Source organism: Eublepharis macularius, chromosome 15 (genome assembly GCF_028583425.1).
Source record: "Eublepharis macularius isolate TG4126 chromosome 15, MPM_Emac_v1.0, whole genome shotgun sequence".
Classification (NCBI taxonomy): Eukaryota; Metazoa; Chordata; class Lepidosauria; order Squamata; family Eublepharidae; genus Eublepharis; species Eublepharis macularius.
In genome coordinates this window covers 37,393,222-37,530,794 of record NC_072804.1, presented here as the reverse complement: position 1 = coordinate 37,530,794, position 137,573 = coordinate 37,393,222, and the positions used below count along the sequence as shown (strand labels likewise).

General features: G+C 47.2%; 4 protein-coding genes across 8 annotated transcripts; 2 read left to right on the top strand and 2 right to left on the bottom strand.

Moving 5' to 3' along the window:
- Window positions 1-7,056: 7,056 nt before the first annotated feature.
- On the bottom strand, window positions 7,057-20,068 carry S100PBP (S100P binding protein). Of its 3 annotated transcripts, none has more exons than XM_054999919.1 (5): window positions 20,034-20,068; window positions 14,595-15,634; window positions 12,065-12,162; window positions 8,684-8,774; window positions 7,057-7,477 (listed from the first exon to the last, which is right to left on the bottom strand). In XM_054999919.1, the coding sequence occupies exons 2-5, from the start codon at window positions 15,515-15,517 to the stop codon at window positions 7,342-7,344; spliced, it is 1,248 nt and encodes a 415-aa protein (XP_054855894.1). In that variant the 5' UTR covers window positions 15,518-15,634; window positions 20,034-20,068; the 3' UTR covers window positions 7,057-7,341. The 3 variants fall into 3 exon arrangements, with proteins under 3 accessions (XP_054855894.1, XP_054855895.1, XP_054855893.1); XM_054999920.1 differs by having other exon boundaries at window positions 14,595-15,441; window positions 20,034-20,051; XM_054999918.1 differs by lacking the exon at window positions 20,034-20,068 and having other exon boundaries at window positions 14,595-19,095.
- Window positions 20,069-20,150: 82 nt separating this feature from the next.
- Window positions 20,151-39,662, top strand: YARS1 (tyrosyl-tRNA synthetase 1). Its single transcript, XM_054999611.1, has 14 exons — window positions 20,151-20,231; window positions 21,043-21,139; window positions 26,300-26,446; window positions 27,507-27,682; window positions 28,836-28,965; window positions 29,486-29,566; window positions 29,991-30,083; window positions 33,012-33,147; window positions 33,574-33,659; window positions 34,467-34,602; window positions 35,400-35,497; window positions 35,650-35,843; window positions 36,093-36,234; window positions 37,976-39,662. Exons 2-14 carry the CDS (start codon window positions 21,083-21,085, stop codon window positions 38,084-38,086), a joined length of 1,587 nt encoding a protein of 528 aa, XP_054855586.1. The 5' UTR covers window positions 20,151-20,231; window positions 21,043-21,082; the 3' UTR covers window positions 38,087-39,662.
- Window positions 39,663-45,153: 5,491 nt separating this feature from the next.
- KIAA1522 (KIAA1522 ortholog) lies at window positions 45,154-107,558 on the bottom strand. 3 transcript variants are annotated; one of them, XM_054999594.1, is made up of 6 exons: window positions 106,934-107,558; window positions 53,876-54,031; window positions 52,944-52,999; window positions 50,954-51,074; window positions 50,446-50,562; window positions 45,154-49,237 (listed from the first exon to the last, which is right to left on the bottom strand). In XM_054999594.1, exons 1-6 carry the CDS (start codon window positions 107,175-107,177, stop codon window positions 46,032-46,034), a joined length of 3,900 nt encoding a protein of 1,299 aa, XP_054855569.1. In that variant the 5' UTR covers window positions 107,178-107,558; the 3' UTR covers window positions 45,154-46,031. The 3 variants fall into 3 exon arrangements, with proteins under 3 accessions (XP_054855569.1, XP_054855571.1, XP_054855570.1); XM_054999596.1 differs by lacking the exon at window positions 106,934-107,558 and adding an exon at window positions 97,135-97,160; XM_054999595.1 differs by lacking the exon at window positions 106,934-107,558 and adding an exon at window positions 60,684-60,750.
- Window positions 107,331-115,117, top strand: LOC129342918 (uncharacterized). The gene is made up of 2 exons (XM_054998878.1): window positions 107,331-107,828; window positions 114,816-115,117. Exons 1-2 carry the CDS (start codon window positions 107,331-107,333, stop codon window positions 115,098-115,100), a joined length of 783 nt encoding a protein of 260 aa, XP_054854853.1. The 3' UTR covers window positions 115,101-115,117.
- The last annotated feature ends 22,456 nt before the right edge of the window (window positions 115,118-137,573 follow it).

Genomic DNA, 137,573 nt, shown 5'->3' with positions numbered 1-137,573 from the left:
GAGGTGCAACCAGCCACAAAATGGCTGCTACAGCTTACCTTCAGTCATACAGTGAAGATCTTTGTGTTGTGGAAGCAATTTCTGCCAAAGCAATGTTTTTAATCAGAAGCCATGCTTTGCAAAAACCCCACCTGGATCCAAACACTTGGCACACAACAGAAATGGTGTTGGCAGGCACAATGGTTGGGGACCCCTGTTCTAAGCAATTGCAAGTTTCCTATTATCCTCCCAAGTTTAGTGTATTGTATTTCACTGCCTCCCACCCTACTTGTTAATCAACAGAGAATGCAACAACACAAAGCCCAACTCTGTGGCACAGTGAGGTCTGACAGCTCCCAGAGAAAAGAATCAAAGCACCAGTTCTTTAGGGCTTTTTTTCAGCGGGAACACAGCGGAACAGAGTTCTGGCACCTCTTGAAAATGGTCACATGGCCGGTGGCCCTGCCCCGATCTCCAGACAGAGGGGAGTTTAGATTGCCCTCTGCGCTGGCAATCTAAACTCGCTTCTGTCTGGAGATCAGGGGCGGGGCCACCAGCCATGTGACCATTTTCACCCAGGGCGATTTAAACTTTTAAAAACTCCCCCCCCTTGTTCCAGCTGACCCAAATTGATGTCATTGTGCAGTCCTCTTTTCCCAGAAAAAAAGCCCTGCTCTTGAGATGTCAGAGCCACATTTGCAGGATAAATCTGTATTGGTTCTGTATGACTTTAATGGTCATGGCTTCTCCTAAAGAATCCTGGGAACTGTAGTTTTGTAAGGTCAGAAGAATGATAAAAACCAGACAGTAGCCTTGCTTGATCAAACCAAAAATCCAAATAGACCAATGTCTTGTTTCCCAGCTGTCTCTGGAAGCTAGGGTTGCCAACCTCCAGGTAGGGCCTGGAATGAAAACTGACTACAGAGATCAGTTCCCCTGGAGAAAAATGAAGGCTTTGGAGGATGGACTCTCTGGCGTTATCCCCTCTTGAGGTTCCACCCAGCTAGCTGCATGGCTGAGTGAAGATTTGAACCTGCATTTCCCACATTGGAACCCAACATTCAAGCTGCTCTGCCACAGTTGTCCACAGATTTGCATGTGAGAAACCCATCACATTTCAGATTGAAGTGCTGTTTTATAACTCCGCCCCCCTCCACAGAGATGGATTGGGTGGAGTGTCTGCATTGCATCTTCTTCCTACTAAAAAGAGTCTAAGACATGCCCCAGTGCTTGGTTACTGTTCCTTTCTTACTGCCATAGATACTGCAACCACCACATTTCTATTTTTGACCTTCTCCCTTTCCCTTTGGTAGAGGCTAGAGAGGCTGAAAGCTTATCCTCTCTGTAGGTGGCTGTGCTTTGGCAGGCTCACATGGCAGAGGTAGAGGCCCAACTGGGAAAAACATGGAATTTTGTTGTGCTCCATTATCATTAGTTCATATCGCTCCAGCATGCTATTGCATCCCCAGTGGGAAGGATTGCTAATTGCAGGGTCTAGTGCCAAGATGGATTGATCCAAGCAAGGTTCATAGAACAAACCTTCCGCTGGGCATGGCTGGGAACAAGCTGCTGAAAGGTCAGGGTTCAGGGCTCACTTGGCTACCTCCAGTGCTTTTGGGGTCATCAATATTTGCCAGAGGCAGGCTTGAAAACAACAAGCATAGCACCAGGGAGAAGAGAATGAGCTGTGAGCCAGACAAAGGTGTGCCATTTGTGTTTAGGGCCCCCTGCTTGTGTGCAAGAAGACCAAAAAAGAGAAATTTTCATGCCTAAATATCTGCACGTCAGGACCAGGGACAGAAAGAAGGGGGCAGATGACTTATCTCAGCCACAAACTCAGCGGGTGGCCTTATGCAAACCACTCATTCCTAGCCCATTCTCCCATCTGGGAGCTTCTAGTACTCACCTACCATACAGAACTGTTGCGAGGACAGCAGAAGTAATGGACGTGATATGCTTTGAGATTTGCAAATTGCTGCATAAATGCTCAGTATTATTCTTGGATGTTGCCATGACGAAACCACAAGCTCCCCCATTATGTAGTCATACAACAGCGTTTTTTCCTGCTTCCTCACCCTTGGCCCATCATCCCACCTCACCGTATTTTAGCTGGGGAAGAGCCATGTCTGTATACAAAGAGCCTGTTCCTGGCTCTGTGATTGTGCTGACCTGCTTGTTCAAACAAGTGTTGCTGCACAGATGGCTAAAACAGCACTTCAAGTATTCGATGTGCATGAAATCCTGTTCTGGCCAGGGCCCTCGCTCAAGTTGCAGATGAGATGCCTGTGTGTGATAATGTTGCATGACTCTAATTCACAGTGCACACCTGGTTGCCCCAGAAGCAAGCAAGACATTTCCTAATCTCATTCCTCTTTGATTCTTACTAGAAAGGAGACTGGAAGCAAATTTGCTGCTTGAAGAGATAAAGGTTCTTTTCTGTGATAACTTAGGGCCAAGCTACAAGGCGAAAATGACACTTGAACGGCAAGTGAACAGGCTCACATGTATTCCTCCCTGTTCGCTTGCCCTTCACTCGATCACTACATGTAGCTTGGCCCTTAGAGCAATACACTGTGGTTTTTATATTTACAATGAAGCTCCTTGGCATGTAACTCCAGCAGACTTGCCAAGGTTGGTTGCCCTTGAACTGGCCTGTCAGGGCATTTTTGGAAAAGGAAGGGGCTTTCTTATCCAGATTTCTAAGGTTCATAAAAGAATCAGAACTTCTTTTATCTGGAAATTGGATTATTCTGGACCCATCCCAAGTCCACTAATCTGCCCCACATTCCAAATTTACACTCATTGGAAATCTAACACACATACAGATACATCACCTGACTTAGAATTCTTGGGACTATACAGTTTCAGACAGAAGGAATTCCTATACTGAAGTCGGCATCCCAACTCTTTAAATCTAGCATTGCTGATTGAAACCCAGAGATTAACAAGGATACCACAGATACTTCTGTAGGCAAGCTTATAAACACCCAGGAGATGATAATCGGATCCGTTTTCCTGCTGAACAACTCTGTAACTGTGCAATAGCTGTAGTGGTGGTGTTTTGTTTTCTTGCCTTTTGAGGAGGGCTTCTGCATCTGTGCAGTAGGCAAGGTAATTCTGCCCAGCAGGACCATGGATGGTCATGTTGGGGAATTAAATGATGGGGGGGGGCGCTACATCACCCATACAGCTGCAAGATACACATACACAAGAACTGATGACAGATTTAAATGCAATAGTAAGCGTTTTTTTAAAAAAAAAACAGCTTGTTTCTAATTGCTGATTTGCTCACTGTTTGTTTATATGATTGTCTACCAAGCAGCAAACAGTGACAACACGTCTATGTGGGAGGGAAAGAAGAGGAAGTCAATTGGGCTGAGGATGTGCGTGTGTGAAAACGCTGTCATTTGCACTGTACTGTACCTTTGGTGGTGAAAAGTGCCATCAAGTCACAGCTGACATATGGCATCCCCTGCTGGGATTTTTGAGGCAAGGTCAGCCTTGGCTAATACTTGGATGGGGCACCACCACGGAAGTCCAGGGGCACTATGTAGAGGCAGGCAATGGCAAGCCACCTCTGTTCAACACTTTCCTTGAAAACTCTATGGGGTCAACATAAGTCAGCTGCGACTTGACAGCACAAAAGAAAGGAAGCATGAAACAACTCATTGAAATATCTACACTATTTAGTGGATGAGGCAACAACCTTAGATCAAATTCACATGTGCCACATTTTATAACCCCCGGTAAACCAGTAAGGGGTTTTAAAAACAATTCTATATGTTAAAAAAGGCAGTTCTAAACAGATTTGCACTGAGCTTCTCAATTGAGTTGACAGCCTGCAGGAAGGCTGATTTATACTTTCATTTCAGCCTTCTAACACTTTGCAACACAAGTGTGATTTCCGTCTAATACAGCTAATTGCTGGCAGACAATTTGACTCATGCAGTTGAACAAGGGCCTCCCACCCCACAACGTACTGTTATTTTAATGGACAATTTAAGGAAGTAAATAGCTCTGAACTGCGAGACTCCCACACCATTTCCTCCCCAGCAAGGCATTGTGTGCAAAGTCAGTGACACAAGGGGGCAGTATGGAGAACAAAACCACAGCTCAGCAAGGCTCCCTTCCCTTCACACCTTGAAATTATGCTACATCCTGTACTTTGAAAAGCCTATGATTCCCCCCACAAAAAACATTTGCCCTCCCTGGAAATTCTCTTGTACAAGCCTCATTACGGCCCCGCTTTTGTGCATAGAATTCTACTGGCAGGAGACCCCTATTTGCAGCGGCTTGAGTGACAGACTAGAAGCTGGGCTAACCAGGTGCGATTCTCTGCTTTGCCAAGGAAGCTTGCTGGATGACCTTGGGCCAGTTGCATACTCTCAACCTATCTCACACAGTTATGAGGAAAAAATGGAGGAGAGTATGATATAAGCAGTTTTGGGTCCCCAATGGAGAAAAGCAGAGTATGAATGAAGTAAAATAAAAATAAATAAATAACAGCTGGCTGAATCGACAGGGCTTCATTTTCCAGCTTTGCTGCCATTAGCGACATCCAACACCTGCCTCATCTCTCTGACTACATGTTCCTCCCACTCTCCTACTCTTTTTTGAAAAGCACTTTTCTTTTGTATGAGCTCAATGACACCTGAGCTGAACAGATCTTCCACTAGACTCAAGTGTTATGCTGTCTGTAGACGAAGACTTATCAAGGAAACACACACAGAGAAAAACCAGCTCTTAATAGCTGTATTCATCCTGCATCTTCAAGGTCTCTGTGTTCAACCACACAGCTCCCAGCTGCAGTTAAAGATCTCAAGCAGCAGGTATGCAGCAGAAATATAACCAAGTGCCATTTCCTAATAGCAAAGCACCGCACAGCAAGAGACATTGACAGAAAGATCAGCGAGGTCAGTGGCCTACAGGGTCAGGCTTTTCTCTCTCATAGAGCCAGAAGTACAGAGGAGGCCTGATTTCCTCTCTCTGTTCCCAAGGAGGCTGGTACCAAATCTGTTTCCAAACAGGGACTCAACACATTTGAAGTCATCACAGACAGCAGGTGTTGAGGGGGGTGGAATACACACACAACAGAAGATGAAGTGCTTCCTATCTAGCCCCTGGATTCTTCTAGACTCCTCCTGCACAAATTTCTTGAGGATTCAAAGCATTCCGTTTCCCACACTCCCCCTTAACATTGGAAAGCACAATAGGAGTGAAGTCAGCAGGCGGCCTCAGGAGAGAGCAACACTCCCTTCGGCCTTGGCAGCGGTGGGGGGGGGGGCAAAGGAACCAGCCCTGTAATGCTTTGTGAGTGGCAGCAACGGGAATCCTTACTTGTATATTGCAACAAATGTTATGGGCACCTGAAAAGCCAGTTATAGATACAAGCAAGCAAGGCTTTTGACTGTGCTTTATAGCTCTGAATTGTGCTCGCTCAGGCATTCCCCGTCAAACCACCAGGAAGGCTCCCAAATGCTCATAGCAGGTTCTTCACAGTTCTCTTAGCTTATGTCTTTTCTGTGTATTTTCGTACAAATAATTTTAAAATCAGCTTCATTAGAGGAAGAGAGGCGGCCAGGAATCCATCAGACTTTAAATCCAAATGTAGTGCTTGTATAAGTTTCGATGCACTTTCTATTGTTGTATCTTTCTTTTTAAATAAAATCTTTACTTTAAAAAAAAAGGAACCCATCAGACTTCTAGGACTGCCTGGCCTATTATGCTGGTTCCACCTCAGAGACTTGGCAGCCAAAGACAGACCTCCAAGGGAAGCTTTAAGGTTAGCAAAGCCACTACCACTTCCCTCCGCCATCTGTACATCTTTTACCATTTGGGGCCACAGCTGAGTCATGAATCATCTGCTTGGTCTGCAGGAAGTCCCAGGTTCAGTCTCCGGCATCTTCAACGAAAATAATCAGCTAGTGGGTGAAGCTTCTTCCCGAGGCTGTAACTGCTATTTGTCAGAGTAGGCAATACGTATTTTGATAGACCAAAGGCCTGACTCCTTTGTTCGCCTTCATGGGTTGGATCCAGGCAACATTTTCCACTAAAGTAAGGCACTTCTGTCAGCACTGCTTTCCTGCTTCCCTACCGCCCACTGCGGTCCACTGATCTCCTCAGAGCGTGGTTCCTGGGAGATAGGGGGCCCTCAGAAATGGCACAAAGGGCAAATTGGGAGTCAGCTGCAGGAAGCAGGAACGGGTGGAAGTGACAGAAAATTCAGAGGAAAATTTAGTTTGGATCTATCCCCATATGCTCAGGATGGCTCTCCCTGACAGAATCAGCAGCTATGAATCAACCTGCGTACACAGACTTTGTCAGAAGCTTTGGAGCTTCTAGGTTCTGGATCAATTACAAAAGAAGGGACATTTCAACAAGGTTGGCTAACGGCATAACAGCGTGAAACATCTAATAGGTTGTCTTCAAGAGTCACACTATCAATTCCTTACCAAGGATTAAGACATCTTTCAAGAGAGCCTGAAAACTGTGCTGGTGAACTGAAAGTCTCACAGAAGTTGGCGGGGGGGGGGGGGGGAGAACAGGGAGAATGAAACGGGAATCATTTTGCATTCATGTAGCAGGTTATACAGCTCCTGAATAAGGAAGTTCCACTCACAGCTCTCCTGGTAAACAGTCATTGATTGATCTACCGTCCCTTATAAATCTGGCCATTTTTTAAAAGCGACCTTCTAGAAACTACTGCTGCATAATAAATTCTGCCTCTCAGATTCATGTTTCTTTTGAAATACTTCCATTTCTTCTGAGCCACCTTCCAAATCTGTTGCTTAAAATGTGTCCATGTTCTAGTGACTAAGAGTAGAAAATAGATGCTGTCTACAGGATTATGCACCCATCACTCAGCTTCTCTTAACTTGAGGACATGGGGGTGAAGATATGAACTGCCTCTACTGCAAATCACTGTGCTTGAGATCTTTAGCGTTTTCCTAGGATGGCTGCTCCTCTGAGGGAGGACTTTGTTTAACACTGGGCATGCCGGCTAAACCACAGCAGAAATGCAATGAACCTGGCTGTGCAGGCCAAGAGGAGAAGGAAAAGAAAGAAAACAGGCATCAATACATTTAAAAGGTACAAATATTTATAAAATATCAGAATGTACTATATCAGGCAGATTGGTGAAAATGGCAGAACTCCAACAAGCAAACAAAACATGAAGGCTGCGGAAGTTAATAGAAAAGGTGAACATTTCTAGCAAAAACAATGACATGCAAAACTGGCCATAAATTACCAAAAAATAATAACATATAATTTAAAAAAAACAGTAGACAGAATTGTCATCAGTTAAACAGCTTTTAAAGTGCAGATCATCCCACCACTTAGATGTCAGCGGCAACTCAGCTTCTAAAAGCTTGGGACAGGGCTACGTTGGAACTTGTCAGGAATGTCTTTAAACCGAAGGAAATGACGCTGGTTCCGGTTCACCCACTGCTTGAGGGTGCACTTCTGGATCTCTCTGTTAGCTCGCTGCGCATAATTCCTGAATTGGGAGGTGGGAGAGAAGCAGGAGAGGAAGGGAGAGAAGCTCTAATGCAAACTGTAAAGCACACACAAGCAGGTAAAAAGATGAAAGCTGGGCAAACACCTGATCCAGCGTTGTGCTGCCAGCAGCAATGGAAACCCAGGAGGAAAGTTTCCTTCCTCTATTTGCCCCCTACATCTTGCAAAAGGCAGTTCCAGTTAGTTATCCCTGCTAACAGACAGCGCTATCTTCTGTGGATGTGATTAATCTTGTTTTAAAGCCATGCAAGCTTCATGTAGTAGAAGTTAATCATCCATTGCTACTGGCCATCATAAATTATTACATTAACCAATAGATTTACTTCTATTAGACTCCAGGACAACACCTGAAACCTGCAACAAGTTATTTTAATCTTTTGCTTGTGTCTCTTTCTGCACTGGGCAGGTTTCCTCTGTGAGGGGCCCAGAGCTATTTGCATGTCACCAAATATCCCTGGTCATCAAGGGAAGAATTTCTGGACTCTGTTCACTGCTCATTTTAAAGCTGTTCAAGTTGACTGGCAACCACCCCATTCCTAGCTTTGCCTCAGGGTATTACTGAGAAGAGCAAACATCAAAACATGCTACAAGTAACAATGTGTGGGGGGAAGGAGTTGATCCAAACAGCCCGTCTCCCCCTCCTTCAAGCCCTATGCCAAAAGCTGTATAAGACTCTTTCAAGCATTACTAGCTGAGACTCAAGGAAGAAGAGCTATTGGAAAACCCTAGAAACTTCTGCTTCCAAGGTAGAAAAGCACTCTTCCAAACAGGTGTGAAAACTCCCCAATTTGCACCCTATTTGTCCTAATCTAAACATGAGACTGGTGAGGTGAAGCATTTCCCCCTGTAACACTGCACAGGCTTAGGACCTGGCTTTAGCTAGACCACAACCCCTGCAAAAGAACTACACAGGCTTTGTTTGCCAGTCAGAGATCCATGGCCCTTGAGGATATTGTGCTGGCAGGCTGAGCAAATGAGAGGCCTTTTGTGTGGTTTACAGAACCATCAAAAGAGGCTCCAGAGCCTGGGCAAAGTCACTTAGACAGCTCTTTTCCTCACCAGCCTCACATCTGGCATTTCCCCCTCAATTACGCGCAATTAAGGAAGTAAAAAATTTCTTAGGCAGGCTGATGCAAGCATTTCCTTTGCTGCAAGGCCTCCGATCCAGGACAGGGGGACATCGTACCTCACGGTCAAGTCTGTTGGGTGCCTAGGCTGCCAGGGGCGATATTCAAAAGCGACCTTCCTCATCAAGGCGTGCAACTCATTCACTTCACCTGCAATTTGACAGAGCAAGAGATTAACCAAGAGATACCATGACCCAGTGTCCACACCTCCATGCCTTCTGCCTCTTCTACACTAGTTCCTCCCTAGCCTACCCCTGCTACCTGCCAGCAGTGAATGCTTGGCACCAGCCACATTCTGGAACACAGGAAGTTAAAACAAGCCATGGCCCTGTTGGGCTAGACTGGTCAACTAAGTTCACAGGTTAGTAAGAAACTACTGTAAGCTACAGCAGAAGTTTTTTACATTTGTGCATTCAATTTCCCTTTTTGTTATTTCTGGAATAGGAGCCTCAAGACTGGAAAGAGTCACTGCAACTGAAGAGCATGTTTATATGCATGAAACTTGAAGGAGGGGAGAGAGGTACAGCTTTTCAAGGATATGTCTAGGCAGCATGGCAAAGTACAGAAGAAGCAGATATAGGAGGAAAGAAGGGATGGAGGAGGAAGGCTGGCAGATAAGCCTGAACTAAAGGAGCCAGAAACTGTATGAGGGAGGATGCCTTTCCCAAGGCTATGAAGGTCCCAAGTAAAAATGCATACATTGCCAAATAGGCACTGGAAATGTTTTTAATAGTCCTCAGCATGCCCTGCCTAAGTGATCAGTGAGACCTTCAGACTTGAAATATGCCTCCAGCACTGCCCTCCAATGCATCTCATCTACAATGACAGCTTAACTGGCCTCCATTACCAGGAAGCAAATTAATCAATGCCATTTTGTAAACTTGGCCAATGCAGGTTGTTCTGTACCAAGCCTGCACAGCCATTTAAAAAGGAGCCATTCAAAGTCCTTGGGATTACAACGTGTGCAACTTGGAGCAGCAATGGTTGCTTGAACAGCAGGCTGCAGAAGCAGTATTTGAAATGCCCAATTATGCCACTAATGACCAGCAAAAGCTGATTTCCTGAACAGAAGCTCTGGCAGAGGAAAGATATTCACCCAGTCAAACCCTTCTCTTCTTTTGAGCAAAGATGCTCTGACATCTTGCTGCCTAAAGGCTGGTACAAAAGAGATGGATTATCCACTGTGTCCTATTCAGAGATACCAGGAATGGTAATTAAGCTGCCCACCTGAAGCCAGAATGTTAAAATGGCATTTCCAAATTCACAGGCATTTTAAAACCAACACAACCCACTTAAGGCAGAGCCACCTACAATACAAAGCGCAGGCTCTCAGAGGACAGCTGGAAAATCCATTACGATTTCTGGCTCCAGAGACCCAGTAAGGAGTTGCAACACACACATGCAAGTTTGCAGAGATATCCAAGTATTTCTGTAAGCCAAGATATAGACACACACACACACCAGTGGCATTTAGGCTTTGGTTGTTTTCTCTGGTATGTTCAAAGCCATCTATTAGCCAAAAGCAGGGAAGATTTGACCACAAACACACACCAGAAAGTGAGATCACACACTTATGCGAAACCCAGCCAATACACACAGGAAGAGCTGCCCCTCTAAGCTTGCCCATCTTTCCAACACATTTGCACTGTGAACCATGCAGGACAGCAAGAATGGTTCTCTGGCTTTTTGTATAAATCAGTCTCCTGTTTATCACACCTGTGCCCTGGTATTTGCCTTAGGCAAGGTTAGCCATTTTGAGACTACTTGGAAATATTTATTCCTGGCCATTATAAAGGCTTGTTAAACAGTATATGGAACAAGGTGGAAGCTGGTGGGCTGCCATAGCATAAATGCTCTTAAGACTGAACAGCAGGCAAAGTGGTCTTCTAACAACCCAAACCACTGAAGTTATCAAGGCCCTCATTATCTACTGGGACTGGCAGCAGCAGCTGCTCTCCAAGGTCTCAGGCAGAGGCCATTCCCAGCTGTTACTGGCTAGGATTCTTCTACAAAGGAGATGCAATGGACACCCCCCCCCTCTAGGTTCCAAGGTAATCCTTGAAGCCACTGGAAAGCTATCACACACAGATCCTCTCCCACTTTCCTTTCTCCACATCTGACCAAATGCTACATTTTTGAGATAACAGACATCTGTGCTGTGAGCAAACATCTTATATATTCTAGATAAAACATTGAGGACCTGCCAAGGCTCTGAATATACACCCCACATATTTGAAAGGAACAGTAGAAAAAGAAAAACAGAACCCTAATTAGATTTCCACTCCTACCAATGTTACATACTTCAGCTGAAATGCTGGAAGTACACATGGAAACAGATTGTATGCAAGAACGTAACCGTTTCTCTTCAACTTGCTTCTTCATCTGCCTAAGACAGGGCAGGCAACCTGTGGCACACCTGCCCACAGTGCCATATCAGAACCATTTTGCTTGGGTCCCACAGATAGAGCTTCACCCAACCAGCAGTGCCAGTGGAATGACAGAAGCCAATAGGTGCACTTTATGCCCGCCATTGCCTCCTAGACCAGTACAGTCACAAGCTGAGTCCAGGGTGAATCCCTGAGATGCTGGCAGTACGGCTGGAGCTTAGCTTGCTCCAAGCACAACCCCCATCCTCTGTGCCCTGCCCCTTTTGCCAACACACCAACATCTTCAAAGGTAGACGGTGAATTTTTTAGGCACTTGGTTCAAAAAGGTTGCCCACTCCTAGTAAAAGACACAAAAACTAGAAAATAAACCATCTTTAGGAGGAACAATCGTCTTCTTTGAATTCTGGGAAGATTCAGAAAGGACCAAAAGGGCAGCTAGCACTCTGTTCAAAGAAGAATCGCGTCCCACCAATCTACCCACTTTCCCACAACTAACTCTCATAATGTACAGCGTGTGTCTCATGAGCAAATATCTGCCATTTTCAATGCAGGAGCTGTAATCAAACAGTGCATTAAAAAAAGAAATCCAAACAATATGTTTGAAAGCACTGGTGCAGCAGCTAGAGTGCAGAATCTTGGAGACCTGAGTTCAAATCCCTCCTTGGCCCCAAAAACCTACCAAGTGATTTTGGATAGTCACCATTTATCGATGTCACAGGGTTGATGTGAGATTGAGGTCACTCTCCAGAAATCACCCTGAGCTCTTTAAAGGAAAGGTGAACTCTAAATGTAACAAATAAAGGATTCTTCTTCAGTCAGTCTACCTACCTTTTTGAATTCATGGATGGCTTTTACTAGCCATCCTTTGGCTTTTGCATTTGTTTACCCTATGGCATTGTTTATAGAAATGTCCTTGACACTGTATGGAAATGCCCTTGATACTGATTGTACTAATCTCACACTATGTAATCCACCTGGAGTCTCAGTGGGAAAGGCAGACTACAAATGACATACATACATACATACATACATACATTTTAGCCCCTGGCTTACCTATGAGATGCTTATCACGTTGAGCGTGGGCAAGCACACTTTCAATGTATTTTTCCTTGCTCAACTGGAGTTCTTCTTCCGGGATCGATATCCAATTACTAATGGGGAAGAAAGGTGACAAGTCATCCTTACCTAGCAGGTGGTGTGAGAAAAAGCAAATTACAGATAAGAATCGACAAAAAGGCCACAGCCTTACCATTGTTTGTGGTGCTCTGGAATTAATTCCCAGTTTGGGAGTTGGTACTTCCAAGTTTTAGAAGACCAACCGTCTCCCACATTTTTACTCACTAAAGCTGAATCAGAGCATAGAAAGCTTGATGAAAATTTGTTGCACAATGACCCTTTGAAATGTTGGCAGGGATGAGGGCATTTACCACTCCCTTTCAGACTCTAAAGTTCACGGGTTCAAGGTTTTCCCCTCTCTATAAGTGCACAAACTTTTTCTCTCTCAGTGTGTAAGATAGTGAGAATGTATTGTCGAAGGCTTTCACGGCCGGAGAACGATGGTTGTTGGGGGTTTTCCGGGCTGTATTGCCGTGGTCTTGGCATTGTAGTTCCTGACGTTTCGCCAGCAGCTGTGGCTGGCATCTTCAGAGGTGTAGCACCAAAAGACAGAGATCTCTCAGTCACTGAGAGATCTCTGTCTTTTGGTGCTACACCTCTGAAGATGCCAGCCACAGCTGCTGGCAAAACGTCAGGAACTACAATGCCAAGACCACGGCAATACAGCCCGGAAAACCCCCAACAACCATAGTGAGAATGTATAAACAGAAGCTGTTCATATGTCATCTACCATTAAACGGCCAGTGTCCTCCAGATCATTTCAAGCCCTGGTTGACAGCCCAGTTGGGGCACCAGTTACAAATCTAGCTCCAAATCTGTAAACTTCTGGCTGAATGGGCCAATCAAACCCTGGAGTGTGCTTTAGAGCATCCCAATGAGTGACATTCCCCCTTCGGCAGTGTAAGTTTACAACCACACATCAACTAGAACATCTAAGGCTGCTTCCACATAGACAATGTGCTATGCCCTGGCTTTCAAACTCCAACACAGTTTTTCAGAGCATCCCTACAATATCCTTCTCCCATGCCCCTCCTGTCGTTTCCCCTCCTTTGCGCCAATGTTTCTGGAAACACCAGAGTCAAATATTGCAGTGTGGACGGGAAGGACGGGAAGTTATGGATTTCTACACCTCCCCATGCACATCCAGTTCCACTTGCCACCCTACTGCTGTTCACAAGTCTTCTTGCATTTTTTTAAAAAAATCTGGAATAAATATAGTAAAGATATAGTAAATATATACAGTGATACGCCTAAACCTGATTTTTTAAAAGCCTCACAAAAAAATCCTTTGGTAGCACCAGGAGGTGGGGCACAGTGGGTATGATAGGATGGGCAGGAAAACTGGAGAATCACCCAGAGTAGATGTTCAGTTACCACTATGAATGCAGAGGCATTACTTAGCAGTGAGAACTGAGGGGAGGGGGAATCGTCCCCTTATGGAATCAGACAAAATGCCAATGTGGACTTTTGCTCTAGATGGACGCAGCTGAGACCAGACTCCCTTCAGAGAGATGAAATGCAGTACCTAAAGGGTATAGAAGGTATATGGAGACAAGTGTCTGAGAGGCTTCCCTAAGGCTGCCTAGTGTCAGCAAAGCTGTGCTGTCAGGACTTGGCAAGTATAAAAGGCACTCCACCGCCAAAGGGGGCAGCAGGGTCCTCGCATCTGAGGCAAGAGGTGGCTAAGACTCTTGGAAGAGGGGGCTGGCAGTGGCTGCAGAGTACTGAGTGCTGTCAGCACTAGTACAGCAAACTTGCCATGTTCCTTAGGGGCTTTACTGCCTACATTTGGGGATGGGTAAAGACGGAGCCTTTTTATAAGTGGACCCTTGGAAATCTGGCCAGAGGGAAAATCCTGTGTGAGGGGGAAAATACCAACAGCCCCCACCCCAATTATAAGGGCAGAGAATAGCACTTGAAGCAGACAAATACTTCTAACCTGCAGAAGGGAAATCCCCATACATTTGGCACAGGGCCAGAGATGAGGTAAACTATCCCTTCACCCAACTTGTCCAAAGCTTGGATAATCATCAAGCTATAGCCTAGGGCAGAGCTTTCTGAAACCTCTCAAAGAGCAAGACAACCTTGAGCAGAATTCAGAAAAATCTAAACAGAGCTCAGTCAAGGAGAGAGCCTGTCAGGCTGTTTCTGAGTCACACAGAAGAAGGGCCCTCCTGCCCACTCAGACACGGAAGACCCAATTCAGTAATCAGTCGTGTGATTGCTACCATCTAGTGGAAGGCACAGAGATGCAAAGCACAGCAAAACAGGCCATTTCCGGTTTTAAACAAAGAGAGAGAGATTCAGAAAAGACCAAAATAACAAGATCAACCCCAAGATTCGTCTGTGCAATTGCTAGCAGCGTGCCATGAGCAGAGAGCAAGAGAAAACAAGGTGCAGCCCACCAGACCACAAATTCTTTAAGAAATCAAGCCAAGCTACATAAAATAGTGAAAGGCATTCTGACCTCCTGGAATCAGCAGGGATGGAGTTTCTGGACTCTTCAAGGCCGGGCTCTTCGGGCTCTTCAGGGCCGGGCTCTTCTACGCAACTCTCATTTTGAGCAGCTATAGGATGTTCTGGTACAAACTCTGTGGCAGAGGCTGATTCTCCCTGAGTCTCACAGGATACGTTGCTGGCACTCTCTCCTCCTACCTTACCTTGTTCTACTAAAGCCTGTCCCTCAGAGGGCCCATCAGTTGCCACAGTAGCACATTTACGCTTAGCCATTAACTCACCCCCAACTAGTGACACCTCTCCTACCATCTGAGTTGCTTCCTTAGCCACTGTCCCAGATATACTATTCCCTTTCTTTAGACTAAAGCCACCTGCCTCACTTGGCATAGCATCTTGAAGCCCAAGCCCATTTGAACTCAAACGGAGTCCTATTTGATTCTGAGAATCTATACTCGTGTTGCTTCCTTTCTCTGGATTCACCAGGCTAGTGCTGTGGGGAAGCCCTCTGCTAGGGGGGACTGAAAGGCCAGTTGGAGGTAAAGGCTCTGGACTCACGTCTACATTGCATAATACATTGCCTGAATTGGTCTCCGGATCATCTGCCAAAGCCACATCGTCCTCTTCAGGGGTACCATGGTAGGGGGAGTCAGGGGGCTCCCACTCGGCTCTTTCCAGCAAAGAGTCATCCAGGTCACTGTCATCACCTGCTTCTCCGCTGCTTGGACAGAAAGGAACTGCAGAAGCCAGGCATGACTCTGGGGATGGGGAGGGTGAACTGCACCGCTGTTTCTTAAAATCTGGTTGCAGGGCTTGCTCCCCCTCTTGCAAATCTTCTAAGGGCCTCTTGCTCCTAGAAACTAAATCATTTAGAATAGTGACTTTAAGTTTATGACAGAACCTAAAATTGCAGGAGCGGAAATACTTGCTTGCCATGGTGATTATTCCCTCATGTCCGCACTTTTTAAATGACCCTCTGCTACTCTCCAGACTAAAAGGAGTTAAGAGATCCTACACTCAACTTTTACTTCTGCCAAAGGGGCTTTCAATGGCCTGCAAAAGAAAGCAGAAAAAGCTAGCTGAAGAAGTCTGGACACTAAGCTGTCTTCCCACTCTTTGTTACTGTCACCGGCGCATCTAAGAAACCCATCTTACCACTTGAGTCTTTTTTCCTCCAAAAACTGCAGTTAACTGGAAGGGAAATCTATTAGACTTGTCTCCAAGTAAACACAGTGAAGAAGGGCATACAAATCAGAAAAAGCTGCCTACAAAAATCCCTCAAACCCAAGCATTTGTTACATGAAGAGTGTGACCCATTCCAAACCTTGAACTTCAGGAATTTAAGCTACAACAGCCAGCATAACTAAGGAGTTTGTCTGAATCTCACACCTGCCATAGCAGAGGTTCTGTGTTCCACATCCAACATAACAAAAAGTCATGTAGCACATTAACAGATTTACTATGGCAGATGTTTTTGTGAGGCACAAACTCTTGCCCCAGGTTCTCACTCTTCCACTCTAAAGCAGGAGTACCAGTAATTTACCAGCTTCTTTACCAGCTCAATAAAAATTGCTAAAGCACTTTGCAAAATTTAGGTAGCAGTCTTAAGCACACTTCCTGGGAAATAAGCCTCACCAAGTAAAGAGAGTGTAAGTGTTGGAAAAATGACAAACAACAACAGAAAGCAGCCAGGGAGATGTTTACATAGTCCATTTCCCTGCATCTCAGAGAATGGGAAGTATGCCATTTTTCTTAATGCTGCTATTTATCAACAAAACATCAAAGTCCATAGAAATACACTTGCAATATTCTTTTGCACTTATGACAAGCTACTCTCAGACTTAAAAACATTTTTTTCCAGAGGAAAGATGTTTGCATAGCTCATCTGTTTATGCAGATGCAAGTAACAGACCCAATCTTACATGACATAACCACCAGATTTTGCAGAATCACAAAGCTCCAATTAGAATTTTTAAAAATCTAAATTTATTCGCCCTTTTCTCCAATACCTTCACAAATTTGGGGAATCAGGTGTACGCCTGATACTCAGATAATCTTTTTATTCTTGGTTCTGTCAGCCGGTAAGATTGAAGAGACACCTTTTAGGCACACCCTTAAGATTTCTACTGGCCTGATAATATAACAGCGTCAAAGATGCTAGCTGCACTAGGGTGGTGCTGACTGTACACAGAAGAAAATCAGTCCATAGGATGAACAATTCTTCTATATATTCTTTTAGATCAAGCAAGAACTACAACAGCAGTCCAATGTGTCAGAAAAATGCCACTAACCCAACAAGATAAGGTAAAGCATTATTCAAATACTATCTGCCCTAATACCTAGAAGAGGATAAATTGGGCTTAGATGTTAATTACTACCAAATTTCACAGTCTAACACTCCTTCCTATACCCAGTACATGAATATCACTAATGTTTAGAAAACCTTGGGGAAGCCTCCCCCCCCCTTGGGAAGATGCAGGGTGGGGGAGACTGTAAGGAAGTAACCCTACATTTACTGTGTAATCTGTGGGTTTTAAAAATTAGAAATAAACCTCACAAAATTCAGTAAGATTACTTCTGAACAACTCATTTTCCTGGTACTTGCACCTACGCTACTGGGGGATGTTCATTCTACTAGCCTTTTGAATTGGTTGTCTGCCTATTCCCCACCACATTCGGAATTCCCTTTTGTAAAAAAAAGCACAGAATAATACAGAGCTAATGTCACCCTAAAACAAAGTGCTATCTTATTTCACCCACTTCTGTGGATTTCAGAAAATGCCAACTTTGAAGTAGCACTGACCTATTCCTTAGGCATAGAGGTTTAACTCATGTGGTTGCTTACTGCAAGAAAACTTGGTTCAAAAAGTGCTAAATAGGTTATTCTATATCTGTGGAATAAGCTAAATATGTGGGCCAGAGAATTTTTCAGGGCTTTATTCTTCAATGGAACATTTTCCATTGATTATTTTCATAAAGTTGATAATTAACAAACGGACGCAGAAGTAGGCATGTGCAGCAGCTTCAAAGTTGTAATTAAAAATTAAGTTACGTGTTTACCTTATTGGGTCTGCAAGGCAAACCAAAGCCAGAATTCTTACTTGTACCTCTCACTAACCTGATATGGAACTAACGGTATTGGGAAAATTCCTGGTTTGAATTATTCCAGAAAACCCATGTGTCCAGAATCAACACAGCACCTACTCTGCAGAGCAGCATGAAGTAAGCTTAAAAGAAAAGGAGATCCTGCTAGCATGAAAAGCAAGAACAATGCAGCAAACAAGAAAAAGTTCTCTCTGCCTCATGATTCGTCATGTCTGCTTCACTAACTTCAGAGCGTGGAAACTTTTCACTCCTTCAGCCCTGCTCCTTAGGTTGGTGGATGGGTGCATATGCACCCACAATCAGCTGCAGATTTTGCATGCAGCTGAGACTATGCGCACACAGGAAACAAGTCTGATGAGTGGTTTCAGCTATGCCTAGAAGGATAGAAAAACAATACCAGGGTTATTTTCCACCTCTTAGATTTTAATTTGGGTTCAAAACCCTTATGGCCATAATAAGCAAGAACAGCAGGGTTTGAAAAGAGATACGTGTTTAATGTGCCTTCTTTGGTGGGCATAACTGCCAAGTTCTTGCTTCAAATGCCGGAAGACTCTTGCTTTTCCTGGGGCATCCTTCATGCCTTATGTTGTGCTACATCCTGCAAGGAATAGGCTTCTATTTGGCCTATTCACCCAGAGAAGCAAACACATGACTGACTTCCACTCTCTTGGAATACATGCACTACAATGAAAGGCCAGAGGGACCCCCATCTTTTCCCCTATAGGGCACGTTTTTTTTCTCAGACATGGGGGACAGCAGCACACCAAGAACCTCCACCAGAAGTCTAAGGGGACATTAAGATATACCTGTCTACCCTAATCTTGCAGTGACTGCAAATGATTGGGCAGGAGGGTGGGGGAGAAAGAGGGAGTCTGTCTGATTCCTCTTAGTTCGAATGCCTGCTTCTCTCCTCACTTTCCACACGATTCAGCAGCTGGAATGTTCTTATATGCCAACTGTGGAGGGGGGGAGGTCAACTCCTCCTCCAACCCCTTCCATCATTTAGTTGCTGGTGCCAAGCTACCCCATTCCCCCTCTCAGACGCTCTCAGGTAGAGGTGTGAAATCCCAGGGGAGAAAACTTTTTTTCCTTCAAAGACTTTTGGGGAAATGTTGAAATAACAACCCTATAAAATATTTACTCTTTTAGAATGAGTGAAACTCTTCTTAAGGCAAGGTTTTTCACACTCAAAGTGTACAGCTCTGAAAAAGTCTTGAGTTTTTCAGTTCTTCCAATTTAAAAAAACTCATGCTGTAGAACATTTTCAAGATTTCCCTCCCTTAAATATAAACAACTTTGGCAACAATTAATATGCCACAAAGTGTTTAATGGGACTACATTACTAAACAGTTACATGTTTTCAATATTACAGTTTAATATCAGCACATGCTGGGAGTCCAACTTATGACTCTAAGTGTCCAAAATAATACATTTTCTTTTGTTTACTACATGACTTATTTTCTATTTTCAGTGTTTATTTTTTTCCTTCCTCTCAGCTGGCAAAATTAAAGATACACATGCTACAATTATACAGTAGTTTGCAATTATTTCTCAAGTATTCTGTATACTTGCAATTTTTCTTATAGAAAACAAAGATATTTAGACTTTAAAGTCCAAAAATATGTAAAAAGAGTACAAATTTCCATGCTAAAGTTAAAAATCATGCATTTTATAGTAAATCAGCAAAAATAAGTTTTGGTATAACAAGAAAATAAGCTTAGTATATATTTGCATATTCCAATTTCTGCTTTTTCAAAACTAAACAACCAGAAAAAAAGAGCTTCCTGCCCAATTCAAAACATTTAGAAATCATACATTTCTACTAAACAGTGTTCTGTGAAGGGCACCTCCCCCAGGCGACAGCTAGGATCTGGCAGGCCTAGGCTTGCATCGCCACAGTAGAGTGTAGCGGTTAGAGTGTTAGACCAGGATCTAGGAGCCCCAGGTTCGAATCATCTTTCTACCATGGGTCAGTCACACTCTCTCAGCCCAACCTACCTCACAGGGTTGTTGTGGGATAAAGTGGGAGAGGAACGACGCATGATGCTTTAGGTCCCCCTCTAGGGGAAAGGCGGAATATAATTATACAAAATAAATAATAAAAAATTTTAAAAGAGCCGGTGGAAGCAGAGTCCCTGCTTGGGGGGCGGGAGAACCGTTGAGCAGCCCCAAACACTCACTGACACGCCCCCCCTTGTATAGACCTGAATTCTCCCCGCCCACGAGAGGAGCCTCCAGCACCACCAACGAGCGAGCCGCAGCTGTCTATTTAGCCTCAGGCCGCGGCTGTCCGTTTTCCTTCTCCCCCTTTCCCAAAAGAATCCCCTCCCGCCCCCTCTCCACTCACCAGCCGCCGCCATTTTGGCTCCCGGCTGAGCTGGGGGAGGTGTCTGAGGGCGGTCGGCCAGGCCAGGCCACGCCCCCTTCGGATACCGATCGAGGCTCTCGGCGCTCGATTAGGTAGGCGAGAAGCAGGTGTCGCCGCTTGGCTGGGCAGCAGAGCGCCGAGACGGAGGAAGCTGATGCAACCCCGCCAAGCCGGTCGGTAAGTAGAGGGCGAGGCGGCGGGGAGCGCCCCCAACCTCGAAGGGGGAGAGGAGGGGGCTGAGTGGAAAGGGGCTCCGCGTTTCGGCTCCTCGGGATCCCCTTTCCCCTGCCATGGCCTAGCCTGGCCTATGGGATGCTGCTAAGAGGCTGCTTCGTCTGTGGGAGAAAGGGAAGGCCTTGTGGGGGGGGGGGGCGGCCTAGCAGCCCTCCCTCCACTTCCTCAGAAGGAGCCCTGAGGGAGTCTCTCCCGCTCTGATTTAAGGGGGGAGGTTGAGTGAGTCTCCGGGTGCAGGGGGGCTCTGGCAATCCACATTCCTTTACTTACCCTCAAGCTGCGTATCGGGGGTGTTGTTATTATTACAACTGTGCCTATATACTGCTCTTCTAGACAGATTAGTGCCCCACTCAGAACTGTGAAAAAGGTCAGTGCTATTATTATCCCCACAATACAGCTGGCACTGTGAGGAGTGGCTTACCCAAAGCCACCTGCTGAGATCTTGGCCGGAGTGGGATTCGAACCTGCAGAGTGCTGATTTGTATCCCAGCCACTTTCGCACTATTCTACAGCAGCATATGTGCTGCTGATGCTGTAGCTGGGATCCTCGTCTGCTGCTTCCCCTTATACAGACCCAATGAAAGTATAATAGAAAAGCCAATCCTTGACCATGTTCCTTTGGGCTCCTATTGTGCCCCTCATGGCCCTAATATTTCATGAGGGTTGGCCTGGGGTGGGGAAGAGAGTCTGGGCCTTTTTTGCTCTATGAAGTTGGCTGTTCTTTGTGACCAGTGCCTAATTGGTTCCTTTTCAGTCCCCTGGCTCTTGTGGGTTGGTGAGCACCTGCTGGCACCATGGGGCTTGAGCTGACACCACAGGAGAAGTATCATCTGATCACCCGGAATTTGCAGGTACTTTGGCCAGAAGGGCTAAATGGAAGGCTGATGTATGTTCCATAGGCAACATAGTGGTGCTGAAGCAGTCTGGTTCATTTTATACATTACAAAGCCAACATGTCTCCCACATGAACTTCCAACAGAGATGTTCTGGAAGTTGCCCACTGAGAATTTAATTCCCAACAACTTATAGGGAGAGCCTCTCCATCTATGCTGTTTTCCTGACCAGTAAAGGCCTTGGGGAGCTGCTCTTTGTCCATTGGGAGAACTTACCTGTGTGATGGTTTCATGTAAGTTTCAGCAGTAAGGTAAATAGCAACCCACCCCGGGCAGTTTCAGGTTGAGTAAATAATGCTTGGGGAGGGAGGGGGTGTTCAATCCCTTTTCTCCACATGTCTCATTCAGATTCCAGACTAGGCCATTGGGTGCCTGAGAACTGAGTTCCCAGCACAGATGTTTAGCTGAAGATCTGATCCAAAGGCTTTGTAGTAGTTACATATCTGTGATGAGCACTCTGAAATGTGTGACTCATCCCTGTTTGTGTACTCCTGCACCCCAGAATAAACCACTGTCCACCTAAGATCCATGTTTATCAATGAGACACTATTCCCTGCATTAGATGTTCTAGCATCATGTCTGGCTTGATGCTTCCTTTTCAGATCTAAAGCATTTATTAAGACTAATGAACATTCTGTACGATAGCCATGTTAGTCTGCTTTGGCACCAGCAAAACAAAAAAGGAAGTCTTAAAGACTAACAGACGTCGTAATAGAAGTTTTCATTGGCTAGTGCCTGCTTTATCAGAAGACTTAAGTGACACTTAAGTCCACTTCTAAAGCATATGCAAAATGTGTGGGATTAAAGGGCCTTGAAATGCAAGAACTACATCCTGTGATAAGCACAATGACAGTTTACAACTGAAGTAATTGGCAATAAAGCAACCTTCCTGGTTTTGCTGTGCTGTTTTCTTATTTGTCATGGGAGAAAGAAGCTTGGTCCCAATTGACTGCATTCATTTAGCGCTCAATCAAACCTACTGATGAGTTCTAGTTCAGCAATTTCACGCATGAGCCTCTTCTTAAAATTCCTTTGAAAAACTATGGTTTTCAAGTCAGCAGGAGATAGCCCTGAGAATCTGAAATATCCCCCACTGATTTCTGAATGCTGCCATTTTGATGTCAAATTTTTGTCTATCTACTTCTAATTACTGCTGAATGGTTGATTAACTGCAAGCTTTTATGATTCCAAAGTGAATGCTTTTTCTTTGGTGCATCTTAAAATCTGTTCTGAGCCCAGTTGCATCTAATCTAAGCAATTCTGTAGTGTTCTCAATTCTTAAAAGACTCAAACTGCAGGCCTGTGGGTTTTCCATTATGCCCACTTTTCTTTCCCATCTCCCCAAATTTTGTACTGAGCATGTGGGGAACTCAAAAGCTTGCTCAGTATTTTGTCATTTGGCTATCAAAAGTACTGCACTGCTGTTATCTCATATACAGGTTGGTTGCATACAGAGTTGTTCACAACAGGCATGCATCTGGCTTGCTTGCTGTTCTTGTTCTCTCCCTCCTGTCATACACGATGTTTGCTTGAAAGTTGATTTCAGAAGCCTTCTGTCAGATTCCAATTTGCCATGCCTCCTGAAGGTGAGCACCTGGACAAATTGGAATTTGTCTCTTCCACGCAAAGAAAAAAACTCTAGCAACCCAGATGCTCACACTTAAATGACATAGCAAATTGGAATTTGAAGGCTTCCAAAGCCAAGAAGGCTTCAGTCTTGCTTCAGATAAGGAGAGGAAGGGGTGTGCAAACACACCAGCAAGTCACACTCATCCTTGTCAATAGCAAATAGATGTCTGTACACAGCTGCCTTAGAAATGTCACAAGGCAACTAGCAGATTTTCAGTGCAATCATAAAAAGACCTACCCCCGTCTAAGTCCAAATTGCACTGTTTGTGTTGGAATCGGAGTCTTATTATGGATGACTCTTGTCTGGTTAGTCAGAATATAGTCATGCCCTTGAAAAGTGATAGGCTGCATCCAACATCATTGAATATTGTGCTGTCATTGCACTGTATCAGTCATTCATATGTGGTTTGTCTGTGTTGTCTAGCCCATCCAGCTAGAAATGCTTGCCGTAGTGTAGCGGCAGTGGAGAATCCATTGATGTGTGGATGCAGCTATTGACTTCTAGTTAAATTCCCATAACAGAGCATTAATCTCCTGGCAAAACGTACCCCCGACAATGTAGCTAGTGTTTTGTGAGTATAATACACGAGTGAACACTGCATCCACTGTACCTTTAATGAACACCACGCTCTAACATCTTTAACACTAACTTAAAGAACATAACACCAATTGTTAATTCTACATATAATTATAGAAAAGAGCAAGAGTCCAGTAGCACCTATAAGACTAACAAAATTTGTGATAGGGAATGAGCTTTCGTGAGTCAGAAGTGAGCTGTGGCTCACAAAAGCTCATTCCCTACCACAAATTTTATTAGTGTTATAGGTGCTGCTGGACTCTTGCTCTTTTCTACTGCTACAGAGAGTCTAAAACGGCTACATATTATTATAACGTAAAGAGAGTCCATTTACTCCTTACCAGCTGTAGGTATACCAGAGATGGAGTTTTGTTAATTAAGAAGCTGTTTTTTTTAGTTCAGAGCTGCCATATTTATGTTTTCCAAAGATTACTTTGTACTGAATTTAATCTCTTTGACCCCCTACTATATTTCTCATTCAGGTTCACATCCTTCACTAATCATTTATCTTATAACTTTCATACAAGATTATTTTACACAGATAAATCAAGTCATGTATATAATTAATACATTTTTGCTACTCTTGTATCAAAATGATGATTTCAGATTTCACATACCTGTAAATATCTGTTGGCTGCTAGGCAATAAAACATTCCTTTGACCAATATCTTCTTTTCCGTCCTTGCCTGAGCCCTTCTCACTATTTTTCCAGATGCTTCTTCCATCTGGACTGAACTTGTAACTAAATGTTCAGTATATCTATTGGTATAAACCAGACCATCTCTGAACTATGTCAAGGCTATACGAATCTGAGGCTCCTTCATTCTTTGTTCAGCATTTCTAAGTATTTACTGAAACCTACCTTTCCCAACTTTCGGCCTGTGGAATTGCTCCGGTTGTCGTGACCAGCCAGAACCAGCAATTGCTCTCCATGACTTTTAGCTCAATCTGTGATGATCTGTTCTGTCCAAGTCATTTGTGTAATTAGTATTTTCCTCTGGCTTGGGAAAGTGTCTGAGAGGTGGAAGAACTGGGTTGCTTATCTTGCTCCTGCCCTTGAAAATGTTAGGATGGTGTTTTTCTGTTAGAAGTGAGATTATTCCTTGTGGCTGTTGTCCTTGAGCGACTTGCCTTTGATAACATTTCACAGGGCTTTATTTTATTAGTAGTTTGTTCTCATGTAATCCCCAGCCCTCTTGTCACCTCATGTTTAGTGTTTCCAGTTTAAATTGTATTTATTTCACTTCATTTACATACCATCTGTCTCTTCCATGTGGACCCAAAGTGGGTCCATCATTCTCCTCTCCACCATTTCCCCCCTCACAACAACCCTATGAGGTAGGTTAGGCTGAGAGTGCATGATGGGCCCAAGGTCACCCAATGAGCTTCTGTGGCAGGGTGGGGAATTGAACCTGGGTCTCCCAGATCCTAGTCTGCCACTCTAGCCACTAGGAAATGGGAAAAGCAGTCTGAACAGTTTTAGAAAGATATGCTAAGCCAAATGAGGGCTTTTTGGTAAATGATAATAGACTAGCAATATGGCCCATAGTGTGGAAAAATGCAGCGAGCTTTAGAAAACTGATTTGGCACGCCCCCGCTGCAGGGCCTTGGGAGGACTGCACTGCTACGCTGGGCCTCCCAGCCATCTCCACGGCCCCTCAGAGGCAGGTGTAGGGTGGCCAGGTCCCCTTACCCCTTTGGGCCAAATTGGGCTGCTACAGAGTGCGGGAGGGCTGCCAGGGTGGTGCCATTTGCCCTAGAGTGCTCCTGCGCTCCACAGTGGGCCAAATCGGACCCATTTCAGGCCAAATCGGGCCGCTGTGGAGCCTGGGAGTGCTGCTTGGGTGGCGCAACAGGCCCTGGAGCACTCCTGTTCTCTGCAGTTGGCTGAATCAGGCTGCTGTGGAGCCTGGGAGCGCTATTGGGGCAGTGAAACAGGCCCTGGAGTGCTCCTGTGCTCCATAGCAGCATGATTCGGCCTGAAACGAGCCTGATTCAGGTAGTGGCTCACTGAGACTCAGCTCAGGCAGCAGCCTGGGAACGCTGCTGGGGCAGCACAATGGGCCTTGGCGCTCTCCTGCGGTCTGCAGCAGGCCAAATTGGGCCCTATTCCAGCCACTATGGAGCCCGGGAGTGCTGCAGGGGCAGCACAATGGTCCCTGAAGTGCTCCTATGTTCCATAGTGGCCTGATTTGGCCCAGAATGGGCGTGATTCAGGCCATTGCGGAGCCTGGGAGTGCTGCTGGGGCGCAGCACAAAGGGCCCTGGAGTGCTCCTGCACTCCACAGCGGGCCGATTCAACCCCAATTTAGGCCGCTGCAGAGCTCAGGAGCGCTGTCAGGGCAGCGCAAGGAGCTGTGGAGTGCTTCTGCGCTCCACAGTGGCCCAGTTCTGCCCCAGTTTGGCCCAAATCAGGCCACTGCAGAGCCTGGGTGTGCTCCACAGCAGGTGTGCTCTGCAGCAGGTATTTGAACAGGTATTCAAATAGGAATAAACAGAGGGATCCCTCTCTTGGTACTGGAAGGTTTAGAGACTCAGCTCAAGGCCACTGACCTTTTCTTTGCTAAAAACCAGCTTCTGTTTTTTATTCCTATTTGAATACCTGTTCAGAGACAGGAAATGCCTCTGTGAGACATCACTGTACAAGTTTGTCTGCTGTGATTATTCATTGAGAGTGATTAAAAAATCCAGACCTACATGATAGTGAATTACCCGCTTCCTTAGGAAGCTAGATGGGGCAGTAAATTGCGCAGCCTTGGCCTCCCAGAAAACTTTAATGGCACACAACTTGAGAGTTAGTGTGGATGCAAGCCTTACTCAACACGTTCTTCAAATATTTTCATATTCAGGACACCTACTTCATCAGGTATTGCCCTTGACTGCAAAGATGCTGAATTTGTCTCTTTTTGCAGGAGGTTCTTGGAGAGGATAAGCTGAAGGCCATCTTGAAGGAGCGTGAGCTGAAGATCTATTGGGGCACAGCCACAACGGGGAAGCCTCACATAGCTTACTTTGTGCCTATGTCCAAGATTGCAGACTTTCTCAAAGCTGGATGTGAGGTAGGGATGGGCTTAGGTCTTAGATTTGGCTCCTTGGTTTTTGACAAGTAGCAGAATGATAGGAGGTCTTGCAGCATTTCAGAATCCTGAGTTCAGTGCTTCTTTGCACTCCATGATACAGTGCGTAATTGCAGCATCTACACTCATTCACCAGGATTCCTGCCAGTTGAGATGCAGTCACCCAGTGCCAAGGAATGGAGGTGGTGCTTGCTGTCCCAGTGTGTTTTGTTCCTCAGAAGTAAACGGAAAGGGTGTGCAACTGGGGACATAGTGGTTTGGGGGACAGACCTACAAGTATATTTATTTGGAAGGGTCTTGGGTGTTAGGCTGTCTGTATCTCATACCTGGATGAACATTGATGAAACAAAGATTGTGTTATGTCCTGAGGGAGAAATGGAGAATTCTGGCTGTGAGGCCAGGTACATTGTGGGTGCTGTCTTAGGCACACATTGCTTGGAAATATGAAGCCATTAGGGACTGACTTCCAGTAAATGTGGTTTCAGATGAGGTATGTGATCTCTTTTTCCTCCTTTATTCCCATCGTGCTCCTGAGTGTTTATTCACATGCCGTTGCTGTCATTAAGGTGTACAGACGTTGGATGTAAATGCCTTTTGGCCTCTTAAGAGCCTCTTGGAGGAAGGGACAGAGTCAGAACTTCTGAGGCAGAGGTTCTCAAATGTTTTGAAGCAGGGCTCCACTTCTAAATTTGTTCTTTTTCAGGACCCACTTGCAAAGTAATTCTGTGCTGTTTTCACCCCTCCCCAGTGTAAAATGCAGTCAACACAAAACAAGTTTAATTGTGAAACATGTAAAATAAAATATACAAGATTAGAGAGAACCAGGCTGTATTTGAGGGTCATTATAATGTGGAGACTCCCAAGTTAGCCGTAGATGCCCCACACGCCAGAACCGCCTCTTCCAGCTCATACTATTCCTCCTCCTTCCTCCCTCCTTGCCTCCTCACCCACCTGCAAAAAGTGATCTTTGGTTCCCAGTCCATAGTTTGGGAACTACAGAGCTCCTGGACCACAAACTCATGCATGCTGATCTCAACCCTAGGTGACGATCCTATTTGCTGATCTCCATGCCTACCTGGACAACATGAAGGCCCCCTGGGAGCTTCTGGAGCTGCGTACCCAGTATTATGAGAGCGTGATCAAGGCTATGCTGGAGAGCATTGGAGTGCCTCTCGAGAAGCTCCGATTCGTCCGTGGGACTGACTATCAGCTCAGCAAGTTAGTCTGATTTGCGAGGACGATGGTGGGTGGGAGACTTCAAGAAATAATGCTTTCTTTAGCACAGTGAAATGCCAGAAAAAGGTCCTGTCCCTTTAGCAGGTGTGTTATTTAAGCAGTCCCTGTTTTTTACCTCCCTAACATCAAAAGCTTATCCTGCTCATTTCTACACATTAAGCCTTTGTTAAAGGGGTAGGATGCTTTTTTCTAGGCCTGTTGGCAACCCTAGGCAGTGTTCATCCGAGAGATCTACAGGCAGCATTTAAATTTATATCATCTTACAGTCCAGTGTCTTGAGCATGAACCCATGTCTGACATGGGTTGGACTAGATGACCCTAGAGGTACCTTTCAACCCTATGATTCTATGATTACATTAACAAGACTCATGTGCTCCTGACTCCCCTTGAGAAAACAGGAAAACCTAATGCTGAGGTCTACTGGTCAAACCATGGCTTAACCATTGTCCTGGGCCAGTGAGTTTCCTAAGGCAACTGAGTAAGCTATGTGACTGTCCTTGAATTTGAACGTGGGTTTCCCACATCTCAGTGCAATGCTCTACCCATTAGACTGAGTTATCTTTTAGCTTAATGCAGAGTCTGGGAAGATTTAATGAGGCGTCACTCCTTTTCAGCAATATGGTGGTAGGAATGGAAATTAAACAAGAGATCCTTGCAAGACTTTGCTCAGCTCATTCCCATAATTGCAAGGTAGTTAGATGTCAGCTTTCAGCTTTGGCCCAGGCAGCTGCTATCTGCTCTTCTGATTGGATGCTGCAATGTGCAGCTGTGGATAGAAAGTTACCCAGGTACAGGAAGTTGTTCTGGGCCAACCCCAAACTTCATTGTAGGAAACTTGCCCACGTAGACTGCACGTCCCAAGATGGTCCTGCAGGCATCCAGCCTGCCATAGGTTTGGGGGATTAGCACAGGCTGTGGTCATTGGCTTCAACAGCCTGGAATGGCACACCCATTTACATGGGGGGGGGGGGTTGTTGGTTGTGCCATAAGTGAGCACAGATTTACCAGGCTTTGAAGGCCATGTGATACTTAGGGAAGGCAGTGGCACATCTGTAAAAGCTTTACTCTCTGATGTGCCGTTGGCTAGGCTTCGCGCTTCCGCTTCCTCCACCACATCCCTGTTTTTCTTGCTCAGGGAGTACACGCTGGATGTTTACCGTCTGTCCTCTGTTGTCACCCAGCATGATGCTAAGAAAGCAGGTGCAGAGGTGGTGAAGCAAGTGGAGCATCCGCTACTAAGTGGCCTCCTCTATCCAGGCCTGCAGGTAGGTCAGGGAGTGGGGGAGCAGGGGAGAAAAGCTTTTTCACTCCGAGACTATATCTAGGAGTGGATGTCCTAGAAACCACAAGGCAGTGTGTGGGTTGAGGCAGTTCATGGAATTCTTCCCCTGGAGGAAAAAAAGAAACACAAGGGGAAAATATTTGGCAGATACAACCAAACGCACAGAGTGCTTGTGGCAAGTATTCCTTTGTGTACTTGGGGTGACAGAGGAAGAACTAGTGTTTGCTTCATTTGGCCTTGAACCTTTGGGATGAAGGCAACATAAAAAGTCTAACTAGAAAATCAATATGTGTGAACCAGAAGGCATTTGATGAAATGAAGTGTGCAGTGAGCCGACAGTGAATGAAAGGAGTATCTGTTTTCTTCATAGTTAACCTCTGGAACTTGCTGCCATGAGACAAGGGGGCAGCTGGGGGTAAAATTTGGGTTTATAGATAAGCATTTCTCTATCTGAAATCAGTTGGTATATAGAAAATAGGCCTTCAATATGTGTATCTCTGCAGGCACTGGACGAAGAGTACTTGAAAGTTGACGCACAGTTTGGAGGAGTGGACCAGAGAAAAATTTTCACCTTTGCGGAAAAGGTTGGCACCGAGGCTCAGCTGCTCTGTGCAGCTGTTCTTTTGACCTGTCCTTGCCAGCTAATCACGGCTCAGTGTCTTTTGGCTGTCTGTTCTGGCCCAGGGTTGGCTCAAGCCATCCTGATCCTCAAGGCTGAAAATCCAAAAGGCAGCTTGCCCTCCCTCTTTCTTCTTCCCACCTCTGATTCAATTGGGGCAGTCCTGCTGGGAAAGACGTTCTGGGCAAGCCCCCGTTGAAATGAATGGGTGCTGAGCAAGATCGGGTTAGGGGAGCCCCGTGTGAGAGAGATGACTTTTGAGATGGGGGGTACTCTGCAGGCAGTTGCTTCCCCTTCTATTGAAGAGGGTCCCTTCCCTCTATGTGAGCTTCTGTGCCCATATCTAGCAGCCCCTAACCTTGCTTGTGTTATGCTGCCCTCTTCTTTAGTGCCTTCCTTCCCTGAGCTATGCCAAACGCATCCATCTGATGAATCCCATGGTGCCCGGGCTGACTGGCAGCAAGATGAGCTCTTCAGAGGAGGTTGGTTCCTAAACTTGGCTGTTGGTTGTGGCAGCCAAATCCTGCAGGGAAGAAATCTTAAAACGGGGTGGGTGCTGGGTTGAATTCTCTAAGGCTGGGAAACCCAGGTAGCATTTAAATAAAAATGCCGCCACCATGACTATACTGGCAATTTTGAGAATCATACAGTGCTTGGGATTGCATGGGGAGGGGGAGTGGTAGAAGAGAGGACTGTCCTCTCTGAACTCTCTCACACACCCCAGGGCTAGCTGGGTGCCATCTTGCCCTGCTACTCCCCCAAGCCCCTGCAGACACTATCCCTACCACTTCAACCCAGGGCGAGTAACACTGGGCTACCTTTTCTGAGCTGGGGAGCCATGAACAGGTGCGAGGTGGAGGTTATTTGCTGGTTGCCCTGAGGGTTTTGGTAGCCTGCCTAGAACAGTGGCCCTTGCTGCGTCAGTTGTTCTGACTGCTGACTGAACCATACTTAGTGGTCTGGGGCAAAAGTAAGTCTAATTAAGTTACAAGAGGGCAGATCTGGGGCAAACTTTAGGGCACACTTCCTTACAATAGGAGCAGTTTGACAGTGGAACCCGTTTACTGGTATGTGTGTGAAAGGGAGACTGTCCTTCACTAAAGAGTTTTGAAACTGAGGCTGGATAGCCATCTCTCAGGGATGCTCTAGCTTTGGATTTCCTGCCCTGAGCAGGGCGAGGCTGGGGCTAGATGGCTTAAAAAGAACCCCCTTTTCACTCTGATTCTCCTGATTCCATATTGCTGTGTCTATTGACTGATTTGTTTTAAAATCCATTAAAATGTGCCTACCTGCATACATTGTATCCGGATAAAACAATTACCCTGGGGGTAAAAGCGTACTTTACTTATAGATGATGCATGATATGCAGTTGGCAGCAACACAGAAGAGGCATTCTCTTCTTTCTTTCTTTTTAAAAGTTTTTATTTAATTATGCACATTAATAGTTACAATATTGAGAGTAAGTCATTAAACACTGATAACTAAGAAATTTTCTGTTACATATTAATAATAATTAACATGCCCTTATAACCATGAATTTTCTTACAAATGAGTATTTCAACTTGGATTTCAATTAAAGGTCGATATACTAAATGATAACTTAAATCTTAACCTTATTATAGAGGATTTATATCATAAACATAGACACTTGAACTACTTTGATAATAGATTATTAATAAAAATACTGTTTAAGGAAGATATTTTCAATATATATAATAATGGTTAAATAAGTATTATTATGAAGTCAAACCTTTTACCCATTGATTACAGATATGAATAGAAGAACCAACAACTATAATGTATACTCATTATTGTAACCCTTATAAACCTTGCTAAAGTAACCCCCTCCCCCCTCCCTCTATCCTCTCTTACGTTACTAAATAGAGCTATTTAAATTGGATTAATTAAGTTGCTTAATAACAGTTCTCTATAGCCCAAGAGTAACCTCCTATAGACTATTTGGCCTACTACTACCAACTTGGAGAACTGTAAAGGAGGCCCTGTCTGTGAGCTCCGTTCCCTCCCCACCATGCCTCTAATATGATATTAAATATATGCATTTTACAGTCATAACATTTTACAGGATATTTTAGTTTGCTATCAGCTTGGATTTTAACATTTCAGTCTGTTTTTTCTTTCTTGTTAAATGTGTCTCGCTTGGGTCTTGTTTTCCTTAAAGGGTGAAAACGGATTGAGCATTTTTCTTTTCTGTGACACTCTTTCTCTGATTGAAAAAGTCTCAGTGCCAAGATCTTGCAATAATGTCTTTCCAGCTTCCCGATCTAAAACTTGTTGGATTGTCTCTTGTATTTTGATTTGAAGATGTGTATAATTAGTCCATTTATATTTTATTTGGGCTTTTCTCAATGCTTCTGTTGTAGATCTGAGTTCTTTTCTTTAATATTGTGGATGGCAAGTCTGTAAGTATTTGAATATTTGTCCCTTTGTAGGGGATTGATCCTTTATTTCTTGCTGTTTCTAGTATTTTGCTCCTTGTCTTCCAGTCTGGGCTTGTGGCTAATATGTCTCTTGGTTTATTATACTTTGGATTATTTTGTGAGCCCAGGCAAAAAGCCTTGGTGATTATAGGAGTTGCTTCCTTTTCAAGTTGTAAATGCTGTGACAGCCATGATCCTAAAAAGGGTAGATCTGCATTATCAGATATCTTCTCATCAAAATTTCTGAATTTAAGATTAGATTGTTTTGTCTGGATTTCCAATTGTTATAGTCTTTCTTGTAACTGTTTATTTTCTTGTTGTAAAATGGCTATTTCAGATCGCAGCGAATTGCTTAATATAAGGGCACGATTAGTCTTTTGTGCTACTTTGTCTATAGCCGATTTTATTTCAGCAAGTTGTTCCTCAAAGGGTTGAAAAATAGTTGAGACTTTATTCATAATTTTTTGCTCCAGTTGAGCAAGCATTCTGGCTAGTATCAGGTCTGCTGAGCTAGATAAGTTGGGTAGTTTATTCTTACCCTTGCTGTTTTCAGCAGCCATTTTGGATGTTGCACTTTCCTGAAGCTTTTTTGAAGTGTTTGCCTTCGTTTTTTCCTTCTCAAGGTTTTGTTTGTTCATATTTCTTTATTCACTTTTAAGTTCTGTTATGACGTTTTATTTTGAGGCTTTAGGGTGGGGAGGGACGGAGCTAACTTTCCATGCTTCCTTCTCCCCTGGAGCCGGAGCCACGCCCCCAGGCATTCTCTTCTTCAAGGGACTGGATGGGGGGACTGCCTCTTCTAAGATGGTGAACTTGTGATTGCTAAAATTGCAAGACGTAGTTCTGACTCCTTCAAGTCCTACGGTTTCTCCGCCTCTTAAACGCTGGTGGGCCACCCACCATCCAGAACAAATCTGCATCCTGTGGCCCATTCCAGGAGAATTCCATCCCATTCCTTCTTCTCTTTTCTAGGAGTCCAAGATAGATCTGCTGGATCGTAAGGAGGATGTGAAGAAGAAGCTGAAGAAAGCTTTTTGTGAGCCAGGGAATGTGGAAAACAATGGCGTCTTGTCCTTCATCAAGCACGTGCTTTTCCCACTTAGATCAGGTGATGGATCTCCAGGAGGCAAAAGTAGGGGTGGAACGGGAAGCGATGAGAAGAGTCTGGATTTGTGGACCTTGATATGCTTAAAACAGGTGCTCTTTCACCTGGAGGCCCATCTCTCAATGATTACTGAGATATGGGGCCCTTTTTTGTCTTCCTGCATTCCCTCCCCCCAGGTATTTGTATTCGAGTTCTTTCTGCTAGCCGTGGGGAGGAACAAGGAGGGGTGTTTGAAGGCTGTTCCTGGAAGCCCTCAGTGGCCTCATCCCTGCTACCTGACACTCACCTGATGCTGTGTACATGTTTTAAAGTGTTTTTTCAGCAGAGAGAGAAGCTTGCTTTAAAAAAAAAAAGTTGAGATTTTGTGAATTGTTGGATACTATATGTGTTTTAATATGGATCTCGTCTCTTTTTCTTTGCCACCCACAGAGTTTGTAATCCTGAGAGATGAGAAGTGGGGAGGAAACAAAACCTACATCAGCTATGGGGAGCTAGAGAAGGACTTTGCTGATGAGGTGATGTCCTGGGATTGGTGGTAGAGGCAGCTGCTCTGCTATCAGCTTGCATCTGGGGAGGGGTCCAATCTTTGCTGGATTGGGTGGCTGCGGGGCCAGGAGCAGGGAGGAGCAGAAAGGTTCCCCTGCCTTTCCCTGTTGGCCAGGTGGGTGAGGGCGGGGGTGGAGGGTGGGAGTGGGGACTGGCAACCCTACCTGAGGCCTCAGGGAGGCCCAGCATGGGCCTTGGTTGCTCCCCCGTGCTGGGCCTTCCTGCCTCCCGCAGCAGCCTGCTTGAGTGTGAGCGCGCCTGCGGGTTGGGGGGGGGAGATTAAAAGGTGAGTTGTCGGCAATATGACTCGCCTTTTATATAGTAGTAGAAGAAGATAGCATCATCAGTGTCCATGCAGAATGCAAGGAAATGGGTCCCTGGCCTGAAGACCTTACGATCTAAAATATGCTCAAAGGAAGATGAGGGAGTGAGAAAGGGAAAAATATGCCTTGACTGAGCTTCTTTTAACGATATTTATCTTAACAGCCCCCTTCCACAGGGCTGCCATTCTGGGGAAGGCTCATTAATATGATGGCAGCCCTGATGGTATATGACCCTCATTCATTTCTTTGGCATGTATCATGCAGAAAATTGCTACAGGAACTCACAGTTCAAAGGTGGTTTATATAAAACAAACGGCCATTGGTTTGTTGATCTTAGTAACTGGGAACTGATGAAAGGACATTGAAAATCCAGTGTCCTGTGTGGGAGGAGGAAGGAAATGAGTAAGGAGGAGGAGAGACTAACTAGTTCTCTGTTTCCCTTCCCTGCAACAGGTTGTCCACCCTGGAGACTTGAAGACCTCGGTTGAAGTGGCCCTGAACAAGCTCCTGGACCCCATCAGGGAAAAGTTCAGCAGTGCCCCAATGAAAAAACTGGCCAGCTCCGCATACCCTGATCCCTCCAAAGCTAGTAAGGGCAAAAATACAATTGCAGGTTCCTCCTGCACTGCAGCCTCTTTGGTTGGGAGCAGGAAGCCCTCCCCAAGGCTGCATTCTTCCAGCCGTCTCTTCTTCCCCAGCCATCGAGGAAGTCATGTGTTGAAACACATGATCCCAGAAGTTGATGTGTCAGGATTTGAAGGGGGTTGCTGAACTGCTCACATGGTGTGGCTCACTCCTAGATGCTACCTGGATAGACCTTGCCAAGGGTCCTACCTGCATGGCCAGGTGCCTCTCGCACCCTGAAGAGCTGCCATGTTCTTGCAGTCCTCTCTCTTGGAGGCTGCCCAGTTGTAGCTGGAAGTTTTGAGTCCTTTCTCTAGAGAAAGTGATCAGGTTCTGCTTTTGTAGTTTTACTTCCTATTCTGAAATCCAGTTCTGGGTGCCATTCCAGCCAGACACTATTTTCAAGGATCTGGGTCACTTGCTTCCCCTTCATCTCCCACATTCCCACATTTTAGGGAAAGAGAATTCTTTGTTCCTCACCTCTGTGTGCCTTCCTTTGTTTGTATTCCAGCTTGCCTCTTTTTCCACTTCTGTTTCCTGCCCCCACTCAGCCCCGTCCTTTCTGATCTTGTGTCTATCACCTCCTGTAGTCCCTAGCCTGATACTTTCTGTTCTTATGTTGATCATCTTCTGCAATTCCCAGGTGGTCTCCCACCCAGGTCGCTTCCAAACCTTGAACCTTCAGAACTCTGTTCAAGGCTTCTTCCCTTCTTAGCCATACAACCCCCCTAACAGCTGCTCCCCTTCTTTCCCTGTACACAGAGTCTGTTGTCAAGGGCCCTGCAAAGAACTCTGATCCTGAGGAGGTGGTGCCTTCCCGGGTGGACCTGCGCGTGGGCAAAGTGCTCTCTGTGGAGAAGGTACGTGTGCAGCCACCACTTCGCTCTTCTACCTTGTAAAAATTTCTGGGGTCTTTCTTTGAGCAAACATGGAACTGAAGCAAGTTTGCAATGTTCAGATGTTGCCCTCTGCCCAGTCTCTCTTGCTTGATCTGCTGTTCCCCTGTCCTCAGCATCCTGACGCAGATGCCCTGTATGTAGAGAAGATTGACGTAGGGGAGCCTGAACCGCGGACTGTGGTCAGCGGCCTGGTGGAATTCGTGCCCAGAGAAGAGCTGCAGGACAGGCTGGTGGTGGTGCTGTGTAACTTGAAGCCCCAGAAGATGAGAGGCGTGGAATCCCAGGCCATGCTGCTCTGCGCATGCAGGTGCGCCAAAGAAATGGGGTGGGGTAGAGTGGGGGGAGGACTTATACAGAGAGTGGAAAATAGCAGAACTGTAAATGGACCGGGGGGGACAGCAGATGCTATCTCTGTACACCCCCCGCCCCCAAAACTGCCTTCCTGGCTGGTTCCTTCACTCTACCTATTAGGCAAGTTTGGGTGGTAGGTGAGAAGTGGTGGTGAAACTGGTTCCCCTTTGACCATTCCTGCATCGCTTTTCTTTCTCCTCCTCAGCAATGGGGTGCCTTCCCATATAGAGCCCCTAGATCCCCCAGTGGGCTCCTGCCCTGGGGAGCGTGTGTTTGTGGAGGGCTATGAGAATGGCCAGCCGGATGATGAGCTAAAGCCCAAGAAGAAGGTCTTTGAGAAGCTACAGGTAAGGAGGTCTCTGGGTTTGGACACCTGAGCAGCCAGTGCCTGGTAGGCTTCTGCAGGCCAGGCTATTTCTTGGTGGTTGTTATTGACCGGGGTAATCCTAAGCAATTCTTGTGTAGCATTCACTGTACGGCAGAAGAAAGGATCTTCAGGGTGTGTGGACAGGGACTGCAAAAGTTGGGAATCAAAGTTCAGTCGAGCATTCTGTTGGGAACTCTGCTTCTGGGGAATCCCATGTGATTTTTTTGGTTGTTTTCTAAAACTCATTGACATGAACTTTTACCCCTTGGCAAGATTCTACCTTGAAATCACGATTTAGACACAGTCTTGCAAATTGAGAACAACCACATGGAGATCGATTGTAGTTGTTATAGAGAAGTAAATTCATTCAGACTGCATTTCTGGGGGGAAGTTCACCACAGGATGACAAAATCCAGGTTGTGCATGACAGAAAGGAAGAAACTGCATAAAGCAAAATATGATCTGTGTATGGTTCAAATCCCCCTCTCCTCCTATTTCAGGCACTGAAAACAGTCACACCAACAGGCAGGAGCGGAGCTTGACCCTTTTACTGAATTTGGGCTGAGAGCTCTGCTTTCACCAAGGCCCTGACTCTCCAACCCCTGGGTTCGTCTTTGGGGTATACTCACATCTTAGTCAGTAAATCCAGACACCGCTTGAATAAAATATATTTTTATTTGGTTTTAGAGAGTATTGCAAAGCATGAAAGCACTCAAACAAATTGGCAACAGATATAAAACAGATAACCTTACTGTTGCTAAACTAAAATCTTTCTATCTAAAACTTGAAGAGCTGACTCACTTAAGCTTCTCTGGTTGGCGTCCAATAGCTGTTCATCTTACCTATCTGGTGGCAAGTAGGCCCTCTCTATGCTGAGTTGGTGCAGCATGGAGGCTGGCGAAGGCAAAGAATAAAGAATGGTAGGTCTCTTACATGTACTCAGAAGTCATCTTTTCTTAACCTCAGAACATCACCTGGCGACATGGGAGCCAATCAGGACAAAACAACTAATTGACATTACTGTCATGAGAACAGTCAGAAAGGATAGGTAGAACTTTTCTGAAACTGGTTGCAGATGTTATTGATTTGCCAAGCCAGCATGTTTCAGCGAGGCCAGGGGCCTGCAAACACTTACTACATTGACCTACACTGAACCAGTGTTCGGCCATCATTGTTGGAATCCTGTGTTACGTCCAGCTTCCCTACAACATGTGGGAGCCCTCCTCCCTGCCTATTACCTAAGCAAGGAGCTACAGCTTCCAGTATGAAAAGCACAAATCTACCATTTGTGCTAGAAGCCCAGCTGACCTACTCTCACATTCTCAGACAAGCATACCAAAAAAAAGGGAAAGAATTTTCAGTCTGTGGAAAAGAAGGGCTCATAGTCTGTTCCCTGAAATAGAAGAATAAAATGGCGCACATTTTGTATAATGGGCTTGATTTGAAGGGGAAAACTACAAAGCACTGTTTTCTTGGAGCTGAGCCTTGGTGCGAGGTTTGGAGCACCAAATGGAGACAGTCTTGCATGGGGCTCTTCTTTGCTGTTTTTAAATCCTTTCTTCCAAAATTAGGCCAGGAGGTAGTTCCGGTGACACAGTTAAAGTCAAGGCTCCCCTTGCCCACCCTGGGTGCCTGGGATTGAAACATGATAAGGGGAAACTGGTTCTTGGCCATTTGCTTGTTCCCTAATTGTTATTTCTTCTCTCCCCCCACAAACTCAGGCTGACTTCCAGATCTCTAAGGACTGCACAGCCCAATGGAAGGGGAAGAACTTCATGACCAAACTGGGGAACATTTCATGCAAAACCTTGACGTGTGGCAGCATCCGCTAAGACTCTCCGGCTTCTCCATTCATGTGTTCCCTGCCTCCTGCTGTCCATCGACCACTGTGTCCATTGAATGATCAAGTTACTGTCCATCCATCACCCTCAGCTCTTTCCTGGTGTTCCCAATCCAGGGGAACTTTGCCAAGCCACGTTAGAACTATGGAAATTTACACCTTTGTGGACAGAAACCGGGGAGGGGGTGGGGTGCATAGAGAGAACCCTGTTAAACATATGTATGCCTGAGAAAGATGCTGTTGCTTTATTTTCTGGACTGAAGGAACAAAGGGAAATACCCTCCTTTAAAATATGCTAGGAATGGTTTGGGGCAGGGGGAGTGGAGAAGGAAGGAGGGGAAAACTGTGTGCCCTTGAGTGAGAAAGCCGCAGCTGGAGAGGAGCTGTGTGGTCATCTGTGTTCATTTGTGCTTCAGCCAGGCTATCAAACATCCACTCCCTCTCTCTTTAAACTGCTGCTTCTGCCCAGCTTGGACACAGGCAGGCAAATTAGGGACAGATAAATCTCCCTTTAGCAATGGTTAGAATTCTCCATGATAAAATGCCAAATTCTAAGTAATTTATTATTAACATCAAATCAAATGCCATGCTGCAACCTCTTGTATTTTAGTGGAGCCAAGCTTGGTTTAATAGGGCTTGTTGCCTTCTGGCTTAAGTAGTTTCCAAGAGAGTGGGTAGACCTTTCTATTCGGACCAACCCAAAATATCTTCCAAAACAGTGAGCAGTCTTCTGAATTTGCAGAACTCTTAGGTTCAGAACAAAGGGAAGAGAGCAGGGAGAGGAAAAAATGGTGTTTCTGGATATGGCAAAGAAGTTTGCAGTTCATAGGTCTTGAAGTGGAATGCAGAATGTGCTGTAAAATTATGCCCTGTAATGTAACCGTGGTGGGGACCTGATCTGGATCAGTGCCACGATGCTGGGGAATGGAAAGTTAATTACTCCCTCCTTGTGCTGGAAATGATTTGTCTCCCCCCCCCCCCAATACCCAGGCAGGCTGATTTAAGCACCCCAGTAGGAAAAGATAAGTCTGCCTTCTCATTGGGGAAATGGCACTGGCATTTGAGGCAGGGAGTACCCTTCTCTGTGGCTATGGTCCTTGTCCAGATCTTTCTCCCATCCACTCCTACCCCACTTTTTAAAGTCTGGATTCTCCATGTGGTGTTCATTATAGAAGCATGGTATTACCTGTTGTGCGGACTGCAAGTTTCAACAAGTACTCTAGAGGATGGCAGAAAAGCAGCTTCCACCACCCTGAGTCCCATTTAAAGATCATCCTCCTATGAGTTGAAGAATTCCTCTCCGACCGCTAAATTCAGGTATTCCCAAAAGAGATAAAATTGGCAGGTAGCCATCTTGAGTGTTGCTTGTTCAGACACAGGAAAATGTCTTCCCAAAGTGAAAAGTGCTTGTAATTATTTCTATAAATGTGGTCCCATAGCAAACGAGACAAACATTAAAACACTGACGTTAACAAAGCCGTTTGGGTGACTGTATCTTACAAGAAGACCTAACACAAGATGGCTTGACTCATGACTCAATAAAAGAAGACATGCCCACCAGGTTGCAAGATCTGAGCAAGTCTATTAATTATAGGATGTTTTGGAGGCCTCTCATTCATGGGGTCACCATTGGTCAGAGGTGACTTAATGGGACACAACACTCACTGGGCATCTTCATTTTTCAAGATCATCATCAGTATAAGTTTCATCATCATCCTTGGAGGCTTTTATTTTTTAAAAAAGACTCCAACAACAACAACAAATCCATACATTACAGATAAAATCTGTTGGTGGTTGGGAAAGCACGTGTTTGGCTGCTCTTGACACGGTTGGTAACCTCTCTTAGAATATCTCTCGACAACTATGGGAGGGAGAAACGAGCCTGAGACCATTCTGCATTGAGACTCAACCCTTGTTTGCTAGAGGGGGGAGTGGCTCCTTGGGACAGGCAGGGCTTTCTGTGACTCCAGCCCCCCCCCCATTTGCAGTCTGTCTTTTCCTCCTGTGCCCTCTTATCCTCACCCCCCACTCCCAAAGAAACATGATGCCACAGTCAAGCAGAAAAAGAGACAGCAAGCAGTCTTTAATCATTCATCTTTATAAAGATACTTTTTAAAATTGAGTTTGCCATCCTGTTACTCCTCCCTTTCTCAAAGGTAGTTTTTTTTCCTGTTTTACAATCATGGAAATCAAAGCAAAGGACCCCAGGATTTTCCAAAAGTATATAAATCTGTCATCTAATGTTCCTAGAGAACAGAAAACAAAGGCGCAAAGGGGGTCGGGGGGGAAGGGGAATCAGAGGTGTTTGGTCTCACTTCTAAATGCTTTTATACAGCCCCAAGAGTGTGCCCAAGGCTCTGTTCTGTTCTGTCTCTACTGCCTTCAAAATGGAACCTGGTCTAGAAGAGAAATGGCCTGGCTGGAGGAAAAACCCCTCTTCTGCATGTGACATTCCCATAGCTGCTCTGGCCTCTACCCGGTGGGCTCCTGTCTGACAGCAGGCGACCAAGAATACCTCTTCCTAGGAAAGGGCCCCTGGCAGGGCTTGTATCCTTAGGCACACTTGGTAAGACAGCAGCATCAGCAGCACCAGGGAGAGTTGGAATGCTGAGTTTTTTGGTAGGGCTGCAATCCTAAATTGCGTTTTAAGAGTCTGCCTTTTTCTAGGCACTAGAAGAGAGGGCAGTTTTAAAAACTGGCTGGCTAGTGGGGGAGAGGGAAGGGCCTGAGCAATCTTCCCCAGGCCGACTGCCACTAAATAGTACCAAAAAACAGCAACTTCTGGGGCATTTATCTTTACCCTTTAGAGCAGCGGTCCTCAAACTGTGTTGGGGTACTTGCGGGGTTCCCCAGAAGCTTTTGGGAGATGCCTCTAGGGAAACTTGGGAATCTTAGCCCTGTTTTAAGAAGAGTCCTTCAAAAGGTGTCTCATTGTTACCTCCTGTCTTCAGGAAAAGTTCAAATGTGGACCCCAAATAAGCAATCCTTCCTTCTGCCAGACATTTCAGCCTCGGAGGCAGCAACAGAACTGGATGCATGAAAGCCAGCAGAGGAAGGAAAGGAAGGATTCTGTGCCATTTCATAGCATTATCTGTTCTCTTCCCCCTCTCACCCCCCCCATGGCGCTACCCCAATTTGTGCTATAACTGAAGCCATGTGCCCAAGTTATAGTGAACACCTATACCTCCTGCATGTACATGTGTATATCTGTTTCTAAGAAACAGCCAATTTAGAAATGAAACCAGGGACCAGAACCTGGATAAATGTGCAGTTTCAATCACATGTTCAGCTGTCCACACGTTGAATGAAACAGAATAATTACTCAATGCGCATGTAAAGAAAAATCAAGTGTACACTGTACATGGGTTGTACACGTGTTCAGTGCGACTTGGGAACAGGACTCGTTTTGTATTAGGTTCAGGTAACATCCCCAAATCAGCTGCTTATGATGGGGCCAGATCTGCAAAAAGGCATCTCGTGTGTGCTCTACGTGGCACAGCATAATGCTCCACTCGAATGCCTAACTAGCAGGGCCCTCAAGAGGCAAGCATCTGCAAGTCTGTATGATGTAAGCACAAAGGATCGGGGCCAAAGCAACATCCAGCAACATCAACAGTTCTCCATCACAGCCATTCTTGCTGAGTTAGTCTTACTTTGAAAAGTGCTTTCATTTCGTACAATTCTACGTGCCCAATGGCAGTCTGTCTTCCCCCACCCTCTGCCAGCTGATGATGCAAACCCCAAAGAGAAAAGGAGGCATTCCTCTGGGAAACACGCCTGCAACTTTAACTTTGCCAGTCTCTCTGCCCGAAGGTCACGGAGGAGGGAAAGGTAAGTTTTCTTCTGTTGAAAAACCCTCCAAGGGGAAGTGAAGAAGGGTCACACCAGCAAACCGAGCCAAAAAAGGTCCACTCGAGGCTCTAGCTCTCCAGACGGGCAGGGGCAGCCAAGAAGGGAATTGTGCTAAAGCAGTAAATAAAGCTGTATGATTGAAGAAAGTGAAACCAACACAACTTTTGCATAAATATCAAGGCCATCAGAGGCTAAGGCTGTTTTTTCTTCCTTGCTGCCACGTCCGGGATCCTCCTCCGGCCTGCTTGGGTCCCTGAGATTTGGTTTGTGTTTTGTTTTTAACTCCTGTATCTTGGGGGGCAGGGGGGGGGGCGGGAGCGATGCAGGCTCTTCCCTTATGCCATCTCCTGAACGCCTGCAAGAAGAAAAGGCAAGTCAGTGCGGCTACCTGGTCAGGCATTGGGGGTTGAGACCTGACTTCAAATTCCACTCTACTGAATGGCCTTCCCAAAGTCACCACATCTCACTCTGTTTTGCATGCTCGAAATAATAACACATCCTGCCTCCAGACCAGCCACAATTCTGTTCCATAGCTAAATTGAAGAGATCGGCAAAATGGATTCAAATGCTGAAAATCTCCACCAGAATCACAGTAAACAGAGCCCTAGGAGTAGGGAGTTCCTTTCCCCTATAACTGATAACAGCGCTTCAGGGCTTGATTGAAATGCCCCCCTCAGTGTGGCTATACTGCAAACAGAGCCCACCCAACAGGGTACAGGTTCCCCTCTGCTCCAAAAGCAGCCTATCCCCGGGGGGGGGGGAGGTATTTTGAGCTACAGCAGGGAGGGAGAGGTGAGGCAATCCTGCTCCGCTGATGGAAATGCCTTCTGTCAGCAGAGATTTACCACAGGATTGAAACCGCTGTGCTATTGTAATAATTCACCTCCTGGATTTTCCAATAGTATCCTCTTTAGTGTGAGTGAAAAGGAGTTAAACGTTTGCCTGATGAGGCAGTCCTGCTTTCTGCTGCTGCTGGAGCCATTTTCCTCCTCTGTTTAACAACAACCACCAAAAAAAATCCAACAACAAGTGCTCTCATTTTGTTTTGGCCTCCCAGTGACACCACACAGCCAATGCAATTTGGCTATCAGACAGCGGCAGAAAAAAAGTCATCAGCAGTCGCAGAAAACAGCACAGAGAGGCTAAAGACAGTGACAAAAAAGGGGGAAAGGGAGCTTCTACAAACAATTTTCACACCCGCCTCTCTCATCCCATCTTCCATGCTAAAAAAAAGTTCCACACCAAGCTTTTGGCTAAGCCCTGCTCTAGTTACCCAAGGAGGGAAGAATCTTTCCTGTCAAAACATTCTGTGAAGGAGAAAGGGGGAAAAAAGAAAAGAGAGCAGTAGGAGGACAGTTGGATCCACAGAGTCCAACGCCATGAATTGTTCTTCACGATGAATCATTGTGAGCATCTCCATCTTCTCCCTGTAACCAGGTTACATCTCCATGTAACCAGGGCTTTTTTTTCTGGGAAAAGAGATGGTGGAACTCAGAGGTGGAACTCAAGACCACACAATGACGTCACTTTGGGTCAGCTGGAACAAGGGGGGAGTTTTTTAAAGTTTAAATCGCCCTCAGTGAAAATGGTCACAGGGCTGGTGGCTTCGCCCCCTGATCTCCAGACAGAAGGGAGTTTAGATTGCCCTCCTTGCTGTCTGGAGATCAGGGGGCGGGGCCACCGGCCATGTGACCATTTTTAAGAGGTGCCGGAACTCCGTTCCCCCGCGTTCCCGCTGGAAAAAAGCCCTGCATGTAATATTCTTGAGGGACGGATGAGGTCCTTTTTGTAGTAACGCTCCCATGGTGCTTCCCCTATACAGTCTGCTGGAAGCAGCCTTATAGCTGAAGCACCTCACAAGAATTCATGGGGCACTGGCAGCCTCTGTGCCCCCAGCCCCACAACTGAAGCTAACCTTCCCCCACACCTCAGCTACAGAAGAGTAAAATGGAGAAGAGAGCACCCGTTCTTGACCTTTTTATGAATGCCCTTCTGCAAAATATTCTGCTAATAATCATGAAGTAATGAAAGTACAAATAATAACAATCCTTAAAACCAGTCTGTTTCAGTGTGATGGAGGAAACAGTGAGGTAATTTTTGAAAAACTGTAAGCTTATTTCCATTTCATTTTAATGCGCTCTCAATGGCATTTTGCTAGTCCACCCATGTGTGGATTGTGTTGTAATTTCGTTCAAAAGTCAGGGGAGGAAATGCTACAGGCCAGGTCTTTGAAATGATGGGAGTTTTCTTATTCTGCAGTATTATATGCAGCAAAATGGAAAACCGATATTTGTCCTGATGTGTCAGAGTGGGGAGATAAGATTTATGAATACGCATCAATGGCTAAATTCACTACTTATCTACATAATAGACTGATAGCCGAATTTTGGGAAAAATGGAAATATTTCTTTACTTAGGTAGAAATTAATGTTAAGGTATTTTAGTATAAACATAAGATGATAAAATACGTGGAATAAAGGGGGGGGGAGAAATAGATATCATAGTTTGTATAAGTAAAACTAACCAAGGAGAGGGAAGGAGAGCTGTTACATAATTCTTTAGTTATGGCAAATTTTGAATGTATTTTTTACTACTCCAATCTACTTTCAAATGCAGTGCTGTACAACTCTTAAACTAATTTCAAATGTATTGTTTATATAAGATTGTATAAGTCTCAACTTAATCTCTAATGTAGTGTTCGTTTAACCTTTTACTATGCACTTTCTTTTTAAAAAGAAAGAAATGATGGGAGAACAATTCTGAAACCACTGGAGGGCAAAAGTCTTGCAGCGATGGAGTCTCCGTCATAACTGAGTACAGTTGGAGATGATTCTCTGCAGTTTAATTCTTTTCAACATGCAACAGCTGTAACCTAAAAACAGCAGTTCCAAGTGACGGGCTGGCACAGCATCTATGGTGGCATGAAAAGGTATTAGGAGCATGTCCTGCAAGATCTGTTTTCCTCTGCTCAATAATCAGGGCTTTTTTTCAGCAGGAACATGGTGGAATGGAGTTCCGGAACCTCTTGAAAATGGTCACGTGGCTGGTGGCCCCGCCCCCTGATCTCCAGGCAGAGGGGAGTTTAGATTGCCCTCTGCGCTGCTCGGAGATCAGGGGGCGGGGCCACCAGCCATGTGACCATTTTCTCCGAGGGCAACCCACTGAGTTCCATCACCTCTTTTCCCAGAAAAAAAGCCCTGTCAATAATAATTTAAAAATTGTGACACCAAGCCTACTGAAGAGATCTGGTGCGCTCAAAACCTTGCCACAATGTTGTGTGTCCATTTGTTTGGCCCTAATAAAAAGTTATGATCTGATTTTGGATTTTGTGTGGGCCAATGTGGCTGGTTATAGCTTTTCTGAACAAACTACTGCCATTCCAGAGGAAATGGTGAGTGTGGAAGCGACCAAGAACTTGCTCAAAGGGAACCTTTGGGTGGCATCTGAATGGGAGAACAAAGACTCATGTGAAAGGGCCAGTCTGGAGATACGGAGCTGCAAGGGGGAAAGAGTGCAGGCAGAGCAGCCTTTGGTGGGGGAAACCTCTGAGATTACTGGAAAATTGACGACTGAGGAATAAAGGGCTTGATGAGGAGCATACTGAGAAAGGACAGAAGGCAAAGGGGAAAAGCAACGCGGCAGCAGAGATGTCTGAATGGAAAAATGGCCAGTTTAAAGTGAAGACGCAGAGAGGGAGGCCAATGAGGGAAATGGAGATACCTGAGCCTTTACATCCCGGCCAGAAGTGGGAGGGGTGTTGAAGGAAGGACAACAGCATGCAAAGGTACAATGCAGCTTAATTACATGGGCGGGGTGCTGCAAAAAAAGGGCATTTGGATGCAAAGGTACAATGGTACCATGCAGCTTGATTAGAGCAAAAATTAGCATCTGTCGTGAGATAAGAATCTTTATGTTTCTATTCAGCCTTGCGGGGCTCCATTGTTCTGAATTTGTGAACGGACTCAAGTTCAGCAATCTCACATTGTAGTCTTCCCTTGAAACACCTGTCTGAGGACTGAGAAACAGGAGAGATACAGGAGGCTAGTTCAACAGGAAGGGAAAAGGACTCCTCTCCCAGGTAAAGACTACAGGATTTTCCTCCGGGTAGAGCTCCCAGGACTTGGGGCCACCCTCTCCCCACCCTGCCCAGCCCCCTTACCTTGTGCTGGGGGGCTCTGCAGAAGCATGTCCGCCCTTGCAGGAGGGCTTTTTCTGCCAGCTTCCATGGGAGAGGCCTGGTTCCCAGTCCCTGCACTCTTAGTCCTGTCTCCAACTGCTGACGGGGAGGAGCTCAACTCCTCTGCTCCTAGTGGCTTTGGACTCTGGGGTGATGGCAGGTGCCCTGGTCCAAGTGAAGGCTTCTTGGCTATGGGAGGGGGGATCTTTTGGGTCTTCTTCTGGGCCTGGGGCTTTCCTGAGCCCTGTGGGTCGAGCCCCGAGGCTGCTGTAGGCCGTAGGCTGGAGACGTTCATCAATTCGGCAACGAGATTCTTCTTGAGGTTGGCTTGGGCCTCCGGAGATGATGGGGTCTCAATCACTAATTTTTTGGAGCTCTTCGCAAAGATGAAACTGGCTGTAGAGGCTGGGGATTTGTGGAGGGGGGACAACTGGCCGTCTTTTGCCTCGCCAGGGGAAGCCGTCGCTGCTGTGGAGGATGCTGGCAGGGTCAGCCGATTCCTGGCTTTCCTCTCTGCTATTTCAAAGCCAGGAGCAGTCCTGGAAGACAGAGTGGAGGCCTTCAAGCGCACGGCATCGTGCAGCGGGTTTGAAGATGATGCTTCTCTGGAAGCTGGCGGGGGACCTTTCAAGGACAGCGACTTGCGGATAGGCTTCTGGGGGGCGACCTGCGCCGGCTTGCCACTGGCCCCTGGGCCTGTCCCGTTGTGTTCCGCGGCCAGCTGAGCTGCAGCTGGGCTTACAGCAGGAGCTTGGGTGTCCATGTTGATTGAGCGTAGGCGTACCATCTGCAACAGAGAAGGGGTGACAATGGGCAGGCTAGCATCCTCCTTTGGCATGGCATTGCTCTTACTGCGAGAGGCAGGTTCCTTCTTGAGATCGGGGCGAGAACCTCCAGCCGGCTTCTTAAGGCTTGGCTGGGTTTGGAGGCTGGAGGGCTGGGATGCGGCCAAAGCCTTTCTGTGGTTGTGCTGAGGCCCAGATGCTTCCCCCGCAGCGGGGAGCTTTGGAGGCGGAGGGGGCTCCTGTTTGGAGGCTGGCAGCGGTGCACCGTCTGGGACTCTCTGCTGCTGGATCTTGGAAGAGACCATGGTGGAGAAGGAGGGTGAAGGGGTAGATTCTTCGCCCTTTTCGGCAGACGGTGCTCTTTGGTTGGCAGGCAGCTCCACCACAGGAGCCTCCGGGGCTTCGGCGGAGGGTGTTTCCGCTGCAACCGGTTGTGCTTCTGGCAGAGGCAGTGAGGAGAAGCAGGCCTCATCTGGGGGCGGGAAGTCTGCCATGGAAAGATCGTGCTCATCTGGCACCGGCGGAGGTGGCGGTGGCCACAGTGCATCCTGAGGAGAATCCGGCTCAGTCTCTGAGGCGCCAGGCACTTCAGGGCTCACCTCGGCCTTCTTCGCTGGGGGCGGTGGTGGGTGGTAAGCAGGAGGAGGAGATGGAGGAGGGGATCCATTGTTGGGTTTGGAAGGAACAGGGAGCGCTGTGTCGGCCTTGCTAGCAGAGGGAGAAGCCCGAGGTGGGCTACTGGCAGTGTTTGGCTCAGCCTGTTGAGGCTTGGAGGGCGGCGGGGAGAAGGGAGCCGGGACCTTAGGGTGAGGGGGAATAACAAACCTGTCCATCTTATTCAGAGCAGGAGCAGTGCCGGAGGGGGGCATCTCAGCGGGGGCTGGATCCGAGGCAGAGGAGGATAAGGACGTCAGGGAGGATGAGACAGAGAGCCCGGGGGACTGCAGAGAACAGACCCTCTCTGGTTTCTTTGGTTGTGGCCTCTTGCTTCTGGGAGACGAGGCATGGGAGAGGAGGCCCTTAGTGTGGAGGGTAGGGGTGCCGCTCTGACTGGAATACCCGCTGGAGGGCGACATGGTGCGGCCAAAGCGGTCTGGGGATCCTTGCTTGGAGGGGAGGTTCTGCTGCCCATCTGCAGGAAGGGGGCCACTGTGAGAGAGGTCTGCAGAGAAGGCAAGACTGTCAGAACGGAGGCTGCTGGTCTCACTCTGTGAGGAAGGGGAGAAGACGTCATCCTCCCCAGCCAAACCGTGGCTCCCTAGCCGCGCCACAGCCCACCCCTCGCTGCTCTCTCGCTGGGGCCTGCGCTCCGGCTTGGGGGGCAGGCCCATCGCCTTGGGTGCCCCACTAGCCTCCAGCTCCTGGGCCTTCTGGTGCAGGGAGTAAGTCCTCCGTGGTGGCGCGGGAGGCTTCTTCATTTTCCTGAGGGAGACGCTGCGAGAGCTGGAGCGGTCGCTGCGCACGCTGGTGGTATCTGAGCCGTCTGCCATGCTGCCGGTGCTGTAGGCAGGCGAAGCCCGGCCGCTGCTCCCTGGAGGCCGTACTCCCAGGAGGTTGGGTGAGGCAGGGGCTGCCTTAATGTAACTGGAGCTGGCTCCACTTACGGCACTGTAGGCGCTGAGCTGGTCGAGATCGGGCCTGGCTGCTGTCCGGGCCTGCCTGTCTTGCCCTGCCTCACTTTGCCGGCTGTTGGTGCCCCCATGGGAAGAAATGGTGGAAGTGTTGGAGACAATCGTCTCAGTGGACTGGGAATGGCTCCAGTTGTCACTGGAGGAGGAGTGCTCGCGGCTGCGGGGGACAGAGGAGAAGCGCCCCAGTGAGTGGACCGAGGCCGGGCTTGCTGTTGCCAGGCTGCAGCGGCTGAGCGTGCGCACCCTGTGGCGGGAAAGTGCAATGACATCCACCATGGGAGGCAAGATGGCGTTGGGAATGATCTTGGACATGTAGGTGCCTTGAGGGGAGATGGACATGACGGGCCGCAGCAGCTCAGGGGAGCCAGGTTGCGTGGTCACCCAGGGAACTGCCAGTGACTTGGGCCTGGCTAAAGGGGACAGTTTGGCTGCCGTCTTCCGCCCCAGCAGCGAGTCATCATAGTAGATGCGCTCGATGTGGCGCTGGAGGGCACAGTCCGACGTTGCCTCTAGCTCCAGGGCCTGGAGGGAGACACGGGCACCACCCTCAGGGACGGCGGTGGGCTGTAACTTTCCATCCACAGTGGGAATGTGAATGGTGTCATTGGGCACCTCAGCTCTGTTTACCGGCGGCTGGGGACTGGTTCTGACGGCAATGCTGCCAGGACGTTTCTTTGAGTCATATCCATTGCTCAGACCTGGGGTGGAGAGAGAGGGCAACAGAATAAGAAAACAAACCTGCTTCCTTTGTTTGAGAAACAGCAGATTTTTAAAAAGAAAATGAGTTGAAGCAGAATTTAAACCCAAAACTCTCAAGTCTCCCAAGAAACGGGTGATCCAGCAAATCTCTCCTCTCTCTCTCCAGCTTGTGAGAGCTGGGCTGTGAGCAGTTCTGGGGCCAAGTTTCACAAACATTTTCATGCTCCCTCAAACGATTGTAAGCACATTTAAGAGAGATGGGTACAGAATACATTCGTCTTCAATAAAGCCAGGCCAACTTACAGAATCTCAGCGGGAACATCCCCTCCACTCACCAATTCTTAAGCGGAGGCTGGCTTGGCTTGAGTTCCTCCCCACAACAATGTGATGACAACACACAGCTACTGAGCTACACTGGGCAATATGACTACATCAGATTCCTTATAGGATCCCTGATTGGCTGGGATCGCTGGAGGAAGAGAACGGGCAGGACAGCAGCAGCTGTCACAAGGGAGAGCTGAGAATCACAGGACACAATAGTGACAGAAAAGTTATTGTTTGGGATTTTCATCCCCTCCAAAGCCCCTTGAAAATATTTAAGGGTAGCATGACAGGCATTGCTTCACCTGGGAGCTTTCAGACATGCAGCAAACCTGGGGCAAGTTGGCTGATCAAAGCTGGAGGCAGCCTAACCTCAAGCAGATTGTTTTTACTGCATTGCAGACATCTTTTGTAACATCTCTTCAGAGATGTTAAGTTTCCACCAAAGCCATCAGGGCGAGTCACAAAAATAAAGATGCTGTAGTTCTGAAGAATAAACCAGCCCAGTTTATTCATTCAGAATATTTTTTTTATGTCACCTCTCCAGGGAACCTACCCCAGGTGGCTTCCGAAAGAAAGCATACAATATTAAAATGTGTTAATTAAGACACAATGCGTCTCTAGGCCAGCATGCAGAATGCAAGAAGGAAAGGAGTCACATGCTCTTTCCCTCCTCAAATGTTCCTCCAGAAATGTTTTCCAACCCTAATATGAGCAGTCAGAGCATATGGCAAAGTCACTTTGTAAATCAACCAGCTGGATTAAAATGGGCACATAGTTCATACAGGCTTATCCAATTTCCATTTTTCATTCTGACTGCAGATTCCAAAGAACACCACCATGATTTTGTCCCCTCCCGCCTCTTCTTGCCTGATGCAGGACTTACCCAGCTCTTTCTGCACATGTTGGGGCAGACCCAGAACTGTCGTCCTCCGCTCTCTCCTTCTCTTCTCGCCCTTCATTGAGGATTTGGGGAACGAATCGTGTGGCCGGAAAGTGGAGCCTGGAAGGCAGGAAGGAACTGAATTAAAGCCGGTTGGAGCAACGGGTAGTTTATGTTCAACCCTGTAGGCTTTGCTATGGGAAACTGAACCAAGAAACGTGCCTGGAAAAGGGAATTTAGAGCCAGGGCTGGAGTGGGAGAAGATCTTGGATAGTGGCTCTGATGACTCCCAAAGGAGGCTTCCCACTCCCACATCTAAGTACAGGGATATATACCTGCTGCTCGAATTTGTATCTGGCCCTTTCGCCAAGATCCTAAGCTCCACAATTTGCTGCCATTTCCGTATTCCGTATTCCAGCTCCCCCGCTCACCCACACTATTCCATCTCCCATGGGAGAAACCACACCTCCAACCTCCATCCTTGCCCCAAGCTTCCTGCATATGGTGGTACCTTTCCGCTGTATCATCTCCGAACGGATGGACAGGGCATCCTCTGAGGAGTTCTCTGTCACGCACGATGGAGTCTTGCTTCGGATCGAGAGCTCATCCCCCTCTGTGGATGAGCGGGAAGACTGTGTTGTGTCGAAAGGGAAAGACGAGAATGGAAAATATGATTCCACCCATGGTCCTCAAAAAAATGGCCAAACCTTGCTGATTATTTGAAACCTTCTGCAGTGGTTTGAAGACAATACAAGGTCTAGCCAGGTGGACAATCTAGCAAGAACTCTTCCAATGGGAAAATAAGCCCTGCCCTACTTACCACAAGGATTCTGCCAGCCAGTTCCCCCTACCCCATAAACACTGGGGACAGGTGCAGAAAGAAATACCTTGTCTGACCACTAGATGGGGCTGCCTGTCAATCACACTTGGTAAAACCTTACAAAAACAAGTACTCCTTTTGCCTTGGTTTCAAAGGCTCAATATTCCTTTTGGATCACAAAGAGAGCTGAGGTGTGGGTGAAATATATTAGAAGTTAGCTTCATAAATTTGTAAAAAATATTTGTTGGGCCTCAATCCAGGTGAATGGGCATGGTCTTAAACCTGGAAACTTGGCCTCTTCGTCTGAGAAAAGACAATAATGAAGGGAAAGCACTTTGCATATGCCCAGAGACTGCAACACGTTTGTTGATACTCAAAGAATGTGAGAAGGCTGGCAAGGCAGTGAAATGGCTAATGCCAGCAATTAAACGGCAGGATTCCCCTCAGCTCTCAGGGCGTAAATGCCACAATTCCTTACAAGTCCAGAATCCAGCTCCTCAAGTATTTCCACTTTCATTATTGTAAAAACAAACAACAAAGCTTCTAGCTCTTATGAAGATACAAGAGAAAGTCTGTGAGTGATATCTAGTGAAATCTGAGAAGTCAGAATAGTTGCTGGTTAAGATGCTTGGGGGGAGATGGGTGGGCACTGGTGTCCTGCCAGTCTTTCCGTGCCTTCATCACAATAAACAGAATTGCGCAAAAATCGTACAGGTTGCAGAATGTAACTTTGCTCACTTTTCAGCCAAAGTTGCATAATTCAGCTTTCGTTGGCTTAGAATTTAGGCTTCCTGAATCCAGAATCTTGATTTAATATCAGCAGAGCTTGAGTTCCCAGGGCAATGACTGACGTAAAGGGATTTGGAATTCCAGACTCCTTTGTACAAGGAAAGATCTTTTTAAGAGACTTCCTAGTTAACCAGGATACTTTTAAAATCAGTAGTTAAAGTTGTAGTTGATTAATCAATCAAAGACCGCAGCCATGCATTTAACAGGAAACACTCCTGGAAGGTCAAGTCTGGAAGGCTCTGAGATTTCTGCTGGGGTTGGGCTCCTCCCTCTAGCCTGCCTAGCTTTGCTCTCTGAAACCCAGAAGGGTTACTCAACTAAAAATTAAATCAATGCAGTCCGTTTGCTTAAGCAAATACACCTGAGAAACAGAAAGGGCTCGCCAGCAGCCTCATGGGAGAGGGAAAGGGACAGTTTGCATGGGAATTCGCAACCAAGAGAAGGGAGAAAGTGCAACTCGTTCTTGCCCAAGGTACACACAGCAGAAGAGTCCATGAAGAGGACAGCAAGACACACACACAGGTTAAGTACAGCTAAATCCGTATTTCCTAAGCTGCTTCCATACACAGGCAGGACGTATACACACAACACTCTTTCAGGATTGCTGAGCAGCTGGACTCTCTCAGTCAAGTGCAAGATAGCTCAAGATCAGCCCCAGTTGGTAACCGTCAACGGTGCCAACCTTGGATATTACGGCCATCATCACCATTCCCCAGGCAGGAAGTGCTCTCACCCTGGCAGGCACTCTCTGCTGAAGCAGCAGGAAAATAACTCTCTGCCTGCCTGATTGGTTGACTTAGCAAAAGTGAGGCAGGCACAATCACAAGCCAACAGCGGCCACATCCCCTCAGTGGGGCACCCGTGGGAGGGTGCCCCAAGGAAAGCCGCTCACCTGGATGCTGTTGGTGTCACTCTGATCCCAGGACCGTTTCGTCTGTTTCTGTTTCTCTAAAAGGCAACAGGAGGAAGGTCAGCTTACCCGGAGGGTGACAGGGACGCATTCTGATCAACCATGACGGAAACAATGAGGGGGAGGGAAGAGGACAGCAGGAAGGGGGAAACACAGGGAGGGATGCTATCCCCCTAGTTCCTCCAGCACTGGGTGAGGAGGGTCCCCCAACACCCTTTGGGGCTGTGTCCGTGAGACTGAGCCCTTAGGCAAAGGACAGCAGCCTACTCTGCGTCCTTCCAAACCGGCAGTCTCACACATGTACTGGACTCTGCTCCTATCATCTCCCCACCTCCACTCCACTGCAAACACACACTTGGCTTTATCTCGTGTGTGGGCAGAGGGAAAACACCATCCAAAAAGGCCATGCATGGGAGCAAATACCCCACACACACACACTGCTGCCACCACCCTAGAAAAGCAATGAACAAGCTTTCCAGCTGCACTTTTCTTTTCCTCAGACTTCTGTTTTGTTTTAAAAAAATCTAAGGAGTAAAGTCAAGTCTGCATTTCCATCTTTCCCATTAAGTCTTAGGAGTAGTTTTGTGCCGCTTCTGTTACCGTCCTTGTGAATCTCGTCCCAGGGTGGGGTGACCTGGCTACCTGCTGCAATTCAACAACAGGATTCAGCCATATTTGAGGGCGTAGTGGGCAGTGGCTACTGACCAGGGGACAAGTGCTTAGCTCTACCAGCAGCAAGAGTGTCTGCAGGCCCCAGGAAACATCCACTCCCTGACCGGGGGGAGATCTCTGGCAAAGAGCAGGGAAGTTGCCTGCTGGTTAGAGAAGCAGGGACTGCAGCCCAGCGGATGCCAACAAGGGGCTCAGAGCTAGAACGGTTCCTCCCCACCCCAGTCCAACTCAGCAGTCAGTACCTTGGTTCTGCAGAGACTTGAGCCCAGCCTGGGCCTGGATATGCAGCTCCTCCAGATGAGGGTGCCGGTTGCAGGGAAAGAAGACATTGTCGGGCTGCTCCTCGCTGGCCTTGTACTGGACACTCAGTCGCTTGTCATTTTCAGACTTGTTGGCACCTGTAAGCACAGAATTTGGAGCTTAGCTTTGCACGACGGCTTCAGTCCCTGACAGCCTGAACCATCCAGTTCCTGCTCTGCCCAAATCAAACACTCCAGCAGGACTCATTAAGGCCCCTTTTCTTTAATGTCATCATCACCTTCTACTGGAATGGCACACTGTCCACAGACTGGCAGCAAGCCTTGTATGTACATATGTAGCAGCCTTATCAGCCTATCAGTCCATCTAGGTCTGTACTATCTACCCAGACTGGCAGTGGCTCTCCAGGGTCTCAGGCAGAGATCTTTCTGATCCGTTTAAATGGAGATGCCGGGGACTGAACCCAGGACCTTCTGCATGCCAAACAGATGCTCTACCACTGAGCTACAGCCCCTCCCCAAGTCAACATGGCTGTCCCTCTGCATAATGAGGCAAGTAGTAACTGGCCAAAGCCAGCAAGTAAGATCCCAATGCAGGGTTACTCCAGAAATGTGGAGATGGGATGGGCTATGTTCTGGGTTATCGACAAAACTACAGGATTGCCAAGCACTTCGCAGATGCTGGGTTTTTAACACATCCATGACATGTAGTCTAGCAAGCAAACAAGAGCTCTTGGCTGCTTTAGGAATCCCCTTCCCAAGAGGACACTGCATGCTGACTGCAGGCCCCCTGGCCCGGGACACAGACATGTTTGGTCCCTAGGCAGCCCCTGGCCCCCAAGAGTCCTGGGTCTTCAAAGTGGTTAGAAATGCGGTGCGTCTCTACTCTGCAGTAAATGGTCTGTTTTAATGAGGCTTCCTCCCCAAAGATAACCTGCAGTGAATTCGGCAGCAAGCTTTTAATGCCTTTACTGTGGTTTATATATTGCTTTGGTGGCAGAAAAGCAGGATGCTCTTTTTCCAAAATAAACAAGCACGCACATCCAGAGAAGCTCAGGGGACTCAGCTCTGCTTGAGCTCCACCACAGCCTCCCGTAACCATGACAGCATCCTGGATCCCCTTACAGCCCACCTGGGCACAGGTGATCTGACACCAGCAGCGCTGCCCGTTCCCTTCCCCCCTTCTTCACCCAGTCTGTCCAAGGCCTGTGCCTTTAAAACAAGGGAACTGAATCAGCAAAAGCACCCCAGGGCAGGATCACATGACAGATGCCAGAAATATCTGAGTACCTTGTGCACACACAAAGCCTGCCCGCCAGGCAGTCCAGCTTAAAGGGGCAGCATTTGGCATATTTCCCCATCCAAGGTGGAGGGGACGGGGAAGAGGCTGAGCAGGATCATATCAGGTAGACCAACGCACCTGCCTTTTCGAGCTGCCACTGCGGTTTGTGGCCTCTAAACTAGAGAATTTAGCTGCTCTCACTCCTCTCCATCATGGAGAGAGGGCCACTCATGCACACCCCAATGCTTTATTTTTTTAAAAAGAAAACCTGGGTTATATTTAAAAAGTTTTTGCTTCTTCGGTAAGGAAAAGGGAAAACTCATAAACATCATAAATAAGGTAGTATAAAAAGCATAATCATGCTACAAACGCCAACTCTTTCTGATTGCCATTCCTCACCAAGCTTATCTGCAATGGTTCTCCCCTGAGATCCATGGAACCAGTGTCCCAGCTTTCATATCCTGGCAGTTCTGCAGAGTTGGGTGACCATGCCAGAGTACTCCAGAGAGCAATTGTTAGGGAGTGAAACCAGCGCATGGCGAACGGAGGATGCTTGGCTTTCCAGCCTAAAATTTTGGCTCTGAGAATATCACTACTTCTTTTTTAATAAAAAAAAAACAAGAAAGAAGCAAGTGTCTTGTCCTCTATAGTGGAGATGTTTATTTCGCTTCAGTTTGGTTCCAGCTGGCTAGTGCAATGTACACAACAGTGAAACAACTTTGTATCTGCCTAGACAGCTGACATACAAGACAGGAAATTATTAAAAAGGAGAATTTTAAATAGGAATAGCTAGCAGCAACGGGCACTGTGGTCGGGCAGGAAAGGTTGACTGAAAAAGGAAAAACACTCTTTTTAACATGAATGTTTGTGAGAACATAAGCATATGGTCTCATCACAAACCGTTCTGGCAATTTTGATGTTACACTTAACTGGTTACTACTAAGGATCTCACATTTCCAGAAATTTTGAGATAACTTATTTCTTGATGGAACCCCCTCCCCAAAAAATTCTGTGGAAATCTGAAATATGCACACTTTCTAATTAACCCTGCACTCATTTTACTGCTCCAACAATGTAAAATGAATCCTTTATTGCTTAACATATAAAGTTATACTATTCAGAATATTTATGGAATTTAAAAGTATTAATTCCCAAGTTTTCTAAAAAGCAAAATAGCATGTGAATTCAATACTAGCTGCGAACTGCTGCACCCTCAGGTATTAGTTTTCATCACCTAAGAGTTGGGAAAAAATAAAAGCTAAAAATAGAAAACACGGAGTAAACAAAAGGAAGTGCATAATCTGGACAGAAAAAAATCTCATAGTCTCGAACAGTCACAAGAAGACTTATCCTAAATACATATAATGCTGCCTTATAGATTCAGACGATTGGTCCATCAAGGCACAGGTCTTTCATATCACCTCCTCCCTGAACTTTTTAACTGGAGATGCTAGGGGATTGAACCTGGGACCTTCTGCATGCTAAACAGATGCTCTGCCACTGCACCACAGCCTTCCCCAGAAGACTTATCCTAAACTCTTCCATAACCCTTCAACTCTTCAATAATCAAACACCTCACAGCACATTAATTTCAGACAAAATTCATCACATTAAAAATAAATATATGCTTGAAAATGCATGTTTCCATAATCTACAAGGGAAGAATCATTTAGGCTGTCATGCATGAAAATGTTCATGCGACACAGTTTGAATGAGTAAAAACCTTGCCTTAGAAAGCATTTCATTTACTCCCCAAAAGAAAACATTTCAGGGGAGACGTTTTAGTGAGTCTAGTTTTTTTCTGATTTCCTTATTTGAAAAAAAAGTTGGAAAAAGCCCTCAAGGAAACCATGTCCCTTGAATCTTCTCTGTTTTTTCCTGGGCCTTCACATCTCTAGTTACTGCTGTAATTGTCAACTGCAGCATGAAGCACGGGGACACAGGGATAGAGTGAGACCCTGCTCTGGAAATTTCAAGCTGTGGTTCATGCTAGTCTTTTCTTACCTCCGCCTGAAATTGATTTGAAAGAAGGAAATGTTATTACCTTTCTGAGCTTTGAAACAAAGAGAGGGACTAATCTGGCTACTGCAAGTAGAACCCAAAGGGTAGCAATCCACCCATCTCTCCACCACCACAACTTGCATTTCAGTGCTATTGCCCAGGCCATCTAAACACACGCACCCACTCAGCTCTTCATAAAGATGTTGCTTTTATATATAACTGCCTTTTTAAGATGACAATCTGGCAACAGCTAAGCAGTTGTTCCCCAAACTATTGTCATATTGCTTGCGTGGGAAGATTCTGGGAATCTCTGCAAACCGCCCTGTTTTTGCCATTTGCCTCCAAGTGAGGCTACCTGGGGCAGCAGAATCCCAAGAATGGTGGGGGGGGGGGTGTTCCAAGACAAAATAAGGAACCCAGATTCTGGAGTTGCTCCTTGGCAGGTGCAGACATCACTTTCCTCAGGCCCCTGCTTACAAAGAGAGAGACGTTTTCATTCTCATACATGTTAAGAACATATCTCACGTACCCCTCCGCCCATGAAACCACCTCACAGCAAGCTAGACTGATGCTCCCCCTTGGCAATGTCTAGGAGCAGCAGCTCTCCAAAGGCCTTGCCCAGTCTTGTCAACTGCAGGTGCCAGGAACTGAACAAGCAACCTTCCACGTTCCAGGAACATGCCTCGTCCTAACCTCTGAGCCCCCACTTTCTTATAGCTGCTTGCAAGAAGGGCTTCCCTTGCTGACTGTCTCTGGAGTCTGGAACTCAGAGGTAGCCCTGCCTGCAGCGTCAGCTGTATGCTCCAGGGCCCAGCAGCATCACCAAAACACACACAGGAAGCTAGCAAGTCTAACTGATAAAAAATCCTGCAGCTTCTCAGCAGTGACAGAAAAGAGACCGTCTTGCTGCTCGCTGGCCTGAGATCATCTGGAGAGACCGAACATAAAACGGACTTGGCTTAGCAATATCTATGTATGACAATATTGGTTTATCAGAGTCTGCTTGCTTGGAAACAACTTGCTGGATTGGTCAAAGCCCTTCCCGAGGAAGATCTCCTTGAACGGTTTGTCCAAGGTCACCTAGACCCCTCCAGGTCTTGAGATGCTGACTCAGCATTGGTCTGGAGCCTGCCATTCACGCCCCCCCCCCACTCCCAGCAGATCTTTGTTCTCAGTTCAGCAGGAAGATCAATACTCAGGCAGCCACTTTCTAATGTATTCATCTATCCATCCTCTCTTCTCAGGCAAAAACAAAACAACACAGATTCCCCTCCCCACCAATAAATCCTGCTGGTACAGGAAAAGACATAGGAAGCTTGGCTGTCTGGAAGCCACACAAGCATATGTGTTTGAAAGGGAAGAAGAACATGCAGAAGTAGAAAAGCAAAAGACCCTGGAAATAGGATGCAGTATAGCAACCAGAAAGAACAGAAATGCCTGAGGCTGCAAAGATAACATTTAAAACATCATCTAAAACACTAGTGTATGGAGCCAGTCTACCTACATGCAAATTCATGCAGATTTTGTCAATTCATTGATTCTCATACAATTAATTCATGTCGACTTCTTGAATTGGGTAAACACAGTGTTTATCTTTTGTAAACCGTGGGCCCTGGATTTTTGTTCTTGAATTGGGTGGCAGCCTTAGGAATTAGTAGATGAGGTTTAGGCGTTCCTTTTATGGGCAAATCCCCAGCCCGTGCATATGACAGTCGTGTGCCATGCTTTGGACTGTTGACACCTGCCCTAAACTTTCAGGTAAGCGTTTATCGAAACAGATAAACCCACAACAGCAATGTTTCATTCCTCAAAACAGAGGCGCTGTGACATGCTGCTGCCTGCAATTCCCATCCCATAAGCCCAGATCCATTGGCCAAGCAAAGAAACTTTGTACATGCACACAGGCATTGTCTTTCACATTCAGCCTTGGCTCTACAAGCAAATTCTGGGAGTGGATCCTGCTGGCTGGGATTCACCATTTGATACCGGAGACCCGAATCAAAGTCAGACAGCTGTAGGAGATCAGAGTGAGAGCTAATTTGTGCCTCAAATCCATTATCTGAACCTCCTTCAAACTCGTCCCTCCTTCATCATGGATATGCCACAACTGCTAATGCTCAAGTGTTCGGGTTGTTCCAGGCTGCTGGGGTTTTGTGAGGTTGAGGGGTTTTGACCATACGTGGCTTGACAAAGCAAGGCACTTGTCGCTTTGATTTGCAAAATCCTTTTCCACCTTTGATTGCCCCTACAGTCAGATGATTCACCAAATGTGAAAGAGACGTACAGGGCGATCTAATAATAATAATATTCGATGTATATACTAAGCAGTTAACATCCTTTGACAGTCCATGGAGGTGAACGGGCTTAGAAGGGTACTGTAACTGGCCCAAAGCCTTGCAATAAGTCCATGAAGGTGGTAACATTGGAACCCAGGTCCCCTGAATCCTCTCTCTCCAACTACAATTTTTATACTTGTAGGGGTTGTTTCCACTGATTCCTCCTACTCACTGCAGACCACCCCCGCATGTCATTCCTCAGGGTCTCCTTTCCCTAAAAGGTAGCCCTGGGTGGAAATCAGTAGGCTGCAGTGGAAGAGGGGAGGCAGGAAAGTTCCATCCCACTGGTGGAAAACCTAGTCTGTCTCCAGCATCCAGTAACCCTTCCAACAGCCCTGTAAGGTAGGCCAGAATTATTATAACCATTATTATAACCTGGTGACCTGGGGACCCACACAATACATCTGAATTGGAGTCTTCTGAGGTCGAGCCAACATTTCAAGGCTAGCTCTATCCACTGGAAGAAACGGCTTCTCCTTGCACAACACAATGGATTGACCTTGCCTTTTCAGTCTGGGAGAAGCAGAGAGAGAGAAAAGGGGAGGCAAGTGCACCCCTCCCTCTGCTCCTGCCAAATCAGATTTAGTTCATTCTCTGCCTACAGCGGCCGGCCAGAAAAACAAAATTTGAGTAAGGGGGGGGGGGAGTAGTAGGCTGAGCAAGGCTGCGGAAGCGCAGCAGAGGGAAGGGACCAAGGAAGCGCCCCCGATCCCGAGAACCGCCCTGGCCAACTATCCCCCTGCCCGGAATGAAAGGCAGCTTCCGTGCTGGCTTCAGCAATAGCAGGAGAGGGATAACAATAGGCGCGATCCTGCCTCTGCTGAGCTCGGGGATAGCGGGAGAGGCTCCCAGGCAGGGCGCCGCCCGCGACGAATGGAGGGGGGGGCAGCGGCGGTTCCAGAGGTTTCCCCTTGGCCAGACCCTCGCCAAGGCAGTGCGTCCCCCACTCCACATCCACCAAGGCCAGCCCAGGGCTGGATCCTGGTCTAGAAGCCGGAGAGGGGAGAGAGGCTCCCAAGCAAGTTGCACAGCCGAGCGGGCTGGAACTTGGCTTGCTCCCGAGCCAACGTGCAGCCCGAGGCGCTTATGGAGCCCCCCGCCAGCGCCGGCCCCGATTCTGCGCGCCCGGCGAAGTTCGCCCTGGTCCGGGCAGCGGCGCCCTCTCCGCACTCACCCTTCTTCTTGAAGAGCGCCAGCAGCGAAGGCAGGTTCCGCCCGAGGAAAACCACCATCCCGCCCCCAGCACGGTCCCGGCGAGCGGGGCGAGCCTGCCCGGCGGCTCGATTCAACTCCCCCGGCGCGCCGGGCGCTTCAGCGGGCCCCGGACGGCCAGGCGCAGCGCCGCTCCGTCCCTTTCTCCTTCAGCATCCTTCTGCGGGGCGGGCGGGCAGGACGAGGAGGGAGGGGCGGAGGGAGGGGCCAGCGCAGCCACTGGCCCCGGAAGGGCGCGAAGGTCTGGGGAGGGGACCCGTCGGCTCTGCGCTCCCTCTGAGCCGCTGCTCAGGAGAGGGGGCAAAAGCGCTGGGACCGGGATGTCCCCCCCCCTTGGCCCAGCCTTGGAAGCGCGCTGGTTGCACCCAGCATCCTTGCCATTGGGGCATCCTGGAAACGTGTACGCCTAAGAACCTAGACGCGTAGACAAGAGGCGGAGATCGGGTTGTACCGGCCCTCGATTCTAGGACACGCGTTCAGAACTGAGTTCACACAAGCACTTATTCCTCACACTGCGAGGAAAGCCCCATGGGGAACCCGGTTTTGCTTATGTTTTGCCACGAGGCCGGGTTACGGCTGCAACAACCAGGCAGGCCCATGCGCAAAAATCGAGCAGTGCCAATAACGCACATGTGAACAAGCCGCTAGGTCTGGAGGCATTTTCAGGGCCCCCAATTTGCCAGTGTAATGTGTGAAATGCCCCTCAACAGAAGAAAACAGTCTCCAGCTTGTCTCCCCCAGAGAAGACCACTGAAGTGGGGGAAAGAGAGATTGAAAGGGTAAAAACTGGCCGCCTCCAAGAGGCTATAGGTTAGATCAGTTTGCAAGGTAGAAGATGGTAGCTTAGCAGTCTGGTTGCCTTTTGGGACCAGAAGCCAGCCAGGGAGATCAGGAGTTTCTGAGCACAGAGATTTTCCACCACCACAAGAAGCGCTGTATACCCATGGCATAATCCAGGATTCTCAAATGGGTGATACAGAGTTCTTGTCAGGCCAGCAAAGCCTCCATACAAATGTCTGAAGCATCTTCAAGGCTAGAAAACAGTACTGAAAACCAGCTTCTTCCACCATATTGTTTTAAACTCAAGAGCAGAAGACCGGCCCTGCTGGATCAGACCAGTAGTCCATCCAGCCCATCAACCTGTTTCAAATGGTGGGCAACAAACAGGGCACAGACGCCAAGGGCAATGTGGCCTCCTAGCCAATAGCATTCAGAGGTTTGCTGCCTCTGTGGAGGTGATGGATCTAACCCCCTTTTCAAACCATGACGGTGATCGCTAAACCCACTAGCAGTAAATTCTGCTAGTTAAATTACTCCTAGAATGAAGAAGCATTTCCTTTTCTCTTGTCCTGAATTAACGTCATTGGGTGTCTTTGAGTTTCATTATGGGAGAGGGGAGAAAAAGATTTCCTGGTCCACTTTCTCCAACCTATGCATAATTTTATATACCGCTATCATGTGTTGTCCCCCCAGTTTCCTCTTTTTCTAAATGGAAAAGTCCCAGTTTATTTAGCCTCTCCTTATAGGAAAGTGCTCCAATCCATCAATCATCTTGGTTGCCCTCTTCTGCACTTCTTCCCCACCTCTGCAATTTCATTTTATTTTTAGATACGGAAATTGGAACTGAATACAGTATTGGACACATACACCAGAAGCTGCCTCCTGTCTTCTCAGACCCTGGGTCCATCAAGATCAGTATTTTCTACTCTGACTGGTGGCAACTCTCCAGGGTCTCAGGTGGAGGCCTCTTCTATCACCTGTTGCCTGGGCCTATTTAACTGCAGATACAGAGAACGAATCAGTCACCTTCTGCCTGCAAAACAGATACTCCACCACAGAGCCTGGTGTCAACAGGAAGTGTACCAGCGTTTGCGGGCAGGCTGAGTAAGTGGGGGCCTCATGCAAGCAGAACCAGAGGACAGGCCTGTTGAGATTCACAAGGAGTGGGGCAGTCGAGATGCCCTCTGGTCCCCTTCCACTCCACAGAGGCACTACCAAATTAATTACATAAACAAAATCATATGATGTCCGGAGTCCATCAGTGGCCAGGAATTAATCCCCCCCCCCCGCCACTTGGATGCCCAAAGTTATCTTGAGCTCATCAGATCTCACTAAGCTAAGCAGGGTCAGTCCTGGTTGATACTTAGATGGGAGACCCCTCCCCCCAAGGAAGTCCAGGGACTCTACACAAAAGTAGGCAATGGCAAACCACCTCTGATTTTCTCTGGCCTTAAAAACCCTATGGAAGTCAGTATACGTCAGCTGCAACTAGACGGTACTTTACACACAATCTCCCTCCACCACCATCCACACCCCCTATTGGCAGCCTTGTCAGGCAACAGGAACATGTAGGCTACCACACAATGGATTTTGGCATTTGAAAGGATTCTGAAGGACCAGCAATGACATCTGGCTGAGGGTTCCATTTTTTTTCCTCCAAGAGAGATGCACTTTTAAACAGTGTATTTCTTAGAACCCTCATTTTTAAACTTGCTAACTCCTTGCTCTTTTCTCCCTCCCCAGCATAAAACACTACATTCTCACATCAGCTAACACTGAACAAGTTTAAAGTTTATTTTTCATGCTTACAGTTTCTAAACCTGTAGCACTTACTGAGCAATAGACTGTATTTCATGGCTGATTTGCATGTTCTGCCACAGAAACCCAAATTTGCCATCAAGGTCCCCGCCCAGCCTTCTCTTCTCTCCTAACTTCCTGAACCAACTGCAGGAAAGCCATGATCACTTGGGGGCCCTTTTCCCAAATTTGAAGACAATTGGCAAGCAAGGGAGATGCTTAGACAGGAGCTTGCAGGGGGGGGGGTGCTCATTCCTGGAAGGAGGGGGGCTACGGAGGGTCAGAAATGGCAGGGGGGTGATGAAGTGGGATTTGCAGGACAGAGGTGAAACTCTGGAATGTTAGGGTTGGGAGGGCAATGAGAACATTACAGAAGTTAAACCTGCTCTTGATACTAATTTCTGTTCCCCCCGCCCAATCAAAATTGGTGATTAGTTTCTTGTGATGGATTGTTTGGGAGTGTGGCCCCAGTATATCTGCTGCACAGGTACTTTGCATTTGACACTCCAACCTGAGCCAGATATCTAAATCCACATAAGTCAATGGTCTCCGAAGGGTGCCCATTGTATGGCCCTATTTCTCCTGCTTTTTCTCTCCTCTTTCGAGCTCTCTTTTGGGAGCAAATTCAGCTCATTCACTGCGGGCTGCCATGACCCCTCTGGAGAGCTCCACACACCCCCAGCTGAATATTCATCAGAGAGAGAGAAGATACACAGGCAGGTCAGGGCCATACCATCTGGCATGCGGCAAGAGCCGGGTCCTTTTCACAACTTTAAGGAAAAACTACAAGAAGCTGGGGCAGCTGCTGGGCCTGGAGACAGAAGGGAAGCCGGCTCATTCTTCTGGAGCAGTGGCCGTCTGGCGATGGCAGGGGGGGGCGGGTTTCCAAACAAGGGGCCCACATCAAGGGGAGAGAATCTCCACAGGCATGCAGGAGGCTATTTAGAGACTGCTGCACAGGTGTCCGGAGCATTTTAGCACTGTGCTAAAATTTAGGGACATGGGCCCTAAATTCTCATGTCTCCATCTTTTATGCACTCTCCACCCCCCACCCCCACCCCAACACACACTCACGTGCACAAGGAAGCGATGGTGATTTCCCTTGCCACCCTGCACTTCTCAGGAAGTTACAGAAGAACACCATTTCAAACAACAGGGGGCCCTCTACAATTTATTTTAATAAGGAGGAAACAGGTTGAGTGTCTAAATGCCAAGTGACTCTGTGAAAAGGATTGCACACCACACCCTTCCAGTTTTAAAGGAACACCTGACAACATCATGTATGACTGTGACGCTGGCATCATACAAGAACACTCACAGGGAGCCAGAATTGCCTGGGGGTTCCCAGTTGAGGGTTGGTGCATGGACGACTCGGGTCTGCAGTTGTGCAATGTGTGAAATAGTGCTACAGCTGCGTTCCCAGCAACAGAAATGGACCTGAACTTGCTTCTCTATCAGGCAAGCTGTCAAATGCTAGGAGGAAGGATTGTTCTGCTATTTCTCTATTCACTCTCCCCTGGACCTCTGAGCATTCACTGCAGCCACCGCTGGGCTCACAGACAGGCTGAGTCATGGTCAGGCAATGCTCTGGAAGCCATCGATTGGCCCCATTCTGGAAAGCAGCGGCTCCTGTCACCTCCCCCTCCATCTCTCTTCACAAGGCATGTGCTTGGCCCCAGGTCCAATTAATGGCATCTCCAAAGGAAGCATTTCAGACAGCATCGCTGGGTCCTCTCGCTACCCTCTCTTCCTCCCAGAACCCTGAAGGGCTGCCACTGCTGAGCATCTCCTCAGAAGCCTTTTTGGAACCAAAGTCCTCTGCACATCTGCTTGCTGATCTGGCCTGGCCATTCACACTGCCGGCTCCTGGAGGCAGCTGCTCTTTTGCCTGTTCTACGACTGTGGAGGGTGCCATAGCAACAGCAGTCCACGGGACAGACCGACTGTCAGTCTAAGGCTGAGGCCACGCCTTCCATCCCATGCTTCTGCACACTGAGTCTCTTGCCTCTCTCCAGGCTTTTGCCTCACCTTGGTCTCCTGGTGGCTCCAGGTCCGAGATTTCTTTTCATAGTACTGTCGACCAAGGCCAGGCGTCACCCCTACAGTATGTGCAAAATGCTCATGCCCTTACCAAATGCACACCTGTATGCAAACGTCCACACACATACCAGCATAAGCCTAAGGGGTATTCTCGAAATACCAGTTCAGGGGGAGGCACATACTCACAGGCAAAACAAATCTGGACCCAAGTGTCTGTTGAGACACTTTCAACAGGGAAATAATTCCTCTTCTGCCAAGTTGGAAAAGAGAAGCGAGGGAATCTCTGGCATCTTGGCATCACAACACTCAAGTGCCTCAGATTATACCAGCTCTTGCCTGTGAAGCATGCTTGCTACAATAGATGCACAAGTATAGAATGCCACAAGAATCTTTGCCAGTTTGCTGAAATGGACAAACAAGGCCACTTTTCCAGTGGGCATTACAGGTAGGGGAAGGACTGGCTGGGGAGTCGGAGGGTGACCAGAATATCCCGGATCCTCTTTTGCAGCCTGAAGTTTTTTAACAACCAAAGACAGTTATCGTGAATCCTAACAAAGTCAATAATAACCAACTCGCTATAATCAGTTCCTCAAATATTTCATAGTTCAGCCAACAGTTGCAATCACAATGCCCTTATTACTTCACACAAAGAGTCGCTTGAACTCTTTGTGCAATATATGGCTGAATCCACATTCACCTCTCACCTGCATTTTCCCCGGTATTCTTGCGTTTGTCTTCAATCCGCAAATTTCTCCCCTCCGTTCACATTCCATCCTCAAATGCGTTGTTCTTGCGCACTCCTACGGTCACACAGCAACTGGAATATCCGCTTTTGTGAACATTTGTTCCCGCCCATTTTTTTTTCATTTTTTTTTAACTGACTTTTCCGTTATTTTGATCTCGCCATATAAGGAAACATCAATGAAGCGATATAACAAGTGACTGTGAAAGCAAATGGTTCACGTTTTCTGGCGGGGGATTTGAAATAACTATAAAAAGGCAAGCATTTTGTGGAGATTTCTTTGTGGGTGTTAGTGGATGGTGGATTTGGTTGGTGTTGGAGGCGTGATGGAGGTCCTGCTCTGTGTTTTCTTAAATCCGAATGATTGATTCACCGTAATTTTGATATCACAGTAATCCAGAGAAAAATAAAAAACAGTTAAAAAGGATGTTTCGCGAGTTCGTTCTGAGGAGGGATTCACCCCAAAATGATTTTTCAAACGACCAGATTTGATTTAGAAACAACATGATCAATAAATCCAACGCTATGAAGTCAAAAACAGTCTTTTGCAGACTATGGAGCACTTGAAAGTTGAATCAGCCAATAGGAACTCTAGGAACGGCCGGAGAGACAGGAAGGGGGGTGGTTTTTAAAAAAAACGCGTAAATTGCACATTTGCCCGTTCACGTCCTCCGTGAAACTCCCGATGAAAACCTGTTACCACATATTCAGGAGAAATGCGAATGAAATGCATCTGTTTAATGAAGTAATGTGACCAGCACTCGGGATTGCGTGGAGAATGCGGGGAACATGCGACTTAGATTGAGTAATGTGGATTCGAACTATGTATTGGTCATAGGAATTATCATCTGTTATATTATGTGTATATATCTTTAGCACTTCACGTATAGGTTTGGACATAAGGTCTGCGTATAACACATTAATTGAAGATCTATATTGTGATTCTCCGTGGCTTGTGAAGTTTTTTAACAGGTAGATTCTTTTTCCCTGCTCAAGGCATGCCACATTGCAGAAAGGTTCACCTCTTACTCCCTCTTTCAAAGGACCCTCAAAATTACAAGTCAATGATGGAGGAACTAGGAGTTTCTCAGCGCTCTCATTACAATTCCCAGGACTCTTTGGGGAAAGCCCATAAAAATGGTATGAAAGTGATATAAATCTAGAGTTTCAATATATTTCTGAACACCTCCCACTCTCTTCTCCAAAGAAAGCTTTCCTGCAGAACTTGCACTATCCTTTCCCACATCATGCACGAGAGCAGACAAAAAAAGTATCATTGTAATCTCTGCACACATCTGCACGCACTTCCCTATCAGCTCTACATCTTTTGCAAATCTCTCTCCAAGGCTGATTGGGCACCAGAATATCAAAAGGAAGAGAGAAAATGAAGTCCATAAATAGCTGCTTGCTTCCTGCTGCATTTAACCTTCACTTTCTGCCTCTTGTTTTGCCAGAGACATGCCTGGGCAGAGCTGATGCATCATCTTGGAATTATTCTCGGGCACTAGCATTGCTCATCAAGCCTGACTAAGCCCCTTCCATTTGCAGTGGCTGGCTGGTGTATGAGGCTGTGAGCCAGGAAGTCCTGAGGCCAGATCTCGCCTGAACACACCGTGGCGCCAAAACCCCACGGGCAGAACTGAACCAGTTTTCCCTTCTGTTTCCAATGCAACTGTGCGCAGGTCCTTCAAGACATGCCCATGGGCAATAACAGCTTTTTGTTTATAACAGGAACTTGGTTTGCAGGCTTTTCTCTGGAACTCACAAGGTGATTTTAAGTGAACTCCTCTTTTCTCAGCCTCAGTTTTTTCAGCCGCAATATGGGGATGATTAAAGTGGCTGGTTTTCCAAGGCTGTTTTTTAAGGACTATGTAACAATTATTATTTATTATGAATAAATCAGCCACTTTAGTCACCCCCATATTCATGCACTACCCTGGTGTTTGGAGTAAGTAGAAGGAAATGACAGAAAAACAACTGAGAATGTTGACGCTACATCACTCGTACACAAGGTGTTGCATTACGGGTCAATGCCACACCTCTTTAACAGTCTCTCTCCAGTCAGCAACCTCCCCAGTGAGGGGGACTGAACCAAAATCAGAGACACCTGAAAGAAAAAAACCTCATTGACAGGCGACTTTGAGCCATTGCTGTTGTCTCGTGGTTCAGTTGTTGCCCCCATTTTGGATTTGTGAGCCATAAGCCAGCTCAGTCCTTGTATGGACAGCCATGTGCGTCACATCTGACACTTGCACGTTCTCCCAGCAGCCCCAGATGCATTTATTAAATAAGATTGAAGACAGCCAGTGATCTGGACACTGGAGTGAGGAGACAGAAGGGCCTCTTAGCCATAGGCTATACTTTCATTTATTTCATGGATGACACATGGGTGGGCTTACTAAAGCACTGTGTGGACTCTTAACTATTGAGGGCTTATTCAGAAAGGCAGGCTGAAGCCTGTTCAAGATAGGAGGAGGGAAGGGTGGAGCGTTCCAGCCCTTGCCCTGGTTATACCTGTGCTGACCCATTCCCACATGCAAACCACTGGTGGATGCTGCAGTCATCCAAGTGATGAATGTGCATGAACAAACCTGCCCTTATCAGCTCACATGCCAGCTAGGCATCAATAAAGCATGAAGGCTGTGTGCACTTGCCATGCCGTATCTGCTAATGCTCAAGTGTTTGGGTTGTTACAGGTTGATGGGGTTTTGTGAGGATTCTTGACCCGCACATGGCTCAAAGAATGCATGGTACGCATTCGTACACCTGTAGAATTCCAGGCCTTTGCCTCTCCTGCTCCGAGCACATTCTCGGCAACTCTTTGCTCTTCTGACACTATTACCATTACGCTTCTGAGTTCAAATTTATTTCCTGCCAACAGCACATCAGGAGCAGCAGAGAACACAGACATTCCCTGCCCAGGAGGCTTCCGCAGGTCAAAAGAAATCCCTCCTCCCAAGTGCCTCTCTGCAGCATAAGGGCCACGCCTAATTATCCTATAGAATATTTGCGTTCCAATGAGCTCAGGCACCAAATACGCATCCCGTGCTGCCTCTAGGGAGGCCTTAAATTTCATACGTTCCTGTTTACAAGCAAGGGCCATTTAACCCAACAGCCATTCAGACCAAGCACATGTTATTGCCTGAACTATTTACCCCCCTACCCCCCGCCCAGCTCTGCGATTCTAACACCACATTCCACTCTGAGTGCATCACACAACTTGGACCCAGCTAGGAACAAGGCAGCACGAGGGATTCCCAGGCTGTTTTCATGACGTGCAAGAAAAACAGCTCATGGGGAAAAGGGGTGAAAATAGCAGACATGAGACCATCTAGCCAGGCGATCAAGAGTACAAAGTTTTTATCGTGTGTCAAAAAAGTGTGACAGATATAATTTATTAATGAAAACAAGGTAACATGGCTTTGGTCCGGCATACCTACGGGACCGCCTCCCTCCCTATGTTCTTCCACAGCAGCTTCACTCATCTGACCAGGGTCTCCTGCAGGTGCCAGGCTGCATATGGGTGAAGTCAGCAGCAGCCTGTACATGGGCTTTCTCTGTGGTGGCCCCTATCCTGTGGAATGACCTGCCTGAGGAAGTCAGAAGAGCCCCCACTCTCCTGGCTTTTCATAAACGATGCAAACCCGAACTATTCAAAAAGGCTTTTTACTCAAATGGGAGGGCTGTAATAATAATAATAATAATAATAATATATTTATTTATTTATTTATTTATTTATTTATTTATTTATTTATTTATTTATTTATTTATTTATATACCGCCCTTGAGGACAACTTAATGCCTACTCAGAGGGGTTTACAAAGTATGTTATCATTATCCCCACAACAAAACACCCTGTGAGGTGGGTGAGGCTGAGAGAGCTCCAAAGAACTGTGACTAGCCCAAGGTCACCCAGCTGGCTTCAAGTGGAGGAATGGGGAATCAAACCCGGCTCTCCAGATTAGAGTCCCACGCTCATAACCACTACACCAAACTGTAGGGAAGGGGGTCTCAGATGCTTCGCTAATGAGTTAGGGACCACAGACTTCATCACTACATTGCCTTGCATATTATCTGCTGCTTTAAATACGTATTCCTATGTACCACCTCTGCTCCATGTTGTCTAATGTTAGTCCCATAATTGATTGTTTTGTTTCAGTATTTTTTCTACTCTGAACTGGATTCTTACTAATACTATGGCTTTTAAACTTGTATCTATTTACCCTGTGGCATTGTTTATGGAAATGTCCTTGATACTGATTGTACTAATCTCATACTCTGTAATCCGCCTTGAGTCTCAGTGAGAAAGGCAGACTATAAATGACATAAACAAACAAACAAACAAGGGCTGATTTTGGGACAACTAAATTTTTGCGTTACATGGACAGGAGATTGGGCTGCCTGCTGGTACGCAGCACATCTAACTTGAGGCCCAACTGTTGCCAAGGAAATTGTGATATTTCCCTCCCAGCTAAGGACATACTCCCCATCCCCACTCCTGCAAAGGTCACTTTCTGCTTTTTGCAGAGGCTCATGAGGCCAGGGGTCTCTGTTGCTTTCTGGGGGACCTGCATGCTTAGACCCCAGCCTCAGCAACAGTAGTGGCCCCCCATGTGCCTGCTCCCCATGGTAGCCATTCAGAGACCCCTTGCATCTAATCCAGTTGACTGACTCAGAGAAAAATGAGACAGAAGACAGGGAGGGAGGGGAGCAAAGCAAAACAAAAAAGAAGAAAGGAGGGGGGAGAGCAGTATTCACGAACGGCATCTCATCCTAGAGACAGCTGATTGTTTATTTCAGGGAGCTGAAGTGGGTTTGAAAGAGGGACGGCTACTCAACTGCGGTGCTACAGCCCCTTTAAGGTCCTAACTAAACAGTCTTTGCAGGCTCTTGAACAGTGTTGTAAACCTGTTTTTGGCCATGACAGCCAGTGTGGTGCAGGGGTTAAGAGTGCTGGGCTAGAAACTGGGAGATCCAGGTTCAAATCCCTGCTCTGCCATGGAAGCTTGCTGCATGACCTCGGGCCAGTCACACACTCCTCAGCCTAACTTACCTCAAGGGGTCGTTCTGAGGACAAAATGCAGGAAGGGAAAACGTTGTGAGCTGCTTTGGAGCCACACTGGGGAGAAAGACCAGGTATAAATAAGGTGGGTAGGCAGACAGACGGACGGACGGATAGAATACGTTCAATCAGAGGTAACCAAGGAATAAAAGAAAGACGCGTCTAAGGGCCAAGCTACACATGACGAATGACACTTGAACGGCAAGTGGATTGAGTGGAGGGCAAGTGAACAGGGAGAAATACACTTGCCATTCAAGTGTCATTCGTCATGTGTAGCTTGGCCCTGAGTCCTTTCTTCAACCAGATTCAGCTCTCTCAAAAACTGCTGGCTGTCTCCAGTCTCATCTTTCAGGCTCTTCCTTCTGAAGAGGGAACTTTCTCCAGGGGCAAGGCAGAGGCGTCCTATTTCTCACCTACAGGTAAGCTTGGTTTCAGGTGAAATGACAATATTAGGGCCACCCTCAGGGCCCAACCAGGACTACTGAGCTGTCCAACGTCATGCAGAACCCGAACTTGAGATTGTGATATTTTAGATAGAAATAAATGTTCATATATTTCTACCCTGCTTTTCTCCCTAGTGGGGACCCCAGAGTGACTCACAACATCATTTTCCTCTCCTCCATTTATCCTCACAACACCCCCTGTGAGGTTGACAAGGCAGAAGGAGGTGAGAATGAGCCAAGATCTCCCAGTGAGCTTCCATAACAGTGACCTGAGCCACCCCAAGATTCTCCTGTACTTGGAATACCATTTTAACAATCTGCCATCCCAGCTGCAAGTGGAAAAGGCTACCAAAAGCTACAGACAAATGGGGCTGTGGGCAGCACAGAGGCCCATTCCACCTTTGTTTGAACTGGAGAAAGGGCGGCCAATGAGAAGAGGATTTGGCTATTGCCTTATGCAATCCTGCTCTGCCTTCCTGGCCACAGACCAAAGGGCCATGAGCCCCAAGAGAGTTCCCTTCTGGTTTCAGACAAATCTGCTTCTAGCCCTTGACTGGCAAGTTAGGCAAAATGGAATTAGCACCTCCTTTTGCAGCTCTTCCAGATCCTCCCCACCGATCCGTGGATTCCCACCCTCCGCTCCCCAGGTCAGCCTCTTCCAGCCAGCCCTCCTTCAAAAGCCACCAAACTTGTTTAAGCATAAACTGCAGACTTCCCATGTGGAGCAGGAATACACACACACAGGGAGGCAGCAAAAACAAATGTTTTTTTCATTTTTTTAAAGGAGGTGAAAGCACAAAGAAGCTGCTAGTGGCTCCTTCCACTTGCAGAGGCCTTGTTCCAGCACAGAAAGGTTGCTTGGGGCTAGCACATGGAGAGAAGCACATGGAGATCTCCAAGGAGAAGAATCCTGAAAACAGCACTCTCAGAGCGGAACCACAAGTGACAAAAGGCACAGGTTGGACACTTGTCAGCTTCAGAGCCTGAGCACCAGCCTGATGCCGGCAGAGAATATCCCCTGTGCCAACAGGAGGCAAATGGCAGAGCCGCAAGGGCTGTGATGCTTTCACCAGAGGTCGACACACCTTGACCCCTCTTGCATTCTGTCTTCCAAACAAGCACACCTATCAGCCAACTCTTCTCTTTCCCCCTCCAGAGTGGACCTATTGGTGGGAAGGGAAAGATCCAAAGGACTGCAGGCAGATCTATATACCACAGGCAAGATTAAACTCCCACAAAAAGCAGTGTGTCCCAAAAGAGCACATACAATGGTTTGTGCAACTTTACAAGATCAATTGCATGCGTGAACAAGTCACAAGCCGAGATAAGATACCACAGAGAACTTGCACGAAAGGCACTCCCTTTTCCAAAGGAATCCGTTTACGCACCCAGCCCGTAAGAGTTGAACAACCAAATGATGTCGTCATCTGTGTGAATATGAAAAGGGACCGCATCATAACTTGCCTGCACAAAAGCGTACAACGTTTTAAGGCACAACCAACATGGAACATGCCCAGAACCAGGCTTACAGTTCAAGCAACTGGCACTCAAGGAAGCACAGTATTTAGGAGCACTGGTGAAGCAGTGTGTCATCTAAGCGATGCTCCCTATGTTCTCTTGCAGTGTCACAACAGAAGCAGGTGTGCAGCTCTTGAATTGCACATATCTATTATCTATTTGTTAACGGGTTTAAATTAAATATGAGAGCTCCTTCTGCCTCCTCAATGAAGGAGGAATACAGGCAGGACCAGACACATTCCCCGTCGCACAGCAGAGATGGATTTCTGGCAAGAAGGGCCACTTATGCCTGTCCATATATGAAAGGGCTTTCTGGGGTTCTCCTTCAAGGGCAAAAAGGGGATGCAGTTTTAAGAGGGTGTCATTAAAAAGCCATCTTTCCTACCCTGCTCCAGAGTTGGAGCTTGTTCACTCGTCAGCAAGTAAACCATATCCCTGCCCCTGGAAACTTTTTTGTCTTATACCAGATATACAGGTTTTGGTTGTGGTTACTAAGGAAAAAGCTCTCTGACTATGCTCAGAGTACCACCATCCAATATCACACATCCCAAGACTGAGGTTTGGCACTTCTCTGCCCCCAGCTGTTGGGCCAGCAGATCCAATAATCTCCCTGAGCAGCACTCTTCAGCTTCTGATGAAAATCTCTTCAAAGCAGCCAGGAAAGAGAAGGCCACTCCTCCCCAGTGCCACCATTTTGTTCCCACTGGGTGCCATCTGGCCACAGGCCACATTCTGCCAGAGTGACTCAGCGAAGCATAAATCGTTGCCCATCCTGATAAGGGAGTGATCATTTTTTCTCCTGTCTGCACAGCATCCAAGGCTTTCAGAGGCCTTGTGCTAGCAGGATTCAAAAAGGTGAAATTAGGATGGGGAGAAACACATCTCAGTTCAACATCGGCAGATAATGTGGCTCCTATATCAAAGGACAACAGGCAGGGGTCCCATAGAAGGTAACAAGGATGTGTCATGTTTCCATGGAAATGTACTAAATAATTTTTAGGGTGGAGCTGAGTTAAAACAGCACAAAATTCACCTGCAAACATTTTAATGCACAGGAGGAAAGGAATAATATTTAAGTTAACCAGAAGATGCCGAGCACATGGGGGGGGGGGGAACCTCCACCTCCACAAACACACCCAAAATGATACCACCAGGCCTTTTTCATCACCCCTAAGTAACTGCAAGCAAACCCCTTACACAACTTCCAGGCCCAACCGTACAGGGCAATCCACGTAGCCTATGGACGTGATCCCCAACACTCAACCTTTGAAGTGCTGTCTCATCTGATAAAATTCTCAGTTGGGGATTAAGGAATCTGTTCTGAATGGGGCTGTGTAACCCCAAAAGAAGCAGTTTATATGTTCGGGTCCCTATTTACAGATGGCAGTACTGGCATGTAGGGCATTTGCCCAACTTCAATGGGTGCACCAGCTGCAGCATTGCTGTGGGAAGGGCGATCTAGCCACAATTCCTGATGCTCAGATTGGATTACTGCAATGTGCTGTACATGGGGCTGACAGTGGACGACTGTCCAGAAATGTCAGTTAATGTAAAATGACGTGGCAGACTGTTGATGGACACTAAATATTGGGTATATGTCTCACCTGCCCTGAAAGATCTATAGAGGCTGCATCTTCATTTCTGAGCACAATTCAAAGTGCTGGTTATTACTTCTGGGGCCAGGGGACTTAAAAGTCTGCTTGGCCCCAAAAGAGCCTGCCAACCAGATAAGATCTTCTGCAGAGGTTCTCCCACATGTGCATCTACTCTCTGTGGTGATGAACTATCAGTAGGGGAGGGTTTTCCCTGCTGTGACACCTTGCCTTTTTAGTTCCCTCCCTATAAATAACAACAACAACATTTGATTTATATACCGCCCTTTAGGACAACTGAACACCCACTCAGAGTGGTTTACAAAGTATGTTGTTATTATCCCCACAACAATCCCCCTGTGAGGTGGGTGGGGCTGAGAGAGCTCTGGAAGAGCTGTGACTGACCCAAGGTCCCCCAGCCGGCTTCAAGTGGTGGAATGAGGAATCAAGCCGGGTTCTCCAGATGAGAGTCCCGGCACTCTTAACCACTACACCAAACTGGCTCTCACCTGGCACCTACTTTTTCTGGTTTCAGGTGCCAGGCTGCCATTTTCCTATTCACGCAGGCTTTTTGTTGATTTTGTTTCATTTGGCTGAGTTGTCTTTTTTTGGGTCCGTCCGTCCGTCCTTCCTTCCTTGGTGTTGTTTCCTGCTGGCAGCTATATTGCACTGTATGTATGCGTTTCATTTGTGTTTATGTTTTTTTAAACTGGATTTTACATTGTGCCAGCTGCTTTTGACCAAAAGACTGAGGTATTAAAAAAAACATTCAACCAACTACATTTGTTTCTGCCCCCAACTGGTCAGCTGGAGGAGATTTGGCAACCAAAAGGTGGAAGCTTTTTTAATTTAACAAAGTAAAATACTACCAAAAAGTGGGGGGGGGGGGACTGGAAGGAAAGGACTGTCAAGCACCAGCGTGCGTGGAGGGGGGGATGGATAGCAAAGGGGTTAAAAAAACTCACCCAGAGAAAAGAAAGAACTTGTTGGAGCAAAAGGACAAGGGAAGTAGTTTAGGCGCACAAGGGATCAGTCTGTCAGGTTCCGCCATGGCAGCGCGTATTCGTGGGAGGGGCCTTGGGCATGAGCAGGCTTGGGATTGTCCCCTGGATAGTGGAAGGAGGGGGGGTATACATCACCCTTGCACCCTCTCAGCCACCTACAGATCTATCCTTCTGTAGCCTCTGCTCTTCCCTCCCGCACCATCCCTTGCTAAGTGAATGCCTTCTCCTTCTCCCTCTCCCTACAACTACTCCTACACAACCCACGATGACCTCTCTACTGAGCCTACCTTTATAGGTCTTCTTCTACCTTTCCCCCTCCCTTCCTCCCAGGCTCTCTCCTATCCCTGGGCAGCCTCCCAGCCCTGGGCGGATTGCTCATGATGCCATCCAGCTGGGGAAGCTCTCAGGTATTCCTCTCGGTCCAGGTCCGCCCTGCTCTCCTATCCTTTCTTGCAGGATGCGGCTAGCAGGGCCTTTCCAGGTGACGCAGCTTGGCCATCTCCGCCTCTGTTCACGCAGCGTCAGACTGGCCTCCTGGGTTCTGGCCAGTCCCCTGGGGTGGATGTCAGGCCCACCAGCCCCACCTGGGGTGGGTGCAGGGGCTTCTAGCCCATCTAGCTGGGTATCGGCGATCCAGGCATGCATGTGCCCTTCTCGCCCTTCGGGGCTTGGCTTGGCAGCGTGTGCCTGTCCTGCTGCCCCAGCTGGCTCTGTTCCCCTTCACTCCATGCCAGCTGGGGCTGAGTTGCCTCCCCCAGGCTCTCTGTGCCTGCAGCCAGGGTGCGTCGGTCCTCAGGCAGGGGATCTCTGGCAAGTCTGGGGCGCTCAGGGTGTTTGTCCCTGGACACAGTCCTCAAACCTGCTTTCAGGGGTCAGCACTCAGCCAATGGCTTGGAGATTTAGGTGGCATTGAGCTGTTGATGGGGGGGCAACCCCTAGTTGGCTAGCCTGTTTTTAAACTGTTGTTTTTGTAATTTCATTGTAATTTGCTTTGAGTCCCTCACAGGAGAAAGGCAGGTTTAAAAACGAGAGACAGTGTTGTGTAGTTGCTAAAGCGTTGGATCTGAGAGACTCAATTCTGAATTTCTGCTCAGCCATGGAAGCTTGCTGGGTGACCTTGGGCCAGTCACATGCTCTCAGCCTAACCACCCTCACAAGGTTGTTGTTAGGATAGAATGAGGAAGAAGGAAATGATGTAAGCTGCTTTGGGTCCCCACTGGGGGAAAAGGTAGGGTATTAATGATGCAAATTAATAAAAGCAGGAAATATCTTTTGAGTATGCACAGAGTACAGTTGTGTCATCTCTAGCATTTATCAGGTAAATTAGCTGTTTGAAAATGCTTCAGGCTTTCACAGTCCCATACTGATTCATACACACACACACACACACACTTCTGTGCAGCTCTCATGTGCTTGCTTCTGTGAGACTTGCCCAGATGAGGTCCGTCAAGTATTAACTCAATACTAATTAAAAAAATTTTAAAAAAAAGAAAAAAAAGTATTAACTCAATACCGTCTGCCTTCTTCAAACCAGGGCTCTCCCACTTTTCTGATGTCTCAACAAGGCCACCCCCACCTCTTGTTTCTTTTCTCACACAAGAAAAAGCTAAGCCCCTCGAGCAAGGGCACCCCTGCCCCCACCTATCGAACTCAGCCACATGCCCTGCAAAATGCTGAAGCAACACAATCCACATTCTTTTGCTTTGTGGCCTCTGATCGGTTGCCATGGAGCTGGGGGCAAGAACAAGCAAAACACACTCCATGTTTTCCAGGCCCCCTCCTGCCCAAGGCAGCCCCCTCTCGCCCTGATCATACACACAGCTGCCTTTGAACCTGCAGCATATCTGGTCACCACAATCCCTTTTTCTCTCCCCAAATCCCCACTCCAAACTCAGACTTCACCCCCAAATCTTCAGAGATCTCCCAACTCGGAGTCAGCAACCTTATCCTCACAGTAACCTCCAGAAGCAGGTGAGGCTGAAATGGGGTTCCTTCAGCTAGGCCCTCAGGATGCTTCATAGCTGACAAGGGATTTGAACCTGTCCCTCCTTGTCTGGGGTTTCATTAGGGTTACCAGCCTCCAGGTGGTGGCCTCCCAGAATTAAAACTGATTTCCAGGTGACAGGGATCAGCTCCCCTGGAGAAAATGGCTACCTTGGAAGGTGGACTTGGGCTCTAGCAAACAGTTGGAAGGGGTGCACCGTGCCAAGCCTCCTTGCCACCACTGTGGCCTCTGGAGGTATGTGCTGCCTCGCCTGGTCTTCCCCCCACCGCGGCCTCTGGAGGCCATGTTGCCAACAACTCAGTTTTTATTCTGGTGTGCCTGTGCACGTGCAGCAGGATAAGAACTGAGTTGTCACCAATACGACTTGGCTTTTATATGGTAGGATTATATAGCTACTCAGGATGTGTCTAGGGCTGAAGGGGCTTGGAGAGCCAAACCATACCCTGCCATGAGACGCCCCTGCTGCCCCCTAATTCTGCGCTGATTATCTCCAGATAGACCAGTCACCCCAGTGTAAAACCTTTGGAGTCAGGTATTGGGCTGCACTGACAGAACCCCACATCAGTATAAGGATGGGCTTTGATGGACTATAATGGCCTGACTTGCTATAAAACAGCTTCATGTGTTCAATTTGTCCTAGAAATGTAGGGAATTTTGTTTTAAATCCTACTTCCTATTACTTTCATATTGATGAACAAAATTTGAGTTCAGTAGCACCTTAAAGACGAACAAACCTTTCCAGGGTGTAGGCTTTCCTGAGTCAACGCTCACTTCATCCGAGAGGCACATTTCATACAGGGGCTCCAAGATCACTCCCCAAAAATCTTGCTGGTCTCCAAGGTGCCACCGGGCTCAAATCTTGCCCCTACTGCACAGCAACACAGCTACCCACTGGAAACGTTTCATATTGTTATTTCACCACTTAACTTTATTTATTTATTCGCCAATATGCACTATATTCTTGGTTTGTGAGAACTTTATACATGCTGTGTGTGCAGCTCGGTTGCGCCTGGTTACCATGTGAGCACATGCTCGGGCCATTGCCCCTGTGCTCAGCCTGCACCTCTGCTGAGCACCAGGAGAGCCTTTGGCCAGCAAGATTGGCTGTGTGGCACCTCACCTCTTTAGCGTCTGCAGTGCCACTGGAGCGCAGTTCGGACTCTAGTTCCTCGCACATCTTTCCTGATTTTAGGAAGGCTTGAATGCTACCACCTCTCTTTTTAAATACATAGCTCCCTGGAGTGCCTCTGAACACATAGAAAGCGCATTTCCCTCACTGAGCATAAGCCCAACACATCTGCACATTTGGGATTATAAAACGAAGAAAGGCAAGTTAATAAATGCACAGTTCCTATTTGTTAACATGGGGCATGTGGGCAAAGAGTTTTTAGTGTGGCACCTGGCTCCCTGGGCTTAGCAAACCCTTCCTAATGAAAAATCCTACTGGCCATTTGCCTAGATGGTTTTGGGATACAGCTGCTTTAAAAAATGATTTCCTTAGAATTCAACACATCTAAGATCAGATGTAGCATAGAAAAATGACTGCCACTCACTTTGTCAACATGCAGCTGCATTTTTCAGAAAGAATGGTTTGGTAGAAATAGAGCAGAGTACAACCTGAACTGTAATCCTGATTATGGCACTGACTTCAGGAATATCCTTGACTGACTCACTTAACCTTCGAGCAATTCTATTCCCCTGTCCGTAAAATTTGACACAGCTGAGCCCAAATTTCCAAATTGCTTTGAAGGGAAGGTAAACATTATGAGAATTAAGAAGATCTTTATTCAGATTTAATTGTTTCCTTTCCTCCCTCCTTTCTCCTAAGGTGCCCCAGCTTTTATTTAACTCTTACTCTCTAGGTGCATTGCTAAAGGGAAGGCAGAAATTAGGCCCAGCCCAGGTGCTTAGCTTCTTGGGAATGAAAGTCAGGCAACAGAACAGAGAAAGCCAGAAATTAAAACCCTTCGGGGTTTCTTTGAAGCTTTTGTTACACAGTCCAAACAGGCTTTCAATTAAGGTGTTTACTGTAAAAGCATCCCAGAAAAACCAGCTGTTGACATTCCTGCTTATTTCCTAGGTGCAAAAAGGGGGGGGGAATGGGTGTGGGATGTCCTTTATTTCTAAAGTGAGACTTGTGTCTCAAAAGGAACACCTTCTGACCTGGAAGCCCTTCCAAATATTCCAGAATAGAAGGTGGCTGTTTGTGGTTGCTGAACTAAGAGGGGAGAAGAAATGTGCACATGTTTTGAGATTCCTTGGAGAATTCCAGTGCCCGTAACTGTTAAGTAACATGCAGGAAGGCTCCCCCTTGATGCCCCTCCTATCACTGTATCTCCAGTCTGCAGAAAACTTCATCAGCTAAATTTCTGCTCGTCGCCCGCCCATCCTGTTGGAAAGAATTTGGAGACCCAAGCAATGTAACATGTTTTAGGAATGAACACATTAAAAAAAGAAAGGAAAAAGACAGTGTCCAAGGTCAAATCCTGGTTGTCTCCTGCTCTCCTTCCCTTGACAGTAAAAATGCTATTTTTAATTCCTTTTCCTCTCTCCTCCTTCCCCCTTTACATACTTCTCAGGTCACCTCTAAACTGGGTGGATTCCTTGTCTCAGCTGGTAGGTGGACGGAGGGTTTTGAATTCAGTCCCAGTCCCTTGTTTCTGTTGCATGCGGTTGCAGCAGACAATTGCAGGTTAGAGCTGATGCAGAGGCATCAGGAGGGAGGAGATGAGACACTCCAAAACAGCAGCTCTCAACTCACTTTCACAAGAGTAGTCCCACTGATTTCAATGAGTAAACAAGGCTCAAGGTCTTCATGTTCAGAGACAGGCTAGGCACGATGTAGGAGAACCAGGATGAGATATCCCCCATCTTTTTTCATTTAAACACATCTGTGAGAATTGCTAATTTATTTAGGCAGTAGGGGAGGGGTTCTTTCCCCCTGTATTATATTCTTGATCCAAATTAACATTCCTGAAGCCACTGATTCCCCCAGAGTTATTAGGCCCAGGATAACACCAGCAACCCCCCCACAAAGGCAAGGAAAGAGGCAGGACTGACAGGCGCAAAGGATGCATGGCAGGGGATTTTAGTAAGGCTAGGTATCCTGACATGGATAGGCCAGGCCAGTCAGCAACCTTTTAGAGCAGGGCAGAAACCAAAAAACAGCAAAATCAGTCGACAGAATTAACCATGTACTCCCAAATCCACACAGCGATTGAGAAATACAATGCAACCGTATGTGTAGTGTGGGGACAATGATCGGATAGTAAGAAAGAAACTAATCGTCTGTCAGATTGACCCTGACGATCGATCAGCAAAGGAGTCCCGCATGCAGGACTTTTTTTCAGCAGGAACGCAGGGGAACGGAGTTCCGGCACCTCTTGAAAATGGTCACATGGCTGGTGGCCCCGCCCCCTGATCTCCAGACAGAGGGGAGTTTAGATTGCCCTCCATGCCACTGGCTGGAGATCAGGGGGCGGGGCCACCAGCCATGTGACCATTTTCTCCGAGGGCAACCCACTGAGTTCCACCACCTCTTTTCCCAGAAAAAAAGCCCTGCCCGCATGTAAACATAAAAGTCGCAATAAAATAAAACATGAGTTACGGATTCGGGTTACATCCTTACACAAGGACATAGTCTATTGGGGTAGGGTGTATCTATAAATCTCCCAAACAGAATTTCAGAGGATAAAACGTTAAAACGTGCGAGCATAAAAGCTCGGCATAGGCAGGGGAAAGACAGCGATGAGAAATAAGCGGCAGGGCTTTTATACTTAGGGATGATTCCAAACTCCAATGGGGAGCAGGTCTTCTGTGCCTGAGAGCAGAGGGATTGCCGGATAGGCCAGGCAAGCCTGATCTCATCAGATCTCTGAACTTCTAAGCAGGGTCTGCCTTGGTTAGTTGGGTGAGAAACAACCAAGAAAGACCAAGGTCACTATGCAGAGGAAGGCAACGGCAAACCACCTCAGTTAGTCTCCTGCCTTGAAAATCCAAGCAGAGGTCGCCATAAGTTGGCTACATCTTGACGGCACTCTCCACCACCACCTGCTCTTCTCAAAAGACAAGATGTGCCTGTTCAAATGCCCTCTTCTGCACAACACCACCCCACTATATACAGGAGCTCCGTGGTCCTTCTTTGCCGTCAGTTCCCCTCAGCACAGAGCTAAAAGAGTGGCTTTTTATCCAGACCTGGAGCGGGAATGGCTGCATTGTTGTTTAGTGTATCTTTAAATGATTTAGAATGTCCAAAATGCTGGCAATGCAGTAAATGTATTACATATACCATGCAACATTTTCCCAATTTCATTTCACAAAATACCCAGCAGGAAAAGCCTGACATATGCAGACAAACAAGCATAAGTGTCGTGGCTGAGGTCACTTGGTGTCAGCGTTCAGCACAGGAAGCCTGTGAAATACATGCCTGACCTCCAAAACAGAGCCCAGAGTTCTTTCTTCCCCCCCCCCCGAGACAATAAGCCCAATCAAGTCTCAACCAAATACACCAAATATAAGATGCTTCTTGCAGTTGGGTAAAACGAGCAAATTCACCTTTGAACAATGGCTGCCAACTTTTTACTACCTCCGCTCTTGTGCCTTTACAGAAACGTAACATGCAAAAATCAGTCTTGTGAAGCTTTTCCTGTCTCGAACATTATTATCCCTGCCTTCCTCCAAGGAGCACAGAGCACTATACATGGTTTTTCCTTTCCTTGTTATATCCTCACCGCAACTCTGCAAGTTAAATTAGGCTGAAAGTGACTTGCCCGGGATCACCCAGCACATTTTTCTGGCAGAATGGGCTTTGAACCTGGATTTCACACGTCTTTCTTCAACACCCTGACCCCTACACTGTATCGCCTCCTTATCATGGAGGGAAAAGCTTTTCCCATCAATTTCTGCATGAATGGCTGGTCTTAAAGATGCAGGATTAGGAAAACCAAATTGACAACATAGCTTTGAATTCAATATGAAAGCCATGGTTTAATCTGAGCCAACTTGGCATGTGGTCAGTTTGTAAAGCAGAAATAATGAAAGAAAAGTGTCTTTGCATGCATGCAGAATGCATTGCCATATGATAGTAGAATGCTACATTAAGCCGCCCAACAGATTCTAGAATCTCCGTTTTAGAAATTAAGTATTTTGAATTTTAGACTAAAAGAAAAATCTAAAGTCTGTAGTGATTTTCCCGACCAAAAATGGATAATAAACATTTTTTAAAATCTTTCTTAGTTCTCCAGTTTGCTCCATCTGAATCAGTCAAGTGCTTGGAAAGGTACTTTGGGCATTGCAAAGATGCAAGTCTGCTTCGAACTTAAAAGCAGAGATGGCAGCACAGCCCAAGGAGTTCTGCCACACTGGAAATTATTATTATTATTATTTATTTATAGTCTGCCTTTCTCAGTGAGATCCAAGGCATATTACACGGTGCAAAAGAGGGCTCATGTAAAGACTGTTTCTGGAAAAGCTAACTGCCAGAGACAGTCAAACAGAGAATTCATCCTAGAACTCTCACCGATGTCACAGTGAACATTCTGGGTAGGTTTGCCAACTTTGGGCTGGATAATCTGTGGAGATTTGGGGGTGGAGCCTGGGGAGAACAGAATTTGGGAGGATACAAACCTCAACAGAGTATAATGACATAACGCCCACCCTAAACAGCTGCCATTTTCTCCAGAGTGACTGATGTCTAACATCTGGAGATCAGTTGTAATTCTGGGGGATATCCAGGTCCCACCTGGAGGTTGGCAACCCTACATGACACCAAATGTCTTGGCCTTTGTCATGATGCCGAATCCAGCATTGGGAGGGAGGTTAAAATGGTCCCTGCTCCCCTCCTTCCACTCTATTAATTTTTATCCATGTATTTGAGCATTTTAATGCCATTTTTCTCCCAAAAGGGAGCCAAAGTGACTTAGCAGAAATTTCCAAAACACAACACAATCTATGTTTAAAAAAAACAAAAACGTGTTCTGGGCAAGCAGGTCTGGATTCACTGGTCTAGCTAACACAGGCTCCAGGCTGCAAGCCACAGCCTCATGTCTCTGGCCACACCAAATACCTGGAAGCAGACAGCGCCTGTCTATAAGTGGATCCTGTCCCAAAGGGTCACCCAAATCCAGCATTCCTTCTGCATGATAATATCTGGGGAAATCCTATATCTCTTCCCCGTTATTGGAAGGAAAATTAGTTGACACCAAAATGTTCAGTATCAAAACAACACCCTGTATTGTTAAATGGAGCTAAAAAGCCAGAGGTTGGGGATAAGCTTACCCACCTCCAAAGATTAAAGTTAGGGAACTGAACTCTCCTGCATATATGATGTACCCCTCCAACTCTGTGTCAAGGTTTTTGCCTGAAATAAACATTCGCTAAAGGCAAACTCCTGCTTCTAGCAGGGTGTGGGGCTAGGAGTGCTCCGCTTCCCTGAATCAGCAGCAACACCAAAAAAACAAAACCAGAACTCCTGACCTCCCCCCAATCACATGTCCCAACCAGGAGAGCATCAACAAGCTACAAAAAATAAAATGAACTTTTGGGTCCCTAATCCTGGCTATTTTACTGAGCAAAACAAAATTTCCACTGCCAGGCAGCTAGGAAAAATAGAAAGGATATTTAATTTCTCATGCACTTCTCCCAGCCTTAACATGGTGGGACCAATGCTGCAGACTGAAGAACACTTGTGCCACAGATCAGCTTCAATATCCTTGAAACCAAGAGGTTATTACGGTTCTACTGTTCAGTTATTACTGCATCTGACGAAGAGAACTGTGGTTCTCAAAAGCTTATGCTACAGTAAAGTTGGTTAGTCTTAAAGGTGCTACTTGACTCTTTTCTCTTTTGCTTCTCCAGACGAACATGGCTAACTCCTCTGGATCTATTACTGTTCTTAAATGCCTGACATTGTACATAGGAGCAGAAGCACAAAAAAAAGAAAGGTCCCCGCCCTGAGGTGTTTGCAAACCAAGGCTGGACACAGAGTGAAAGAGGAGGTGACAATAACAACATAGGTAAACACAGCAACAAAGGCTTTGAGTTGTCCATTAAACAACAGTGGAATGAGAAAGGGGGCTTGAAGGTGCCAACTGACCTTGTTCCACTGCTTTTAACAGCAGCTTGAGCAGCAGGAATCAGCAAATCCACCACACTGAGGAGGCTCTAGCTGCAGTTACAGGGGCAGGGGATGGCAAAGAAGTTGACAATCCCAGTTTTGAGGGTTGCACTCACAGTCGAGGTCATTAAAAGTTAGGTTCCAATGTATTCTGATGGACAAAATGGGGATTTTCATCATACTGGCCTCAGGACTAGATATTCTAGATTAGTTAAAATGGAGTATAGGGAAGAGATCTGGTTACATGGTGAACCATGGCAACTAAGGAGCACACAGAAAAACATACAGTGCGGCCTCCGGGCTGATTGCAAAAGTCTCCCATCATAAACCTCCACCAATAAGTCCTGGAGCATCGCAACCGATAGCAAGGCTTCAGGGACACAGGAAGAGAGAGGCACTGCTCTTTTCACAAACAAGAGACGAACCTTGACAGCAAACAGAAACAGCAGATAACATGGTGGGCCACAGAGCTACATATGGATGCCAGGAACCAGAGGACTTCAGACATGGTTGCCAAAAAACAGGGCTCCCTCAATTTGGTGTAGTGGTTAAGAGTGGCAGGACTTTAATCTGGAGAGCTGGGTTTGATACCTCACTCCTCCTCTTGAAGCCAGCTCGGTAACCTTGGGTCAGTCACAGCTCTCTCAGAGCTCTCTCAGCCCCACCCACCTCACAGGGTGATCGTTGTGAGGAGAACAATAACATGCTTTGTAAACCATTCTAAGTGGGCATTAAGTTGTCCTGAAGGGCAGTATATAAATCGAATATTATTGTTGTTGTTCTTATTATTAAACAGCAAATATGGATAATCTATAAACGCTGTTTTACTGGAGCAGAGAGGCTACAATATAATTCCTATTCATCAGGCCTGCAAGTAACTTTGAGTAGCATTTGGAGGAGATAAGGAATCTCACCATGAGGGTGTCACACCCTCCGTTTCCCAAACAAGACAGTAGCAAACCCCAGTTTGCCACTGAGAATTCACTCCGCAAAAAGCTGCAGGCAATTCTAATTCTCCAGCAAGTCCCTGTTTGTCACAGGAGCACTTCACCATTTTAGGCACAAACATGACGTGTGAAAGAGGCCCCAAGTCACAGAATATTGCACGGGTCCATTTGGAGCCTGCATGGAAGGTACCCCTTCGGCTTTGACTGCCTGACTGGGGAACTCCGCAGGGGGAGGGACACCATCTTTCCATCCTGTCTTTCTATTTACAGCACATGTTGAGGGGCTGAACGCTGGCACAGAACATGGGCTTCAGAACTGAGCACCGAGTGAAGTCTGCTGAGCCGTTTTAGCTCAGGCATAAATGAAAACCTTAGAGGATGCCGTTGGGATGAAATCAAGAGGTGGACTTTGCTGCAGTTTGGGGCGAGGAGTATCCTGAATGCTGAGGACTGTTTTCTTGTTGGGGAACAATCGAGGCTAGCTATGATCGGATGGTGGGGGAAGGGGGCTCCAGCAAGAGGGACCACGAGCTCTTTGCCTGTGCCTAAAGCTCTCCAACTGTGTACTGGGGGGTGGGGGGGACAGCTGGGCGCGCACAGAGCGTGATTTCAAAACCAAGATGCAGAGCCTACCTCCAGGGCCTGATCTGAGCCAGAGCTTGGCAGCACTTGGCCCCAGAATTTGGCTTCAATGCTTGGCTCTAGGCTGTATGACACGCATGCTGCTGAGCATGTGCTGAGAGAATTTTCCTCACTACAGTATGTGGGGGGGGGGGGCGCGCAGGGGTTGATGCAGGTACTCCCAAGCGATTTCCTGGGCCTTTTCAGTCAAGAGAAACTCTTCATTGGGCTGCCCCAAGATACAGGACAGCTGCCTCCCAACCGCCCCCCCCACACACACACATCACACCATCCTCCCCACCTCGTCTTCCCACCTGACAAGCCCATACCTGTCTTCTGTTTCTCACTGTAGCCCACACTCCAGAAAGGCACGGCCTTGGTGTTTGGGGGATTTGGCTTGCAGTAGGGATTGCCCATCGTGTTTGCAAGTGCACAAGACACCCTGCCCTTCTCTTCCCCACCCTCCTGTTGCCGGGCGGAGGAGGAACAGGGCGCTACATGACTGAACTCGACAACCTTCCTCTCCTTGGCCAAGTTCCAGTCAGGCACAGAAAGAGAGAGACGCACAGCGGCTCCTCCGGCTCCCCCATCTCTGTGGCTCGTAGTGGTGCCCACAGCATTCGGTTAGTCCTGGAACCAATCACAGTGGACAAAAAGGAGGGGCCTAGAAGCCAGCCTCCAGCCCAGCCCCTGTAGCCTCCCACCACCACTCCCTCCCTTGTTCTGTGAGCAGCAGGCCACTTGCTGGCAGGGCTATCCCCTCCAATAAGAGGGACTCCAGTTCAAACCTGCCTGGAAAGCCACATCTCTCCCACCTGGTTGCGGTCCACCCATAGCTGATCCAGAGAGCAGCCAGGTCTTTCTTAGGGCTGCACCACCGGCAAAGGGCACGCTGCCTCCCACAGTGTTGCCAAACTCACTTTGCAGAGGGCGCCCCAAAAGAACAGAGGCAGTGCAAGAAAATGCTCTGCTTGTGAATGGTATCTCTCGCAGGGGCTTTGCCCAAGGACCTTTGAGTAACTGCAAAGCCACCACTGGCGGTTTCTGAGTGGAAGGACGACTTTTGGCACATCCTGAAGGGTGCTAGGAAGGATTCTTGGATTTTAGAGAGCACTTTAAGGGAGCATACATATCACAATAATCCTTACAGAGCCCTGTAAGGTAGGCCAGGACTACTGGGCCAATTCTGCAGTTGGGGGACTGAGGCCGAGTCTTGTCTAAGGCTTCCAAGGGAATTTATGGCTGAGCTGTGCTTTGAACTAGCAAACTCCTCGACCTCCATCTTCTGGGACTGCACCCTGGTGCTCCTTTCTGGAGTCCACAAGGCAGCTGCATTCCAAGGGAAGAACATTTAGGGCTCCCATCTCTCACTCATGTCTCCTCTGTTTCACAACCTCGATGGAATTCCTGACTAGTGTTACCAACTTACTTATGAGCAATAAAATCCCTTATCAGTGTACTCTCCTTTTCCCTTCAATAATTATTGCTGTTTTTTTCATAAAGCCCAAGAGTTCAAAGATGCCATTCAGGCCACTGATTCCAACACCTGTTGGAGACCCAAATTTAGAGCACCCCAGACTGCTTTTAAACTGTTCTAGTATGTTCCCTGGTCTTCAAGTCAGATTGACCTTTCTGTAGTTTAACAGGGTCTCCCCTGTTTTGAAGACTGGGGCAACTTTTTGCATCTTCCATCTAGTAGCACTGCACTGGTCTTCCAGGATTTTTCAATGATAGACAGCAGTTCTGAGAGTCCCTCAGCAAGTTCCTTTTGTGCCTTAAGATGAAATTCATCCACCCCTGAAAACTTGAACTAATTTAAGGTAGCTAAGTATTCCATGACCAACTAACACCGTATCAGTCTTGGGTCGCAATCCTGTCCCCTCATCATTCATGCTACCTTTGTTATGTTGCAATAAGTTCCCCCTTTTGAGAGAATACGGAGGTGGGTAGTTCCACCGTCCCTTTGCCAGCTGTTCACATTTCTTGCTGTCAGCATTTCTTATCAGCGTCAACTCACTTTGAGCTGTGGTCTTCCTGACACTGACTCTAAAAGCCTGGGCTATTCAACTGACCTTCCCTCCAGTTCCTTTCTGACATTCAGCTGGTCACCCAACTTTGCTGGTCACCCAACTTTTTATTGCAGCCACATCTCCTGTTTTTCCTCTGTCATTGGTTCTGCTTGCAATTTTGCTTTACCCAATTCACTGTTTCTTAAGAATCCTTTCGCTAAGATTATTTAGCCATGGAATCCTATCTAGCTTTTCTCTAAGTTTGTTGAAATCTGCTTTCCTGATGTTCGAGTTACTCGGTTGACTTTGATCATCTTTTACTGTAAGATTGAAAACTGCATTTTCACAGTTCCGCTTTTCTCCAAAGCTCCTACTACTTTCACCACATCAACCAAGTCTTCCCTATTGGTGAAGATCAAATCAAGGATAGTCCAATTCCCTCGTTATTTCCTCTGCCTCCTGTAAGGCCCATCAGAAACATATTGGAAATTCTCTGCTTAGTGGAGTTTCTTTCCCAACAAATGCTAGAGTGGTTCAAGTCTCCCATTATCACTAATCCTTGCTTCCTTGAAAAATCTGTAAACTGTGGCCGTTTCCACACTACTCGCCTTCATCCGGAATGCTGCGCAATGTCGCGAAAAAAATACGGAAGATAGCGTCTTCTTGTGCAAGTTTTGTGCGATGTCGCGCAAAACTTGCGTGAGAAGATGTTACCTCCCACGTTTTTTTTCGCAACGTTGCGCAGCGTTCCGGATGAAGGCGAGTAGTGCGGAAAGACTAGCCTTGCAAATAAGTTCTCTAACTTTACTGGCCCACAAATGTACCTGGGAGCCCACTGGCTGCCACATGTGGTCTTGCTAGTTATTTGTTGCCTTAAAATAAAACCAGAGCAAGAATGCGAAGAATCACATTTTGTAAAGCTTTCTTCTCTTTTGCAAAACATAAGCATAAGCTTTCGAGAGCCACTACTCTCTTTGTAGGATGCATCTGACAAAGAGAACTGTGGCTCTCGAAAGCTTATGCTACAATAAAGTTAGATAGTCTTAAAGGTGCTACTGGACTCTACTATTTTGCTACTACAGACTAACACGGCTAACTCGTCTGGATCTCTATCTTTTGCAAGCAGCCAGGAGAGTGGTACATAAAAGCTTGGCATGGATCCTCTCTTCCTGCCCTCCTAGCCATTTGGCAGAGGCAGGCACAAACCCTAAGGTGGGAACAGGCTCAACGGCTGGATTTCCATTCTCAGTGTCCAGCAACAAAAAGACAGACACTGCTCTCAAACACAGCTCAATGATAAGAGTCCAATCACTTCCTCCTGGCATTGCATGCCGATAAACTCTGTGTTTTGCAATCAACCCTGCCTTCTTCCAGCCATATTGTTATATGGTACCAGTACCAATTCAAGGAACACAATTTTAAAATATTGGCAGTAAAAAAAAAAACATGTTTACAAAGGTGTCATCTGTAAACAACAAGGTCTATTTAGTACCATCATATACAGGGCTGCTTTCAGGTTTAGGGGGACTGCAGGGAGAGTGCTCAGCCCCTCCATTAGGCTCCCCTTCTTGCCCTCCCATCCACGTGCCGCCAGCTGCCTGTGCATCCATCCTTTGCCCACTCACAAGCTCACCCACCACCTGTAGTCACAGCTGCCCACACGCCAGCATGCCCTTTCCCTGATGGTGTGAGGTATAGCTAGGAGTACCACTGCCATGGCCACCAGGAATGCTGACGCCTTGTGCACCATCTGCATGCCCTTCTCCAGCAGCACGAGGCAGGATATGCAGCTGGGAGCAGAGGTAACAAATCACTCACATGCAGGCAGTGGAAAAGTGTGAGTACAGGCATCAGAGGAAATGCATAAGCAGGGCTTTTTTTCTGGGAAAAGAGGTGGTGGAACTCAGTGGGTTGCCCTCGAAGAAAATGGTCACATGGCTGGTGGCCCCACCCCCTGATCTCCAGACAGAGAGGAGTTTAGATTGCCCTCCCCGCCGCTGAGCAGCAAGTAGAGCAATCTAAACTCCCCTCTGTCTGGGGATCAGGGGGCGGGGCCACCACCCATGTGACCATTTTCAAGAGGTTCGGGAACTCCGTTCCACTGCGTTCCCCCTGAAAAAAAGCCCTGTGCGTAAGTAAGAAGTCAGAAACAGTGGGCACCACCAGCCTTGGGAGCTGGCCCACCTCACCCGTGCTGGCACCAGCCCTGATCATATGTGACCTCTGCACACAAGTGTTTTCACTGGAGCACACAGGCTCCAACATTCACAAAGGAGTGTTTTGAAAGAATACTTCCGTCAAGATCAAAGCTTGCTCCCCAACAGGAGCAGGAGCACCGTCTTCGCCAACTCTCTTCATCCGTCTCTAAATGTTAAGAACAAATTTACACAGCCAGGCACACAGGCCAAGTAGAAAGTGGATAATGCTCAGGTGTGCACAGACCGAATTGCATTTTCCTGGGAAAATCCCCAAATCCAGTGGGAGGTTTTGGCAGGCCTTCTAGTGAACATATGGAGGTCCTTTGCATCAAGCCAGGCCCTTAGTTGATCTAGGCCTGAAGCATCCATTCTGGTAGGGCTTTCTGACCCTTGTTAACGAGATGTGCTAAAGGGCTCAACTGTATTTAAAACACTAGCTCCGGATCACCACTGACCTACAGCTCCACCCTGTGGTCATGGGATGGGGCCTCAGTAATCCACAAGGTGCTTGGCCTTACAGTTGTCCCCTTCCTATTCCCCAATCCCTATTCCCTTTGCTCCTGCCACATCTGCAGTGGCCCCATCCTTTGCAATAATGCCAAATTCCTCAAAGTCAGTTTTTTATGGAAGTACACCGCTCGGCCGGCTTGCATAACCCTAAAACTGGGCTCAGTGGTTATTTCGGCCATATATGCGCTCCCTTTCTCCAGATGGGGCCCCCAGCCTGAAATCTGTAAAGGGAATTGAAGGAAAGCTTAATGAGCAAAGCTGATTAAGTAAAACTCCTGAGCAAGTTATGGGTCATCAGGGGTTAGCTGGTGAAACCAGAGGAGCCTAACTGGTTTGCACAACTCTGGTCCTCGAAGAAGGAAAGGAAAACAAAAGCTGAAGACAGAAAAGAAATCGAGGTTAAGATCTGAAATCATTAACAGAAATAAGCTAACCCATTACTAGCGACTTCCTGCCAAGACCTGATTTGGGGACCTGTAAGCATGTGTCTGCCTGCTGCTACTATGAGGAGAGTAACCCCACAGCCAAAAGAGATGTGGTCCAGGCAATCTAACCTAATACAGGTCCACTCGGAAGTAAGTCCCACTGGATTCAGTGGGATTTACTCCCAGGTAAATGTGCCCAAAATTGCAGCCCTTGCTGAAGGGTCTCTTGGCTGTTTGCCTGCCCCGGGAAATATGCCGAAAGCCAAGGGCTCCTATACGGGTTTGACAAGCCCGATTCTCTCTCATTCCTCTCAGCTCAGTTCTTTGCCTTCGTCTCTCACTCTCTCCGGTGCCAAAGTCCACGTCAATGATCAAATTGTCTCAAAAAAGACAACCTTCCTTTATGCACGGAAATCTGATGCCAACAGAACAATTTGGGGAGTTTTAAAAATCAGATCTCAGATTCTGCTATTTGCAAAAAAAAAAAAAAGTACTTCTTGCACTTCTCTCCAGGTGGAAGAACTGTGGTTGGAAGACACACCTTTCTTTGTTTAGCTGAGAAGCTCTCCCGAGTTCCAGCTCAAACCAGACGTTGGATTCCTGGTGCTCACATTTTCTGAAATGTCACTCTTGGCCTTCCAAGTTCTGCAGATTAAACAAAATTATTCCACAAACACTTGGAAACCCTGTGGGCAATTAAGAGCTAGTGGCAGCAAGCTGAGAACAACAGCGGGGTGCACATTGGAGCAAAAGCAGCACCGGAACTTAAGTAGCCCAGCATGCCATTTAGGACTAGAGGCTCGGCTACGACAGGTACATCAGAGATGGGCAAATTACGGCTCAGGGGCAGACATCAGGAGCTTTTCATTCAGCCCTTAAACTGCATAACAATTTGCAGGGGCCTGATGGACTGCAGCATCAGCCAGTGGATGCTCTTGAAAAAAGTGGTTAACAGCTGGAGAGTTATTAACAGCAGCAGAATGGGGGAAAGGATCACATCTGAGTCTCTGCCTGTTTTGAAGGCTCTAAGTTGGTCCCTGCCAACTCTTCCTGTTTCCCACGTCAGCAGTACCAGTGCTGAAAATGGGAAGGACCACAGTCCAACACAGTGCCTTCAAAACTGGGCGTAGATGCAGGTAAGGTGCCCCAGTTGAAAAAGTTGCCCACTTGACATGTCTACCCTACCGGCAAAAGTTTCATAAACTGATGGAAGCACAACAGAGACAGCCTTCCAGAGGGCTGAAGTCCCTGGGGTTCAGCCACAAGCTTCCTTCAGCCATCCATTAATAATACGGCAATGATTATAATAGTCACCTACCTTACAGGACGGTTGCAAAAATCTCTGAAGGAACGTATGTGGTGTGCTACATAAATCCTCCAGATTATTGGTGCATATCCTGCCAATCTGTTCAGCAAAGCATGAACGTGAGCTCTTCCTCCTACCTCAAAAGCCTGCCTCTGAACAGCCACTGAACCTGGAGGAAGGCCTCAAACTTTGCTGAGAGGAGTGGAAGGATATAGGCCATTGAGTTGGATCCCACAGAGGACTTTTGCAGCTGGGAGATGATTTTCACAGACCGCCTCCCCCCCCCCCCCCACTGCTGCAGGCCTCCACTACCCTCCAGCTGTTTCTATGAGATCCCTCTTTCTCCAGAAAGAGCATTTGGGAGGGCATTTAAGACTGCAATGGAAAGGTGAGAAAGTCCAGCCCTCTGAGCAGAAATTCCTTCTGTGGAAATCTCCAGTGGATCTAAGTCATTATTGTTGCTGTTGGGTTTGAGTACCACTTTTTAGTTTCTGTTACGTGCTAATATAAAGCAGCTTTAGGCTGTGCGGGCATCCAGCAGAGCGGCATCCCCTTTGACAAGCTCTGGATCTATTGTCTCAGGAAAGACTCTTTTCCTAGCTACCCTTGTTCCTGCAGTTCCTTTTGGCTTCCGATGCCAGGGACTGCCTCTCCCATTGCAATGCAGAGGCTTATTTATTTATTTTCTTCATTTATACCCCACCATTATTTATTTTATTTACGGTATTTATAATCCACCTTTCTTGCTGAAACTCAAGACAGGATTGCATAGGGTAAGTCAATACGATCAACGGCTGGGATGCTCAAGAAACAATAGAATAGGGTCTGGATTGCAGAAAGCTGAAAAAACAAGCAACGGAGACCATCACGGTCTTGGTGCCTCATATCTATGGAACAGCCCGTCCCCCTGTGTTCTGCTACAGCAGCTTTGCCCATCTGAACAGGAGCATCTACAGATGCCACTCGGCAGTTGGGCAAAATCAACAGCTGCCGATACATGCACTTTCTTTGTGGTAGGCCCTATATTATCTAACACCATATGTGAAAAGGTCAGGAAAGCTCCCACTCTCCTGGCTTTCCGCAAACTAGGCAAAACCAAATTATTCAAGATGGTTTTTTTTTACACAGGTAATAGGGCTGCACTGTAAAGAAATGGTTCGGAGAGATGCTTTGGTAAAGGAATGGGGACTGTAGACTATACTACTGCGTACTCCGCCTTTATCCCCAATGGAGTCCCATAGCAACATATATCATTTTCCTGTCTTCCACTGTATCTCCACAACAACCCTATGAGGTAGGTTAGGCTGAAAGCGTGTGATTGGACTGAGTCACCCAACAAGCTTCTGTGGGAAAGCAGGGAATTGAAACAGGGTGTCCCAGACCCTACTCTGAAACTCTAACCACTACACCACATTGGCTCCCAGGGTTCTGCCCCTGAACTATGCCTCGCCTTCCCACTGGGCAGCAAAGATTCTGGCCTGACAAGCATCTGTTCCAACACAGAGTATTGAGTTTGACTCACTAGCTTGGGCCATCTTTGCATAACCACTGATATGCTTTCCATCTGTGCCTCTCTGCTGCCTTAATCCGGGGCTTTCAATCTCATGAGTGGGGTGGAGGGGCTGAACTTTGGGCAGTGGGCCAGACTGCCTCACCTGCTGGTTGCTGTGATTCAGTGGAGCAGCCTTTAACACTTTGCAACTTCACACCTGCTCAAATTCCCAGGCACTTCCAGTGCGGACAATGAAATGTTACATTTGTCTCACATGGGCATTTTTCTACAGTAAACATTCAGCGCACACAAGGCCAACCTTTCTGGTGCTCGCAAGTGGGGGAGGGTTTTTTTCCAGCGAAGCTAAATTTGGCTGCCTGGGGCAGGGAGAAACCTGGGGAAACACTCCCACTATCTGGAAGAGGCATTTCTCTAAGTTGCCAGGTTCCCAAATGAGGGGCTATCTTCTGTTAAAGAGTTAATCAAGGGTTAACTGTGTCCTCTTCGTTGCTTGAGGAGCCAGAGATTGCAATGATACAATTTATTTCTTCTAATAAACAGAAAGAGGAACTCAGCCAGGCAGCTGCAGAGGGAAAGAGAGAACAGTTTAAAAGCAATACTCTGGATGAAACATGGTATAAACAGGGAGGGTCCCTGACAGTCTTAGGCTTTTAAAAATAAAAATATTACCAGCAGCTTACCAAGAGAAGGAAAGGAAAGATACTCCATATTTAGGAAGTAGTAGGAAACAAAACTGAGCCACAGACATTCTTCTTCCTCACAACACACATGCAACCTGTGGAACTCCTTGCCATAGGAAAACACACAAGACCAGGAACTCTGCTGGATTTTAAAACAAACAAGAACCAGGATGCTTTTAAAGAAAACAACCTGAATCCAGGTCACCATTAGCCAGGTTTCCCATCTGATAACTATGAATGGGAAGGACAGATTTGTGCACAAATCTCTGTTCATTAAAATGGACCAACTCTGCTTTTTGCAATTGCAGCCCTTGAGAACATCTGGATTTTCATCAGTAAGCGCCCCCTCTCAAAAAAAAAAAAAAGAATTTTGCAAGGATAGGAAATCACTTTGTTTTTACATTGCGTCTTGTTCCCAGCACAGAGATGTTAAGGAGAAATCCATCCTTGCTGACAGGTTGCTTTACAACAACCACAGGCTGCACAGATATTCTACTTGCTCTTTCCCAGACAGCTGGTGCCAGTGTTAATTCACCTGTGACAGAGTTAGAAAACTGCCTGGCATTTGGTCTCAGGTCAGGGAGAAATCAGGAAGTTTGATGCTCTTCCTTAGAAATCTGACCATTTTTTCCTCACCGCTGTGCCAGGCTATAATCCTTTTCAAAAGTTTTCTGGCACTGATTTGGCCCAGTATCGATTTGTAAAGAGTATGGCTGAAGAGTGATATTAAGATTTTGTCACTTCAAGCAACAACATTTAAATACATGTGCAACTTACCAAGGAGAAAAGGCAATTACGGCATTAGTGGACTAATCGTACCAATTACTCCATTAAAGCTTGCAAACCTAATTGAAGTGGGTGTTTCTCTCACTGCGGGTGCGGGAGAAAACCTTAGCTGGGAGTGGGCCACTTGGAGAGCTGTCCTTAGGCGGGCAGGCCATCACCCAGGTAGACTCCATTTTTGGCTTTCGAGAAGAGCATCATGACCCTTGGGATGGTCAAACCAGTGGGCAGTCTCTGGAAAGTAAATTTGCAACCTATGCAATGGAGGGGAGCTGGTCTGAGACTGCAGCAGATCTTCAGTGGGTGGGAAACAAAGCAGTGGTCTCACACAGCATCTGCCCATTCTGGGCAAAGCAACTGGCTCAGGTCAAGCAGAGAAAACATGTCCTTTGGAAATCCTGTTTCATGCCTGGGTTAAGGAACGACAGGCGTGCTGCAGCTCTCTGCCTCATACCCAGAGAGAAGCTTTTTAAAGCCAAGGAACCCAGCAGAGGTGAGCCAAGCACTTCATGCGTGAACACGTCCTCTGGAAATCCTGTTCCATGCCTGGGTTAAAAAACGACAGGCGTGCTGCAGCTCTCTTCCTCATACCCAAGACTACACCCTTGGGTGCTATATTAATTAATCCAGAAGTTTAATCCAGGTGTGGGGAGGCCTCATGAAGCTCACAGGGTGACTGAGCTCTCTCTCTCAGCCTAACCTGCTTCCCAGGTGTTCTGAGATTAACACCGTCTGTAGACACCTGGTGTGGTGTCAAGCCAGATTCCAGAGACAACAGACTGAATGCCTCACTGAATCCCTGAATTGAAGCTCACTTGGGCCAGTCACAAACACTCATCCTAACCTACCTCACAGGGTTTTTGTGAAGATAAAATGGCTGCCTTCAGTTCCCAGGACTTGGGCATGATGCATAGTCTGACTGAAAGCACAGCAGCAGAACTACTAAAAAACTGGTTTGAATTTGGAGAGTATCTGAACACAGAAAGCTGCTGTCAGACTCTTGAATCATCAGGGTCAGTCTTGTCTATTCTGACTGATAGCAGCTCTCCAGGGTCTTTCACATAACCTACTATCTGGTCCCTTTTAAGTGGGAATGCCAAGGATTGAACCCAAGACCTTCTGCATGCCAAGCAGATACTCTGCCACTGAGCCACAGCCCCCATCCTCTCAGCCCCCTGATATATTTGAGGAGAAAACTCTGACTATACATTTAGGGTGCCTAGGTTAGCAGGGCTCTGGCCTAGCAGCCAGTGTTTCCCAGGGGACTGAGAGAGGAGTTTAAATCTGGGACACCTGGAGGGGCTCCCCTCCACCATGGACTCACCGTGTGGACTTGGGGGATGAGTCATTCTTCCTCCTGTAAAATGGAAGCAACAAAGAGGTGCATTGCTTTGCAGAGCATTCGGCAACCTGGAGAGTCAGTGTGGTGTAGTGGTTAGAGTGTGGGCTTAGGATCAGGAAGACACAGATTTGAATCCCCATTCTGCCATGGAAGCTCACTGGGTGACCTTGTGCCAGTCACTTCCAACATATCCTACCTCACAGGGTTGTTGTGAGCATAAAATGGAGGAGAGGAGAATGATGTAAGCAAGCTGCTTTGGGTCCCCGCTGAGGAGAAAGGCATGGTATAAATGACATAAAAATTTTAAACAAATAAACTGCATGTGCTAAAGAAAGGATGAGGAGCAGAGAATGCAAGACACAAAAGCAGCTGCTAAATCCAGATGTGGATGGGATGGTGCAGATTCCTCTACCTCTCTGCCCACATCTGGTACCATTTTCAATCCCCTCCCACTCACCCTTTCTCCACCTCACCCTGTGACTTTTGACTATTTAAATTTCAACATGGCACCTGGTTCAGGTCCCCATCGAGACCTTCCCATTCAAAATCCTCCCAGTGCCACAGAATCCAAGTTTGACACAATGCTCAGCAGAAAGCTGCAGTTGTAATCAGGAAACTCTGCTACAAAGAGGGGCTGACCCAACAACACAAGTGGTCACTGGGGGAGGGCAATATTTTTAAGTGGTAGAGAAGCAGTACTCTGGCCAGAATGGCCCAAGCTAGCCTGATCTCATCAGGTCTTGGAAGCTATGCAGGGTCAGCCCTGGTTAGTATTTGGATGGGAGACCACCAAAGAAGTCCAGAGTCACTATGCAGAGGCAGGCAACTGCAAGCCACTTCTGTTCATCTCTTGTCTTGAAAATCTTATGTGGGGGGGAGGGGGTCGCCATAAGTCGACCGTGACTCGATGGCACTTTAAACAGAGAGAGAAGCAGCAGGCAAACCCAAGAAATATGGAGTATCACTTGCAATAGTGCAGAAGATTCTAAGTGTCAACTCTAGGACTGCGGACAGCTGCACAGGACACCAGACCTGCATGTAAGCTTCCTCTGCAACACTGAAAAGGATTCTGGAGCCGAGCTTGGATTCAGCCACGCTGAGGCCCTATGCGGCATCAACTTTAAGAGGCCCCATGGCACCTTTACCTCTGAAAAGGTAATTTAGTAATCCGTCCTAACGTCTTGGATTTAGAGGCCTCTCAGCTTTGGCAGAGAGAAATTAGAGCTGAAATCAAATCGAAGAACAGGCAGAGAACTCTGGCAACTCAGGAGCTGCATAACGAACCTGGATCAGAAGCACTGGGGCATTTTCTGATTGACAATTCCTGACAAAGTCCAGTCTGCACACAAGTCACTGCTGGCAGCCCCCCTCACAAAGTCCCCACAATGCAAGGCAGCAGACCGCAACTCCACACAGGAGAACGCTTCAGCTATTTTTTCCATCCAGCACTAGTGTGCAGTGCAGCATCCCAAATGACATGTGAGAAACTAATAAAGCCTCATAATAACAACTTTGCTCTTTTATAGCTTTTTTCCTCCACTGCACTAGAAGCCAACCCAGGGAGGCACCTTTGCTGCATGCCACACAGAGGGTGACTGGTCCAAGACCACACGGCAACTGGGCAGCAGCCACCCCAGAAAGTCAACGGCCTAACAAGGCCAGCCCGGCCTATAAGCCTTCAGTAAAAAGGTAGGACATGAATGGCTGAGCAACCGGAACTGAAAGGGTGGAACAGGGTGTGGTCCCTCCACACTCTGCTTGTTGGAAGCCGAGAGCATGTTGTGATGACGGGCGGAGGTGATTTCATCCAGCAACAGCTCACTGGAATCATAAGGAGAAATCGTGCGTGGCTGAGCACTAGAGCACACAGCCAGGAAGGAATTCTAAGGGTTGCTTCTTGGGCCCTTAATAATCCTCAATGCTGGTACAGCTCTGAGCACCCATATATTTCAAGCCCCTTTGGTTGCTGGGGACATCCCTCATTTGGATCCAGTTTTTATACCTAGCCCTCCTACTTTGCCAACGTCCTGGATTTTCACCAAGTGTCCAGTGCACTCACCCACCATCATGTCTAGGGGCCAGTTTGGTGTAGTAATTAAGAGCGTGGGACTCTAACATGGAGAACTGGGTTTGATTCCCCACTCCTCCACTTGAAGCCAGCTGGGTGACCTTGGGCTAGTCACAGCTTCTAGGAGCTCTTGCAGCCCCACCTACCTCACAGGGTGTTTGTTGTGGGGATAACAACATACTTTGTAAACCGCTCTGAGTGGGCATTAAGTTGTCCTGAACAGCAGTATATAAATTGAATGTTGTTGTTAATAGGACTCACTACAGACCATTGACAGCTCACACAGAAGTCAACTTTAAAAGCTCTTTAAAAGCAAGACTGGGACTTGAATACTTTCCAGAGGACTTTCCCATATACAGGCCACAGTTAAGATCCATTTCTGCTGCCTTGATTTCCAGCAGGGCAGGTCAGCCTCCCAAAAAAAGCAGAGCAGTCCTGGGGTGGCCCCGGGACTCTGGCACAGCTCCCTGGAGGCAAGGGTATTTCCAAGTGAACTTTTTTTTTTAGGCGGTGGTGATTTTTCCCACCTCAGTGCAACCCTGTTACATTTTTTTTCTCACAAATGTCTCTCACAAGATCCATCCGTGCTTCTCCTCTCCTCCATTTTATCCCCACAACAACCTTATGAGGTAGGTTTGGCTGGGAGAGAGTGACGATCACCCAGGGAGCTTCAAGGCTGAAGGGAGGTTTGGACTTGGGTATCCTCCATCCTAGCCAGACATTCTAACCAGTACACTACACTGGATCTAAGATTCTGTGAGTCACCCCAGTACCCACTTCCCCATTGTGAAGTCTTTTTTCAGTAACATCGATATGACTGGCTCAAAGGTGGAAGAGGGGTGCTTCTCTTACTACAAAGAGGCCTGTTTAAGTAAAGAGCTCTTGAATAATGAATCTATGAGGGGGTCTGCTGGAAGAGTGTCTGTCTGTACATTTCTCCCACCTTTTAGCCTGATGGCCTTTGAAGACCCGCAGGATATGCTTTCATCCATAATTTTTATGCTAACACATACCTCTTATATTCTTTTTACCAACCATTTGCACATAAACAATAAATACCAATTACCCCACCCATCCCCAAAACATAACCTGCTTAGTACACAAAAAAATCTCCCAGCTAAAAATACACAGCACACGTACGTTTATAGAAGAAGCAATGCATAATCACACATAGATGTGCAAAGGCCCTGCATGTATAATGTTCACTGGCCTTGCATTCATAAACTTACCAGCCTCCAAGTGGGGTCTGGAGTTCTCCCAGAATGACAACTGATCTCCAGACTACAGAGATCAGTTCCCCTGGAGGAAATGGCAGCTTTGGTATACCATAGAGTCTAGGGGAAAACAAAAGTGCTAGAGTGATATCACATCCTTGTGAAGCTTCCTCCCCAAACTTCGCCCTTAAATCTTCAGAAATGTCCCAAGCCGGAGTTAGCAACCTTATTGCACTATTACATTAACCAGCTTACTGCGACCAGTAAATAGTTTTTGTATTTGTCTTGATTGGATTTGAACTTTACATAATTACATTGCGCTGTGTACTTCCTGCATTTCATGGCCCCTTAAGCCTGACATTTATATTTTTCAAACCTACATAAAATGTCTGCCCAACAAAGACACACTTGGTGCATCTGAAGAAGTGAGCTTCATGAAAACTCACATTAGTCTTTGTGCTCCAAGACTCTCATTTATTTAAGACATACATATACAATGTTTGAACCTACAAATAAACATCTTTTTTAAAAAAAAATATGGCAATGAAATTGAACCTTGGCAAAAAGGTAGAATTCCAGCGTTTGAAAGTGGAACATGTAAATTGCAGGATGTAAAGAAATGAAGAATGGGTTGCGGAGGAGGTGGATTTGGGGAATGTACCTGGGAGACTTTCCCTGGGTGGGTGGATATGGCGGAGGAGGACTGTAACTTGGAGGCACTGCAGGAGTGGGCGGGAGCACACATGCCAAGCGAAACCACTTTCAGGTGAAACATTCTGAAAAACCGGTTTCCATTAGACGGCTGGCCTGCTCCACTGGAGGCTGAGCACACAGCCACACTGCACTCATGGGCAGATGATACAAATTTATTATTTATTTCATTAAAATATGCATACCCCACCTTTACATGGTGGCACATGATTCCAAAATTAAAAAAACAGAAAATACTATAAAACTTCATGGACTGCCATCCTCTTCAACAAGGTGCCTTCAGCTCAAACCCCATTAAAAGTCTCCTAGCCTCACAATGCCTCCTAAATATTTCTAAAAACAAACACACACACTCCTCATTCCACAAAATGGGAGCCACTATAGAGAAGGAACAAGCTCTAGTAAATGCCTAACCGGGCAACCTTAAGTGGAGGAACAACAAGAAGGGGCAACCAGAAGACTGCAGTTGGCACACATGGGGGAGGGAACATCCTTCAGGTGTGTGGACCCAGGCTGTGAAGGGTAACATGGCAGCCAATCTAAAACAGGCGAGATGTATTTATTTATTTTATTTATAGAGTTCATCTTACTTGCTGAGACTCAAAAAGTGAGGTGTGTTCCTGATAAGCTAGCCCCCAACAATAATCAAGCTGCTATATTATGAACCAGTTGCTGTTTCCAGGTTGTCTTCAAGGGCAGCCCAACATAGAGCATGTTACAGTAGTCTTATGAGAGGTGACAAAAGCATAGATTTTAGTGTAGCCAGCTAAGCTGAGTATAAGAAAGGAGAGAGACGGCAAACCAAATGCAGTAGATAGGAGGCGCTCTTAGCCACTATGCCAACCTGCTTTTCAAACAGCAAGGCTGGGTCCATGCACCCCCCCCCCCAAGCTCTTAACCTGCTTTGCACAAACCAACTCTCATCTACCCAGGACTAACAGATTCAGTCCCAACAAAGCATCCGCCATGCCAAACAGCATTACCTCTATCTTGTCTAGATTCCACTCGTTCTGACTTAGCTACTGGACCACAGCCTCAAGGCATCCATCCAGAGAAAGAGGCATTTAGAGGTTTAGGGAATGAACCCCGAAGCTCCAGACCATCTCATTCAGCAACCTCATGTAAATATTGAAGAATATAGGAGATAAAATGGAAGCCGGGTGCACTCCACAAATCAAATCCCAACCCCACTGATTTCTGCTACTCTGACAGAAGCTCTTTGTAGGTGATCATTAAAAAATGGTGCACCCATATGCCCTGGCCGGCACCTCCTATGGAGGCTTTCAGCAGCAGCTGTAGGACTTTCAGAACTTCTGGCACCAGGGACGATCTGAGATGTATAGAAAAACTGCTGTTCGCTTGTATGTTCTATCGTTTTGTAAAGTTTTTACTGTTTGATCCACAGATTATTACATTCTGTCACTTCAAGCTAACCAATCTTTCCCAGGGAATCACCTGCAACTGCACCTTATATTTCAGAACATGAATTTTTCTTACAACGTTCAATGCTTGCTCCATAAAGCCCACAAAAAGGCACACAAACACAATGAACTCTCCACTCCTTCCAACAACAACAACAACAACAACAACAACAACAACAACAACAACAACACACTTTGTAATCTGCTGAGTGGGCGTTAAGTTGTCCTAAAGGGCAGTATATAAATCGAATGTTGTTGTTTTGTTGTTTGCAAGACTGAGATGGTTAATAACAACGAGCCAAAGATTGCAAAGCCCCTTACAAGCTGAAAGCATAGTATAACATTTAAACAGTAGAAATAACATTCCCAGTAGCATGAGGCATTTAAAAAATTCACAGTGACAGAATTGTTGGGAATCTCACAGGTGACCAAATCCCTGCCAAAAAGCAAGAAACCTCCCTAAACTAACCACTGTCTCCATATTCAGATATATAGTGCACTGGAGATATCCTCCAACCAGCCTCAAGGATGAATCTACCTAACCCCCTCAACAAGGCACTTGACCTCCAGAGACGAAGATTCCACCCCCATCCTAGGCAGCCTGCCAAGGAATTCTGCCGTTCCTCCGTACAGAAGAAGCCTAAATCTTTCTCTGTGTCTGCCTTGTCAACAAGAGATAAGCCACCACTGGTAAGGTGAACAATGGATCCCAAACTTCTTAAGGTTACATATGCATATTTCATGTGCTTGAAAGTAGCCATCAGACTTCTCTAGCAACAGATTTCTCCAAGTTATACAGAGTCCTGGAAGCCCTGGGTAAACAAGAGGGACACCCCATCCCTGCCACACTCTTCAGGGGCTTCCAGCTGCCCCCTGCTGGAAAACGACACTGGGTTAGACGGCTCTTTGGTCTGATCCAGCAAGGCAGTCCTTCAGCCTTTCCTCATATTCTCCAACCCTCTAATAGCATTGGCCACTGTTCTTCAGATCCTTCCGGCACATGCCGCTCTGCCTTGAAGTTTGGCAACCAGAACGGAATACAGTATTCAAAGGCCGGACTGATGTTGGGGTGGGGGATGGGGGGGGAGAGAACTCCTCCCACGTCTTATTCAGATTCCCCTCACAATGCACGCCAGCAGGGTGTGGGGTTTGCGTTCTTCCTAACAGTGCTGCTACTGCACTGCTGACTCATGACCATCTTGCCTCTTGGGCTTCTTACTGTTAAGTCCAGCGTTGGGGGGGGGGGCTGCATGAGAAGCATCACACAGGGTTGGGGGGTGCTTCATAAGCCAGAGGAAGTGAGTAGCTCAGGGGCAGGTTGTAGGGCTGCCATGTGAGAGTCCTCTGGCAGGCCTAAAGCCAGCTGTCAAGAGATACATGGCAGAGGGCATAGAAAGAGAAGGAAGGAGGCTATTGGAATCCCAGGCTCGCATTTAGTGCACACTGCAAGGATACTGGCCTGATATGTTCAGCCGCTGCCACAAGCTGCCTCTCTTATGGTAGCATCCTAGAGGCCTAGAGTGATGTCTCCCAAGTGGCATGAAATTGCCAAGCTGGCACCAAAAGAAGCACTGCTGCCAATTTGCTCAAAAAGAAACAGTTAAGAAGCCTGACCATGCACTCTTCAACATGACAAATGCTAAGTTCTGCAAAAGGCCCACAAAAACACCGGTTTAAAAAAACTCCAGCCACTTGCAGCATCGCAGATACCCATAAAACAGGCTCTAGACAGTGTGGAAATGCAGAATCAAATGTCACAATTAGGCACACTCCTTTGGATCAGAGCCCCGGATATCTCCCTCTTTTCCAAAGGGATTTGTTCTAAAGGTCACAGGCAGTGGCCTAGAAACCTCCTTAGGACAACATACAAAAGAAGGCAGCCCACACAACCATGCTTCCACCCCACTGAAATATTTAATTTGGATGTTGCCCAACAGTTGGCTACCAGGCCATTTGCACCTTAATGCAGGGTGAAGCCGTTCCCACAGGGTGCAACTTTTAGGGGTGTGGGTGCATTTTTCTACAAAAATTGAGGTTCCTCAGATGTCTGTGATGATGGTGGGAAATAAGGCCATCCATGATGGCTTTCTAGAGAGGTCTTTTCTTCCTGGGTGATGCCGTCTTGTCCAAGGTATCTCCACAGAAGAACAAACTTTTCTAGGAAGCCAGGTGGCTGATGCCATCCTGATGTAAGTGCACTTCTGGAGGTACAATGACATATATCCAGTGCTGGCAAGCTCCATCCATGGCACAGAGAAGTACAATTGTGGTATGTTACTGTTGGCACTGCCAAAAGAATAGCATTGGCATATGCAGTCCTTTCTCAATACTTATTTGAGCCATTTTTAACCCAGGCCATTTCCACACATCTTACCGGCCTCCGGAATGTTGCGCAAAACACCCGGAAGATAGCGTCTTCTTGCGTGAAATTGCGCCAGGAAGACGCTATAATTCAGGAGTTTTGCGTGACATCACATCTTCCTGGAGCAATTTCACGCAAAAAGACGCTATCTTCCGGGTGTTTTGCACAACATTCCGGAGGCTGGTAAGATGTATGGAAACAGCCCTAGCTTTCTCTGATAAAGGGACTCAAGGCAGGTGCATAATTTCAGGTTGACTTGGGCTCACTTGTGACTTTCTTTCCCAGCTCCCATCTTGAAACAGGGAACTGGATTAGACCAGCCTTTGTAGCGAGCACAACTCCAGTCAAATCCAAAGTATGCGACTGCAACCCTCTTCAGCACATACAAAATTGTGTTTTGGTGTGGGGGTTTGCCTCCAGCCTGCCAAGCCAAGTAGCATGGAAATAGGACAGCACTGGCAACCAGGACACGGGATTGAGTTAGGCCCAATGCTACTGCCAGGCGCACTACCCCTTTGCCTCCTGTCTGCACATACTATACTCTCAAACTGCTGCAGCCCCTCCTAGGGGCTGTGCCCACAGATCATAAGACAACATAATCCAGGATCACACCTATTCTTCACATGCCAAAATGGCAGGAATCAACCTCAGCTATCTAACACAACCTGGCAGCTTTCTACAGCTCTTAAATCCACATCATGGTAAACTGGGGGAGATTTCCAGATTCCAGAGAAGAGATCCTCCAACAACAGCCAAGCACCCTTCTTCCCATCCCACACTGGAGACCAGCTCCAGAGAGGAGTTCTGAGCTGCAGCAGCTTCTGCAAAATACCCTCCTGGTGTGGAGGCCTCTGGAGTGGTTCCAGATTCCTCTTAGGATCTCTGACCTCATGAGCTGGAGAAGGAACATGCCCACTGAACCAGCAATGGCCTTTGGCAGAGGTGGAGTCTCAGACCAAGGGGGGTGCACACCGGGCACTGCTGGCAGGAATCAGCCTGCTGTGCTTGCCCATAAGCACCAAAGCTTGCCCATAAGCTTGCCCACAAGCACCCTCCCCCATAGTCTAGTGTTGGGGTTGGAGGCCTTCAGGAACAGCCCTGAGATCTTTCTCCCACCTGAAGAAGACAGTCCAAAGAATGTCATTAAGCTTTTTTTAAAAAATTAAAGGGAGTCAGAGATGGAGGACAGAGGAAGGAAAGCCTCATCCCCTTTGGCACCTACAGCCCAACACATCTGCTTCAAGCTAGGCAAGGTCAAGGCAAGGCTGCAAATGGCAGGGGGCAGAAAGTGGGACAAAGGGTGGGCATCTTGTCATTCCGGCCTCATGGGCTCCCTTGGGAATTCACAGGTCCAGTTATCAAAGGCGTGTTAATAGGACATATCAATGAAGAACACAAAGAGTAAGGAGCGATTTAGGCAACTTTTAGCAACACTTCCGCACCCAGCTAAACCCAGATTGGGCTCTCAGCAGCAGGGATCAGCCAGGCAAGGTGTCCTAGGGAAGAGTCAAACTAGTGCAGGCCAAGTTTCAGTCTCAGAGAAAAGTTCAAACTTTTCTTTCGGCTAAGGAATGCCCAGAATTGACCTTTCAGTTTCAGTCCCCCAGTACAGCTCACAAAGAAGAGAAAAACTGATCATGTGCAGAAAGTCCACAATCTCCCATAAAGCTTGATTTGGGGATAAACTCCCACCTCCAAAAGTCTATGGAGCATGTGCAGGCAGCTCTACCTCAACCCAGAGAAGGGCTCCCTGTCAGGCCGGGGTTCTGCCTGGAGTAAGCCCAGGCACCTCTCTGGGGTGTACGGTTACCAATCTCCAGGTGGGGCCTGGAGAGTTCCTAGAATTACATCTGATCTCCAGATTACAGCGATTAGTTTCCCGGAGAAAACAGCAGTTTTGGAGAGTGGACTCTATGGCATTACTCCACCCCCAAATCTCCAAGAATTCCCCAACCTGGAGTTGGTAACTCTGGGCACCTCTCCCGGCCGGCCGCGCTGCCTTTACCTTTGCCTTTGCCGCGCCCCTCTTGCTTCTTGCCCTCGGCGGGGGGCGCCCCAGACTGGCCCTTCTGCTGCTGTTGCTTCTTCTTCCGCCTGCCCCGCAGCCAGCTGAAGGCCCTGCGCAGGCTGGACGAGCCGCCTTTGGACTTTTTCTTCTTGGGGGGCGACGCTGCCGGGGAGCCGTTCCCCTTCTCGGCGGGGATCCAGGTGTCGTCGGAGGGCGCCGCAGGTGCGCTCTTCCCGGCCATCTCCGGAGGGAGGGAGGGAGGGAAGGAGGGAGGCGGGCAGGCGGGCGAGGTGGAGGGATCGGAGCGCGGCGGGGAGGCCCCTCTCTCTTCCGGTCCTCAGCCTGCGGGGGTCACTGGCCGGCCGGGGGAGCCGCGGCGGGAGGCGGGAGCCCCATGGAGGTGAGTCCCTCGGCCGTGCACTCCGGCTCGCCAAGGGGCCCTGCGGCCGCTGCGCTTCGGCTCCCGACTTTCCGCGGCGCCTTGCGAGCAGGGCTGAGCAGCAGCCCGAGGCAGCGTTCTCCGCCGCGCCTCCCCCCGGATTCCGCCCCTTTTCTCCGCTCTCTCGGATCGGCCGGGCGCGAGAGCAGCAGCGGGAGCCGCCGGGGAAAGTTTCGCCCGGACGGGAGGGCGTGTGGGGCGGCCGGGCGGGGCCTGCCGAGCGCGCCGGGGTGTGGAGAGGCTCCCTCCCCTCCAACACTCCGCCTCCCCGGCGCACCAGCGGCCGCTCTCCGCCTGCCAGTCGCGCTCCCGCGGGCTTCGGAGCGGTCCCCGCTTTGGCTCGGAGGGGGCCTTGCCGAGGCGAGGAAGCGGCGAGCGGGTCGGGAGGGGCGGCGGGACGGCACCCGGCCTCGTTCAGGCCCGGATCCCCTTTTCAGCGCGGAGCCCTCCGAGGTAAGCAGGTCTCCGATGCCGCTCCCAGCACGAGCAAAGTTCAACGGCTGGTTGTCGTGCCTGGGTCGTGCGATGGGTTTCGTGGGCACCGAATGGCGTTGACTTCTACGGCAACCTGAAGTTAATAACTTTCGAGAAGCAATATGAACGCCCAGGCGCATGTGCAGAGTGCCATTCCGTCGCCAGTTGGTACCTGAAGGAAAGCACGATTTGGGTCCAATAGCACCTTAAAGACCAGCCAGATTTCCCGGACATCTCATACCCTGGAAACCTAGATGATCTTTAAGGTGCTACTGGACCCGAATCTTGCTCTTCTACTACAGACCACACAGCAACCCACCTGTAACTACTCGAAGAAGGGAGCTCTGACTCTCAAAAGCTTATACTCTGAAAATCTTGTTGGTGTCTAAGGTGCCACTGGACTCTAAGCCTGCTGTTCTACTGCAGATCAACACTGCTGCCCACCTAAAACCATTCCCTGGCTGGAGCTAGCCTAGCCAATCTAGAATTAAGGGTCATTTAAATTCGGAGTTAGGATTCTAGGCAGGCCAATACCTCTCTTTTTAAAAACCAGCTGCCTCTTTATCTCCCCCCCCCCCATTGTTAGTGTGTGCAAACTTCTTGGCAAACATGCTGAATAAAAAATACCCTTTGGGTGCATGTGCTTTGAGCGCTGAGGGTGCTAGCCACCTCTTTCATAGAATGTATTTATTTATCAGGGTACTTTTAACTTGCTTTTCTCCACTCTGTGCAGGCTCAAGGCAGCTTACAATTTGAGAAAACTGTAACAAACCATCAGACACAATCAGTCCTGAACCAACATCTCCAGAGGAGAGGGGAGAAGGAAAGGGAGCAGAGCAGGTAGCAAAAACTTAGCCCCAGGTGGTCAGCGTGTCTCCCCAGGTATTTGCTCATTGAGAAAGACAATCCTCAGTAGCCCAGCTCTCAATGTTGTCTGTGAAAGAGATGGGGACATTACTCCCAGTCATCCTTAGGAGATCACCAGGATTGATGGTATTTTTGCAGCTGCCTCATCTCACGCATTACTGGTTAGCAACAGCTGCAATCCAAGCTGAAGACTTGCAGCTTGTATCCCAGTGGGGAAATTATCCAAACTGTGACTGTTAGCTTACTGAAAACAGTGGGCAATTATCTTGTTGTCAGGACCAACCAAAACAGCAGAAAATAGTATGCAGGTTCTTGAGTTCACTAGAACTCTTCATCAGGCCGGGTGTTCTGTACAAAAGAGCTCCCTCCCCTATCCCAGTCTGTGCCAGGATCTGAGTAACTCAGGTGAGCTTGATCTCATCAGATCTCAGAAGCTAAGCAGGGTCAGCCTTGGTTCGTAATTGCATGGGAGACCTCCAACGAAGACCAGGATTGCAGGGGCAGGCAATGGCAAACCACCTCTGTTAGTCTCTTGCCTTGAAAACCCCACCAGGGGTCGCCATAAGTCAGCTATGACTTGAGGGCACTCTCCACCACCACTCCAATCTGCAGCTTCTGAAGCAGGCTGTCCTGCCAGTGCTAGATGTAGGAAGAACTGGTGTTCAACCCAGAGACCCCCCCAAAATGGCCAGGGATACAGATGTGGCGCTGTCTCCCACGCAGTTCTCCTGGTGGGCATAATGATGGCCTTAAGAGACACAGATTCATGGAGGAGAATTCCATCAGTGGCTACTAGCTATGCTGAGTAAAGAAGAAGCTCCATGTTCAGGGGCAATAAACTTGGGAATGCCAGTGCTAGGAGGCAACATCAGAGGAGGGCTTTTGGCCTCTAAGCCTTGTTTGTTTGGTCCTCCAGAGTAACTGGTGAGAAAGGATGCTAGCCTAGAGGGGCCGCTGGGCTGATCCAGCAGGGCTCTTCCTATGTTCTTGTGCCTTGTAGTTGTCCTCAGTTGCCCACAAATTGTTTAGCTGCTGGAGGACCAGGGGGAAAACCAGATGTGGCTCCTGGAGAGGATTCCCCAAAGGATTCCTCAAAGTTTTAAGGACTTGAGATGAAATGCAGGCGCCTTGCTGACTTTCAATTAGAAGGTGTTGGATGCAAACAGGGCCTTAGGATGTGCCTGTGGCTACTAGGAGAGAGCAGGAGGAAGAACAAGAGCCACACCCTCTGCGAAAGAGGAAGCCAGCCGATTACTCTGCTTCTCTGGATGTTAATGGCTCCATCTAACTTTTACAGCCTGCGGCATCTCACTTAGCGATGCTTAAATGGGCCCACTGTTTAAAAATGTTCGTTTTCCCCTATGTTTCAAATGACCACGCCAGCTCCTGTGCCAGCAGATCACCAGGAAGGTGAGTGGTGGGCCTAGAATGCTCCAGAATGCACTGCTGCCTGCTGCCATACTCAGCAGGGAGGCCGACTGAGCCCAAGGCAAAAGGCATCAGAAGGTCACTCTCAGCTTGGACTTCGGCATGCTGGCTAGACAGGTTGGATCATGCCAGCATCTCTGGCCCTTGGAATTGATGTGCTTGCCTTCAGGTGTGAATGTCGAAAGGACTCCGAGTGCTGCGTCGACCCCTCAACTCGACTTTTGGACCCCTCGTGGCTCCATTGGAGGCTCCTTGGGAGTCTGCATCCTGTGTTGAACGAAGAATTCCCAGCACCCTCACAAAGGAACACTTGCTTGGGGTGGAGAGTTAAACCACTTTCACACTTCTTTCAATGTGTAGTGTAGATGTGCCCCAAAAAGGGGCAGAAAGAGAAAAGAAATGGCCAGTCTTAATCTAAGATCCTGTGGCCCAGTAGGAGGTTGTGAGTGTTTCGGGCGAATCTAACCCTGGACCCTAGCCTCTGGTTAGTCTTTCCAGTGGCTCCTGTAAAGCTAGACCTTTGGGATGACAAACTGCCAGCTCTGCCCAGTGTGCTTTCAGTAAAGTGTGTAATTGGAGCCTTCAGAACAGCGCAGGGGAGTCCAGAGTGCAGGAAGACATAGGGCCAAGCTACAAGTGACGAATGACACTTGCCTGGCAAGTGAACAGACTCACGTGTATTCCTCCCTGTTCACTTGCCATTCACTTGCTCTCCACTTGATCAAGTGGAGAGCAAGTGAATGGCAAGTGAACAGGGAGGAATACATGTGAGGGCCAAGCTACACATGACGAATGACACTTGAACAGCAAGTGGATTGAGTGGAGGGCAAGTGAACAGGGAGAAATACACTTGCTGTTCAAGTGTCATTCGTCACTTGTAGCTTGGCCCTATGTCTGTTCACTTGCCAGGCAAGTGTCATTCGACACTTGTAGCTTGGCCCATAGAGATATTCTGCCCAGAGGTGGAGCACCTGCCCCAAATATTAGGAGATTTAAAGATAAAATCCAGCTCTCTGACCTGGATGGCAAAGGCCTTCCTCCGAGTCCTCCCTAATTTATCCAGTGCAAGCCAGTCTAAAGTGGAATGCACATTGGTGTGCATAGTTTATACGAGACAAATTCAGAGCCGCTCATGCTGTATCAACATCTTGGCTAATAAACAGGCCGAGGGATGTAGCAGAGGAAGTTGCCAAGAGTGGCTGGAAAGAAGAGCTTGCATACATGACTCAGCTTCTCTCAGCAAGCTGCTTGTCTCCCACTAATGCTAATGCTGCTGTGCATCTCTTACGCAGCACCTCTTCTGACACGATGAGTTGCTGTCACCACAGCTCAAGATGCTTCTCTGTATTCGTGGCGTTGCAAAACTCATGAATGACTTTCCACGCAGACCTGTGTGCCCTGACATGCAGCATCCTCTTCATTTGCATGACCTGCTTACGCATGACAAGAGCCTGTAGTCCTTTCACCGTGGCTAGCTTCTGAACCACCATTTTCTCCCCCAGCATATCTCAGCCAAGAGCAGCGTCTTGGTTGCCCCTTCCACCCCCAAGGCTTCTTGGTGGGCCTTTCTAGCTTGAGAGCAGCTTTCTTCTCCAGAGGCCTGAATAATCCAAACAAGCATCTCTGCTCAAAAAGAGAAGCAGGTTGATTTTGTTTGGGCAAATATTTTGTGGCAGGGGATGAGTGAGCTGATTTTAGGAGCTGCAAGGTCTTGTTTTGCTAAGTTTAAGAGGGCAAGCTAAATTTGCAGTTAATAATGCATAAAAATATGTATGCTGGACAACAGTGGGGGGGGGCGTATATTAGTTCAGCACCAACCATTTGCCGGTACTATGGTGATCCTCAGTCCACACTGATCTTCCACCCAACTGTATTGCAGACCCACAGTTGGCTAGCAGTGGCAGCGGGGGTGGGGGAGGTTGGCCTGCGATTTTTCTTCAGCAGCCTGCTTTTACTACTGCTGGAATATTTTTTGGCACTGTGCATCCGTCCACTCTCTATTACGAGTAAGCAGTGACATTAAGAAGAAGTACATTAAGGCTAATGCACATGTGCGCACACATCACAGATAACTGCCGTATTAGACCCACTGTGCTTCCTCCACTTTAAGAAGAGCAGGTTGTATATGTCTCTCTTGTGGCATGCCCCTAGTCTTCCATGCTCTTGATTCAACAGTTCAATGGAATGGGGTGAATCCAAGAAGCAACCCAGGTCTTAGTTCATGTGCTGCCCCAAATAAACACAAAATGGCTCCTGCTATGGATCTCTCACAATAAACCGCTGCACATGGGCATCTGCGCCTCACTAAAGGCCTTTTGTTCAGTCCTTAGCTGAACAGAATGTTTGGGCCCCACTTGGAAGCAAAGCCGCTTTGGGCTCTGAGGACTGACGCAGCAGCCTGTCTGAAGCATTGCTGGCCTTTTGCTAAGTTCAAGGAACGGCCATAAAGGGTTTTCATTTTGAGGAAATGTTTTGGAACAGAGACCCAGGACCTGCTGCAGCAAAAACCAGTTGGTCTGCAGGGACAATCTTTGCTAGGCATTGGAGCAGCCCCTCCATGCACCCTTAGCCCCACCACTGCAATGTGCTGCTCAAAGCTGTGGAGCACTAGAAGGGCAATAGATTCTGAACAGATAAAAGGAAGTACTTCTTTGCTCAATTCACGATTAAAACGTGGAATTCACTGCCAAAGGATGTAGTGATGACCGCAAGCACAGATGGCTTTAAAAGGGGATTTGGCAGATGCATGGAGGGTAGGTCTATCAGTGGCTACTAGCCATGGTGACAAAAGAGAACCTCCACATTCAGAGGCAGTCAACCTTGGAATACCAGTGCCAGGAGACACCATCAAGGGAAGGCCTCAACCTCTGTGCCATATTTGGTCAGGGCAACTGGTTGACCACTGCATGATGAGACAGAATGCTAGACTAGGCTGCTGGTCCAATCCAGCAAGGCTCTTGTATTCTCAAGGGTGGGACAGCTTGTGCTTGTATGAAGCTGAATACAGGCAGTATACAGTTACACTTGTTTCCTCCCATTCCACCAAGCCAGTGTAGAGCTTCTGAATTAGGGGCGGCGGGGTGGGGGTCAGCCTTCCCAGTTCTCAGCTGTCCCTCCCTGGAACTTCATGCCCTTGATGCGTGCATCCGGTCTGCCCTCCATCCCCAACCAAAAGGTTTGTTTTGTTTTATTAATCAGTACACACTCCTGCTAAAAAATACCCCAAAGTACATTTCAAACTACAAAACGGACTGCTATTCAAGCTAGTTGTTTTATTTCCAAGAGATGGGGCCGGGCTTCTGCCAGCCTTGATCAATGCCCTCTTGTAGATACTTCCTGGGGGGAATTTTCCTGGGCGAGAGGCCCCAGAGTTTCGATGTATCAGTGGCTTTGTATGCAGAATGCCACACTCACACACTTGAACACACACACACCCAATCATGGAAATCAGGAGCAGAGTGGAAACTGACCCTGTGTCATTTTCCAGTGCCCTGAGTCACATTAAATGTTCTTTTCCTTGCAAGACACTGATGGGGGGGGCGGTGTTCATCAAGCCTTTATTTTCAGGGCAGGAGGAAGATCTGGCCAAGTCTCATTTGGGGCTTGTCTTTGAGGTCATTTTGGTCTGAATGTTCATCTTTGCTCCAGGAGAAGAAATAAATTGCACATAAGAAAAAAATAAATAGCCAGGATAGTATAATGGTTAGCGTGTCAGATTAGGATTGGAGAGAGCGGGTTCAAATTACCGCTGGGTAACTATGGACCTGCCACTCTCTCTCAGCCTGGCTTGCCTTACAGGGTTGTTGTGATGGTAAAATGGAAGAGGGGAGAATCAGATACACAGGGCAAAATCAGATACACAGATCCTTGGAGGATAAAAATATGATAGAAATTGGTTTGATTCAGAAGGCTATCACATGCTATTAAATTCTAGCTTTTAAAAAGCCTTGGTAACGTCTTTCCTGGTGAGAAATTGAAAATGGCCCAAAATGACGACAGAGTCATTGAGGGGATGTCTAGGGTGGGTTCGTTTCACTGGCCCTGGGATCTGTGAGACCCGGGTTCGGAGCCTCACTCTGCCATGAAAGCTTGCTGGGTGACTTGGGTCCATCCTCATACGCCCAGCCTCAGCTACCTCACAGGGTTGTGATGAGGATAAAATGGGCAAGAGGGGAGCAGTGTACGCCATTTTTGGTCCCCATTAGGGAGAAAGGTGGGGTAGAAATGAAGAAAATAAATTCTCAACAACCACCCTGTGAGGTAGGCCTCTGCTATTGCAAGGCAAATGCTAGGCAAGATATCTATAGATGAGGAACTGAGGTTGGCAGAGTGACCCTGTCCAATGCCAGGTAAGGGTGGCCAGGTGCTCAGCAGTGTTGTGACAGACCAGGCTGTGCAGGGCGACCGTCTGATCTCAGGTTTACAAGGTACCCCCATGATTCACAAGGGCAGGGACTGATATATGCCCCGAGGCCGGTTCCCATCAGAGGCAGGGCTTTAAACTGGGTCTCTCATCTCGGGCCCGTATCCAGTTCTCAGTCTGCTCATTATTCCACTTCCCAGCAAGTGTTTGTTGTTGCTGTTAACAGATAAAACTTCCATAATCTTTGTAAATGGCAGTGGGTGATTGCTCCCTCACATGTTGTCCTTCTTGTCCATTCTCCACTCCAGACTTTGGACCCTGAAGCTACGTGCCTGAGAAGCAGCCCAAGGCTTCCCCACACCACACGCCTCCGGTGTCTTGAGAGGCAGTGTTACACAGTGGTTAAAGTGTCAGCTCAGGAGACCCAGGTTCGAATCCCTGCTTGCCATGGAAGCTCTCTGGGTGACCTTAGGCTCCTTACTCTCTTTCACCCTAACTTACTTCACAGGTTTGCCACTGTACGGGTAAAAGGGAGGATGGGAGAATGTTGTAAGCCGTATCGAGCCCCTGCTGTGGAGAAAAGCATAGTGTGATTAAATAAATAAATACATTGATGAGGTTTAGATACCGTTTTTTCCTGCCCAGGAGATCCCTTATCTCAAAAGGGGGAAAGCCGCACAGGCTACAGCTACCTTCCTCTGCTCCTTGTCAGCTGTGGCAGGGGAGGGGGGGGTTGCCGCCTGCTGCGAGATCTTCCCTTCGGTATTATATTAACTGGATGTGTTAAATGGTACAGCTGCGTTTTTTGAGACTTCCTCAGCCACCCTTGTGCTCCAAACTCAGCACTTCTTTGCACAAGACCTTCTCGGTGGCCCTGGATCTTCCCAGCAAGGTCACCCGTCTGTTTCTCTCCCCTCCCCTCCATTCTCATTTCTCCCTATTACTCATTAACACCAGCTTTGTTCCGTATCTCCAGGCCTCAGTACAAGGTCCTTTGCTGGGCTGTGCAGAGACTGGAATAGTCACACCTAGCATTCCCCTGCACTTGACTTCTCTGGTCAGGACAACGCCTTCCGAGCTCTAATTTATGAGCGCCGGTTGGAGAGAGGCTTAAGAAGCTGGGAACGACTCTATCCCAGGTTTGGGTTAATTTTTTACCCCAGCCAGCAGTGTGTCAAAAGTGCAGCTCTCTTGCCTAGGCATGTTCTGGCTCCTTTCTCTCCTCCTCCCTCCCCTGCTCCTGTGGAAAAAAACACACAGGTATGGCAGCTTAATGCTTTTGTCGTCCTTGCCACATAACTGGGCAGTAAAAAGGAGCAAGTCAGCTGGCACATGAAGCTGTAATCCGCAAACCTGTCTCAGGCTGTGACACTGTGCTTGTTTACCTGGGATGGAGCTCATTCAGTTCAGACCTCAGGGTTTGCATGGATGTTTCTGCAGTGTAGTTAAGAATGTTTTCCCCCAGGAACCCTGGGAATTGTAGTCCTGGAGTAAGTCGCTGGGATTCCTAATAGAGAATCTTGGGTATCATACTTAATCTTTCTAAAGCAGTAGAAAAGAGCAAGAGTCCAGTAGCACCTATAAGACTAACAAAATTTGTGATAGGGTATGCACTTTCGTGCTTTCTTATGCGCTCACGAAAGCGCATACCCTACCACAAATTTTGTTAGTCTTATAGGTGCTACTGGACTCTTGCTCTTTTCTACTACTACAGATAGACTAACACGGTTACCCATCTTGATCTAATCTTCCTTAACGCTTTCTAGAGCACTCAAAGTGTTGCATGTATGTTGGCTTAGATTTTGCAATGCATGCTCGGCAGGGCTTTTTTTCTGGGAAAAGAGGTGGTGGAACTCAGTGGGTTGCCAGCACAAGGGGCAACTCTTGGCGGGAGGTGCTAGCCCTGGTACCACATGCACGCGCGCAAAGTGAGTGCACGCTTCCAGGACCAATGATGTCACTTTGGGTCAGCTGGAACAAGGGGGGAATTTTTAAAAGTTTAAATCGTCCTGGTGAAAATGATCACATGGCTGGTGGCCCCACCCCTTGACCTCCAGACAGAGGGGAGTTTAGATTGCCTTCCATGCTGCTGGAGCGGCAATCTAAACTCCCCTCTGTCTGGAGATCAGGGGGTGGGGCCACCAGCCATGTGACCATTTTTAAGAGGTTCTGGAACTCTGTTCCACCACGTTCAAGCTGAAAAAAAACCCTGATGCCCGGTATTGGACCTTTGTAGGAAATATATATTAGAATGCAGGAATGGTTCAGTAGTGTTTGCCCAGAGTTTCACTCAGAAAGAAATAGTGGGGCAAAATGAATTTCCTGTCCCCAGTCTGTGGTTGGAAGTGGATTCTGGAGAACAGAAAAGCTTCCGAAGGATACACAAGTTGGCCATCTCTCTTTTAATGAAATACAAGCCTCACCCTTTCAGAATGTGGAGATGTCACTTGTAATGTCTGCCTCTGTATTTTACATTTCGAGACATTTATCAATGGGCTCTTCTGCTCAACTAATTCCAAGGAGGTTACTGAGTTAGTCAGTTGCAGCCAAAACAGAGGGATTAGAAAGTTTATGCCTCACTTAACCTGCTAGCCCTTCAGGTACTGCAAGATTCCTCTTCGTTTCTTGGTGGCTGATAACTTTGGGCCCAGTCCACAGGAAAGATCTCTTCTGCCTGGTCCACCAAAATGAACCTGCTCAGCTGTCAGTTATTCCAATGAGGATTGCACAGACCTGAGACCTGGGCTGTCTCTTGTCCCAGTTAACAGGTTGTGGTCTCTCGCTCCATTGATTTGTGTAACTAAGAAGCCCTGTATCAGTACCAGAAATCCTATTATTTCCTATTCCCATCTGCAGTGCTGACCCTGGGGCATGGGTATGCAAACAGAAAAGCTTCCCTTCTCTAATCTATCCACTGTGGTCAGCAGGCGACACACAAATCCAGGTCTGATGATATCCCAGTTTATCGCCATGTTAGTGATTTTGTATTGTTCCAGCCACTGAACATTATCATTGGCTCGTATGAATCACCCCAGCCAGAGGACAGTCAGGTTAGAAAGGAGGCCAGTTCTGCCTTTGCTCACACAGACAGTGCAGGAAATTTGCCCAACAAGTGACTCTCCCCTGGAGGTGATGGTGGAAACTGGCAAGTCAAAATCCACTAAACCTGGACAAATGAGTCACACGGCACCTCTTCATGGCAGAAACATCTGTTCCCTGTGTTTGGCATGCATTTTGGTGGGAGTAAATAATTTGGAGGGTTGCGGGTACCAGTGGACTAGACCCATGATGAGTCAGATCTGTGGGTCTCTGCCACCCTTAACAGCATCGCAAATCTGCTGCCTGATGTATCTGTTTTGGTTACCTGTGCCTAAGAGGACATGATTAAAGCAGACATGACAAGAGATCCTTCAGATGTGATTGAGGCTCAAGGACTGGTTGGGCAGGGAAATAAAGATACTTATATGGCGTCCAGGTAAACCCATGATCACGATAGGGTCTGTCTAGCACGTTTTAGAAGCAAATGTTGCTTGCATTACTCATGAGATTTTATGGGTAGGTTGGAATTGAGACCCCCAAAACAAAGCTTGGGCCTGTCTAGTGAAGTGCCAGGACTCTTTCCGATATTTACATTTCCCAGGTTCTGTGTTCAAAATGTTTGCCAGAAAACAGGTGGGAAATGGCCCCAAGTCTTACATATATAAATGTCATAATAAGGGAAGTTTCAGGGGCTGGCTCTGGTATTTCCCCCCACAGCTGGCTCACGTACAGCCCTGGCAGCAACAGCTGGGAGACACGGGGGTCCCACTTCCCAACCAGACCACAATATGTAGCCCATAATATATAGATGGGCTCTGCCTCACCCATTTCGCCGTATTTATGAGGAGGAGGGCAAGCAGGAGCCCATGTCTCACTCGTGATGGGGGGCTCACCCTGTGCAGGACATACAGACACACCTCAGACTTGACAATTTCTCTATAACAAAAGGCATTTTCTTTAAATTACATTTATTTTTCCATTTCAGTCATACAGTATCAAATTTCCTTCCTTCCTATCCCACTCAGAGAAAATACTGAAATGTCCCAACTACAGGTTCAGGCCCTTTCTAAATTAAGAAAGGGTGCGTTCACATGCATTTACATTTCTAATGATGCTGGAAAAGCCAAAGGTGGATCTCCCAAGAATTTTTGTTAAGTAAGCAGCCTGTGCAGTATTCCTGATTTCGAACACAGGTGCACAGAGCTCCTCTTTGCCTCATCCAAATCGCAACTCTCAGGGAGCGTTTGAAGTCAGAAAAAAATGGTGCCTCCCTGTGCTGCAGCCCTGCAGCAGCTATGTCCTGATAAAAATGGCTCCATCCATAGGGCTGTTCATGGCATCCAGGTATCCTGCCTAGGTTGGCCCTGAAAAGCTGAAGTTCTATCCCATGCTTATGTTCTGAAAGCACAGCAGAACAAAGATGTTCACCAATATTTTCCCTTTTGTTTTCTATAAATAAAATACTTTTTGCAAATGCATGAGATTTTCCAAGGCCTGTCCTTCCCAGCGTGTCCTAAGCAATGCTATCTCAGTAGCTGCATTGGCAGTGTGATAAGGACAGCCACGCTGTTTGCAGGAATCTTGAAATGAGGTGAAGGTGCATGTTCTGGAGGAAGGCTGTAGACTGTACTGCCCAGCACAGAGAAGGGCAAAGACCAGCATCCAGTGGATTAGTACTTCTTCGTATGCCCATTTCAGATGAGAGTTGGTCCCTTCTCAACTGGCCCAGTTCCTGTGTCTTCACCTTTTCCAAGCATGGAGATTTAAGGGACAGGAAAATCTTCATGTGCACATCAAGGCTGCTATTAAAGGCACAGGAAGGAAGAGACAGACAGAACAATCTTTCCAAGCAAAATCTTCTTTGTGTTTGATGTTCAGTCATAAAATTGAAAATTTGAATTGGGGACATCAACATAGCATGAATTTGGGAGATGCTGAATCCAAATGTCAACATTAGAAGTCTGCAACGCTTGTGCTGTTATATTTGCATGGAGTAGAACGCAGCCCTGGGTCAGCACCACAGGTAACTTGCTTGTTTTCCTGGAAACATCAACTTGTGCTGCTCTGTACAGTGCTACAGAATGTGACACCTTTTATTTTCTGTGAACGATCAATATGCACTATAGGCTTGCATTTTCGATCATTATCACAGTTGCAAGGGCAATATTGGTAAATTTCCCTCCAGCCCCTTTTGCAGATCCCAGATACAAAGCTGATTCAAATGGTGCCAAGTGGACTGTACGGCGCTGCAAAGAGGAATGGTACTTCAGCAGCGGGCACCCTGGCATTTGCAGTGTCACACACTGCAACAGGCTCCTCAATTCAGAAAACGCCAGCAGGGAAAGTTACTGAAATGTCAGGCTGGTGGACTCCTTGGCAGATCCTATGGGAAATCCACAGTGTTCTACCAAGTTTGTTTTTTAATGTTTAAATTTTCATTTTATTGTGGAAAAATTAAAAAGAGAAAGGAAAGGAAAAGAAAAATACATATAACTGACAGATCTGACATCTGACAGATCTGCAGATATTCGTGTTAACCTTGGTTCTACCAAGTTTGACATGAGTATCTGCAGATGTTGACAGGTGTCACCAGTAGTTTGAAACATCTTTTGCTATTGTACCTAAGCTGAGTTTTCTGAGAAAAGTGAGGCAGGAACAAGCACTGATGGAAGAGAGTCCCACGGCCAAACCCAGCCTCTGCTGGCCTTTCTCTCTCGTTTTTACATTCGTGGGAAACAGATGGGATTGGATCTGTGGGATCCAGTATCACAGCTGGTGGGAAGAACGTGAAACCAAACCCACTTAATTCTCATTGAAACAGCTGCAAAAGCATCCTTGCTAGCCACAGGGACCGAAAATTATAGCAGCACATTAATACAAATACAAGAAGTAGATTTAATAGCAAAGGGATTGTATAAGCAACACAGAGTTTAACACAGAGCCCCTGAGGATGGGCAGTTTATAAATTGAAATAATAAATAAAATAATAAAAATAAAATGAAAAGGAGGAGAAACTTTGCAGAGAATGTTGTGCAGAAAATAGCAATCAAGATCAAACTAGCGAAAAGTTGCTTAGCAAAATGCAGATGCAGCAGCAGAAGAAAAGCTCCACCATGAGATATGTTCATACCTCCTGGACCCCAATATGGGTGCAAACATTAGTGAGTTCAAACATGTGATGATAAAGACTATTCCGATATCATAGCTGAACCACTTTTGGCTGACATCTGAACCAAGTCTTTATCACCACATGTTTGAACCTGCCGATTTTGTTCTACTATCTGCATCTCTTGCCTGTCTTTAAACTATGGTTAGAGTGATTATCCAGACACAGGGCACACCCTTAGCTAATAGTTACTGAGAGACTGTGTTGTGTAGTGGTTAGAGTGTCAGACTAGGAACTGGGAGATCCAGGTTTGAATCTCCACTCTGCCATGGAAACTCACTGGTTGACTTTGGGCTAGTCACACACTCCCAGTGTATCTTACTTCACAGGGTGGCTATGAAGACAAAATGGAGATGAGAATGATGTAAGCTGCTTTGGTTCTGCCTCGGGGAGAAAGATGGGGTATAAACAGGGCTTTTTTTCATCTGGAACACCGTGGAAAGGAGTTCCGGCACCTCTTGAAAATGGTCACATGGCCTGTGGCCCCGCCCCCTGATCTCCAGACAGAGGGGAGGTTTTTTTAAAGATTTTATTGGTAATATGCACTTACATTTATATACTAAAAGTCTGCAATTTTGCAGAATTTTTTTTTAACAAGAACATATTTACCATTTGACATTGCTCAACTACTATAATCCTAACTTATACAACATTTTCCATAAGGTAAACTCTATATAATGACTCAGAAACTTATTGACTGGAGTACACTCGAATTGGGTTGAAGGTTGTTGTGTTCAAAAAATGGATGCCATTTCTCTAGAAAGTCTGTGTTGTTTGGGAAGTGTTCAGTGTAGTAAAGTTTGTCATTTATTTTTTTTAAAATAAAATTATCCCAAATTTTCAAAAACCAGTTACCTATTGTTGGTGTTTTCTTTGATTTCCCATTTGTTGCAATTGCACTTTAAGCTGCAACAACAACAACAAAACTGTTATCTCTTCTAATCTTGAGAACTGGTATATTTTCCCACTGATCTAAAAAAATGTTTTTGGTGCCACCGTGCCAGGGGAACATCATAACCCGTTCCAAAGTAACCATAATTAAAGCAAACCTTGGTATGACATTATGTCAGAATCAAGTCAAAGCTTCATCTCTAATGGCTGAGGAAAATAAGCGGCAGCAGGCAGCTGGCAAGTTTATCTTAAAATAGTCTAGTATATTATCAAACTGTGAAAGTGTCAAAAAAAGTCACTGTACTGAAGGGAGACCCTGATGTTGTTGACGATCATGCCTCTTTACCATGGCCTCCAATCATAGATAATGTTCATTAGCCCTGTCAGCAACTTCCCAAAGGGAAGAGACATTTGTGTTTACCTTTACAAAAAATTACCTGAAAATCCTGTTACACAAACATGGAGTTGGGAAGCATGAATAACAAAAAAAAAAACACCAGAAAAATTAACAGTGTATGAGTGGAGGGGGGCCTTACTAAGTATTCACTTGATTAAAATAACACTAGTAGTAGTAGTAGTAGTAGTAGTAGTAGCAGTAGCAGTAGTAGTAGTAACAACATTCGATTTATGTACTGCCCTTCAGGACAACTTAATGACCACTCAGAGCAGTTTACAAAGTAGGCCATTATTATCCCCACAACAAAACACCCTGTGAGGTGGGTGGGGCTGAGAGAGCTCTGAGAGCTGTGAGTAGCCCAGGGGTCACCCAGCTGGCTACAAGTGAAGGAGTGGGGAATCAAACCTGGCTCTCCAGATTAGAGTCCCATGCTCTTAACCACTATACCAAACTGGCCATGAAAGCAACTGATGTATGTTAAGTGCTCAGCCAATTTGACAAACATGTTCTTGGCCATCACGATTGTCATGCTCTGACCACATACAGTGAAAGGAAACCGAGGGATGTGGTGCTCCATATCTGAGAATGCCTGTGTTGTCTTCCTTCTGTCAGCACATTTCCCTCATATCAACCAAAGACTCATTGTGGACAGCAGGCTTGGAAGAGTCAAGAAACAGATTAATCTGAGCTCTCCCAGATGTTTACTTCTTTCTAGGGAGCTGCAGGCAGCCTATTCAGTTCTCCCTTCACCTGTTTTTTCTTCACACCAGACCTGTGAAGCAGGTTAGGCCGAGAGTGGGTGAGTGAGCGATTAAGTAAGTAAACCAGGGACTCCCAATGAGCATCCTAGCTGATGGGATTTGAACCTTTAACTCCCTAATCCTACTCCCTCACTAACTACCATAATATACTTTCTCCCAACCTTTAGCTAACGGATCTCGTGTGGTTCCTGCAAACACCATGGCAGCCACCAAGTGTTTTTAGAAAGTAGGTAGGCCTTTTGCCCAGAAAGGCCTTTGATTGGCCATCGGAGATTTGATTGGCTGTGCAGATTTTTAAAAACTTTGTTTTGGCAGCAGCTGCACCACAGTTTGTTTCTCATTCTCACTCATTTGATTAGAAGATGCACCTTGCCAAGTCCTGGAAAGATTAATTTGCACAGCAGATGTGTGCAACAACTTGACAAGTGTTATCACAACATGTACGAGAGTGAGATGGAATCACGGATTTGTCTGTTCTACCACCATGTCAACAGACTCCAACACCACATGGCAACCCCATAACCAGCTATGTGGGCAGGCTCATTCTCCAAGAGCAAAAGTTATTGTAGACACCCCTGAATGTAATGGACAGATGATACCGCAGCAAATTGCAGGCCTGCAAAGAATTGCTTGCGGGAGGGGGAGGGGCGATTTGGAAATCCCACCCCACCTATCCTCCCCCACAAATCTCCCACTTCCATCATTTTCTAGGGTTTCTGGGACAAAAACAGGTTGATTGTGCTTCTTAGAGGCATTTTGTGTGGTGTTGGTTATAGACTTCACCACTATGTTGACTTACACATTATCAGTAGCTTTAAGTTTGTATTCCTGTGCTTCATGTTGTCTAATGTCAGTCCTAGAATTGATTACGTTCTGTTTCAGCATTTCTTCAACTCTGTATTGGATCCTTGCTAATGCTATGTCTTTGTAAACTTGTATTTATTTAACCTATGGCAATGTTTATGGAAATGTCCTTGACATTGTATGGAAATGTCCTTGTTACTGATTGTACTAATCTCACACTATGTAATCCGCATTGAGTCTCAGTGAGAAAGGCGGACTATAAATGACATAAATAAATACATTTATAAAGCCATGTTTTTCTACATACCTGAGGAGTCTCTCCAGTTATGTAGAGGTCCTCAAACTTTATCTGCAGATGGCCCCCTTCTGCAGTTTTTGTCAACCAGGCAGGTTCTGAGCAGTTCACTATTAGAATGATAATCTGGCACCATTCCCTGATAATGGAAGTAAAAGCACAAGGCAGAAGGTGGTTGGGGCTGGTTAGGATTAGGGATGCTTGAACTCCCACAGGTTCAGCTCACATCCTGCACTCCAGTTGTAAACAGGGAGCTGATTTTTCATCTCCCTGTTTTGTGGCTGTTCAGCAGGTTCCTCCACTGTGTTCCTAACCATGCAGTGCAGCACAATTGGTTTTCCACGCATGTGCCTTCTCACACAGCCCCACTGAGTTCAGCTACCCCCCCCCTTGCTGTGTGACCATTCTGCTCAGCAGGCACTTGTTCAAATAAAGCTGTCACAAATCATATAAACCAGTCATGCATAAATGCTGTGTTTTAATAATCCTGCCTTGCAGTGATGGAAAGGGCTGTTGGGTCACAGACAACTTATGGCAACCCTTCGTGGGATTTTCAAGGCAAGAGATGAGCACAGGTGCTTTGCCATTGCCTTCCTCTGCATGGCAACCCCAGTGTTTCTTGGTGGTCTCCCATCCAAGTACTAACCAGGTCCAGACCTGCTTAGCTTCTGAGATATGCTGAGATTGAGCTTGCCTGGGCCATCCCATTTAGGGCTCCTACCTTGTGGCATTCATCTAAGTAGTCCCTAGAGATGCTAATAGCTGCTGATCAGTTCAAATCCGCAGCATCTTTGCACAGGCACAGTTTTGCAAAAACCCAATGTAAACCTGTCCAGCAGGTGTTGGTGGCTGTTCAGCACCCATCGAACAGGCTTGGGGATCAGCTCACATCTGACCAAAACACCTTTGAATGCATTCATGGCAAAAATCTGTAGGAAACACTGTAAATAATTTCAGGTGCTAACTCCTGCACAACTGTTCTTTTTGAAGAGAACAACACTGTAAGGGTAAAGCATGTGGATCCATGACTTCGTGGATTTGCTGTTGCTGTATATACAGCAACGTGGGCTATTTCTGACAAATACTGGAGGAACACTTTGGTGTCAGGGCCCAGAAAAATCTTGGACTGTGAAAATTCCTTTCCTGGGTGACCCCAACTTCAGGCCAAACTAGAGGAGGTCAGGAGATTTCCAAACAGATTTCCCAAGTTGGTTTTATCAGTAAATAACAGCTACAGGGAGCACAGAGCAGATCAGGCTTGGGGAGGTCTGAAAATCCTCATCTCCTGAGGTCCACTGGAGTTGCAGTTTGACCAGTCACATTCTGTTGCTTGTACATTTCCACTGGCAGGCTAAAGGGCAGCTCCTGGGGTCTGTTGGAGGTTGGGAAATTGGCTTGAGGAGCTTAAAACCATCCCCCCTCCATGTCCCAGCCCAGATCTGTATTGGGCCCAGCAGCTACCAAACAATAAAAATGCACATCCAAGATCCCTTTGCAGATCTCACTGGATCTCAGCAGCAACTCCCACCACAGCGACCTTTTCACCCAGCCAAGCCTGGAAAAATTGTGTCTGCCATTTTCACTGTGCAGGGCCTCTGCCCCACCCCAGGCAAACCTGTTCTGGGAATGGGTCACCTTTCCCCAGCTGCAGCCGGTCTCTCCCCAGTTGTCTTTGTTTTTCCATTGCCACCCTGGGTCCCCTTCACACTGCCTAGGAACAGTGTGTTTGAGCCACAGACACTAGCAGCAATCCCTTTGAGGATCTCTTTTAGGATCTCTTTTGAAGAAACATGATGCCAGCAAGGCAAAGCATTCTCCCACAGGACTTTGCACTAGCACGATGTCTCATTTTAACAGAGCAGCTTGGCACTTGTGCCACATAGCTGCAAGATAGCAAATGCAAAATCCCACCAGAGAGTGCGTTTGTTGGGGTGACATCATACTGAAACTGGGTCTGAGGCTGAGCTATGGGCTGGAAGGCCAGGGATTGCAGCCAGCCCCTGGTTCTTTTTGTGTGCTATGGACCTTTCCAAGGGAAGAAAGTTCCTCTGACCACCCGGAGGAAGCTGTGGGCGGGTGGCACCATCTGGACTCCTCTTTTTCATCTTTCCCCCACCAACGCAGGACAGGATGCTGCTTTCCCTTGCCCCCTAGCTTTCCTTTCTCTTCCTGCCTTTTCTGTCCAGGCGTCTCCCAACAAGCTTCTAAGTTGGAAGCTTTGAAATGTGTTCTTCGTTTGGCTTGCGTATCGGACCTCCGAGAGACCAGCAGCGAGGGACTCGCCCCGCAAGCAGAGCTGAGATTGCATGGGATGTTTGGCATAATTTGCAACAGCTGCTGGAAATGAACTCTGTGGTTATATCTGGAGAGGGGGGATTCCTTCTCCACAACTAAAAGAGGGAGAGGATGGAGCCTCTGGTGGTCTCTATTGTCAGCACTGGGTGTGCAGAACCTCCCCCCCCCCAATATGCAAACACAGTTTTCTGAGAATCTCAGTTTGCTTTATTTACAAAAAAGTTTCTAGTCCCTGTGGATATGAAGCTAGGCCTGGTCAAAAACGGACAATGCCTGATGATATCTCATGAACCAAGCCTGGATTTCAGTGTCTTGCATGACTGTGACTAGCAGAAGGAGCCTAAATTGTGCAATGGAGCCAAAAACATGCAGATAAGCTTGATTCACAAAATTTACACAGCTTGGCAGGCACTACATTTGTATTATCATAGTGTCAAATACATACAACCCTGCCTATTCTGGGAGCTGTTCTGCAATCAGGCAGATGCGTGTAATGAGAGAAACCCCAGGGACGCTATCAGGACTCGTTTGTGCATTTGGTAGAGTCAGGCAGTAAGATTCTACTGGACTGTACCACTTCAGGCTGCAGGGGAGGCAGTGCATTTTCGAAGTTCCTGCACACAAAAAAATTCTTCCTGCTTTTATACAGATATCAGGAAGAGTTGGTGTTGAATCTCTTTCTTTGCATACATGCAACGGGGCTTTTAGATAAGGGAATTGCTTAAATATGTTCTCCCACTAGCAGCCCCAATTGGTACATTCTCACAAAAGCTCTACAGCTTGGTGCTGCTGAAAATATACCTTGCTCTTTAGAGTGGAGAGGGAATAAAATGTGAAGGGCTTTGTCCTCCAGAGGGAGGGGGCTTCCTGGGCAGAGAAAGAAAGAGGTGAGCCACTGATACATTTGAATATCAACAGTGGCCACAAGGGAAAAGCTCCATGCTTGGGATTTTCCTTTAGTCCTTTACAGAGAGGAGCCACTTTCCAAATGTCTAGTCTGTGGCATAGCCTCAGCCTCCCCAGGAGCAATCAAGACTGTGAATTTGTGTTCCTTTGCATATGATTCAAGCTATATTTAAATCCCCCGGCACCGCAAATAACCTGAAATCAAAAACAATTGAAGGCACAAAAATGCCTGTTATGCATAAACACACACAAGTTTGCTGACAGAGGAGACTGGAGCAAGGGAGGCAGGGAAAAACCAAATGGCCCAGTGCTCCCCTTCAAATCAGCCAGAGCGGGGTTGTTAGTTGCCCTGGAGTCCTTCTCAGAGCAGAAGCCTCAGCAATTAGACCTAAGAAGCTAGGCAGCTCACCTACCCACCCAGCATCCCTCATCAGAATCTCTGATGGACTTGCTGCCTGGCCTCACCTTTATACATAAATTCACTTCCTTGGTCTTTGCAGTTTCAGGAGGAGCTGTGGCTCAGTGGCAGAGTATCTGCTTGGTATATAGAAGGTTCCAGGTTCAATTCCCAGCATCTCCAGTTAAAAGGACCAGGCAGTAGATGATGTGAAAGACCTTCATCTGAGACCCTGGAGAGGCGCTGCCATGCCAGTCTGAGTAGACAATGCTGACCTGGATGGTCCAAGGGTCTGACTCAGTATAAGGCAGCTTCATGTGATCAATGGGAATTGCCTGTCCCATGTTCTGAATGGTTTGGTGCCACTCTTCCACCCTAGACCTTGACTTCTCTGATCTCCTACTCTGACCCTAAAGAAAGATCCACAGTTCTGGTTGTATTTCCATCAGGCATCTCCCCTCCCTCCCACCCTGCCTTGCAAACCCTTACTCAGCACAGATCAACCCAACTCAGGCTGTACCCATTTTCAGCTAAGAAAACTATTCAGGGGGAAGAAGAGAGATTGCAGGGCAGCGATGTCCTAGCTGATATGGAAGAAGCAATGAAGAGCCTTCCCCCCCCCCCTTTTACTCTCTCACACCACAGCAGGACTCTCCGGGTCACTCAATGAAGGTGTTAGAAGTAGATGCAGGCCAGGCCAGAGAAAGTACCCTTTTCACATTGTGCATAATTCACTTGCAGAATTCCCTGGTACAGGGGCACGCAGAGGCACCAAACTGGCCCTTCTCGGCAATGAATTTCTGGTCTAAATGGAGTCCTATTCTTCTGCTGCTGTGATCAACTGCATGAGTTGGTGAGTTTCATGGAGGGCACGCTTTACAGTCATGAGAGTCGCCAGTGAGCTTTGCCTCTCCAGGAGTCTTTAAAGGCTGCTTGGTCACAGAAATCCGCTGGCGAAGCTACTCCCAGCACAACACATCTGCGCATCAAGTGGCTGTTATGTGCACAGGAGGAGACAACACTGACAGCATTGGCAACCTAAAGAGTCAGGTGTGACGATGGTGATGGTGTTAGCTTGCAGGCACTGGAACGCAAAGCAGCTGGATCCTGTGTGTACATTTCTGTACAAGGAAGTCCCATTGAGTTCAGTGGGGCTTACTCCCAAGAAAGGAAGCACAGAACTGAAGCCTTAACCTGTTTGTGGGTGGGACATACTTGCATTTGCCTGGCCCACGAGCTCTCTCTTTTTTGTCTCTATGTGATTGCAACATCTGACTATATTTATCCAGCTTTTGGAAAGGAGACAGAGGGAGGAGGGGAAGCTAGTGCCCTAAGGGCTGGTTTGGTTGTAAAGGGCTCTGGGAAGCCAAGCGTAGCTTCTTGTTCTTGCCAGAGTCCTGGTTGCTACCATAAGACAGGTTATACAAGTCCATACTTAGGAGAAGCACAACATATTAATAGCACCGCAATTCATTGGGGCATTTAAACACTGGCATGCAGTATGTTTGAAATCGCTAAGCCCTGACTTGAGATTGGGGAAGGGAGGGAAGACCAGACTAGACCTTTTCCCAAAATTCTCTAGGGAAAAATGTGGGTTTCCTCCTAGAAGGTAGGAGAAAGACACACTACACATGTTCAAATGCACCATTATGATGTCCCGTTTCCAAAATTCAGCCTTTCCACTGAAAATATGTTCCAGGCCTTGTGCCAGGGTAGTCAAACCTTGGTCAAAAATTGGGATCCAGAAGCTAAACTGAGGCTGCTCTCAGAGAGAGTTCAGTGGGGATGGGATTCCATAGATTCTGCCCTCTGAAGCAGCCATTTCCTCCTGGGGAATTGATGTCTATAGTCCAGCAATATGTTGCTCTGGGCCCCACCTGAAGGTTAGCAACCCTACTTACTTCCAGACTGAAACCCTGCTCTGGGCTCAAGCCATGCATTCCTTGACAGGAAGGGCACGTTTGCCAATTCCCTGCTGCGATCAGAGGAGCAAAGATGGCATATGTGTGGCTAGGCAAAAACAGGCACGTTTCTCTGGGTTCTTCTTACTGCTGTGGGTGACTCTCATGCCTTTCTGTGCTGCTGTGATGCTCCACCCATAGCTGCCACATTTCCTGCTATTATAGGATTGCCATTCTGGGTTGGGAAATACCTGGAGACTTGGGGGTGGAGCCAGGAGACCGAAGGGTTTGGGGAGGGCGGGAGCTCAGCAGGTTATAATGCCATTCTGTCAAGCCTCCAAAGCAGCCATTTTTCTCCAGGGGAAACTGAACTCTGTGGTCTGTAGATCAGTTTTAGTCTGGGTTATCACCTGGCCCCAACTGGAGGTTGGCAACCCTGATACATAACCAGGCAGGTGGGCTTGGGGGTATGAGCCTGGGTGCAAGACTGGGCTGCCCCACGATCAGGGGGGCCTTAATGGGACAGAAAAGCAGAGATGTGTGACTGTCAACTTCTGCAGAGTAAGAAACAGGGCAGAGTCTATGAAGTGCGACTGTCCAGGGGAAAATGTGTGAATGGATGAACGGTGCTGGCTCCCTGCTTTTTGCTTCCTCCCAATCTAGCAAAGCGGATGTTGCAAGATTGCATGGCCCTGTACAGCAAAAGTCCTTTTCGTGCCAAGACCCAACCCCCCCCCCCCAACCCCAAAGGCAGCCTGGAGGAGAACAAAGGAACAAATGAACGCCACACCCTGAAATTATGAGAACAAGGACTGCAGTATCTGAGTCATATCAATCATCCGCTCCTCACAAACCCCAGGAGATCTGGGAAGATCCAGGAGTCTTTGGGCATTTCGGCTGGGAGGATGGGAGGGCCCACACACAGAGCTATGGAAAGCATACGTACACATGCAGAGTCAAGGAAACACACAAGCCAGAGTCATGGCAACAACACATACACACACACACACACATACGGGGTCAGACAGGAACATCTGGGAGAGACACGGGCGGGGAAACGCTGGCAGGCAGCAGCTCTGCTGGAGAACAGCATGATGACCGTCTGGCACAGAAGGAAATGGAAGGCAACAGACAGCATGTGTACAAACCCTCGCTGCTGCGCAAAGGCTGTTCCGGATTATCAGGTTTTTACGCAACACATTTACAGTTCTTACTACCTTGTGCTGAGTGCCCTGGTTTTCCTCCCAAACCCTTTTCCGAAGTCCCCATCCATTCAGAAAATCAACCACAGCTCATAGATCTGCTATTGTGCATCAGTTTATTATATGGGCAAGTTTCCCCCCCCCCACATGTGCAATCCTTTGGATTCATATGCTCTTGTGTTGGGGTACTGCAGACCTAAGGACAGAACCCAGAGATGGAAGTCAAGTTTTTCCAGGGTAAAACATGGAGATTTCTGCTCAAGGTATGTGCACACACTGATTCTTTGTCCCACTTGTCTAGCTTGGTTGGCTCTCCAAATGAGTTTCGTTAAATGGGGCTTACTCTCAGGAAAGCGTTCTTAGGATTGCACCATTACATCTGGACGGTGGAGCATCACTTGCAAGGTGCTTCTGTCATGGGATTGGAGGAGGCATTTTCACAGTGTTCAAAACCAAGCATTTGCCTTCTGAAAAATATTATACCCACCCTTCTATTACCATAGATTGCACAGTTCGGACTGTGTTCCTCCAAATGTCCTGAAGAGCAATCCTATATTCCAGTGTAAGTTCATTGATAACAATGGGCTCACACTGGAGTTACATACATGATGCTGCCTTATACCAAACTATACCACTGACCCATCAGAGTCAGTACCGTCCATTCAGACTGGCAGCAGCTCGGCAACATCTCCAGCTGAAGTCTTTTATATCACCTACTAACTGATCCTTTTAACTGGAAATGCCAGGGATTGAACCTGCGACCTTCTATATGTCAAGCAGATGCTCTAACACTGAGCTGCACCCCCTTCCCGACTCCGCACAGGGTTTACACCTTTTTAAGCCCGTTGAACTCAGTGGGCTTGGAATGATGCACCTCTGCTTATGCACCATAAGGGCTGGGTCCATTCATTGGTCTGTCAAGCCCAGTATTGAATGGCAGCAGCTCTGCAGGGCCTGTCTCAGCAGAAGCTATGAGCAATGACCCATCTTCCAGAAGCCAGCCAGCACTCCTTCTCAGCCTCTGACAAATCCACTCTATAATACTTTCTCTTCCAAAACAGGACAAGTAGACCCATCTCTCTTTAAATCTAGCAAGGTAATCCCACTTAGGTAGAGCAAAACCAACTTGAAATGAATGTCTTTAAGATGCCACTGGCCTTCTGTTTTATTTTGTTACAGCAGACTAACACTGCTACCACTTTGTAAACAAAACAGTGGCCCTAAGAAGGAGGGTGTTCAGTGTGTCTCTGGTATCTCCCCAGCCATTGCCAGGTGGCCATCCTGCCAGGCACCCTCTCCAAGCCAGCACCAGCCACAACAGAATTAAGGGTTGGCTTCTCTGGCTCCTAGCCAGGCTGCCACCTGACCTCTCCCGCACTGGCTGCTCTCAGATGCCTTCTTGCTGAAGCCAGCTGGCCTGGCATTCGCTGGCTGCCTGGGAACTCAGAGGTAGCTCTGGGAAACCTTTGTCCTTGCTGACTTCCTCCTGCTCCCTGGAATGTCTCATGCCACGTGCTCTGCTCTACAGCCAATCACAGGCACACCTGTGGGGAGAAAGTGCCTCCCCAGTCTTTTGGATGGGGTTCAAGACAAGCATGAGAAGAAGAATGGAAAATCATATTGCCACACCCAACCCGATAAGGGCAGGGAGCTCTGACTCTTGGTATGGCAAGGGAACGCTTTCGCCAGAGCTTTGTTTTTGCTGTCTGTTTTAACCTGGTGCTGGCAAATCTAGGGGGAAAGGTAGAGAGAATTCAGGGCTGCCTGATTCTCCTTTTTTAGCAGCAGATCCAAATAATCCATGTCCTTCTCTTAGCCATATTTCTTGGTCCTGCCACCACATCTTCCCAATTGAATCTAATTCTTCAGTGTCTCAGTGTGTTCAGGATAAAGCACACAGGTTTGTTACTATTTTGTTTTTAAGAACAGATGGACAGTTACTTATGTTGCCGGACTGGATTCCCTTAATGACGGCAGAGCTAGCAGGGTGCTCAGAAGCACAGGAGGAAAGCAGAGCTCCTGTCCCTTTCACCATTGTGTAGAAAGGGAATTCTAGCAAGTGCTCCTTTTCTCATGGCACCTTGCCAAGCACATAGGAGCCCCGTTGCTGTCCTTTGCCACCTTCCCCAAAATGTAAACAAGAACCACCAGCTTAGATTGTAAACCATCTGGATCAAATCACATGAACCCCAGAAACAAGGCAGCAAGGGCTGGGGGGGGGGGCTCCCAGAAAAAAAAATTAAAGACATCTTTGGGGAGGGGCTGTGAAAGAAGTACCTGCAGAAGGTCCCAGGTTCAATCCTAGCATCTCCAACTAAAAAGGGCCAGGCAGTAGGTGATATGAAAGAACATAGACTCAGATCCTGGAGAGCCACAGCCACTGAGGGCCAAGCTACAAGTGATGAATTACACTTGAACAGCGAGTGAACAGACTCACATGTATTCCTCCCTGTTCACTTGCTCTCCACTTGCACTCCACTCAATCACGCAAGTGGAGGCAAGTGAACAGGAAGGAATACATGTGAGTCTGTTCACTTGCTGTTCAAGTGTCGTTCCTCACTTGTAGCTTGGCCCTTAGTAGACATTACTGACCTTGATGTACCAGTGGTCTGACTCTATATAAGGCAACTTCCCAATACTGGGCAGAGAGAATTAGGGAGTTGAAGTTGGGCTGTAGGGTCTTGAACAGGCATGGGGGAAGCTGGAAGCCCTGAGACCTGAACACTGGAAGAGGATCAGGGCAAAGGGAGGAGGGGAAGAGAAAAGCAGAGAGGGAAGGAAAGCTGGGAGAGAAGGACAAGATGCGAACTCGGCCCTTAGGAGGGCTGACGCTGCACCTGCTCTGCAATAGCTGGGCTAGAACATTATGAGAGAACCATATATTATATCATTATTGACAAGCCAGGAGATAAATTTGGAAGGGATGCTTGGTAAAGAGCTGAGTTGAGTGCCATGATGGCAAAGAGAGGGGCACGAGTGCTGCCACTAGCTCTGTCTACATCCCTTTTATGCCCAACTGCTGATGAAGCTTAAAAAGCATATTCTTAGCGGCCTCATGTGGCCAAAGGGATGCCATGACATTCCAAGCGTGCAAATCAAGAATCTTCATCCTTCCAAGAAAGCTGCTTGCCAACGTCAGAAGTAGAGAGAGAGAGAGAGAAACTCAGAAGAAAAGATTTGTTTATAGGGCACAAACGGAGAGAGGGAACTCTGGAGTCTATTCAAGATACAAAAATGGAACCTCTTGGTAAGTCTTCCCTTCTGTGGAAAATCACAGCCAACAGCTGTAGTTAACATGATGATTCAGATTTTCCCCCTGGAGAACAAGATCCAAATCCTCTGTTTCTAGACAGCTCTGCGTGTCCTTCTCTTGGGATATAAGCTGGCCCACAACTCCAGGGCATCTCCTGGGCTTGGAGTGTTGAGAAGTTGGGCTGAAAAAATGCAAGCAAGGGAGTGTGGGAGCACACGTTTTATTTAGAGGACACAGAGGGGCTAACATTTGTTTTCCGCCTGGTTCTTGTGCCTTTAACAGCTGCCCAGTTGCGAACGATGGTTTTCCCATCACTTCATTTCTGAGGCAAGAAAATTTTTGCTTTCAGACTCATTTGGAAGCAAGCTGGCAACTGTCTGTTCTGGAAACTTGACTAAGTAGTAAAATAAAGTTTGGGGGAGGAGGGGCTTAAAAAAATACTTTCCCCATTTCTACATTTGGTTCAAGTGGCTCAGAAAAGGTTTTTAAAATTGCTAACATGAAGCAAGAGATTCCTCCGGGTGCCAAGCCTATCTAGAAGCCATAGACCTGTCGATCCCTGAATGCTGCTCTGATCCTTTTTAATTTTAGAAGTTACACAGTAGAGGGGTTGCAAAGACTACTGTCCCCCTTGATGATAGGGCCCATTACAAATAAAACTGCATTTAGTTACAGGCAAGTTCATTGAGTCTTTCTGTGCATTTTGTGGATTATATAGCTGTTCAGATTTATATCCCATTATTATCCCACTGTGGGCGGTGACCAGCCCGAGTTTCAGTAAGGCTGATGCATTGTGTACCCTCCAAACATGCCCCTAGGTAGAGAGTTTCTGTTTATTTATGTGTAATGTATATGTGAAGATTTCCATTTTTTAAAAAAATCTATACTACTAACTTATAAGACTTTCATGCCAATTTAACTTCATGGCTAAAGAAACCTGGGAACTGCAGTTTAGAGAGGGTGCCAGAATTACATTCGTGCTTCCCTAGCTCACGTCATGGAACTGCAGTTCCAGGGTTCCTTGGGATGAGCTGTCAATCTAGTTCAAGCCTGTAATGTAGAGGTATATGTGCTGTCAAGTCACAATCTACTTACGGCGACCCCAGCAAGGGGCTTTCAGGGCAAGTGAGAAACAGAGGTGGCTTGCCAGCACTTCCTTCTGCAGAGTCTTCCTTGGTGATCACCCACTCAAGTACTGGCCCTGATAGTTTCCGAGATCTGATGAGATCAAGCTACACCATGCCACCTTCTTTCCCAAGCACTTTAATAAGAAAACAGTAAGAGTAAGGTTGCCAACTGAAGGGGGAGTTGCTCTGTCAATTTAAAAGAGGCTTAATGAGTGAAAAATGGGCAAATGAAGCTTTGTTATGACATGAAGTTGAGTAATGTCACAATCCAGACTAGTCGGATATTGTCACAGCTTGGAAGCAAAACGGGGTCGGCTGCATTCACTACTTGGAGACCACCAAGGAAGACTGGGGTTGCTATGTAGAGGAAAGCAATGGCAAACCACCTCTGCTCCATTCTTGGCCCTGACCTGGGCCGATTCCAAACAGGCCTCTGCAATCCAAAACGTTGCGCGTTGTCGCGCGTCATCGCATGGAAAACACAAAATATCGCATTTTCCACGCGATGACACGCGACAACACGCAACGTTTCGGATTGCAGAGGGCCGTCTGGAATCGGCCCTGGATGGGCCAGGCTTTTCAGATCTCAGAAGATAAGCAGAGTTGGCCCTGGTTAGTATTTGGATGGGAGACCACCAAGGAAGAAGGGTTGCTTGCAACTCAGAGGCAGACAATGGTATACCGCCTCTGCTCATCCCTTGTCTTGAAAACCCCTTGAGGGGATTGCCATGTCAGTTGCAAATTGACAGCACTTAATTACGCTAATTAAATACTTGCCTTGAACACTTCTTGAGAGGGTTGCCATAAGTCAGTTGCAACTTGGCAGCACTTAATTATATTAATTAAATAATTGCTAGAAGAGCACAGAGTCCTAAGTTGAACTGGCAGCCCTCATAACTGGACTGCGGGATTGTCCCATCAATAGATCAAGTCAATCAGAGGATATTTTATTATTTTATTTATTATAGTGCTTGAGAGCTGTGATCTGGATACCCCAGGCGAGCCTGATCTTGTCAGCTCTTGGAAGTTAAGCAGGGTTGGGCTTGGATAGTAATTGAATGGGAGACTTCCAAGGAAGATCATGCAGAGGCAGGCAATGGCAAACCACCTCTGTTAGTCCATTGCCTTGAAAATACTAGCAGGGGGTCACCATAAGTCAGCTATGATTTGACAGCACTTTCTACCAACACATAATGCTTAAGACAGTTCAGAGCATTTCACCTACACAATCTTCTTACAACAATCTTTTAAGGTAGGTCAGTGTCACTGTCCCCTAATACTGCTGGAAAGCTGAGGCAGAGGAGCAGTTGGCCTGAAGCCATGTAGGAGGTGTGTAAGGCAAAGGCAAAATCCTTAGCTCGCTGAGCTGCTCCAGCACCGAATGGCTTTGGCTGCATGTCTTCCGTTAAGGGCTGGTGCACAGTGTGGCCAGCCCTCAGCTTTGAGTGGGGTTTATGTTGAAATAAATAAATATTCGCTAATGGATGAGCCTGAGCCGAGCTTCTACGGTACTAGGAGTGAAAGGCTCCAGCCAAGTGGGAACATTCAGAGTGAATAATGGGCAGACTGAAAGTTCTGCCCAACTAACTGGAGGTGATCCAAGCAACATTTTCAGCCTGCACCTTCCAGCAGCCAGTGGCAGCAAAGACCACAGGCAGAATTAGAACAGCAACAATGGATGGGCTATAACGGAATCCAAACAAGAACACAAAGGAAGCACTAAAGGGGAATATCCCACACCAGGCACTATGAGAGAGGGGAGAGGGTTTTAAGAGTTTTAGCAGGGCACCTCTGAAGCCAAAACTCCTCTCATTAATTAACATTGGCCTCCTGGGCAGGATCTCCTGGGAAGACCCCCACCCCCACCCCATGCAAGTGTCTCAAAAGGGAACTGGAGTTGTCCTACGACTAGGAAGAACGGCGGGGTGCATGAATGCCTTGGTGATGCACAGGAAAGAGGATGGGAGTGGGGGTATAGCAGCCACTGGGCTGCTTCCATGCTATGATGATTTTCAGAGAGGGTGGGGCATTCTTTCTTCCCAAAGAACCTGCAAATATGGGTCTGTGAGGAAGGCTGAGGCTAGGGTTACCAACCTCCAGGTAAAACCTGAAGATCTTCCGGAATTACAGCTGGCCTCCACACCACAGTACAGTTGCCTGCTCTAGGTTGGGAAATTCCTGGAGATTTGGGAGTGGAGACTGGAGAGGGAGGGATTTGGAGAGGGGCAGGACCTCATTAGGGTATAATGCCAGAGTCTCCACCCTCCAAAGCAGCCATTTTCTCCAGGGGGACTGATCTCTATGGTCTAGAGATCAGTTGTAATTCCAAAAGATTGCCAACCACCTGGAGCTACCACCTGGAAGTTGGCAAGCCAGATCACAGAGATCAGTTTCCTTGGAGGAAATGGCTGCCCTATAGGGTGGCCTTTATGGCATTATATATCTTAATTAGGGTTGCTAGCCTCCAGGTAGTGGCTGGAGATCTCCTGGAATTACAACTGGTCTCCAGGCCACCAAGATCAGTTCTCCTGGAAAAAATGGCTACTTTGGGGCATGAACTCTATGGAATTATGCCATGCCAAGGCCCTTTCCCTCCCCAAACCCCACTTTCTCCAGGTTTCACTCTCCAGAT

Bases quoted from the DNA above. Each gene is read 5' to 3' on its own strand.
- S100PBP (XM_054999919.1), bottom strand. From the start codon at position 15,517: ATGGCAAGCAAGTATTTCCGCTCCTGCAATTTTAGGTTCTGTCATAAA. The intron at 8,775-12,064 runs GTAAGCCAGGGG...GTCAAATTGCAG, and splicing joins ACGTGATAAGCATCTCATAG to GTGAAGTGAATGAGTTGCAC. The intron at 7,478-8,683 runs GTACGATGTCCC...CTCCCAATTCAG, and splicing joins CCAACAGACTTGACCGTGAG to GAATTATGCGCAGCGAGCTA.
- YARS1 (XM_054999611.1), top strand. From the start codon at position 21,083: ATGGGGCTTGAGCTGACACCACAGGAGAAGTATCATCTGATCACCCGG. The intron at 26,447-27,506 runs GTAGGGATGGGC...TCTCAACCCTAG, and splicing joins TTCTCAAAGCTGGATGTGAG to GTGACGATCCTATTTGCTGA. The intron at 35,498-35,649 runs GTACGTGTGCAG...CCCTGTCCTCAG, and splicing joins AAGTGCTCTCTGTGGAGAAG to CATCCTGACGCAGATGCCCT.
- KIAA1522 (XM_054999594.1), bottom strand. From the start codon at position 107,177: ATGGCCGGGAAGAGCGCACCTGCGGCGCCCTCCGACGACACCTGGATC. The intron at 53,000-53,875 runs GTACTGACTGCT...GTTGCCTTTTAG, and splicing joins CAAGTCTCTGCAGAACCAAG to AGAAACAGAAACAGACGAAA. The intron at 50,563-50,953 runs GTACCACCATAT...CCTGCCTTCCAG, and splicing joins GGAGATGATACAGCGGAAAG to GCTCCACTTTCCGGCCACAC.
- LOC129342918 (XM_054998878.1), top strand. From the start codon at position 107,331: ATGGAGGTGAGTCCCTCGGCCGTGCACTCCGGCTCGCCAAGGGGCCCT. The intron at 107,829-114,815 runs GTAAGCAGGTCT...TCTCCACTCCAG, and splicing joins TCAGCGCGGAGCCCTCCGAG to ACTTTGGACCCTGAAGCTAC.